At 39.8% G+C, this 144,179-nt stretch overlaps 1 protein-coding gene across 1 annotated transcript; it reads left to right on the top strand.

The window, feature by feature from the left end:
- Window positions 1-23,411: 23,411 nt before the first annotated feature.
- On the top strand, window positions 23,412-142,323 carry LOC124233815 (neurexophilin-2). The gene is made up of 2 exons (XM_046651039.1): window positions 23,412-23,825; window positions 139,998-142,323. Exons 1-2 carry the CDS (start codon window positions 23,775-23,777, stop codon window positions 140,739-140,741), a joined length of 795 nt encoding a protein of 264 aa, XP_046506995.1. The 5' UTR covers window positions 23,412-23,774; the 3' UTR covers window positions 140,742-142,323.
- Window positions 142,324-144,179: the final 1,856 nt, after the last annotated feature.

Below are 144,179 nucleotides of genomic sequence, written 5' to 3'. Positions count from 1 at the left end.
ACCAACAATCTCTGCCACTTTAAGTGAGATGCAAATTGTACAGTAACAAGTAAAATTAACATTCAATCTCAAGGCCATGAAAGAAGTACAGATAAAATGCTAAGAGAGTTAAGGAGATAATTCCTTCCAATGGGAAATCCTCATTGTAAAGGAAAAGAAGGTACCACTTGTGAACACCACTGTATATCAAGTACTGTGCTGAGCGAATTACACACATTACCTTATTCTTTCCCATAACAACCCTACCAGATAGGATAGGAAATGTTTGCAAAATTACAGAGTTGATAAGTGGTAGAAATCTGATTGTTAAAGAAAGGGATAAGAATCTTCTAGTCAAAGAGAGCATGATAGAATGAGTAAAGATAGGAATCTGCAGGACTTGTGTGCCAACAACAACTAATTCAGTTTTCCTGGAACAGGAGATCCTGAAGAGGGAATAAGGCTGCAGAGTTAGCCTGAGGCTGGATCATGCCTAGGATGGATACCAGCCTCTAGAATTAGAAGTTCAGTCTGTCACACAATAGGATTGTGGAAAACACCACAGATTTAGGCATGGGAAACTAAGAGGATTGGGAGTGAGGAGTAATCACTTATAAAAATAGAGTCGAGGGGAATGAGAGCAACTCAGGACTATGTTAGAAGACATCTGATTGAACACGGTCAGCAACAATACTTAGTCACATTCTAAAAGTGGTCACAGCAGGGAATTATACAACGTGACATATATATGCATTAAGCGTTTGTCTCAAAATATATACAAAAAATAGATGCATTATCTTTTGATATAAGGACAAAGAGTGGTTAGAATTTTTCATTCATTCGTAGTGCATCATCTGTAATGTCCAGGTTTTTCATAGATCTCAATAACACTGTGAAGCAAACTGAGGACAGAATCCTTGTAGATTTTTACAGTTCCCATAAAAACTTTCAGACATAACTTGACACCATGTTTTGACAACTTGGCTTTATTGATTCCAAAGCATCAAACTGATGTTTCATAGGAACAAGTCCCTTTCACACTTATATTTCATCAATTACTTAGTGTCTTATTAAGCTATATAATTACAATGACAAGTACAGCTGGCATAAACAGCTTTGGGAACCAACACAAGGGACTCCTGGTAAGTCTAGGACTCAATCGACAGGTGCATAACTTCCGGGCGCCTCATTAACCCTGAGATAAGCAGGTAGCGCACCTGCAAGCCTCAGTCAGTATAATATGTTTTGCAGAAAAAGATGGAGCTTGTCAGTTAGTCAAGTTAACTGGTTAAGCAGAAGTCAGTAAGAGTGAGTCTTCCTATGTTAGATATGAGGTGTCATTATTCATTTTTTTCCCTCACATTTTCCTCCCATCGTTTTCCTTAAATTGTTTTCAAACATTTTCCTCAGGTAGTTTCAAGTGCCTATGCAAAGTTATATTATTCCTATTCCCCAAAACTTAATCCGTGGGTTGTTTTGCACTAATTCCAAAATGATATTTCCATCCTCCCTCTGTCTTATAGCGTGAGACATTGTTTATATGCTCTTCTAGATTCATAGAACAGCTGAGCTAGAAGGATTTTAGAGATCACTAAATTAAACACTTACATCCTCTAAATTAATGTCCAGTGGAAATATGTGATTCGCATATGTAAATTTAAATTTTCTAATTGGCATATTGAAACATCAAAAAGCACATGAAATTAATTTTTAAAAATATATTATTTAGCCCAATAGATCCAAAATATTCATTTCAACATGTAAGTAATATAAAAACAATTATGCATAAAACACTGCATTTTTTGGTACTAATTTGAAACCCAATGTGTACTTTACACTTAACGACACATCTCAGTTCAGACTAACCACATACCAAGTGTGCAATGACCTTATGTGACTAGTGTCTCCCAGATAGAACAGGCAGCTCCCGGTGATTGGAGATGATGAATCTTTGGTTCAGGAATGTAAACAACTTGCCCCAGGTCATCGAAACACAGTTAGTCTCAGCTTAGCGGCCACTCCCCACCCCAACACCATGGGAAAGGAACAGTGCCAATGTAGACTACCAAACCTAGCAGAAGTTTCACAGATCTAATGATTTACCCAATATTGCATTTTTCTGATTATAAAACATAATCTTACCACAAAGAATCTGAAAAATATCTAGAAATACATGTCAGAGAAAATATAAAAATCACTGCTGAGAACGATCACAAATATCTAAAAAACTACGAACAATATAATACTCGGTAAAAATAACTAAATATTCTAAACATTGCTTTGAGGTTTATTCCCTTCCTTCTTTAGTCATGGACATTTGTTTCTGTGTTCTTAAAGCTTTCCTTTTTATTGTAAGTTATTCTCTTTCTCTCTGCATTTAAAATGTTGTGTAATTTTTTAATCCTACTATCAAAAGAGTAGCAGCTGTCCAAAATATCCGTTTATTAGCATAGGGGCAGAGAAGCACAGCCAGGATCTGGCATCATTTTTATTTAAATACTTCTAATGATCCAAAAGTAGGCCTGCCAGAATTTTCCAGCTGTTGAGAAAGGTAGATGCCAGGTTTATGAATTCATCTATCCCAGATCAACTTATTCTTAGAGTAAAATAATTTTTTTCAATAAAATAAAATACCCTTCTTCAGGACATACTGTAAAATGTGTCACTGGGGCTGTAGCAGCTTGTATTTTAGACATATTATATTCCTCATGTTTAGTTTTACAACACAACCCAACCAAGGTCTAGATATAATAGAAAATCAGAATGTTCTATATAAGAACCATGTTCTGCAACTCTCACATAAAGAGCCACTCTAGGCATTTGTGCACATGAATAAAGTTATGATTTAAAAATAAAGACAAAAAAGGATATAGAATGAAGAGAATTTAGAAGCACGTGGTACGTAGGAGAAAACTCAGGACATCAAATCACAGCAGAGAAATAAAAAGGAAATTTAAAAAGTGAATTAGAGGAGGTGAGGGGATAATTGAGTTATTTCCAGCTAATATCACAGAAATTGGATTGCACCTAATTGTGGCCAATCCAGACGATACCAAATGCTAATGTTAATCGGCCCATGTTGGTCTGGGAACAGCACAGTGTACATGGAAGAGTTATTGGTTATATTTGTAGGAGGGGTAGAGTTCTGCTTTTTAAATGCACCCAACAATCAACAAGCAAACCAGCCCTGAATGATGTGTGGTGGAGCACGCAGAGCCAAATTCTCTCCCGGCCAACTGCTTGCCACAGTTTATCATATTTGGCTTCACGTTTCTCAGTCTGTCCTGGAACACATTTGACCTGGCTTTGATTGTGCATTTAAAGGCGATCTGTTCTGACTAGGGCTCCCCAGCTGGGCAGGAAGATTTCCCGGCATCGAGCCATGCAAAACAGGCAGCGTATCTGCATCTCTGCTTACAGACCTTCAGCAACTGTTCTACAATGGAAATGAGGCCAGGGGAACCCTCAAAGGGAGATTTCGCCTATATGTGCATGGCTTCTAGAGTTTGACAGGGCTGTTGTTGAGTAGAGCAGTTTCAAAGGGTAATTAGCTAGAAAAATAAGCCTGGCATTCAAAGCTTTCTGAAATTTATCCAAAATATCCACCAATCTTACCTCTTCTGGTCAAATTGGTTTATTTACTATCAACTCAATAAACGATACTATTCTAACTTTTGCACCCTTGTTTATGCATGAAATGTCCTTCCGCCACCTGCTCTGGCTGTCTGAATTCCACCTGCTCTTCAAGTTGCCTCCTCCAAGAAGCCTTCTTGAGTTTCCTTAGCCTGTTTGCCCTGCCTGCATTCCAAAGGCACTGACAGGAGGTAATACATAACTGGTGCTTGATGAATTCTCACTTTGTATTATTCTCCAAATGTATTGACTTGAACATCTACCATGGGCCAGGCTCTGTGCCGGATGCTGGAGATGCAGTGGTGAGCAAACCAGAGCAGGACTCCACCTTCATGGGGTTTACAGACCAGCATGGGAGATACATATCAGCCCAATAAAACTGTAGCTTTCTCTTCCCTTTGAAGTCTTAGCTATTCCTCTTATTTTACACCTAGAATAGATTATATTTTTATTTTTGCACATATGTCTACTCTGCCTAACTAGATTTACTATCTTTGTTAAAAAAAAATACCCACTGACCATTGCTGCATTCCAAATACTGTGATATACCACTTATACATGTTATTTCTAACCCCACAATATCCTGAAATTCTGGCATTATTCACTTGCTTTGCACACGAGAGAGCCAAGGCCCAAGAGAACTAATGACTGGCCTGTGGTGCCAGCCCAGGAGCATGCACTCCTTAAGTATTTGTTGAATGAATGGTTGACTGCGAGTGGTTGAAAACCAGAGGTAGTAATATTCTGGCAATTCATAAGTATACCATCACACCAGGGGAAATTAAAAAATACATACTGCCTTAAAATCTTTAAAAGGAACTATAAGAACATACCACAAGCAATCAGAGCAAATTCAGGCCTACTTTTCCCCTCCAATGTTTTTAGAAGTTGAACTTCCTCATTTCACCAAGTACTCCATTCTTTAATATACAAATACACACTTTTATTCCTTCTCAGTGTATTCCGCCAGGACAATGTGAAGAAGTCCACTGATTGCACACAGTCACTCAGGAACATATAGGGCATTTTGAGAGAGCCCTTGGACCCATGGCAATGTGTTTAGTGGAGAGGGCTGTGACATGACCTTCAAAACACGCAGCATGTCATCTGATAGTGCATCGTTGTAAAGGGATCTTTTCCTTTATCTTTCGTTTAGAGTTTAAGGACTGCTTAGGAATTAGCAGAAATCCTATCTGAAAGCCTGGTATCCATCTTTCCCTTGATGCTGCAGTTTGAGCCACCCGCAGTGCTAAAAAGGAGAATCCTGAAGCCTTTGTTGGGCTTCGGGCATAACAAATTCAGAAGAAAAAAATCAACTCTCTTTACAATATAAAGTAGAGATATCTGTTTTTATTTGTTTAGGTGTTTTCTTGTTGTTTGTTTGTTTAGGGTTCGCAGGTCTGAAAAGTCATCAGTAACTAGCTGGTTTTAGCAATGAGTCCTATTCCAGAGCAGTGTGGTAAGATGGAACCTCACCAGATTTAGGTCAATGTAGGAAATGTGAATCATGCAGGAGGCAGGAAGCTAGAGGTTGAAGATGGAGAATATAGTATTCCACCTTGTCTCTTTTCCTCTAAGTGGAAAAACAACAACTGAAATCAGAGAGAAATGAGGGCAAAGGCAGGTCACCGTAGGACAGAGAACAGAAGAGGAGGGAAGGGATACGAAAGTGAAGCAAATGAGAGAAAAGCCCTCACCTTCCTCGCCTGTAAAATGGGGGTATTAATAGTGCCAATCTCAGGACCACCACACGGCAAAACTCCAGAGGACACCCTCATTCACCTCAGGACCAGGCACACACTGTGGCCCCAACCTACCTATGGGGTTCCTGAAAAGACTAAATAAGAAAATATGTTAAGTGCATAGAAAAGTGCCTGGTACATAGCTCATGCTCAAACAACCGCTGGTTATTTTATCTTCCCAACTGTGTTTTTTCTACTGCCTGGCTGCATAGTGACCAGTTTCCCCTTTCATCCACCAATTTTCTTAGCAATTCCATTTGTTACTGAAGCTATAATTCTCTGAAACCTCTTCCCTAAGGCCTAGAACACCGAAAACTTCCCATAGAAAAGTCTAATTCCTGGCTCAGATTATCTTCTCTACTGGAGCTCTGCCAACCGCCTGTCAGTGGATTTAGAGCAATCATCCACCTAGACTTGCACTGTCCAATATGGAAGCCACTAGTGACATTCAACTCTGGAGCACTTGACATGGGGTGAGTCCAAATTGAGAGACTCTGTCAGTGTAAAACACACACTGGATTTCAAAGACTTAGCATGAAAGGAGCATGTAAAATATCTCATTAATAATTTTTCATATTGCTTAACTTTTAAAGTGATAATATTTGTGATATATTATGAGTTAAATAAATACATTATTAAAATTAACTCTGCTTGTGTCTTGGTTTTTTTAATGTACCTACAGGAAAATTTAAAGTTGCATATGTGCCTCACATTGTGTTTCTATTGGACAGCATTGGCCTACACTCTTTTTTTAAGATATACCAAATCAATGCTTTGTTAGAGTCATTTACTAAAGGTATTTGTATCCTTTCTCTCCATTCCCACCATGAAGTGACCTCTCCACTTCTGTCCTGTTAATCTGGACATGCCTAGTTCAGCCTTCACCCAACTCTCAGAGGCCCCAGGAAGCCCTGACATAGCCCCTCCCGCCAGGCTCATGCTGCCCAGGGCCTCCCAACTCTGATGGCTCAGCAGAATCATTCATTCATGTGTGGAGTTTTTCAGAATACCTAGGGGTGAAACCCAGGCACCTGAAGTTTTTAAGCCTGCCACCGATGATTCTGAGGTCCAGCCAACTACAAATTACTGCTTCAAGGCCAAGTTCCCCCAAATGTTGATGTTTCAGCGAAATATAACCGTGACACAGTTGTTCAGCAGAAAAAAAAAAAAAAAAAGCAGTCAGCCATTTCTGTGTTACTCCTTCGCAAGCAATGGAAGAAACAGTGTATTTACCACTGGAGGAGCCCAGGCCGTGGTGGCAGAACAATGAAAGCAACAACACACACCAAGCCTGCTTTCTCATGTCCTCGGGCCAGAATGTGCTGAACTCCAAAGCATCTCGCTATTTTGGTTTTTTAGGGGAAGGCAATCATGTAAATATCAAGAGAGTGCATAGATTTAAGCATACAAACAGCTGATAACATTGCAAGCTTGTTGGTTTTCTTTCATACTAAATATTGAATTTTTTTATTGTTTGTTTTCCTTTCAACTTATGTCTTCTCCCCCATTACATATCTCAGTGAGCTGCTCATTGATTTCTCACTGGTGACTATAGAGGATGATTTAGAACAAGTCTTGTTACAGCTGGGAATCAGCCAAAAACTTGTTGATTTAAGATATCTGTTTGATTTCCTACGCCAGACCTCGCTGGTAATTTATAACAGCACCTGCTGGTAGAATGCCCATCACGAGCTGGCCAGACTGAGGAGACTGAAAAACGAATTGCCTCCCAGTGTCACAGCTAGAGGAACTAAAAGAACCCCGCTCTAGGCATTTGAGAATCTCTCTCTTGAGTGGGAAAGGTAGAGATGAACCAAATGCAAAATCCAAAATGAGAAAATCAAGAATTTCTCACCCTAAAATTCTCATTTGTTCACCAATGATTGCCCAACACCTCGCACAGAGTCTGGAACATAGTTGGTGCTTATGTAATAGCTGTTGGATGTTGAATTAATTCATAAATGAGTTAACTACTTCTGAGAAATGGTTGGCTAATACTATAATAAACTTGGAACTTGAATATCAATAAGACCAAAAGGAAAAAATTTAGATGAATTTTTATACTAATTTATATATAATTACCACTTATATGGCTCTTTTTTTTCGCAAAAGACAGCTTAGGTGGATAAAATAGTAAAGCAGAATAGATAATAGCATGGATATGAGTAAGAACACTGGATATGACACTAGTTAACTGGATTACTTTGGACAAATTACTTAACCTCATTGAACTTCATGTTTCACAATGAATATACATCAATTTCATAATTAGAAAAATATTAAATTTTAAAAGTTAAAACTGTGCTTTATGTAAAGGGTTGGATACCTACCCCTAAAATAGTATATAAATATGGTAAGATGCTAGAATTGCAAAAGGCATAATTATTTGAGAAATGAGATATTGACCAGAAATGAAAGGGCGGCATTAGAAAGGGTTTTCTCCTCAAAAAATGGAGAAGAAAAAAGTTTAAGGAAGAAAATGTGGCCCAGTGAGAAAGATTTGTAGAAGTGCAAACAGTAACCCTAGTAATTATAAAGACCTCATATATGAAAATTGCTTACCTTATAAGATTTTGGCTCGGTGGAAACAAGATTCTCTGGGGCTGAGCTCAGCACAGTGGGCAACTGTAAATCCACATTAAAGGCACATCATCACGAAATGCTCGAGACAAACAGAAAGATTTAAAGTTTCCAGGGAATGCTCACCATCATAAAAAGTCACAAATAAAATATTAGAACTCAAAATGGCTTGAGAATTCTCAACCACAACAGAGTGAGCTAGAAGACAGTAGACCAATGTCTTAAAAATGCTGAGAAGGGGCTGGCCCTGTAGCACAGTGGTTAAGTTCACACACTGCTTTAGCGGCCCACGGTTTGCAGGTTCGGATCCCCAGCACAGACCTAGCATCGCTTGACATGCCACACTGTGGCAGCATCCCACATAATATAGAAGAAGATTGGCACAGATGTTAGCTCAGCAACAATCTTCCTCAAGCACAAAGAAGAGGATTGGCAACGGATGTTAGCTCAGCAACAATTTTCCTCAAGCACAAAGAAGAGGATTGGCAACAGATGTTAGCTCAGGGCAATCTTCCTTACAAAAAAAAAAAAAAGATGCTGAAGAGAAATGACTTACAACTGAAACTTGAACATTCAGGTAAACTCTCAATGCATTGAGATGGTTAAAAAAAAAAAAAGTTCCAGGTATTCAATGTCACCAATATTTTACCCTCCACACACATTTTCTAGTAAGCTACTGGAAAACAGGTTCCATTAGTAAAAGAGAGTAAACCAAGAAAAAGAAAGGCATGGCATAAAGGGAACAGGAGGACCAACACAAGAAGGAGGTGAGGGGGTTCCCAGTCTGACAGGAAGGGGGATCCCAGGTTGCCCTGTGGGCCACAGGAGAAGAGGAAAACCACAGAGTAGATTGGAGCAGGGCAGAAAACTCCTGTGGTTGTGGTTGGACTGCCAACAAGTACATAGAAATTTAAACAAATAAAAATATGAGACAATTATTAATTCTAGGAAAAACAAAATGTGTAAGAAAGAAAAAGGAATCAGGGTCTTCCAAATAACTTACCTATGAAAATCATTTATAATAGTCATAATAGTGTAAAAATGGAATATGGAACCAAGGTTTTGATATAATTACACTAAAGAGGTAAGGAAATGAGAAATAACAAAAAACCAGCTATAGTTTCATCTTCCACAGCAGAAAGTCAATAGAAAATGTCTACCACAGAAAAAATTGAGGAATGACAACACAATCATTTTATTTAGGAAAAATGAGATGGGAAAAAAATAAAAACAGAGAAAAACAATAAAATGGAAAATAAAAATAAATAGAAATAAATACAAAATGAATCAGACAAAATAGATTGAAGTGGTTGATTGTGGGGATCTGAGGGCCTCAGGTAAGCATGAGACTACTGATTTTCATAATAAATCTTATATAACAATAAGCTTTTTAAATTATGTGAATCTTTGAGAAAAATAAAACCAATTTAAAAAGAAACAGAAAGAGAAAGAGAAGCAAAAGGAAGAGAGAACTACGTCATTAGGAGTCCCATTGCACTTTTCTGAAAATCTTTGGTGACAGTTGGTCACAGGAAGCAAAAATCATTTCCCTGCTGGCCAGAGAAGGAGTCAGACCCTAGAGATTGACCCTTCAGAGATGGCTGGTAGCTCAGCAGCCGCAAGGGTCTCTGGGAAGCACAGCCACAAGGGTCACTGAAGGGAACCAAAGCCAGCAGAGGAGGGCTGCAGGAGTCCAGGCAGTAGCTCTGAATGTGAACAGCCAAGTCCTTTCCTACGATCTCCAGTTCCTCCATAACCAGAAGAAGAGTAGCCTTCTTGTAATCGAGCTGGGCCACATGTAAAAAGTGTCAACGGAAATAACCCCAGACCCCAGCAACAGTGTTATAAAAGACTTCATAGTGCTTCTTGATTAATTGGTATAAAGACTCAGGGTAGAAAAAGTCCAACATAGTGTTATGAATAAATAAATATATTTTGACCAGCTATAACATATTTAATAAATTATAGATGGATGTTACAAGTAACTGTTTCTCGTGGCTTGGTCCGAAGGGCGGTTGAAAAATTTACCCAACTTCAAATGTATCTCCCACAAGTTTGCTCGATGTTGAATGTTCCTCATTCTTGGCCCGTTCTTGGCCCCACACATGAATTTTCTAAGGAGACACGGTGCATGTAACTATCAAGACATGGTATAGCAACTAAGAGCCCAGGTCTTAGAAGTAATCAGATTGAGGTTCAAATGCCAACTTCACTACTTCCTTATTTTATGATCTTACAAAATGTTCTTTAAACTAAATCTTTGCTTGCTCTTGTGAAAAATGGTATAGTAATACCAAAAAGTTAGATTGCTTTAAGGATTATGAGAAAATGTGTCTAAGTCACTTAGCACTGCGTCTCACAAACAGAAAATGTTAAGTAAATAATAGCTAATACTGTATTCTTGGGGAAAGATGATAGAAAAACAGGGGCAAAGAAACTAATGTGTGTGGTGCTCCTTCTGTTGTAGAAATGCTGTATGTGTTTTTATTTAAATTCCACAGTCTACCCAAGGTCACAAAGATGGTAACTGGTAGAGGTTAGATTTGAATATAGGCCTATTTGACTTCAACGGCTATGCACTTGTCCCTAAAATCCTAACCTGAATTCTGTTAGTGTCTCATCAAAGATTAATGCATCAGATCAAAATCTCTTCTCTCTTTCTGATCTCCAAACATCACTTAGGAAGGAAGAGACCTTTGTGGACACGGTACAGTTGAGAGAAAATGCTTGATCAGAAGAATTAAATAAGCAAAGCCTCTGAAAATTTAGCTTCACTTAGAGGATCTAATACAGGGAACCCCAGGTCCCAGGTGAGCTCACCCAGATGCCAAGGGAGTGGGGGAGATAAGAGGAATGAGGAGAAAATACAAGCGACAATTTAGAACCACGGAGACGAACTGTATAAGCAGCCTTATCCAAATCTCAACACTTGCCAGGCCATATATTTAAATGTGGAGTCACATTAGATAAGTCTTAATATTTTATTATTAGTGTATCAAACATTGAAAGTTAGTTCATTCTAATTAATTAATACTTAGGGATATCAGTTATATACACTGTATACTTTCATGTTTGTAGAGATGGAAAAGAACACAAATACAATCTCCATCTTCAGGGAGTTTACAAGGTGGTGCTTCTGATAAGACATTCTCAGATAAAAATGACACTAACAATACACCACAATGTTTGAGAAGCGTCTAATGAGTGGTGCTCACAATATCTATGGAAGGAACTTAGAAACAAGGTATGACTGTCAATCGGATAAACCAGGGAAAGTTTAGCTTCACTTGAGTTAAACCTTGAAAATGAATTTGAAATAAAGGGGGAGGCAGGATTTGGGAGGAGGCAAAGGAGTGAATTAACGGGCATGAGGACACCCCTGCATGTTGAAGGGCAGTGATTTGCTTTGGCGGAGATGAGAATCTAGGCTGGAAAGTTACTACACATAAGGCTGGGAAAAATAGGTTGTCGCTGAATCTAGAGAACTTTGAGTGTCAGGCTGTGATATTTGAGCTTTACTTTCTAACAGGAAGGAGACATGAAGATTTGAATTTCGTTTTTTTTGTTGTTTTAGTCAAGAAATGATGATCCAAACTCCATTCCTCATCTCTTCTCCCCAGTTCAACCTATAGATTCGAAATGCAGTCCCAATATAAATCCTAGAAGGTTTTTTTTCTTTTGTAGATATTGACACACTGATTCTAAATATACATGGAAAGGCAAAGGAACTAGAATAGCCAAGTCTGAAATGCTGAAAATGAAAAGAACATAGTCAGAGGCCTCACATTACTCGATTGCAAGATTTACTCTAAGCCAAAGTAATCAAGGCAACGTTGCGTTGTCAAAAGGATAGATACATAGATCAATCAAACAGAATAGAGCTCAGAACTAGATGATGCAAGTATAGTCAGCTGGTTTTTGACAAAGTTTCCAAGGTCATTCCATGGAGAAAGCCTTTTCAACAAACGGTGGTGGAATAATTGGACATTCAAGGAGAAAAAAATAAAAGAAGAAATACTTTGACCCATACCTCACACTATATTTTTTAAAAATAAAATAGTCATAGACCTAAAAGTAACATGTAAAAGTATAAAAGCTCTTTTTAGGAGAAATCTGCATCACACTAGGTTTGTCAAGGAGTTTTTAGATATGACAACAAAAGCACAACCCATAAAAGAAAATACTGATTAACTGGACTCAAAAAATTTTAAACTTTTGTTCTGTGAAATAACACATTGTGAAGAAGATGAGAAAGCCCACAGAATAGGAGAAAATAGTTGTAAATCACATACCTGATAAAAGGTTTGTATCAAGAATATATAAACACTTGCCAAACTCAATAATTAAAAAAAAAAATAGAAAATAGGCAAAACATTTGAACAGACACTTACCAAAAAAGATATATGGAAGGCAAATAAACACATGAAAGTCTCCTCAACATCATTAGTTTTTAGGAAAACGCAAATTAAAAAGACAACGAGAACCAGCCTTGACGACCTAGTGGTTAAGCTGGTGCTCACCGCTTCGGCGGCCCAGGTTCGCTTCCAGGTCACGGAACCACACCACCTGTCTGTCAGTTGCTGTGCTAAGGCAGTGGTTCACATAGAAGAACTACAAAGTCTTATAACTAGCATATACAACTACATACTGGGCCTTTGGGGAGGAAAAGAAAAACTGCAATGAGATGTCACTACACACCTATTAGAATGGTTTAAAATTTAAAAATCTGACAATATCAAATGGGGATGAGGATGTGGAGCAACTGTGATTCTCACACACTGCTTGTGGGAATTCAAAATGGTACAGACACTTTGGAAACCAGTTTGTTGGTTTTAAAAGAAAGAAAGGTAAACATACATTTAACATATGATCCAGTAATCCCACTACTAGGTATTGACCCAAGGGCATTGAAAAATGAATCTTCACACAGCTTCATTCACAATTGCAAAAAACTACAAAGAACTTAGATGTCCTTCAACAGGAGAATGGGTAAACAAACACCCAAATATCTGCACGATGCAATACAGAGACTGTCTATAGATTTGTGCAACAACATGGATGAAACATAAAGGCATTTTGCTAAGTGAAAGAAGCCAGATCCCAAAGGATACATATTTTTTGATGCCCAGGAAAAGGGAAACTATTGAGATGGAAAATAAATCAGTGGTTGTAGGTTTTGGGACTGTGGGCATGGGTTGACTACAAAGGGATAGCATAAGCAAACTGTGAGGGAAGTGAAACTGTATGCATTTGCCAAAATCCATGAAACTATGCACAACAAAGAGAGTGTTTTGCTGTATGCAACAAAACAAAACAAAACACCACAAACCACCCACCTCTATTCCACACTGATTTTAATTTTCTCAAAGCAGAAATATGCTAACTATAATTAAAGGATCAAATCAAATATCATAAAAGCCTATTTGTTTCTTACCAGGTCAAATACGTAAGTCTAACTCATAACCTCTGCTCTCACTTTTTCCTTCCCCACGTTCAGTGCAGAGACAAAAATCCAGACACATTGGACTTTGCCCGTGATCCCACCCAATCTCTCCTGTGTGCAGGAAGACATGGCTACTATGTGGTTCTCTGTGTCCCTCAAAGTATATTTTTGACAACAGTAGCCCCAAAAAAGGCACTTGAGAAGTTCTAAGAAAAAAATTAAGGACTTTATATAGTCCTTGAATAAATCAATCTGTTTAATTCTGTTTCATCTAGTGCTTCCCAAGCTTGCTTGAACCCAGAATTTCTCCTTCTTATAAATATATATTAAATTTCCTGGGAGGTGGTTCACGAAAATATACTTTGAGAAACACTTATAGATGTTAGAATATACTTTGGCACTGTGGATAATACTTAAAAGATTAATTTTGGATTCAGAAAAAGTGTTGTCGTCCTTAAAAATTTGAGAGATTTGAGTAAATTGTTTTTACTGCCTATTTAGAGACCATGTGATACTCATGAAGACTATTTATACATATATAACCCTCTCAAAGCCACAGTCCACACGATCCAGTCCCAGAGAAAGGTCACAACCTGAAGAATCTAATCCATGTGACTAAAACTAATTTCAAAATAACTCAAGTTCTTAACTTAACTTTTTGAATACCATGAAAAGACTATATAGTCCTTGAAATATTTTTTAGAATCCCCCTTTTTCCCTTTCCACTGCATTTCTATACTAAAATTACTTCAACCTCTCTCTTTTTAACCACTCTTAGAAAGCTCCTCCAACCCTTGCTGCCTCACGTTTCCTTTGGTGCTGCTTCCCTCCTTATTTACCCTTGAATCACCACCGCTGAGGTCCAAGAAGTCTGACAAGGTAGGACTTTCCTTAGGGAGGAAAAGAGAGGGAAATAATCAGCAGGCCCAGGAAGAATCCTCTTTAGGTAGAGGAAGGAAAAGCCAGGAAGTACTCAGTGGTGATATTTATTCCATTATATACTCGAAGGGGCACAGTCCTCCCTGAGGAAGGCATTTTTAGCAGCAAATGATCAGGCAATCAACATTAGGGAAACTGAGGGCCTTGGTGCTTATTGACCAGTTGTGACCACTGGGGACACTTTTCAGCTGGGTAAATAAAGAGACGATAAAACTTAGGGATGATGTCAGTCAACGTTCAGTCAGGATATTCTGAAAAGCCAAATGGGAGCATGAAGGGGAACCCATGCGGTGATCTAAGGAAGATGTCTGTGCGACCACCACTCCTGTGGATCCACACCAAGCATCTGGTGGTGGGCCTGGGCAGCTGTCGGCCAAAGGCACAGCATTTGTGAAGAAAAGCAAGATGCAGATGGAAGAGAGTGAGAACAGCCTGGAGCTGCTGGGCCTAATCTGCGTCTGTCAAAAAGTCAAAGACCTTGAGAGAGGAACGGCTGCCACGGAGCTTCAGCCTTCTACATCCCACGTGGATCTCCATCTCTTCGGTCAACTCTAACACAGAACTATACAGGGAAAAGGATGCTGGGAAATGTGGTTCCCAGCTCAACGGAGTCACACAGAGCAATCCCTCACAGGGGTTATTAGTGAAATGAAAAAAATAAAACATATCTCTTTTCTGGTTGAAAACAACATTCACATGATTCAGATATAACAAGCTTTGGGGGAGGATTCTCACTCAGTGTCAGGCACTGTGCCAGATATTTTCACACACACTCACACACCACACACACATACACACACACACACTATATGCTGCCATTTTTTCCCACTTCTGCTGGCCACAATGAGAGAAATAGGAAGAGTAGTTTGGGCAGAGCTGGTGTTTGACTGACAAGACGTAAACAGCAACACAGTGGGAGACAGTGTTGTGTAAATGGTTAGCAGAGAAAGCTCCGAGCTTTGGGTCCAAATCCTGGGTCCTGTCACATAAGAGGTCACTGAACTTGGGTGAAATACTTAATTCCTCTATCCCTCAGCTTTGCCATTGCAAATTTCAGATAATACTCACCTTACACGGTTGTCGTAATGATTATATGTGATAATATACATACAGCACCTGGGGTTAAAAAAAATAGAAAGCTCAATTTAGGAATGATTGAAAATAAGTATTAGTGAGATTTTTGCTTGTGCCTATAAATATAATTTTTTAAATATTCTATTGCTGAAACAGAATTTTTAACTTATGTTTTCTCTTTTTCATTACCAATCAAAATGTTTATATCAATCATTATTTAATAACATACAGGTAACTTAATACATTACATAGAATGTATATATATATATGTATATATCCCAGAATCCAGGATATTCAGTTTTTTAAATTATAATTTGAAGTAGAATACATGGGTATGAACTGACGTAAATAACTCCAAATTACTAAATAAATAATTTAAAATAATTGAGTTAAAGGCAGCATAAGTTGCATTTTAATAACTTAAAAATTAAGATGGGACATTCTATTTCCCTGTATATTGTTAAATCTATATGTCTGCATCAAGTTCCTGTTGACTACAGCTTCACAATCTGGATCTTGGCCTAAGTTGATGTCAACACATTAGGCCTTTCTCTTCATTATTTCCTGATAATCAACAGCGATCTCCTGTCCTTGGTTCTTCCTTTATAGCTATTTCTCCTAAATGAGACAATCATTTATTTTGCTACAATAAGTAAGATCCCGTGGCTCTGTGACTGCGTCTCCCAAATCACTTGGCTTGACTCTCAGTTACTGACTGTTTTGTGCTCCCTCCTCTTTTCTGCAATCTGATTGAAGCATAATGTACTTCTCTGGATAATTTACAAGATGTTTAAAAAGGAAAGATCCTGCGGAGAAAATACAGTTGTTTAGCATAAATTGGATGAACTTTAACTCATACCGAATATTGGTAACCTGTTACCTTTCAAGTATTCTGATCAATACTCTTGGTATTGGCATGTGCTTTTTACCTACTATTGAGTGCAAACTAACTAGCAAGGAATTTTTTTTTTAACTTCTCTCTTCTTCCTTTACGTCCGCATGAAGACACAGGATTATTGACTGATTCCGTATAGCTCATTTTAAATTAATGGCTTATCTTTTTCCATCCACATTATTCAGCAAAGTGCAAATCAGATTTAGGCTATTCATAGTCATCCACTTCAAGGAAGGCATCTGCCTACCCACTACATTTCACTTATATTACAACTTATATGACTCCTGATCCAGGGGTCTTCCAATCTAGAAGGCAACGAATGATCCCTAGCAGTGATAGTGTTCAAGAATGTAGGTCTTCAGTGAGTATGTGTCACTATGTGCTAAAATGTATGCCATACATTTTGCCCCTAGAAAAGTTATCCTTAAAAGGGTTACGACAATTTACCTGAAGTTCACACTTTGAGGCAATGCCACATTTGGCCAGTAGATAGCACTCAAGATATTCCAATAAATGAAGAGAAGGAATCTTAGTGTGATTATTACTCTGCCAGAGAAATACTAGACAAGTTCATTTTAGATCAGCAGAGGGGGAAAATAGATACCCCATATGCTTAGCAATTGGGGTTTTTGTATCAAACCCCAGCGACCTCTTAATGTAAAGCTGTACTTTCTCAGGGTAGAATTAGTTCACTTGTTTCCTAACACAATTTCCGCTTGAAGGCAAGGAAAGTAATACTCATTTGACACAGACTGAAGTAAAGCATGAAAGCAGCTCTCGAACGGTAATTTGATGTCCAGAGAGACCACAAGGGGAACATGCCAGTTGTGTTTCACACAAAAACCCAAAGTGCCACACCTTGTAGGACTCATCCATCCTGTGAAAGAGCACAGTTCATAAGCCACATGTATTCCAGAATGTGATGTTTAAATAACTAAGAACCTGGCTGTAAACAAAAAATGAATCATAATTGCTTGAAGGTGGTGGATGGTGCCTCGTTGTGGTTAAACCTACTAGTGTGTGTAGCTGCTGCTATATTTTGATAAGTGATGGCTTCCATGGTGCATAAGAAGCAGCTTATACTCCCTGAGAGGTGGGAGGTGGTAGAACGAGCTGCTCCCATGATTTTGAACCATCTTCTGCATGCCGCAACCTCAGTTCATCTGATGCAGCAAGCATGGGTCTGTATTAAACAATGTGATGGGTGTTAAGGTGCCATCCAAGCAGATACAGAAAGCTAGAGTGTGCGAAGCTGGGAGATGAGAGTCATTCACATATCTACCAAAGAAAAATTGGAGGTCCCTGAGCAAGGAAAGACCACGTCAAGGGAAAAAGACATCTGAAAAAGAATCAGTGAAAACACTAAAGAAACAATTTCAAATTCTTTCTGCAGAAAATTGGTGGTGGTTGGGAGGTGGTCAGGCTCTTATAGAAGTCAGTTCCTGGGAGGATAGGTTTTCACCCCCTGCTCTCCAGGGTCCAGCCTCAAGCTTTCTACAGCAGTTGCCCCCAGCCCACTCTAATGGACTTACACACTCAGGATGGCTGACCCAATATGCTGCTGAAAAATGTCTTAATTTAGCCTCAAATTGCCTGAAACTGCTCTCAGCTTTTGAACTTCCTCTCGTGTGAGCCATTAAATGCCTTTCTGTTGTAGTTGTTTGCTTGTCTGAGTTGCATCTGGGCACTTGCAAAAAAACTGCCCTGTTAACATGTGGAGGAGGTGGGGGCTTCACTCCAGTCTCTTTTCATCCCAGATTTCTGTCTTCCCTCTTCCAGGAACCCTCAATATTCTCAGATTGGAAAATTTCCGTTTGATTTGCTGAGACAATGTTCTGTAAATATGTTTTTCTTTTGCCGCCCCTTTGTTAATCATTGTGAATTGGGCAGTAGGCACTCCACAGCTCCATCCCACCCCAGAATAAGCCTAGCACAGTCAAAAGAGCCGTTGATCCTGGAGTCTAGCTTTCTTCTGCTACGATCTGACTGTGTGACCTTGGGAATGTCACTTTCCCTCTCTGGGCCTCAGTTTCTTCATCTATAAATTGAAAGGTTAAGCAAGATGTTCCAAGTCTAACCTTCTATGGGTTCTGTTCTTCTACCTTCTCTCCATATATGAAGCAACATCCAAAGCAGGTTAAATGAGTTTCTAGTAATGACACCCATCATATTTGATGTCCAAGCAGAAAAGGTGATTATTCAGTCAAATAATCATGAGTATACGGACAATGCATGGAAACACACATGAAAAGATGATGACAGGTTTGTAAAAATCAGTCTTATTTGGTAGAGATGTAATATGGCACTCAGAGAGAATCTCTCTTCTGCCCTGTCAGTCTTGAGTGCTATTTTCTTCACCCATTCTCCCTCTCATCACAGGACCCACTGGGAACCAGGCTGTGCCTCTTCCCCTCCCTCTGGCCCCTCCTCTTGGCTGCTGACAGTGGCATCAACCACCAGCACACCAACATCCAACTGGAAAGGTGGTGGAAAGATAGTGTTGTGGCCACCAAAGGTGGAGAACGAGCGATTTCACTCCAGAGGAATCCTTTGATTTGAGTTTCAACCTGGAGTAACTGAGAAGTTTATATGATAAAACTTTACAAATCCCCCAGTCATCCCCCACGCCCAAATATCTACAAAGAAAATGTGCAGTTCTTTCCTGAAAAGGCCTAGAGAACTAAGAGTGTAAACAGGTTCTAATGAGATTCCATTAAAACTTCAGTGCATTCCAAATGTGGGGGTTACAATTCTCTAGGGGAACGGAGGGAGAGAGGGAAAGAAGAAAAGAGAAAAAGAGAAATTTCTTGTAGAGCAGTAGTTCTCAACCATAGCTGTATGGTGAAGTCTCCTGGGCAGAAAATAACAACACTCAAGTCTACTTTTAGAGATGTTAGTCCCCAGTGATTCCACCTGCGGTGGGATGGAGCTGTGCATTGCCTACCGCTCAAGAGCGTTGAGAGTCAATGTAACACAGCATCATATTTTATTAAATGGTGATTCAAGAATCTTCAAGTCCTCAACAAGAGTGGCAACCCCAAAGGATTTTGGTTGTTAAGAATTGCTGCCAAAAAGCCCAGCAGCGTCTTATTACAGAGGTCTTAGAGGTCCAAAGGCTCCTTGAGAATTCCCTCCATCCTCAGGGTAAGCAGTCTCATGTTCTTGAGCCCTGAATGCCACTTCTCTGAGGCTGCACAGTAGCCCCATGCTATGTAATTCTCCTTATCGCTCACCCTTCTAAAATTACGACCGATCAATGCTTCGGGCTCAGTACAGTCAAACCTCTTTTCCTGATAATAAGATAGATTCTGGGGCTTTTTACCATCCATAGATCATCCCCACAACTCTTATTAGCTACAGGTCCACTCTTTCACTGCATCAAAATTTTTATAACTGCTGGCCAGTTGAAAAATACCTGAGGCAGAGTGATGAATGGGAAGGAGCACCACACCGAGAAACTGAAGGTCTTGAGTCGAGTTTCAGATGTGCCCACACCTCTCCAGGTGACACGAAGCCAGTCACATGACCTTAAAAGTGAGAAAATTGGTTAATATCCAAAATTGGTGTAACATCCACTCTGAAATGCTACTGTATATTATGTTTTTATCCACTTTCTGGTAATGATGCTAATGAACAGTAAAAGGGGGAGAAAGAAAGCATAGAGGAGAAGCACAAGAAGAAAGCTAATGGTCCAGAGGAGCCAAAGCTGACAAATCTGCTCTCTAAGCAATGACAATATCCCCATAAGTTACCTTCTTAAAAGACTACAATGGAATCACATGGCAGTAAAATTTGGTAGGTTCCACTTTCTGCTACTTGTCTATATGAAAAGACCATTTTCAATTCCCTCATACTGCAAAAACCACCCTTGCAAAATGAAAAGGCAATGATCTGATTCTCCAGTTGTTGAGTTGCCTCTAAGAGAGAAAGTGGTGATATGAAAAAAAAAAAAAAAATCCTTTAATAGGCCAGGAAAGTTTTAAAATATTCCAACACCAAGTTCAGTTCACCATTCCCTTATAATAGCTCTTGCATCCTTGTCTCTCTATTCTTTTCTTTCCAACCGCCATGACGATCTCCTCATGCAACCTCCTCAAGACCATCCTGCATGTTACTACTGCATTTATCTTTATGCTACTCCAAGTATGACTTTTCTACTCCAAAAAGTTTTAAGACTCCTTATTTCCTGAAGATCAAGGTAGACTACTTAGCTTGGCATTCCCAGATCTTTACAGTTTAGCCCATAATCTACCTTTCCTCTCATTTTTCCTCAACATCTTTCCTCCAGCCAGTCTGGTCTACTTACTGTCCATCTCTCAATTACGTCATATGAACTGCCTCCACTCTGCCTTTGCTCATGCTGTTCCTCCTGCATGCAATGGCTTTCCCCATTTTCTCCCATGTAGATTAATCTTGGCCATTCTTGGCCAATCTTGAGCCAGCTTACATTTCATCTCTTCTATGAAGCATTCATGTTGGTCTACAATGATCTTTCTTTCCTCCCATGGTACCTGGCAGCACTGAAATGTATATTTGTCTATATTGTCTACTGTGTTTTGTTTGTTCCGTGTTTCTGGTTAGACTGTATGTTCTAAAGGACAGAGTCAACATACTAAAAGCTTCCATCTATCTTTCTCTCTTCCTTCCTCTCTCACTTCTCCCTCCTTCCTTCCCTTTGCTTCTTCTCTCTCTCCCTCCCTCCCTCCCTTCCTTGACTTTCCCATAGTGTGTACACCAACATTTGGGGAATACAGTAAATTATCAATAGTCACCTTATAAATAAACACAGTAATACCAGACTTTAATCAATGGGGTCCTTGGTGCTTCTCTATTACACAGCCTGATCAATGGGACACACAAGTTCTCTTGCATCCCTCAGCTTTTAGCTTGGAATTCAACACCCTTCAGCGTGTTCCTTTGTGAGAATACTTAGTATTACTAGGACAGATGTCAAGTTTAGGTTCCACTTTCAAATTTTATGTATAAGTTTTCCAAAAGCGCAGAAAAAGTCTAAGAAATATGAACAAATTTAAAGAAAAGAGTGAAGTATTCCAGTAATTAAATCACTTAATTATTTATTTCAATAGTGTGTGAAGTCACGCAGTCCTCATTTAGAGAGTCACTGATAACAGAATTGGAAACAACTAAACCAAGAAGGGACTCACCTTCTGGTTTTACAGATGAGTCACCTGAGGCTCAGGCAGACACTGAGTCTAAACGAGGTACTGCATCTTGCAAAGCTGTTTGCCCCCCTTCCTCTCTGGCAGCACCTCTCCACAAAGCAGTTCCTCTGTATCTGCCAAACCCTTTCCTATTAAGTCCTTCTCATCTCTCAAAGATTGTAAATAAAATGCAGCCCTATCCGGGAACCAAAGTTGGACGAGAAGATCCACTCATAAAGATCTCTTGCATTTTTTGAAATTATCTTACTTATACTCCTAGGACAGAATAACTTTCTAGAAGTGGGCTCTAAGCCTTGATTAAGACAGAATTTTTGTGGAGGTGAGAGGTAGCTGTATGGGGTGAGTTATAGATTTAGATACTAAACAACGATTTTGTTTCTTTTTAAGAGTCTGTTGCCAGGAATAGGAAGTCTGAGGACAAGCAGGGGTGGGACAGAACTGGTGCATCCTTTGGCACAGGGCCCTAGAACCCCCAGGTCAGGCTTGGCAAAGGGTTAGGAAGGATATAGGGCCTTCGCTTCTCTCCTTCCACACATGGAATAGACTTGTATTAGGGAGACAACCTACCTGTAGCCTGAGGGACAACATCTCTCAAAGTCACTCTGGAATCACCTCCCTCCCATCTGCACAATCTTGGCACATCCACTGAAAGGAAGGGCGGGACCTTGCCCTACCCAAGTCAATCCTCTTGCTCTTGGGACCCAGGAGGAAGGCTGTGCTGCTGCAAACGTGGTCCTAGACCCTTCAACACTTACAAACTCCCTCCTCATTTCTGTTTTGGAGTGGGAGGTAGTAAGGGGAGGAGAAGAAAACATTTTTTTTCCCTAAAATCCCTACCCAAATTTCACTTTTTGTTGTGTTTTACATTTTAAAGGCTGGAAACCAATCGCAATTCTACTCACTTGCCTCAATACGTTTTTGTTCTGTAAGAGCTTTGCCTTTCTGCAGGTAGGAAGTAGCCTTGCCTGGCGTATGCTTTGGAAGCAGCTGCCTAGAGACTCCTCCCTGGAGAAGTGGCTTTAACTCTCTAGACCTTAGATTTTCCATCTGTTCAATAAAGGGGTTGATGGATGATGTCTAAATTCTCCTCCACCGTAGACATTGTGAGAGTCTGTAAGCCCCATTGTCCTTTGACTCTTCCACACGAGTGTCCAGCACAGAGATAGTTAAAAATTAAGGATCTCTCCCATGGAGAGTTGTTAACACGAGGGTGAGGCTCACAGGGGCTGCAGTTTTGCAGCCCTGCCCGCCCTGGAAGATTCCCCTCTCCAAGATTTCCCGAGTAGGAAGCTGCGGCAGGGTCTCCTCTCTTTATCCCTCTCCCCACGCGCCAGGGCGGGAGGTCCTCGCAGGGCAGCTCTGCCGGTCTCCTGGACATCCAGCTGTCTATACCATCCTCAAACTGGAATAAGCCGGGACCATTAAACCTAGCTCGGTTCCTCACAGCCCTGCCCATCCCTACTCCCCCTCGAGGTCTCTCTCGGTTCCCACTACTTTCCACTTCCAGAAATCCTTCCAGCGGCGCCAACCACACTTTGTACCCCTTGCTCGGGGCTCTCCAAGCGAAGCTCTGCCTCAGAGTAGGGCGCTCTGCCGGGCGTCCCGGGCTCCAGCACCCCGCCTCCCCTCGCCAGCCTTTCTTGTTCTCAGCCCCCCACACCCCGCCCCACGACCCTGCGATCGCCTTCCCCTGAAACTCCCTGGGTGCTCTCCGGGCATACTCCTTCCCTCATCCGCGCAGAGAGACCCCCGCCCCCCTGGCTCCCATCTCCGCAGCAAAACCACAGCGGGTCAGTGGGCAGGGCGCCTGGCCCAGCCGCGCACCCGGCCCGGCCCTCTGCTGGGCGTGGGCGGAGGAGGCGCCGGGCCTCGCCGGGCTCCCGGACGCGCTCAGCTCTGCCGGGCAGCCGCACGGCGAGGCTGGATCTCCAGAGCAGCTTCGCGCGGGAACCCGGCACTGAAGCGCCCGAGTCGCAGTCTCTGGCCCGCGGGCGACCCCAGGACGCAGGAGCCCCCGGCCGCCGCTGGAGCTCCGCGCATTGTGCCGGAGCTCGAGCGGCCCGCACGCTCCTTTGCCGGCCCCGTCGAAGGAGGGGCGCGCGGGGGCCCCCGAAGAACCTCCCGCGTGTCCCCGCGCCCTCCCCTTTTCCCGCCCACCCACCCGGCCGGCGCAGCGCTGCGCTCGGATTCCGGGAGGGAAGCGCCGCGCTGTGTCCCTGGCGTCCTCAGTCCTGCCCCCCGAAGTGGAGATGCGCGAGAGGCAGGCGAGGGCGCGCAGCTCGTGAGACGCCGCGCCACCCGGCACCATGCGCCTGCGGCCGCTGCCCCTCGTGGTGGTCCCCGGCTTGCTGCAGCTGGTGAGTGCCCGGCCCGCCGCGCGCCCCACGCGCTGGGGACAGGTTTCGGCGGGAAAACCCCGCCGGTGCCCAACTCGGAAGCGGAGCCTGGGGCTGTTGGGACATGGGACTGGGGGCGTGCGGAGTGCAGGGAGTTTGGGGTTGCCTTAGGGGCTGGAAGAGAAGAATCGGAGAATGGAATAGTGGGACCTTGAGGCGCGTGGGGGGTTAGCAAGGATTGGAACTTGAGGGCTGGGGTAAAAAGTAGGCAGGAAGTGGCCGGGAAGAAGGTGCGGGAGAAGGAAGAGGTTTGCGAAGCGGTCAAGGGATGAAGGTAGAGGGACATGATGAGGATGGGCTGAAAGACCTGCCTCCAGCCCAGGATTTGAGGGGCTTGGTGGGGTTTATTTTTCACGTGGTATTTTGCCCAGATGCCTACAGACACTTCTTACAAACCATGGCATCGTGCATCCTCGTTCGCAGGGCCAGTTAGTGACGCCTTGCTGGGGGAAAACTTAGGCAGAAGACTGAGTTTAGGGGCGATTGGATTTCTCTTCGTTTTCCGTCTGGCGCTGGGGACTGGCATGGGGTTTTTTGCCGGCGGGGACACAGGATGTAACTTTCACGCCCAACTCCACGCAGGACCTCTGCATGTTTCCGAAGACCCCTCCCGCCTGGTCTGGACGACTCAGGGGGCGCTGAGGACTAGGAAGGGTAGTAGAAGGTGGTTCAGGGTTCGCCAGCGAGGCTCTATAGAGACGACTGTCCCCGGTGTAACTCTCATCTGTCCTTGTTTTCCCGCGTGGCGCCACGCTCTCCTTCCGAAATATACCTATATACTGTATATATTGCTAGTTCATTATATTTAAGGGAGATCCCGAGTAAGACCTTCAAGAAGACAACTTTTAAAGTAAAATTATAAAAGGGGACTGCTTTGGCTCATTTCGCCTCTGTGACGGATTTCTTCTGCTCTCTTGGCACTTAATCTTGATACGCTGCTATTAAGAGAGCTTTCTCCAGATTCCACGCTTTCTTTCGTCCTCATACTTAAGACTTTATCCAGTTAGCTCTGGGCTGTTAAGACAAGGTTAAGAAAACCAGCCACGTAGAGAATGATGATTCCTTCCTTCCTTCCTTCCCCTCTCCTTCCCTTCCTTCCTTCCTTCCATTCTTCCTTCCTTCTTCCTCCCTCCCTTCTTTTTTTCTGCCTGCCTTTTTTCTTCTCTCTCTTATTACCCTTTAAAGGGAAAGATCAAGTAAGTTATGAAAGTTTCTCTATGATACGTATGATATTGTAGAGGCAGACATACTTAGCAAGTTTTGAGGATGGAAGGGACTTTCAAAGGTCTTAGAGAAGGGGAGAGGGTACTGAAGGGCCTGTCCATTCTTGTTAGAGCAGAGATTAGCTTCACCTGCACAGTGTTAACTGAGAAATTCTTCAGTGGCATCAAGAAGAAAATGCAGTGATGTTCCCAAATGTCCTTGAATGAGCCCGCACATACTGGCTATGTACAATACTGCGTGTTAAAATAAATTTACATCCAAGGCATTATGCATGCAACAGATATGCCATATTAGTCTTTAGTATCACTTGCTCTTTAAAATGTTTGTTCTGGGTTGCAATGAAAGGTGATCTAACAAAGCAGCATTTGTATGGTCTGGAAGTAAAACTCTAACAGCCTGGGGAAGTCGGGTGCTCAGGTAGGGTCTTCAGAATATCTGCATGAATTTCTTAGTTCATTAATTTAACTTTGCCTTCGATGATCATGAACTGTGTATCTCTTCACTGTGTTTGACTTAAAGATGAGGAGGTATATTTGGGCATGTGTTGGGAAAAAGTTCTCCTATCCGTTACTGTATTGGAAATGTTAGATTTCTTTTTTTCACACCACCGTAGTCAATAAGGAACAGGAAATACATCTTGAAGGGATTATATACCCTCCTTAAGAGCCAGATTCTAATATTACAGCATGGATTGATTGATTAGTTTTTAAGGAAGCTTATGTCCAATTCTAATCCGTGTTGGGATTGTGCTTGGGTTGTAATGTTTTTTTCCTGGAGCACTTTATCATGGTAAGTGAGGTGGGAGCTGCAGCTGTGTGATAAGCCACGTTCCTTACACTGCCATCCTTTTGGACAATAAAAGGCTGTTTACATTCTTGGAGCTGTTTTCAGCCTTATAACACGAGGGGGTTAGGATGTGAAAGGAAAACAGAGTGGCTGAACAGGGTAGACCCAAATTAAAATCTCCCCCAACCCTTCCACGCACCCCACCCCAGCTGGTATCCAAAAGGACAGATCATCACTTGGCCCTTTGGATGGCTCCTAGTTTTTTTCTACCTTTTTCAGCTGACATTGAACTTCTTTGGTAAATCCCAACAGCAAGTAGATGAAATGTTTTCTAGATTTGAAAACTAGTCTTTTAATTTTCTAGGACCCGCATGTACTTAGTAAATCTGCCCTTGATGGGGAGGGAGTCGAAGTTGGGTAATTGTTGGAACTGGATTTTACTTTTCCCTTTGCGCTGCTAGCCTGAAGAACATACTTTTTCAGATGCTAAAAATTTTTAATGAGTAGTGGATTCCTTTGGGAATACTGAAAATTTAATTTTAAGAAAATTCCTTGTTTCATCTGAAAGCAGTCACAGGGAGTTGGGCCCAAATAAGTCACGAGCCATATAATGCTTTTACAATAACTAAAATGTTTGTACATGTTTTTGTCATATTTAAAATTTTTAAGAAAACAATAAGCTGCCTTGATAAAACTGCAGGTAGCCTATGAAGTGTGTGTTTATGTGACCTGGCCTTGCCTGATTTTCCTGGCCTGTGCTCAGTGTGTTTAACAGACTTCTATACCTAATTAATAGGATTACTAGGCATTTGCAAAATTTAAATATCAGTCCTGAATGTATTATTTTCTCTGAAACTCTTATTCAGAAGCATATTCTTTATAAAAATATTAACAGCACGTTATTTCTTTTCTGCCATCTAATGAAGAGAAAATTAGCATTTGAAATTAATATTATAATAAAGTGAGTGTTGTTTCATGCCATGATACAAGGTAAAGACTTCCCCAGTTGACAACTTCCTAGAGATTTGCATGATAATTTATAACTCATAATAAGTGTGAATTTTGCCTTTAAGTAAAATGCAGATTGTGAAAGATTAAATTTGAATTTAAATGGATGATTAGCTTGAGTTTAAGATAAAATTTAGCGATGATTTTTAAAATAAGTTCGTTATACATTTCAACTTGCTTTTCTTTTATAATGATGAGTTACTCGAGTAAAATAGAAATTAAAAGTGATGCAAGTTAGCAAATTTTTAGAATCGTACAAAATCAGAATATTGTGATGCAAGATGTTACAATTTTAAGTTCATCCTCATTATATAGTATTGACCCACATAAACTTATTAAAGATACTTTTGTTTACCTTAACAAATTAATAATTTTAGTATTTGTTTAATGTGATATTCCTAACATATGCTTATCCCAGTTCTGTATTTATAAGAAGTGATAACTCATGATAGTCTTCCATTCATAAATCACAATTTCCCTCGTACGGTTTTGATCAATAAACATCAAAACACTATTTCCCAGTGTAGGATCGATGGTCATCTGTTGGCTGGATAACAATGCGGAGGAGAAAAAACACCACCCTATCGTGATTAGGGCAGAGTTGGCTGGGCTTTAAAATTACCTCCTCATTAAAAGGATCATTATCTTAGACATTTTTAAATATGAGGATTAGGATTAGACAATTAAATCCTCTGTCCCAGCCACACACCTCCCGTGTAAATTGTATTCCCTTGGCCTCTTCTGAGATTATGTTATCTGGTTCAGTTTTATGTGCTTTCCACATAGGAAACTGACTCTTCTTGGCAACTTATTTCATAGTTTAATAGATTTCCAAATGAAAAAGAAAAGCTTTCTTCATCTTTGTTCTGTAATTTTTTTTCTTAATTTTCTTTTTTATTGTTTCTGATTTATGGTCAAAATGCTAAATAAGGCGGAAGCCTTTTTGGAAAAACCTTTTCGAGGTTTTACATTGTCAGCTTAAAATGTGTAGCTCTTGCAAATCGAATGAATTAGGAAATGTTGATTTTCATAATATCTTGCCCACTTTTTATCTATTAAAGAGCTAATCAGTACATTTTGAATGATTTAGTCACGTAGCACTCACAATCAAAGATGAATAGAAATGTGTCACAGATTTGTGATTTTGTCAAAGCTCTAGGACTGTCCCTTACTGTTTACACATTCTGTGGACTCCTTTACCTGAAGCTTTGCTGGGTAAGATTTGAAAAAAGAATTAGAGCCGCACACTCAAGTGCCTACAGTTAGAGCTGTGTCAGCGTTTCTGTAAAGAATCTCATTTCTATCTTAGCCGGAAGCATTATTGCCAGCTAGAAGTTGGCATTTAATATCTTGATTTGGGAATCAGTTATTTTAAAGCTGCTTTAAAAAATTAAAAAATTGGTCCAAATGATTTTGAGCACTCATCCATGTGAGGTTACTCTCTAGGTGTTCTTAGAGTATGCAGGATGATGACTTAAATTAATTTCCATATTTTTCTTGCACACTGGTTATAATTTAAATTGTAATATGTTTAAGTTATTTTAATAATCTTTTCTCAGTTAACCTATTTATTGCACTGTTAAGATTTTGTAACACTATTTCATCATGAGTATGTTTAATTGTGCCAAATTCAGATGCCCTAGTCAGTGTTTTTATGAGTCTTTATTTGCTAATAGTCTATTTGAATTTTTTATTACTTGTGAAGTGACCAGTCGTATTGATGACAGCTCCATTCTTTATTTCAAAATCCCGCTCTATAAAAAAGGATCTAAAGCAAATTTGCAGTATAGATTTTCGTGGTATAGAAAGAATTCTAACGTATGATTGATTGAAAACTTCCATTTTATGTTATTTTTACTTATGAAAATCTAGATAAAAACTTTCAAATAACTGTTTGGTTCATTATCCTGTAAAATCAATATAGAATAAGGAATTCTGTTTCTTTATAGAACTACTGTTAACAATAAAATTTTCTTTATTTAAACCCAAAAGCTATAGGAACTATGTCTTTTTTCCTAGCCAGATCACTCAAGAAATTAAAAGTTGTCTTTAAAATTGCCATTCTTGTAAATTTTGCCTTTCTTAGATTTATAGACCTATGGTAATAGAAGTGGGAAGTTTTATCAACTTAAACTACGGTGATAATAATGCTGTCTCAGATTTGCATGTACTTACCTGTTTTCAAGTTTCCTTCACATCGTTTATCCCATTCTAATCTCGCAATAAAACTACAGGATAAAGGAGGACAATTTAAATGTTTCCATTTGTGTATTGGAAAGAACCATGCATTTGGTGTCAAGAGACTGGAGATCTATTTCTAAATAAATTGCACATTCAATGACTATTTACTGACTGTTTTGACCCGGACTTTACATTAAGACTATAGCTGACCTTGAGAACATAGCAGTACCATTAGAGCTGGTCCGAGAATGAGAGTGTTGGGGCGGGTGTGTGCACACACATGTGTGTATGTGTCTTGGGCAGGTCATTTAACAGCCTCACACCCCTCATCTGTAAAAGGAAGTCATTAATGATAAAGTAGATGAAAAATGATTTCTAACATCTCTTTCCTTTTTTATATATATAGTAACAGTATTTTTGGATTTTTTTAATGAATTACAGTTTTAGTTACTGTACAATTTCAAATATGTCTTACATACAAACATTATTTTTTTAAATATAAGTTTTACATGGAATTTATGCTGTTTACCACAGCACAAATGATACATATATTTAGAGTAGATTTAAAACACTGCAAGACTGATTAATGTTATCCCTGCTTAGGGAAAAGGAAAATTTAGTGAAACGAGGCAAAAGGAATTGATGAGCACTTATGCTACGCATATAATCAACAAAATCAATAAAACTTAAATTAAAATGGTGTATTCAGGACTTTTTCTATATATACCGTTTTAAAATTGTAGACTGCTTACATCTAGTCATTGCTTTAATTTAAATAGAAAGTAAATTGACTCTCAGTTAAATTCTAATTATTAAGATAAGCAACATTATGGTTTAACACTGTACTTTCAACCAGAAAACTAGCATGTAACTTTTGTACACCTCAATAGAATCCAGCCTATTTAAATCAGGAATACTTTTAACTAACTCCAAGGTTTCAGGAGTTCAGTTGTAAATGGTATGAAATTTTTAAAAGAAAAACCAAAAAAGAACTGGCATGTGAGACCTGTCGAAGATGGAGAAAATTGTTAATGGTCTTAACGTTAGGAGACAAGCCAGTCAAAACAGACTGACCAGTCCTGGGGTTCATTCCAAATATCCTTTAAACAATGTAAATGCCTTTAAAAATGAGCCTTGATTTTGTGATATTGTTGTTTGGGGCCAAATAAAGTAATTCTAAGGTCATGAAAACACTCGTGTGAATCTCTTCATGCAAGAATATGCAAGATTGTGCTTTTTTAAGCATTGTCATATATACTGAAAATTTTAAAATCTCACCTGTTTTACTTTGTTACGTAGCATGTGTATTTATTCACTCAAAATGGTAAGTAATTTAAGGAATAGTCTAGATTACTTGAAGGGAGAGACCATGTGTGTAATTTATATGGCTGTTAAAAGTCCCTGTGATTTCCGTTCCAGAGTTCTAGCCCTTGTTTATGTGTGTAGACTTACCAGTGAAAGTGGTTGATTGATTTTGACAATATGCACAATACTTTGAGTGGATAATGTATACAATAAGATAATAGGGACTCTAAAGAATCATTTAACAATTGGTAATAAAAATAATAATTTTTATTAATAAAGTTTTGCATTTGGATAATCCCAACAGAAGACATCTGGGACCAATATAAGGAATGTGGCTACAGAAATGAAAAGGGAGACGAAGTTTTCAAAGGTGTATTTTCCATTTTGTGGATGACCTGTTGCTCCCATCTTGAGGACTGCCAAATTCGAACCTGGGTTCCTACCCTATTGCTCAGGCTCCAAGGCCATATCTCCATGGCTTACTGTTCATTTTGACTTGGGTATTTTACTACCGACTCAGATTCAACATGTCCAAAGCTGCACACCTTTGTCCTGAGCCAAGTGCCTTCCAGCACTGATGGATTCAGATCCTGAAGTCTCCATCTCCCCCTCTTTAATGTCTAGTATCTTGTTCCTACAAGTGACTTGGTAAAACACTACATGGTTTACAAGATTCTTTCACGCTTGTGACCTCATGGTTCATCTTCCCATAAGCTTTGAAAGGTAACAGAGCGATAGTTATTGCATCCATTTTACGGATGAAGAAAAAAAGCATTGAAGATTTCCGAGACAGACTGTAGACCACACAAAAGGTGAAACTTGAATTGTCCACCTGGTCCAGCTGTTAGGTCATGGCAGCATGTGTTTGTAGCAGAAGGTTGTGAGATCCCTCATTGACACCAAGAGTGGTGGGCTTGAGGGACATTTCTAGGAAACATCACGTTCTGCTCAGCAACCACACTGAGATAGAAACCTCAACTCATTCATTTTAGGAGTGTTTTAAACAAGTTTGTCATAAAGTCAAACAAGTTAAACAGAATAAACAAATTCTTGAATCCTGTCCCTTAGTCAGGAGTTCTGTTTAAAATTTAGCCTCACGGAGTGTAGTTGCCAAGTGCTCCAGCTTTTATATAGCTTTAGTGTTAAGTTGATGGCCGAGTAACGTGGTTCCAGTCAGAATCGGCAGAGGACTTGAGAGTTCCTGCCGTTTCTCAGGATCTCAACGTGTACCACTTCAGACTGAAAAAATGAACAAGAAGAGAGAGAAAGGCCTTCATTTCTGTTAAGGGCCACTGAATGCTCGTTTTCTAAGGACAAATGGGAATCTCTTTTCAGCATTTCTATGCACCCCCCTCCCTTTTTGGTTTCCATTCTCATTCTTGGCATCTGTAGCCTTCTAACTCTCCCCCCCAGGATTCTCCAGGTGTTGGACGCACCTCGCCAGAAAGCACTAAGAGCCAGATGCCAGGGCGTGCAAAGCCCACGCCCTTGCTCTGAAGTGTAACAAATACCCTGGGGTGTCCTCGTGGGAGCAGGCTGAAGCTCCCCTCAAGGGGCCTTTGTCTGAGCTCGTGCACGTCCATGGCTTCCTCCCATTCTCTGACCTGCCGCCCCACTCCTCCCCATACTTCCCTGGAAGCGCTTCATTATAAATCACTTGCACTCAGAACTTGTCTCTGTGTCTGCTTATAAGATTTCTGTTTGCATTTTTTGTAATATTCTGAAATTTTTAAAGTAGTCATTCTCACCCCTGTGTGCTTTCACCATCTCACACTGAGATAATCCCTGTTAGTAGCTTAATCTTTTATGGATATGGTGATGTGTGCTTTTATCATAATTATATCAACACAATGTTTTCTGTAACATGTTTTTAATGCAATAATATATTGTGGCCACTTTTCTACAGGATAGGACAACTTACATTTTTGTGGATTCATGGTATTTCGTGGCATTGATAATTATCAGTCTCTTATTAGTTAATATTTTGATGGTTTTGAATTTTTTTAGTACATTTGTGAGTAGATCTATAAAGTTAATTCCTGGAATTGCAAATACTAGTTCAATGTCAGAATGTACAATGTGAATTTTGATAAATATAAATTTTATCGTAAATGACTATATGAAAATTCATTACCACTTAGTGTATGGGCGTGCATATATCCTTACCTGGAGAGTGGTTTGTTCTTTTTTTTTAATCTTTGCCAATCTACTCCAGGAAAACACCTCGTTGTTTTTAAAATGTGTTGTATATTACTTATTAGGAAGGTGAAGTATGTTTTCATATTTAAGAACCATTTGTATTTCTTATTTTATGAATTTCCTTTTAAATAATTCTCCATTTTTCGATTCTTTTTTTTCCTAAAGACTTCAAACTTTTATGGTTTCTTTTTTATATTGTTCTTGCACAATTGTTGTTTATTTTATTATTCCTGGATATTTTATATATTGTGGGGTTGTTGTGGATACCATTTCTCTGCCTGAATTTTAAAATTGTTTTTTGCTGGAATATAGGAAAGCTATTTATTTTAGTATATTTGTGTTTGAATTAGTTCTATTTCTGAACTGGATTATTAGTTTAATAATTTTTAATTTGATTGTCATGGATTTTGTGTATAGACAATCATATTACCTGTAAATAATCTTATATTTAGCTCTTTCTACTTAACATTTATGCCTTTTAAATTAAGATTTATTCTCCTAGTGTACTGGATAGAATAATGCTGGATAGAATTGTTGAGTAACATTGTGAAAATGGGTATTTTTTTCATGGTTCAAACTTTAATGTAAACTTTACTAAATATGATGTTTGTTTTTAGTTTCTGATAATGTATCTAATTAAGAATATACTTTTATATTCCAGATTAAAATAAACTTACGTCGAAAATAGAGGTTGATTTCAAATAACACGTTTAGCATTCCCCAAAATGATCGTATATTTAAAAAATGTTAACCTGCTTATGTTTCTTATTTATGAATAGGTTTCCTAATGTTAAGCTGTTTGAACAAAGTTGAATTATCTATATTTTAATACACTGATATGTGTGTTTTTATTTTGTTAGTATTTTATTTAGGAACACTGCTGACTTTATATTCATAAGTGAAATATAGCAAAAGTGAAACATGTCAGGTTTTGCATCAGGATTATTCTAGGATCATAATTAGAGAGCCTTCTATTTTTTTGCGCTCCGTTCTGGGAGAAGTTAAAATAGTTGAGAATTGTTTTTCCCTTGGGAGTTTCTTGGGAATCATTTTAATCCATTTGAGCTTTTTTGTTTTAGGAGAGATTTTTTAATAAGCTTTTCATTTCTTTTATGGCTCTTTATCCATTCAGATTTCTTTTTAACTCTTATTGGATCCCTTTTATTAATTTTGCATTTTGCAAAAGAAATGCATTTTTTTGTGTATCTTCACATTTATTTAGCATGTAATTATATATACTATTACCTTAATTTTTAGAAATTTACTCCATACCTGTGAATTTGCACCCTATTTTTTTCCTTAAGTTTGGCTTGTTTTGGAGGAGTAGTAGCTAGGGCCTGCCCTTTTTCTCTCTCTGGGTCTATCACTGCAAATAGAAACCTTCTGTGGCAGATTTCATAGTTAGTATACTAAGCGGTCCAGGCTGAATGAAGACTCAGGTTAAGCGGTGAGTGTGGAGAACTCCATCCCTCTTTCTGCTCAGTGTAGCCGCCCTAATACCTGCTTGTGTTCCCAGCTCTTCCTGCACCAAGCTTGGTGGTGGGAAGAGGGTACTCTGTGGGGGGCAAATGCCAGCTTACTGCTCAGACGCTGTTCTCATTTGCCTTTGTTTGGCTGCAGGCTGCTAAGCACATTTGCTTTTCCATTATTTTGATTCACTCTTCTTTATATCTTCTAGAGATTCTCAAATTTTGTGGACTCTTGACACCCTTTCTTCTTTCTAGCACCAATGTGCGTTCATTCTTGCTTTTGCATTCCTAGTTCATTTCTTTGGGAATTGGGAGTGAGGCAGAGTAAATACTCACTCAGCTTTCTTCATTGTGGCTGGAAATCTTGTCGTCACTTTGGCTCATCTTTCCTCATCCCTTATAATACCCATTCAGTCTCAAAGTCCTATGAAATTTCCTTCCAAATCCCTCTGTAAACTGTTTCTTTCTCTCCACCTGCTGCCATTTCATCACTATGGCAGCCTTGTAGCTCCTCTACTTTGTTCCAATGTGAGCTTTCTAAATTCATTCCACATGTCACAGAATCATCTTTCTTAAATTCTCCTTTGATTTACTGTGCCACTCTACTATTACGAATGAAGTTGTGATTCCCTTTTTCTTAACATGTTGAGTCTAAATTTCTCTTCTTGGTTTCCCAGCCTTAAATCTCTCATCCAATATTCATTGCATTTTCTTTTCTTTCTTTTTTCTTTTGGTGAGGAAAATTGGCCCTGAGTTAACATCTGTTGCCAATCTTCCTCTTTTTTTCTCTCCCCAAAGCCCCAGTACGTAGTTGTATATCCTAGTTGTAAGTCCTTCTAGTTCTTCTGTGTGGGACACTGCCTCAGCATGGCCTGATGAGTGGTATGTAGGTCTGTGCCCAGGATCCAAACCAGCGAACCCCAGGCCCCCAGAGTGGAGTGTGTGAACTAACCACTACGCCACTGGGCCGGCCTTCATTATATTTTCTTAACTGCAATCAGGTCTGTGTCCTTAATACTCCATGAACACTTCAGAGTAAAGGGAAAGCATAGTATTGATGTCAGACTGACTTGGATTCCAGTGCTTTCTCTGGTGTTTTGGACAAGCCAATAAGTCTACTTAATTTTAGTTCCTTTCCTCATAAAATAATGGTAATATAAGCTATCTCATAGAGTTATGATGATTACATACAAAAATATAAAGTGGCTAGTACCTAGGATTAGCTTAACAAAGGTCAGTTTTCCTTTCCACCTGCAACAGTTTAGGTTCTTTATGTGCACACAAGAGAAACTAACTCTGACAAGCATAAGCAGAGAAGGTGTTTTTGGAAACAGGGTAGCTCACAAAAAAGGAGAAGCAGGCAGGCGTGTCTAAAGCAGAATCAAAGGTCTAGATATCAAGAAAATATCAATTAACTAAGATGATGAATAGATGTCAATCTTTTTGTTCTCCAGTCTTTGTTTTACTTCCTTTAAGATGTCGTGTTCTGGTTGAGAGAGCCTAGTTGGCTTGGGTCATATGCCTTGGCTTGAGAAGGGTGGAACTCTTTTTTTTTACTGAGGAAGATTCTCCCTGAGCCAGCATCTGTTGCCAATCCTCCTCTTTTTGCTGAGGAAGATTAGCCCTGAGCTAACATCTGTTGCCAGTCTTCCTCTATTTTGTATGTGGGTCACTGCCACAGCATGGCTGCTAACTAGTGGTGTAGGTCCACACTTAGGAACCAAACCTGGGCTGCCAAAGTAGAGTGCACCGAACTTAACCACTGGGCCATGGGGCCAGCCCCAAGAAGGGTGGAACATGTTGATGAACAGTTCCACACATCCTAAGAAATCAACATGATATGTCCCCGTTAGAGAACCTGTGATCAGCACAGCCCCTTAAGGAAAAGCTCTGTTGGACAAAGAGACCCAAACACGGACAGAGAATACCCATTCTAGCTCTTTGTATTAATCAGTGTGGTCTTTCACTCATAAATAGGCATAGACAACTAGAGAGCATTTAAGAGAAATCATTGGCAAAACAAAACCAAACAGAAGAAGAAGAAAAAAAGAAGGATAAAGAGAAACAAATAGAATCTACCTTGGCAGAAACAAATAATACAGGGGACAGATTTCAATTTTAAAGATTCCTAATTAATATTCTCAGAATCAAGAAAGTGCTGCATCCTGAAAATAAGAGCAGGCTTCTATGAAGAAAGATCAACTGGGTAATGAGAAAGAATTCTTGGAAATGAAATATATAACTGACAAAATTAAAAAGTTGGGGAAAAGATTGAAAAGAACAGGGCTGAAGACCATGCTGGTGAGCTCTAAGGTGAAGTCAGGGAAATCCGCCATGACAGAGCCAAAAAACCAAAAATGAGAAATAGGAGAGAACAGTGAAGAGACACAGAGGATAAATCTAGAAAATCCAGTGAGGAACCCCAGAAACTGGTAACGAGGCTGTAAGGGGAGGGAAGACAGTCAAAGAAACAGTGTTGAAAGGGCTGATTTTTTTTTTTTTAAACCAATCCTGGTAAAATTTCTGAACTCCAAAATAAAAATAAAACATCCTAAGAGCTTTCAGGGAAACAAGATAGCTTACGGACAAAACAAGCATGTCTCATTAACCACACTGGGTGTGAGAAGCAGTGGAACAATGCCTTCAGAGTTCTGAGGGAGAAGGGATATTGAACTGACATTCAAATTTAAAATCAAATATGAAAGAAAAAGGAGGAAGAAGAGGAAGAGAAAATAAGAGAAAATCAACAATGACATTTGGGGCACCCGAAGATCTCAGGGGAGTTACCACTCACTCCATATGGAAAAATCCTCAAAGAGGTACTTCACAAACAAGGGGGAATATAGGACAAGGAGATGATGTGGGATACAGTGGTATCTGAAGAGGTGAAGGAAGCTAGAGAAGGACCCGTTAGCCTCTGACCCTGGGAAGGTGTGGGGTTCCATTTCCTTCTCTGTGGTCCCGTCACATTTTGGCTCTGCAGGGAATTCCATATAAATCATTTCAGTTTTACAAATGCTATTTATTAGTTTGCTGCATTTAAAATGTATTTATACACGAAACATGAGTGATTTAAATATAGTTCAAGAATGGAATGTAACTATAATAAGTATTAATGAACTAAAATATTTAATAAAAATTTGGAGGTAAAGGGAATACAAGAGGCAAAGACAGGTGAGCATGCCAGTTTCCTTATCTTTCACAGTAAGAAGTTAAGAGAAGCTGTTGAATGTTAATAAATTAAAAAATAGATGAAGAATTAAAAGTAATACAACCAACAAAAATTCAGTATGTAAATGTAATTATTTACAGTGTGCTTTTGTTACCGCCCATGTGGGCTCGTCTGCTTTCCACAAGACATGCCAATAGTCAGGAGGCAGGGTGGTAGGAGAGAAAGGACTTTATTACAGCTTGCTAGCAAGAGGAAAGATGGTCAACTCATGTCAGAAAGAACCATCTCCCAGAACAAAGACTACAGGCCAGTTATATGGGGCCAGTCACCAGGTTGGGGAAGTGGTTAGTCTCTGGGTGGGGCAGACATCTGGTCCTAGTTCCTAACAGTCCTTTGTTTTACCAGATATGCATCAGAGAATGGAGCAACACCCTATACCCTGGTCTTTCAGTTGCCATTGATGATGGCTATCAGCATAGCTCTCTGCCTGGAGGTCATCACATTCCTAAAGAATTCAAAAGAACAAAGTTATCATAAAGCAGCTGGGAGGGGCCTCAAAATCTACAGAGCATATCTGGGCTAGTTAGTCAGAGGTCATTTAAAGTTACAATATGGTTTCCTTTTTACAACATGGCTTCCCTTATGTCAACCTTGTGTTGAGCCAGTATCACTTTCATTTCTTCTATCATTTAAATAAATTAGGAAGATTAAATTTAATATTAACATCTGGAAAAGGCATTTAGACCTTAAAATGTAATTTTCTCTTTGTGCATTTCTTTTTCTGTAGCCCTTTTGACAGATGTTATTACTCTGTGGGTTTTAAAATAGAGGAGGTCTTTTTAGCAGAGGGAGCTGCCCAGCAGTTGTAGAGACATGCTCATGAGGCCATGAGTGCATCTTCACTAGGAGATAATGGATATGTCCATGGCATAGACTGTGGTGATGGTTTCATGAGTGTGTACTCATCTCCAAACTCATCATGTTGTATGCATTTAATATGTGTAGGGTTTTGTATGTCAGCCGTACCTCAATAAAGTTAAAGAAAATGGGTAAGCAGAGGCAATCTGTTGAGTCATGCTTGTAGGGTAGCGTTTCTCAACCTCAGCACTATTGACATTTTGGGCTGAATAATTACTTGTGTTGGGGATGGGGTAGGGGAAAAAAGGATGTCCTGTGCCTCTGTGTAGGATGTTTAGCAGCATCCCCGGCCAGTAGCACACTCTTCCAATTGTGACAACCGAAAATGTTTCCAGATATTGACACATGTCCCCTGGGGAGCAAACACGCTCTGGTTGAGAACCGCCGCTGTGGGGGCTTCCTGGCTGTGAGAAGCTGAGCCAAGTGACCTTTTGGCCTCTCCTAATTAATCTGATCCAGTGCTTTGTCTTTGAACCGTCGGGGGGGGGGGGGGGGGGAGGGGTCAGTATTTTGCATAGACTAAGTTTCTTTCTTAACAGTTTTTTCCATCTCAGGCAGCTTTCCTTCAGTTCAGTTCAATTCAACCAATACTTTTTGAATGCCAACTTTGTCAAGCACCGTGCCCAGTGCACACATCTCTATTTGACAGATTTTCCTTTTTAAGGGAAATGAATGATCAGTGTTTGCCCTGATATTCCCCTCCTGGATAAGATTTCCCTCTCTAGTAGAAATTCACACGTTTTATTTTGCCTCAGGTACAGATCTTACCAGTTGTTAGGGCTGGCTTGGAGAGTTTTAGTAAAGCCTTCGAATTTCCATATTTTAAAACACGGTAATGAGGAAAAAAATCACTTTGTAGAAGATAGCAAATAAAACTGAAAATGACGATCATAAATAATAGTTGTTTAACAAAAATGTGAACTAAATCACACTTGACATGCATATGTGTTACAATTAAAATACAGGGGGATTGCATTCTTCCAAGAGTTTATCACAAGCCCAGATTATTTTATGGATATCAAAACTGAAGGGCAGCACTATTGAGTGGAAAATTTGATCTGGTGTTTTTGAGATTTTAAAAAGTAGCTTAAAACTATTAAGTTCAATTCCTACGAGCTAGAATGAATTTCCTTTTTATTGAAAAATTGGGCATTTTCAAGTTCACTGAAATGTAAACTGTGAGTTATTCTATTTTCATAAATGATATGAATCACTTTTTATACATTGGAATGCATTTTTAATTAAGTTTCTCTTTTAAGGCAATTCTCATTTAAAAAAAAAATAACTACAAAGGTATACTATGAGGGTTGCATCTTGTCCCCCAGAGAAAAACAGGAATAAAAAAGTAAACGGAATCCCTCCTGGTGTTAAAACTTGAAATAGAATATTTTCATGAAATTATAGCTATGCATAAGTAATGACCTTACTTATTAGGATAAGTGAGAGCCACAGTGGACTGCAGCTGGGCTGTTGCACAGGCTTCTGTAGCTTTCAGAGTGGGTATGTTACAGACATACTGGGCTGGCCAGTGCCTTCCTGCTCCTGCCTTTATACATTCACACATACGTACACACAGATCACACTCTCCTACTGAACTTTCCCCACCACATCAAAGTAGTATCTTTTTTTTTTTGCTGAGGAAGATTTGCCCTGAGTTAGCATCTTTTGCCAATCTTCCTCTTTGCTTGAGGAAGATTGTCCCTGAGCTAACACCTGTGCCAATCTTCCTCTATTTTGTATGTAGGTTGCTGCCACAGCATGGCCACTGACAAGTGGTGTAGGTCCACACCCGGGAACTGAACCCAGGCTGCTGAAGCAGAGCATGCTGAACTTCACTACTAGGCCACGGGACCAGCCCAAAGTGGTTTCTTTTCATTGGCAGAAGGATGTCTTATCTCTACCTTTAAAGTTAGGGATCTATATCACGCTACTGTCACTGTCTACAAATGCCTAAATAACCCATCTATCAAAGTTTAATGTAGGAAATGGCCATAGAAAAACATTTTTTGGTAACGCTTATATTCATATTTTCATTCATTCCTTCATTCAACAGTTTAAGTGTCTGTGTAGGGCTGGCACTATGCTAAGCTTTTCCTTTGAATCTATTCCTAGGGACAAAAATCTCTTTTCCTGATAAATCAAGTATCCTTATTTAAAGAATGAGAGTTTCAACTCGGTGTTTCCTTTTTTACTTTTCTTACCAGGAAGAGCAGAGCTAGTTTATAGCTCAACTGCAACAAGTACCTGAACTAAACCCAATTTTCTTGAAGTTTTCTCTACCCTTAAATATAGTTCTTAATCTTGAATACAGCTACAAATTGTCTTATTATATATGACTTACGTCATGTGCCTTGGAAATACTTTTTGGAAGTACTTGGGCTAAAAATTTCTTTGCCAGATGTTTTACCAGGGCTGTCCTAATATGCCTGAAATTTGATGGAGTCATTTCAGTTCTGTAGGTATGAATTTCCTCTAAAATTTTCCTTCTGAAGATTGAGGTAGTTGGATTCATTGTTTTCCAAATGCAGGTCCCTGGGCTGGCTGCAACAGCGCAGTGAGAGAGCGATTTCATAGCCTTCAAGCGTGTGACATCAGTGTCTCTGGGCTGGGGCCAAGGCACCAGGTGATGCTGGGGCCCAGCCAGATTTGGGAACCCTTAGACCAGATGGTCTCTTAGATGTCCTTTGGCTTTGTGAATTTCTGATGCTGTTGGAGGCCTTGCCCCTGCTGGGTGGAATATAAGCCAGCCCCTCGGGAAAGAGCTGCAGCCACAGTGATTACACTGCCGGTGACACTGGAGGGAGAATGCCTCAGGTCACGAGGGGTTTTCTCAGCTTTTGCAGACTGCCCTCCAAAGGTGTGTTAAGTGCTTCTCCCTGGACTCCTGCACCCTCTGTGCACACCTCCGTTGTAGCATTTATCTCATGGCATTGTATTTGCAGGTTCACGTCTTTGTCTATTCCACTTAACTCAAGTGAAATCTATGAAGAATGTGGATGTCAATCTCTGTAATATCACAGCCAACCACAGAGTAGGCATCCAATGAATGAATGAATAAACTGTTGGGAGAGATCACTCAGTAACCCCCTGATAGGCTGTGCTTCAAAGCCAATGGAAAACTACCTATAACGGATTAAAGAGAAGAAATTTGGGTGGCTAATTAAATCTAAGCCCTTAGTCTGCTGGTTCAGTGTCCCTGACCTCCTTCAAAGTGTGGCTGAAGCCCCTTTGTTTTGGACCTCTGGATTTATATGGGAAAAGGCCCTTAGTTTTCCATGTTCTTAATGATCTCATCATAAGTATCCTTTGGGACAAAACTTCTACACCTAGATTAAAGTACCATACCAAAATAGACTGTCATTTGCTCTGTCTGGTTCTCTCACAATTGTTTTCTTCTTTTAGGACAAGGAAAGGGTATTCTCAGCAGCCACGGAACTGGTTGATTTCATTGTCTACCCTTTTAGAAATAAATACAGATAGCCACGAATAAAATTTGATGTTCATTTACAAACATCCACTTTATAATGCTTTATAATCTCTTCCCATCATTATTATTGACTCGTGTTTCTAGTACAATATGCCGTGATATTGTCCATTTTTAGTGTATTGATATTTATATAATTAGAAAAATAAATCACATAGGAAAAAATTTTATTTCTAAAGTTGAGTCAGTCATTTGATAGCAGAATACCATGAAAATAAGCATTTAGACATTCCACAATTTTAAATTTATGATCAAGATTTCTCATCTTGTTTTAATTCTGATATTTTAGTGCTTTTCTATGTTAATCTCATTTCATTTATTTATATTTTTGTGAGGTAATAGATTTAATTTGCTGATATTTATATCCTAAGGGCTCTTTCTTGGTATAGCTTAATTTAGTCTCCTTTCAAATTGTAATTACCATGTATCAGATTTTTATTTCGTGTTAATTAAGGTGATTATTTCATGATTGAGACTTTTAAAAATTTCCAACACCAGATATGCTTTTAACAATCATCACTTTACCTACCAGTAAGCACTGTAACTTTCATGTAACGAGATATCCCGAACTCTCCTATCTTATGTATAAATAGATGTAATGTAACTTAATGGTTCATGTAAGTAGGTGTGGCCTGACCTAAGGAGCCAAGCTCTCTGTAGGGATCGGTGCCTCTTCTCATTATACTAAGCAAGCATATTTCCAGCAGATAAGGGAGCTGGTCTACTTTCAGTTGAAGAGTATTATCTGCAGACAGTTATGGTTTAAGCGAGACACAGCCCGCAAGCTCCCCTGTGATAAAGGCATCCTTTCTTTATCCACAGCATCCCCATAGAGGCCTTCAGGGACGGTACTTGCATTTTCATCCAGGAACAGCTTTTCTTCTGGGTTCTGCACAACAAAAATATTACAGTATAATAAGTCCTTCTTATATATTGTACAGCATTTACGTTCGTAGAACAAAATTAACACGGTGAAAGCATGTGACCAAGGAATTGAGCAAATTCTCTCTGTAGTGTTTGGTTTTGATTTATTTATTTGTCTTTGGATTTATACTGGGGACATGCAGAACCAAAGCAACTGTCCAAGTTGTTATTAAATGAAATGGCTGCAATAGAAGGACCGTATTTTGTGAGTCCCTGCAGTGAGCAAGAGCTGTCATCTTTGAATGTTATTAATGAGAGATTTGAAGTTTTTGTTAAGAATTCTGAAATGCTAGAGGCTTCTGGGAAGAGTGTGAAATCATGGAGAGAGATGTACAGCATTGGCATGAAATCTGGTTCCTTTGGTGATGTAACAAATGCCATAGCTGTGGACTTCTCTTCTCGCGAGTTGACCTTGTTGATGATATCATGGAGTGGAGTTCAAGGCTCTCATCTCCAGATATGTCAGTGACAGGCTAGAGGGTGTGGCATAAAAGAAGCAAAAGTCATGATTTCTGTCCTCACGTCTGCCCTCTTCTCCCACCTCTCATACACTCTGCTTTGAATCTGCTTCGTATGCTTTCCGACAGACACTCCTGCTAAGCTCTCCTCTGGGGACCCATGTTGTCCTGACTATTTTCCAGTTCTGTATATACCGTAATTCTCTAATCTAGGAATGAAACTCTGCCTTCCAGTTGTGCCTGCCCCTTATGCTGCTCTGGATTTTAACAAACCTAATCTCGGATTTCCACCTTTGTCACCCTGTACTCTGAAATGTGATGACATTGGTGTGTTGAGCACTACTCCCGTGACCCCCTCTTTGAACACCTACAAGCGCTTTAAATGGTTAGCTTCAGACGCCTGGCTTTTAATTTTCTAAATCTCTGAGCTCCTAGGTTTCTCTTTAGCTGAATCTGCCAGCCTTCTTTTTTATCTTCAGATGATACATACATTTGAATGCACACGATGAAACGTATTTTACTTTAGATATGTACTTCAATCAGAATCTTTGAAAGTTAAATATTCTTATATCTGTAAGCGGCCGGAAAATCTCTTTTCCAACTTTATTTTAGTGAACTTTGGGGGTGGAGGAAGATGTACTTGGGTACTAAAGCCCAAGCCAGGTTCCTCCTTTCTCAGCTTCAAATGGCACAGGAAACCCCCTTCAGATTTCCAACATGCTCTCTCAGAATAGCACTCATTTCTCTGCCACAGAACATGCTTCAGCTTCTTGCTGAAAACCAACAGGAGGCACAGCAGATGTATTAGTAAATCACAGAAATTTCAAAACTATAAAGAAATATAGCCACCTAACATGGAAAAGCTCTGATGCATAAATGTGACTGGGAGTGTGCTGTGGCCCCTGACTACTGGGGTCCTGGCCAAGAAACTAGGTGTCGAGGTTGCCCCATTGCTGGAGCAATTGACGGCCACAGGTGGTTGGTGAGATCAGGTAATACAGAACAAAGAAATTGTTTGGCATAGGGGTTAGCCATGGGCAGCCAGAGAATGTTTTAGAGACTGCTTTGGTGAAATAAGTAATTGGGGTCTGGCAGAGCACAGACAGGGAAGACTAGAATGGCCTAGATGGGCTCTGCGAGGTGGGGCGGGGGGCGACGGGGGAGGGGGGTGTTTGGGGCAAATGGTGGCAGTAGGTCAGGAACGAGGACAAAAGCTTTGGACCTCTATGGATCTCTGAGCTTCTGGTAGAGCTAGCTCCAGCACCCTGAAAATTCCCTTAGGATAGACGTTTACCTGGAAGCAGTGTTAATCAGTTGGAAGCTTGTATGGGCAGAGCCTGATTTAGTCAAGTGGCTGCTTTTGCCCTGGGTATTTGCTTGGCAAAGGGAGCTTGGGTCTTTGTCCTGAGCTTGGTTCCTGTAAAGAATTGAAATCACTGTTCTCTCATCAGCATTTGGCTTCAGAAAAAAGGTCCATGTCTGGTGACTGAGAACTCTGCCAGCCTGTGCACTCAGTCCCTGAGTCTGGTATATTAATCTAAGAAACTGGTTCTCAACTTTTAGTATGTTTTAATATGTTTAGTATGTTTAGCAAACCTGGGAAGATTGCTAAAAATCAGATTCTTGGGCTGCTGTTCAGGAGATGGACACCAGGTGCCTAAATTTTAAGCAACACCAAAATGGCTTCTAATGCAGGTTTTCGAGACATTTGAGAAACACTAGACTAAAGGGAGCTGGTTCTACTTCATTTGAGAAAATATTCCTCTGTGGACATTATAGCTTCTAATGATAGATTATTGCCTGAGGATCCTGACGGCAGTTCTCCTCCAAAGTAGGGACCCTTTGTGCAGTGGATGAGATGTGGTTCCCCACACTCTCTCTATAAAATTCAGGATGTCACCGTTGGTAGGTACGTTTCTAACAGAGTTCTTTCCATTTCACAGGGTCAGGCTGAGTGCTCTTAAAACTTTAGCAGATATGGGATGGGGACAGACTAAGAGTATGCAACAGGGAAAAAAGGAGAATGGGTTGTAGATGAGTTTGTTATTGCCCTAGTTGGAGAGTAGTTGGGGAGTGGGTAACCCATTTATCTTACTGCGGTGTCAGTTATGCTTATGTGTTCTTGTCTAATGTAGGGTTGAGTTTGTTAATTTTCCCAATTGTCTTTGAGAATGAATAAATTGTAGGTGAGTTATAACTTTTTGATTTAGAAAAAAAAGTTTTAGACTAGGTTATGAATTTGAGGCCTTTTTCAGAATGATGGTTAATGTAACACCTTATAGAAGAGTAGTGGCATAGGAGTCTGAGGCAGACACTGTTGGCTGGCTGTCACAATGACCATCTACAACCTCTTTGTTCTTTGTAAAATTCTAGCACAAGGTGGCCTATAAGACATTGGTATGGCCAATGCTATATGAGTAGAAATTTGCTGAGTGCTATTTCCAGGAAACTTTTGCTTGTTTGAATAAAATAAGGATAAATTTGGCTGGAAGGGCTTTTGCCCTTTGGCATGTTGCCCCCTTTTCCACCTTCCCAGCTGGATTGTAGACTTGTAGCTAGGGACTACAGCAGCCATCCTGTGACCATGAGGCAGCAAGCATGGGCAGAGGGCTACATCTGGAGAATGGCAGAGAGGAATGATGACAAAGCCTGGGTCTCTATGGCTTTGTCCAGCATCTGTGTCAGCCCTATCCTGCCTATCTCAGGACCTCCTGTTTCATGAGTCCCTGCCTATTTAAGCCACTGTGGTATTCAAGCTTTTGTTGTTTGAAACCACATAGTACCCTAACTGATGCAGGATACTAAAATATTTTGTGAAATGTGCCACCTTAGTAAAAATAGCCATTATCAAAGACAGTTGTGAGCCATTATGAATTGGACATGTTGGTTAAAAAAAAAGGTGAACTTAAACAAATAGCCAGTTATTTTTCCAGCAAAAATAGATTTATTTGGGATCAGCAAAGAATTGCAGTTAGATTCTGCACTGATGGTGAGCCACATACAGGTCCCCAGAAAGGAGAGAGAAAGGGAAGGGAGACTCTTTTATAGAAGGGAAGGGGAGTTGGGAGGCCTATTGTAAAGAAACAGTCCACTGGAGGAATTGCAAGTTTGATGTGCAGTGGCTTTTCATTGGCTGAATTGTGCCAGTCTCTCATTGGTGTTACCCAAAGGAGTTTCCTGCAGATCATTGTGAGAAAGTCAGGATTAAGCAGTCGAGAGGGACTTCGTCAGTAACAGCGGGGAGAAGAGTAATACGGTTAAGGTTATTAACAGCGTAAAGAGTTATGTAAGGAACAGTTAAAAGGTTTCATAGGAAGTGAGACAGCTGACTGAAAATTGCTGAGTGAGATGAGAATTCAGGAGGCCTTTTACTGCATGAGGTACAGAAATGGTTAAAGAGGATCCCACAATCGTTTCTTCAGTGGCCTTAACCAAAAGGGGAGTGGCAGTAATGGCTCCAAGGCACGGGGTGGGGGCGGGGTGGGCATCCCCATGCCACAGTGGATATAGTCCAGTTGCTGGCTGTGATACCCTGTGAGTCAATGGTGGTCCCCATGTTTTGGGGTGAGTAGCTCAAGGACATTCCCTTCCTTTCCATACACAAAGGAAAAAGGGGATCTGATAATTGGGATGTCCAAGGGCAGGTGCGTTCATCATGCTCTCCTCTAAGGCCTTAAAGGCTAAGTTGTCTGGTTCTTCCCATAAAATTGGGTTAGAGTTGTTATTCTTTAGTAAAACATACAGAGGTTTGGCCATGGAGAGAAATTTGGAATCCCATTTCAACAATAACCAACTAACCTGAGAGAGTCTCACAGTAGACACTCAGTTTTTGCTTTGGGGAAACTTGGGACACCATGAAGCCTATGTGGACCTAGGAGTAGCCCTTGTTCTGATATAAGATGTCTTAAATGTCAAACCTGAGTTTGGGCAAACTGCAGTTTCTCCTTGGTGATCTTCTGTCCCTTTAAGGTTAAAAGCTTTAGCAAGTGGATGTTGTCTTCCTGTGAGGAGACTTGGGAGGGAGAGCCAAGAAGTAAATCCTTCATGTATTGCAACCAAATAGAACCTCTAAGGAACTTTCTATCTTCCAGATCAGCCTTCAGGATTTTTGAGAAATAGGAACTCTCATAAAACCCTGAGGCATTACTGTCCAGGTGAATTGTTTTCCTTCCCCAAGTGATGGCAAAAAGGTATTGGCTAGCTTCATGGACTGTAATGCTAAAGAATACATGGCATAAATCAATCACGGTCAAGAATTTGCTCCCAGTGGGAATGGATGTTTGTGGTGTATAAGGGTTAGGAACAATGGGGTGCCGAGGGATAACAATGTTGTTTATTGCTCAGAGGTCCTGGACGAAGCTCCACCCTTCACCCTTGGGTTTTCTCACAGGTAAAATAGAAGTATTACAGAGACTAGTAAAGGCATAATGAAGCCTTGAGCTTTGTAATCTTCTATTATGAGCTTTATACCTTGAAGGCCTTTTTTACTTGTAGGGCATTGACTAATTCTTGAGAGAGATTTTGAGGGATCTATTTCAATCTTGTTGGGAGGTGCACTGTGAATTTTACCAGTATCAGTTGAAGATTTTGCCCATATGACAGTGGTCACTGACTCGCTAGGGACAAATGATCAGTGTTTCTGGCATCAGCTTTGGTCCCTTTAGAGATGGAGCAGATAAAAAATGTCAAAGGTCATTTAATTCACCTAGTTGGCTGTTTTGATGGCTATTGTCAAATTCTACATGATTTCCCCCATTGAGCGAAAGAAGTTTCGCCATGGTACTTTTCTCTGAAGTCTTGGCCTAATGAATGAATAGGGACAGAGGAACTAAGGAGAAAAGGGTGCGTGTCTCTCAGAGGACCTAAATAAAAGGAGGTAGGTTCAGACACAGGAACCTTTTGAGATTTATTAGAGATGCCCTCTCTTTGAACTGTTTTGGTACTCCAGGGCAGGAGCTGCGTTATAGTAGTGGGGTTGAGCACCGACAGTGTGGCTCCAGTGTCAATTAAGACTGAAAGACATTCATCTCCAATCTGGAGAAATGTTTCTCGAAGCCAGTGAAGAGGGAAGACTGGGGAGAGCCCTATAGGTCGTTGGAGCCCAGTAATTGGGAATTTGGAGGACATTGGAAAGGCTGCTTAGAGGGCTGAAGGCCCCTGAAGCACTTGACTTTTCCAATGCCCTGGCTCTTTGCAGTAACAGCAGACACTGGGAGGGTTTTTGGTTTTGTTTAGGGGCCTGTATTTTCTGGAGTTGAAGATTAAGAATTTTAGCAATCTTTCTTTTAGGTGACTCATCTAGAGTGCAAGAGAGTTGGTTTGCCACGTTAACTAAATCTGAAGTGGACATAGTTTCCCATTCCATCCTGGTCCTTTTTACTAGAAGGGAAAGGTTTTGGTTCAGCTAATAGAATTAACATAGAGTTAAAAGCTACCCAGGCATAACCAAATCTGAAGGAAGACCAGAATGTTCTTTAAAAACAATCTGAAGTCCATTGAAATAGACATAAACAGGTTTATTATCATCAGGTTTTTGTGCACAAGCCTGAATTTTGTTCCAATCAACAAGCTTTGGGAAAGCCCTAGGAATTGACTGTTGAAGTCATCTAGCAATTGTGTGAGCCTCATCAGCGGGTTGGTCTCCTGGTTGTAATTCTAGAAACCTTTCAGGATTTTCCAAGTTAACAGTTTTCATCCAGTGTTGGGCCTGACCTTCGCTGACAAGCATATGAGTTAGCTGATATAAGTCAGAGAAACCAGGATGATAAGTTTGAATGACTGTATTACATGCCTCAGCAAATCTGTGAGGATCTTCAGTTTCTTTGGGAAAATTTGACTATGGCTCACACTTCAGCTTTAGTCCAGGGAATATAAGAAATTACGGGTTTAGCCTTTTGGTCCCCAGAAGGCTTAATTGTATTTTTTTATTTTTTTTTTTATTTTTTATTTTTAAAGATTTTATTTTTTCCTTTTTCTCCCCAAAGTATATTCTTCATTGTGGGTCCTTCTAGTTGTGGCATGTGGGACGCTGCCTCAGCGTGGTTTGATGAGCAGTGCCATGTTCGATCCCAGGATTCGAACCAACAAAACACTGGGCCGCCTGCGGTGGAGCATGTGAACTTAACCACTCGGCCACGGGGCCAGGCCCAGAAGGCTTGATTTTAAAAGGACAGGTTCTGATGGGTTCAGTGAAAAGGAAAGTTTTGCAAGACAGTTAGTATGGGGAAACTGAGTGTATAGAGGGGAAGGAAGAAAATGGTGTTGGAGGTGGAGCCTGAGCACAAGGATCTAGCAGAGAAGAACAGGATGGGCCAGAGGCAGAACCTGAGACAAAGAAGCCCGGGAAGAGGAACATGAGATTTCTGAAGACATTTTATCTTTCTTTAATTGTTTGTTTACCTCAGTTAATCTTAAAATTTTATTTTGCAAAGAGGGAATTTTAGACTTCTAATAACATTAGGAAAGGTCAAAATACTGATCAAAATAGACGTTCCATTCAATTTTGGAAGTTACAGAGCTATGGTTATCCAATGCAGTTTTAAGAAAAGTAAGTTTGGAGAGTTTGAAATTTCCCCATAATGGCCATTGGTATTCTAAATTACTTTTGGTTACATCAGTTCATTAAGTTAGAAATGTGCATGAAGAGGGACCACAGTTTTTAAACATAAAATCAGCTGGGGTCCCTCAGCTGGGGGTGGCCTCAAAATCTTTGGATAACTGGGATCTCATTTCTCAGAGGTTTTTCTCTAGAGTAAAAGAATAATTTTCAAACAGCCTAAACATCTCAGACAGCTTAAACAGCTTAAACAGCTTGAATGGCTCAAACAGCTTGAATGGCTCAAACAGCCTGCAGGCTTAACACCAGCACAGTTCTAAGGGAACAGCCTAATCCTGAAGGAGTCAGGCTGAAGGCTGAATAGCACGGTTCCACCAGGAAAGCCCAATCCCAAAGGAGTTAGGCCGAAGGCTGATGAGCACAGTTTCAGTGGAACAGCCTGAAGTGCCAACCAAGCAAAACAAGGCCTTAACCAGAAAAGGACCAAGCCTTAAAATAGATCCTGAATAGAGCCTGAAGAGCCTCAAAATGCGAGAGCAGAAACTTGAATCCAGGAGAAAGATTTGCACTCAAACTCCAGAGTTGACAAGAAAAGCAGTGAGCTCAATGGGCTCTTTTGTGGGTACCACATCTGAACTTTTACCAGCTCAGAGTCATCAGGGATCTTCTCTGGATCCTCATATGAGCCACCAAAATGTTGACCTTAAACAGACAACTAGTTATTTCTCTAGACAAAATGGGTTTCTTTGGGATTTTTGGTGAGGAAGATTCACCCTGAGCTAACATCTGTTGCCAATCTTCCTCTGTTTTTGCTTGAGGAAGACTGTGCCAGTCTTCCTCCACTTTAAATGTAGGATGCTGTGACAGCATGGCTGACGAGTGGTGTAGGTCTGCACCCAGGATCCGAACCCATGAACAGGCCACCGAAGTGGATGGCACCAAACCCAACCACTATGCCAAGAGGCCAGCCATGAGAACTCTTTCATAGAGGGGAAGAGCAAGTTGGGAGGGCTGTCATAAACAAAGAGTTTGAGGTGTAGTGGCTTTTCATTGGCTGAGCTTCTTGCTGGTCAAGAAGAGGAAGTCTTTTTTCTTCCTTTTGGGCTCTGCTGTCGACAGAGGGTATGAGAGCTTCCCCTTCTGGCCTCCTGACTACATTTTAATGAAGTTTCTGTTTGTTTATTTCCACAGTCCTTAAAAACCATGCACCAAAGTCTTATGGGGTTCAGGAGTTATAAGGAGTTTCAAATGACAGTCTATTCCTCTCCCAGCATATATGGCCATAAATTGCTTTATAACGAAGTGGTGGCCGCAAAATGTCTCAGGACTTGTGATGGTGAGTTCTGTGTCTTTTAAGGTAGCCAGAGGAAACACTTTCATGACTTAAATGTATTGTGATTACAAGAATTGGACCAGCTCTCATCCCCTCAGAATGGGAGACTGAGAATGGAATGTTCTGGAACAAGTTTTGAGTGAACTTTCTCTGGTGTTTTTTGGTGAAGTACAGCTGGTGTAAGCAAAGTCTGATGACTTCAGAATTCTCCAGACGTGGCAAACCAGTCAGAGAAATAGATCTTCAAGTCCACAGTCTCTAAGGATGAGTCTTTGAATTTTGAGAACTGGAATTTGCAAATGCAAGCCTATGACTTAAACAAGACATTTGTGAGTGAGGCAGGGCATGTTTTGGGCAGAAGGCTTATCTAAGAGTTCACAGGACTTGATCACATGGAGACATGAGTCAGGTTCAGAAACAGCGTTATGGAGGGAACTCTGGCCTGGGGCAGGAAATCGAACTTGAAAATTGAACTCTTCTTGTTGATTAGCTGTGTGACTCTGAGCAAGTCAGTATATCACTAAACTTCAATATACTTCCCTATAAATATTATACGAACTTTAAAGTTATGGTCAAACATAAAATTCTATGATTCCTTAGTAATTTCACAAAGATAGAGGAATATGGTGCTTTGGGTTAGAGCATATTTCAAGTAGAGGCTTCCTAGGTCCCTGGATAGCTCCTGGTAATAATACTTAATATTATTATAGATAGAACCCAGGTGATAGTATTTAAAGTCAGCGACCAGCTTTTTCAAAAGAAGTACAGTCTTATTGAATTATGATTTTTCATTTTTCTAGAGTTCTTTGTCTTAGAAGAGTTTTGACCTCTTTTATGAGACATTGTGGATTTAGGACTTAGAAATTTCCCTAAAAACTTGAGTCTATCTGAGAGTCCACCAGACTCATCCCTGATTCATCCTTGTGCCTCTCCCTCCTCTCATCATGGCTTGTTGAAAGCCACATCATATCAATAGTACTCCTTGGACCAACACTCCTGTCACTCAGAAACATGACTCTGGGAGAAAGTTCATTGGTGTGTGTGCTACTCAGTGTTCAGTTAGGCAAAACCAATGGGAAGTTAGATAGATAGCTAGACACACAGACACACATATATACACATTCATATACAAATATATATCCATCCATTCATATGTGTGTGTGTGTGTGTGTGTGTGTGTATGAATAGATTCATTATGGGCACTTGGCCATATGCAGCTTGGGGGCTGGTTAAGCAATCTCTGTAAGACTATTATCTCTGATGCTGGAACTTGAAGTCCACAGGACAGGCAGTCAGGAAGAGGAGATCACAAGCAGACTAGAACCAATAAGCGTGAGCTGCAGCCCCACAAGAGTGGACTGAAACCCATGTCAGCTCTCATTAACTATGATCTTTGTTTGAGGGTATCCCACAGAAGCCAGGGCTCTTCAGCACAGAGCTAAACACACACACCTGGCCCAGGAGTGAGAAAGAAGGGAGGAGAATCCAAGGGAAGGTGGAGCGATGGCAGACCCATCTGCTGCTTCATGTCAATGCAGCAGATCAGCACAACATGTGTGAGCTCCAAAATGGCTGTTTCCTTCCTTTCGCTTTCCAAATCTCACAAGAATCTCTTTTGTGGCCCGCCTAACTAATTTAAAAGAAGGAAAATTCTGAGAAGTGTAGTTCAGCCTAGCCAAATTGACCCATTGCAAAGCCAACACAATGGGGGCTATGAGGAAGTGTAAAGCATATTTCTTGCCCCATAGAACTTTAAGGCTTGCTTAAATTAGTGGAGATCTCGGTGTCAAGTGCTCAGCACAATTCCTGTAAACTGCTAGTCCCCTTTTCCAAGTAGCCTTATATTGTGGTGGGTTTAAACCCATGTTCAGTCTTTTCTGTTAGAATCGTACTGCTTATAGATGTCATACTTCCATAAAATAAAAAAGACTTTTTGAGAGTTTAGTTAATAATATGAGTGGATCACATACCTGCTGAGTGTTGTCTCATTTGTTCATTGATCCAAAATTAAGGCTATAATTTAATAATACAATAAATTACCTTTTAATGCATTTAACTGGCATGCCAGCCTAACTAGTGTCTTTGACTCTCTCTGACAAGTGTACTGAGTAATCCTAGGAAACACTGAGAGTTTGAGACCATTAGATTCCTTTCTGAGCACTTTCTGAGTACAGTAGAGTTACTGTTATCAAGTTAGTTTTCTTTTGTACCCAACTTATTCATACCACCTTTAATTGTTATTGTGATCCTGTAATTTAATTATTATAGTGAATGGATAAAAACTGATTCTGAGGGAAAAGGCATTTTCATTTATAAAAATTTAGTTAAATGCCTTTGGAAGATTAAATAAGGGCTAGTCATTATTATTTTTTAAATCACTGGAAAATTAGGCATGGGTGAGGCAACTGGAAAAAAGGGAAAAAAAATTTTCTAAAACTCCAGGCAGATTCTGCGCCTGGATTACTTTGCAGGTGTGTTCATTTTGGGGATCCTTAAAGGAACTGGCATTGGAAATCTTAGAGAAAGTGTGATTTTTGTAAGAAATATGACCCATAAGTCCCACCATTGTGCTGATTCTCAGAGAAAAGGTCTTGGCCTTACAGTGAAAGATTGGCATGTTAATATGTTTTGATCAAAATAAAAAATGTTTATATTAAGTCTAGCTAATGCATTAAGACAAGGAAAAGAAATAAATGGTGTTCATACTAGAAAAGAATGTGAAACTGTCTTTATTCACAGGCAATGTGATCGTATAACTAGAAAATCCCAAAGAATCAACAGCAACAACAGCAAAATTCCTGAAACTAATGAGTAGTATAGCAAGGTCTCAGCATACAAGGTTAATATACAAAAGTTAATTTCTTTCCTATATACCAGGAAAGAACAATTGGAATTTGAAATTTTTTAAAAAAATACTGTTTACACACCACCAAAAATAATGAAGTACTTGAGTATAAATCTAACAAAATATGTCAGGATCTATATGTGACAAACTACAAAACACTGATGAAGGAAGATCTAAATAGAGAGAGATACTGTGTTCATGGATTGGAACTCCTGATATTGTTAAGATGTCATTTCCTCCTAACTTAAGCTGTAGATTCAACACAATACCAATTAAAAATCCCAGCCAGCTATGTTGTAGATATTGACAAACTGGTCCTAAAGTTTACAAGGAAAAGCAAAGACCTAGAATAACCAACACAGAACTGAAGAAGAACCAAGCTGGAGGACTCACACTACCCGGTTTTAAGACTTACTGTTAGGCTGTAGCAATCAAGACAGTGTGGAATTGGAACAAGAATGGACATATAGGTCAATGGAACAGAATAGAGCCCAGAAAAAAACTTGCACAAATATAGTCAGCTGATCTTTGACAAAGAAGCAGAGGCAGTTCAATGGAGAAAGGATAGTCTTTCCAACAAATGGTGCTGGAACAATTGGACATTCATATGCAAAATATGTACCTGGATATAAACCCTACGGTTTCACAAAACTACCTCAAAATGGATCATAAACCTAAATGTAAAATGCAAAACTATAAAACTTATAGAAGGAAACATAGGAGAAAATCTAGGCGACCTTGGGTTTGTTGATAAGTTTTTAAATACAAAACCAAAAGCACATGAAAGAAAAATTTGAAAATTTGGTCTTTATTAAAATTAAAAACTTGGAACCAGCATGGTGGCACAATGGTTAAGTTTGCACACTCTGCTTAAACAGCCCAGGGTTCACCAGTTGGGATCCTGGATGCAGACCTACGCACTGCTTGTCAAGCCATGCTGTGGCAACATCCAACGTATAAAGTAGAGGAAACTGGGCACGGATATTAGCTTAGGGCCAGTCTTCCTCAGCAAAAAGGGAAGAATTGGCAGCAGATGTTAGCTCAAGGCTGATCTTCCTCAAAAAAAATAAAATAAAATAAAAACTTCTGGAGGAAAGCACTAATAGAGAATGAAACGACAAGTCACAAACCAAAAGAAAACATTTGTTGAATACATATCTGATAAGGAACTTGTATCCAAAATATATGAAGAATTCTTAAAACACAACAAATAAAAAACAATTTTAAGAAGGAGAAAAGATCTGAACCTCATCATAGAAGACATACAAATGGCAAGCATATGAAAAGATGTTCAACATCATTTGTCATTAGAGAATTGCAAATTAAAACACTTATGAGATGCTACTACACACCTGTTAGAATGCCTAAAACTCTGAATAACTTTCATTACCAATTGCTGGCAAGGATGTAGAGCAACAAGAACTCTCGTTCGTTGCCGATGGGGATGCAAAAAGTGACAGACACTTTGGAAAATAGTTTGGCAGTTTCTTACAAAATTAAACATAGTTTTATCATAGGATTCAGCAGCTGAGCTCCTATGTATTTACCTAACAAATTTTGAAAACTTATTTGCGCACAAAAACCTGCATGCAAATATTTATAGCATCTTTATTCATAATCACCAAAAACAGGAAGCACACAAGATGTCTTTCCATAGGTGAGCAGATAAACTATGGTATGTTTGTGTAACAGAATATTATTCAATGATAAAAAATTTGAGTGATCAAGCTATGGAAATATATGGATGAATCTTAAATGCATATTGCTGAGTGACAGAAGCAGGCTAAATGGCCACATACTTTATGGATCCAATTATATGACAGTCTGGAAAAGGAAAAACTGTAGAAGCAGTAAAAAGATTGCTGATTGTTGAAGGTTCAGGGGGCAGGGGAGGATTTGAATGGTAAAGCACAGATGTTTTAGAGCAGTGAAACTATTCTGTATGATACTGTCATGGTGGATACGTGACACTACACACTTATTAAAGCCCATACAATTTTGCAACACAGAGAAAATCTTCATGTATGTAAACGAAAAAACTATATTTGAGAGGTCAAGGGATTCTAGGATAGAATGCAGAATATGACAAAACAATCTAACTGTATTGCAAATGTCTGGAAAAACTTCACTGAAGAGGCTGTGGGGGGGAGGAGTTGTTGACCTGAATCTTTACAAATAAATAGGGTCTGTAAAAGTAAAGGCAGGAAACTATACATAAACGCTGGACTCTAGTTGATAAAATTGTTTCCCATGGGGGTGCAGGTTAAAAATTCTTATACCGCTATACGTGTCTACTGGAATAGATCAATTAAGTGAATGTATGGTGCGTTGTGGGAGCTAGATTTCTCTCTTTGGAATTCGAATTTACAGATAAACCAGAGGAGGAGGCTAGAATGATCCATGTGGTAATGTATAAGAGTTGAAGACATCAGTATGAACTCATGTTTAACTTAAGACAGGTATACATGGTTACATAGGACTATTTATAGATTTGTAGATATAGAAATATTTATAGATATAGGATAGGTAGTATACACACATATATTTCTTTGCCCTGATAGATGCAACAACACCCCAGTAGCAATGAGCACACATAGCAATCAGATCTTAGTTTCTAATGCCGTTTTTCAATAAAAGGAACCAGGGCTCCTTGGAGATATGATGGATTCTAGAACTGGGGCAGGAGATGTACAGCATGAGCCTGGAGCATCTAGTAGTGCCAGAGAGTAAGGAAGAGCTAAAAAAAAAATCCTCAATGATGGAGTTTGTCAAAAGGACACAAGAGCCAGGTGAAACGGCTTCTAGTGGTCAAAACGGGACAATGTGAGCAACAAAATAGATTAGTGTTGTATTATTACCCAAAGTTTAAAATAAATATCTGAGTCCTTACTGATATAAATTATTGAATGAACAAATGGGGAGAATAAACAAATCTCCCTTGCAGGAGAATTCTGACTGATTTATACAGACACTCCACCTTCAAGGAGGGGGAACGTACCTCTCCACTTCTTAAGCTCGGGCTGCACACAGTGGCCTCCTTCCAAACAGTACTGTGTGGAAAGGGGAAAACTTAATCTGCAGTGGAGAAACCTGACAAACGCTACCTCAGCCAGATGATCAAAGCGAAAATCAACATTGATGTCATGTTGATAGTCTATTCCCTTGATAAAATGGGTTTAAAATGGTGCTGTAGCTCCATAGTCTTCCCCCTGAAAATGCAGTCTAATGAGAAAAACATCAGACAAATCCCAAGGGAGGGACATTTCACAAGATACCTAATCAGTACTCCTGAAAAGAGCCTTACGGTCATCAAAAACAAAGGAAGTCTGAGAAACTGTCACCGCCAGGAGGAACCTGAGGAGAAATGACAACTAGAGGTACTGGCATCCTGGATGGGGTCCTGGAGCAGAAAGAGGACATTAAGGAAAAGCTAAGGAAATCTGAACAAACTCTGGGCTTTAGTTAATAATAATGTATCGATATGGGTTTATTAATTACAACTAATATACCACACTGATATAGGATATTAATAACAGAGTAAATCAGGTATTGGTAGATGGGCGCTCTGAACTATCTTCACAATTTTTCGTAAATTAAAAACTGTTCTAAAATAAAAAGTTTGTTTAAAACAGGCTTAAGGTGTGCATGATGTGTAATGTCCGTGCTCCGATAAAATGTCTCTTTTGAACTGGTCAAGTGCCTGGGCTAATCTCATCAGAGAAAAGGCCGCCCCTGAAACCTCTGCCTTTATTCAAGACCAGCAATTCCACTTAATGCTTTACTTTTCTTATCTCATCCACTCCCCACCACAACCCCACAGAGATAGTGCTTTTCTTCAAATTTATGAATAAGGAGACTGATGCTGAGAGAAAATGGAGGGCTTGTCTGTATTCTATATCACGTAAATAAGATTTGAGTGGAAAAGAAATCTTATGTGGACTTTTTCTCTTTACATTTCCTTTTCACATTGTTAGAGACAGAAGGCCTTTCAAACCATGTTGTTAGCTAAAATTAAATCATTCGTTATTACTCTAGTCTCAAAATTTATTTTTTAATCCCTTCAGGCCTGCATTTCATAGTGTAATGTATCTTTGAGACCAAATTCAAAGTAATTTAGGCATCTCAAATATCCCCAAAGGTATCCGCCCACAATCTCAATGACGTCCGTTACTTAATTTAGAATTGAGTATTTAGTGTTGAGTATTAAATTTAACATTTAGTATTACAATTTAAATCCAATATTCCTCACAGCCTTTTGAGTAAGAATTGAAGATACCCTGGAAAGAAAAAATATAGTGAAATTATATGAAAAAAATCTAAGCAGAATTATGAGGGGATAAATAAATACTTTAATCATAAAAGTTGATAGAGTTGTTATTATTCATCATGAAAGCTGCCATTATTTTATCTGAAAGCCAAGAAAAACAAGGAAATGTGATTAAATTATATATCTCCTTTGAAGAGGGAATAATACCTATTTCTCAGAGAGGCAAAACTTTCCCTTCTTCCAGATTCTGAAAGAATTTATTATTTAGGGTATCTCAAGGGGGTAAAATAAAAGAATTATTCACAATAGTTTCACAGCCAATATGGTAATAAAATTTATATGGTTGTTTCTCATAAAACCTGACTGAAAGATTGAAGCCATAATAATAAAAGGCAATTCAACACACATAGTTATTTGAGGTGATATTGTAATGTAGTCCATGTACATTGTAGTATATTTCAAATTCTAATTCACTTTGAGGATATGTTAGATAACCAAGGGTAGTATATAGATAGCTTCCTAAAATTGTTTTCTCTAAATATTATCTTTCTCATCTGAGTTTCTATGAGTAGCTGGGCTTCAGAGAGAGCATGGTATATTCTCGAATATGTGATCTATATTACTCATTGATTCTTTGCACCAGTATTTCTTTCCAAGTACCTTCTATGTCCCGTGCTATCCTAGCTCATTTGACAGATACCTGCTCTCATGAGCAGATGCTCTAGTGGGAGAGACAGAGAATAACAAGTAAATAAACCATCAGGAGACTGTCAGACAGCAAAAGGTGTGATGCAGGAAAAACCCCAGGGCAATAAGAAAGGGAGAGGTGGAAGGGGCGGAGGCTGAGGTGGGGGCAGTTTTATAGAGAAGGTAGGAAAAGGCTTACCTGACATGACATTGGAGCTGAGATCAGAGTGAAATGAAGAAGCGAGATGTGGAAATACCCAAGGAAAGTTCATCTCTTCCCAGGAAGAGGGAACAGAAAGTGAGTGATGCCCATTCATTTCCTCTTTTAGGTGTTAATAGGTTGAAAAACAATGACGTTGAAATGTAAGATAGAACTTTCAAAGAAGGATACTTAGGCTCATCCTGGTGCTATACCATTTGACGTTATATCTGGGTCAGCAAGAAGCCTCTTCGCCTGCCCTGATGATTGTGATGGTATTACAACGCAGCTTTGAAAGAGGAGTTTAATAAAACAGGGGACTGTGTCCTTGAAAGATGTAAATAGACTGACATTTTTCTTGGAATATTTTTCCGTAAGATGAGAAAGATTATAATGTGAACAGACTTGCTGCTTCTAAAAAAATTGGATTGAGAGACATAAATTTGCTGTTTACTGAAAATAAAATTTTTAAAAGCTAGGAATAATACTGAAATGCAGTATTGAAAGAACCTAGTGAAAATGAAACCACCATTGTAAAACCTAAAATGTGCAGCAATTTTAATTGTACTTTTAATTTATCTACAGGGAATCCTCTCTGAACTAAAGGGTAAAATGAGGAAAATCATCTGTGAATGGCCAATGGCAGGGTCTAGCTGTTTCAGAAAGAAGAATTTAAGGACCTCACTGCCTTATCTAGCGAGAGGCTTACACACTGGGTTTTGAAGCATATTTCCTAAAACTAGAAAGCTTCACTTTATTCCTCTAAGGTTAAGTCACACAGCGTTCACCAAGTAAATATATTTTCAAAGTTACCACAGTTGTTTTTTTTTTTTTTTTTTTTGAGGAAGATTAGCCCTGCACCAGCTACTGCCAATCCTCTTTTGCTGAGGAAGGCTGGCCCTGAGCTAACATCCATGCCCATCTGCCTCTACTTTATACGTGGGATGCCTACCACAGCATGGCTTTTGCCAAGCGGTGCCATGTCCACACCTGGGGTCTGAACCAGCGAACCCCCGGGCTGCTGAGAAGCGGAACATGCAAACTTACCTGCTGTGCCACTGGCCTGACCCCAAAGTTACCACAGTTTTAAAAGCTAGTCTAGTGCCTTCCAGGGGGTTTATTTTATACTTTTTAAAGTAACAAAACATTTGTTAGAAAATGCTTAATAAAATTAACTCTTCTTTTAACTCAGTGCAGTCAACTAACTCTTGGTTAGTTTCTTCTGTATGCTTCTTAAACAACCTAAAAATGTTTTTTCCTTTCCGCTTTATCTTTAATGTGTTCAGGGATGCATTTGTCTGGCCAGAAGATGTTGTCATTCAATCAGGCTTGCCAGGTGCCTCAGCTGAAAGTCTGTCCCATGCCGCAGGATGTGAGAAGCCACAAAATACTCAATGGCAATAGAAACCACCACTATTATTTATAATTTGCAATGAGGGCCTCAACACTTCTGCTCTACGGCAGCCTGTAATATTTAGATTTTTTGTTGTTGTTGTTGTCTTGAAGTTGCTGGGGCTGTGCATACATCTCCTTTTCCTTTATTTTCTTTTTAAGTTTTATTTATTTTTGTTTTTTTATTTATTTATTTATTTTGAGGAAGATCAGCCCTGAGTTAACATCTGCCACCAATCCTCCCCTTTTTGCTGAGGAAGACTGGCCCTGAGCTACATCTGTGCCCATCTTCCTCCACGTTATATGTGGGATGCCTACCACAGCATGGCTTGCAAAGCGATGCCATGCCTGCACCCGGGATCTGAACCGGTGAACCCTGGACCACTGAAGCGGAATGTGCGCACTTAACCGCTGCGCCACTGGGCCGGCCTCATCTCCTTTTCCTTTTAATTTAATTTTTAAAGTCGTATTATTGTCCAATAGATTTGTCATCATCCACTTGTCCATAAGGCCTTCATAGGTAAGGACTGTGTCTTATTCACTTTGTGTCTCTAATATCTAAGCATAGTTCATGGCCTTGCAGCTGGGCTCAGTAAATGTTTGATGAATGAATGAAGGAAGGAAGGACTAGACAGGTGAATGAGGCCCTACGCGGCTGGTATGCATTTATAGCTCTACTTGCTGGGCTCAATCTATGTTTATGATATCTGGAATATAGATTTTTGTCTAATTTCATGAGCTTCCTTTATTTTAATATCCAAAAATGATGAATTAATTCTGCATTTGCTTATGTGGTAAGCTATGTTTAGACTCTATATTAATGTTTAGAATTAAATTATTTGCATATATTTTAAGTTATTTCTTTTTTTACTCCATGCTAAAAGCAGAACACAAAATGTTTCTTTTGAACATAGGACATGGTGAACTATAAAAAGAAACATAATTTCGGGGCTGGCCCTGTGGCCGAGTGGTTGGGTTCGCACGCTCCACTGCAGGCGGCCCAGTGTTTCGTTGGTTCAAATCCTGGGCTCGAACATGGCACTGCTCATCAAACCATGCTGAGGCAGCGTCCCACATGCCACAACTAGAAGGACCCACAATGAAGAATATACAACTATGTACCAGGGGGCTTTGGGGAGAAAAAGGAAAAAAATAAAATCTTTAAAAAAAAAAAAAATCATTTCAATCTTCACCATGGAAAAGAATAAAATAAGAAAACCTATATTTCGGATGCAACAAAAGATTGCATTGTTCTTTCCCTCCTGTAGGAGCCTCATGTCACCCTGAATATCACTGTTTGTTTATCACTTGTGTGTTTTCTGTTTAAGACCAAGAGGGAAAAAATGTTTAAACCAAAATGCCTTCTCATCAGTGAGATGCCCACTATGCTATTCCCCTGTCTTTCCTGAGATTCACAGGTAATGGGCACCGGTGCCCTTGGTTCCTGGCTTCAACCTGACTTCTAAGCATCTTTTGAAATGAAAAAGCAAAACACGTCCTTTATATAAGCAACCTGCTCTGCTGTTGGTTTGATTTAGATACTAGGAAGCGCCCGCACGGGTCTTAAATTAAGTTGGTGAAGGAATGTTTGCTCATTTAAATTCATCCCGTATGAGGGACAAAACTTAGACTATGGTGTTTTCATAAGAGAAATGTTTCATGTCAGTAGAATTTATTATTTTATCTTGACATTATAAACTGTACTCTTAACTATTTGTGATTTAAAATTATTACTCTTTTTTCTTTTCTCTGTAGCTCAAGCAGCTGTCCTCAGAATCTTGAATGTTTTTACTGTTTTATTTTTTAAACTAAGAATTCTGCTTGGGATAAAGAGGCAGGTGAAAAATAAAATGTAGGGAAACCTCTAATTCTTGAACTTGTATTAAAATCTGTGTTTTTTTAAAATAAAGAATTTATTCTTTGAATATCATATGTTCAGGATCCTTTATTAAAAAATTCAAAAACAATGATAATATAAGACAGAGTATATGAAAGTAATTTGATAAACATAAAGAAATATATAAGGTGTTATCATTAATAACTTTACTAATCACACCCAAAAATTGAGGACTGCATGAACTGTCATAAGGAATTGTGGCCTTTGGTAAGAGAACCAAAGTAGAAGTGAGAATTCAAAACTGCTTTTCTTTTATTCTATTTTACTACGTAATCACAAAGTACTCCTTAAGCTTGCTGACCACAATGCGTAATTTTCTTTTTTAAAAAAGTGCCTGCCTTACTCTGACTTCAAGTGTGATGTTTTGTATCTTGACTCCTCTTATTGTTAGGTTTGCAGTAACATGCCATCTTTGATTTCTAAAAGCCAATCCAGTAGTCAGTAAGTAGTAGTTTCGTTTTCGCTATTTAGGTATGGCAATTTCTTCTTCCTCCTGTAATAAATACATCTTCCACAGTATATTATTACGTGTGCGTAAATCTCAAATGCAGGCATTTTCCGTTTCCAGCTCATTTCTGTCCATTTCAGCAATACATCTTTCTTGCTGGTACCATAATTTTTGTTGCACCTTTTTGTTGCTCTATTGTCATTCTTGTATAACGATTGGGCCAGGATGGGGAGGCAGTGCAGGAAGTGGCCTCGTTGGGCAACAAGATGCCTCATTGCAAATGTTGACCTATAGAGGATATTGATGATGATACCAAGCTAATACTTAGTGACCACTCACTCTCAAACACTGTGCTAAGAGCTTCACAGCAGTCCTCACAATAGTCCTCTGAGATTGGTGTAACCATTTCATTCTAGTGTTACAGATGAGGAAACAGACTAACAAGGTTAAGCAGACTTTAATGGTTTGTCACCCCTCTTCCTTGCTGACACACTGCAGTGTCACTAGTACCTAGCACAATGCCTGGAACATAACAGCATCCATAGAACTTTGGATGGATGGCTACATGAAGTAACTTGCCCCGGTAAATGACAAAACCATAAAGGAATGCATGGCATCTGATTCCAAACCCATTCATCTAACCTCAAAGATCATGTCAGAGTGAAGATGTTAAAATCATCCTAGAGAAACAAGTCCAGAAATGATGATCCAATGATCAGAGCAAGGGGTGCCTGAGGGCGAGAGGATTAAGAGCTATGGTTGGTGTGGAGGTGAAAACAAGTCTAAAGCAGATAGATGAAAGCAGTTAGTTGAAACTGGAGAAGAGAGAGGCAGTTGATATCCATAATGGGTGTTATGAGTGGTTGGCATACATTTTTTGTGGTCAGGCTGAGTAGACTTCAAGAAGGAAAGCTACTCTCTCAGCCCTCCTTCCTACGATACTGTCCCAGGAAGGATGGGTCCAGCCACAATTTGCCTGATTTCAGATAAAAGGTCCTAAAGTGCACTGACATGTGTATGTGGTGAGATTTACGGCCACCTTTCTGATCCACACTCTTCCTAGAGCTATCCAGGGTACAGCAGAGCTTCCAGCCTCACAGTGGTGCCATCTTCCAGAAAGGATTGGTCAGTACCACGATGGTCTCACAGCTGTGGGAGGGGAAAGGTCATAATCTGGGGCCAAGTGTACCATGTGGGGTCCCCCAGCAGCCTTAGGGGTTGCATTCAGAGTTTCAGCTGGACCTTCAGTGGTCGTCTACAGTGGTCCATCCAGATGGTAGCAAAGCACAGTCCCAGAACTAGCGCATGTGCCTCTGTGACTGCCTGTCCTCATAAATCTGGCCCTCCTCAAACTCTGTGCCCAGCAACAACCAGCCCCAGGATAGTCACCATCTCAGCAAGTTTCATTAAGCAAGGCCACCAGTTTTGTCTCCCTGCCAGATCTCCATTAGACTTAATAGGAACCGAATTGTCATAACCTTGTCAAGCCTGAGGTTGTAGGACAAATGTGCACGAACGTTCATCACAGCACTGTTTATGATAGCAAATAATTAAGGACAACTAAATGTCTATCAAGAGGAGAATGCTTGAATAACTTGAGATTTATCTTTGTAGTGGGATGTTTAACCCTGGGTGAGCGGGAATATAATGTACTTGATGAACCCCTGATTTGGGTTGGCGTCTATATATTTAAAGGAAAGTTGCTTTCAAGGTTTAAAACAAAAGGACACCTGCAGGGCCAGGCACTGTATCTGTCATGTAGTCACTTGTGCTTAGTGTCTCCTGGTCTAAAAACACCTTTCCTTGTAGGGAATCTGCTTTGGGAAAAAAAATTCAAGGAAGTAAGTGGTGGCACGGGGACCTTCTATGAGGTAAAGATAATGCTAACGACAGAATTCCAATGTGAAATTTATGGTGGGAATTATTCACTGATAATGGGGTCATGAGACTTTAAGTGAAAGAAGCCAAGGATGAGTAGGGTGTGAACAACAGACAACAGTAGTCTTTTGTTGCCTTCCTGTATGCTTAGTTCATTATTTTTGTCTACAAGGGATTTTAGCTTCCTGAGGATCAGCAGTATCTTTACCCATTGGGGCGGTCTTGGTCAGGTGGGCAGCTGGGCATACTGGACAGGGCTTGGCCACCAAAGCTTCCTGTTGTCCTGAGAGTTGTCGCAGACTGACCCTAAACCCAGATACAGGTCACCTTTGGTTCTCTGTGTGACTGGATCCAGGTACGATGAGGGAGCATGGAAAGACTTGGCCAATTTCTCCCCAAGTGAGGTTCTTAGTTGCCGAAGTTGTATTCCCAGTTAACCTGCAAACAAAGTGAACTGCCCCTTCCCAGGACACAAGAGGTTCTTCTATCTAACAGCTTGTCCTTTCTTGAGGTCCCACTAGGGAATAAGCACAGCAGATAGTAGAAGGATTGGTGAGGGCCATGAAGAAGTCTGCATAGGTTCCCAGGCCTTCTCTATTATTACGTCAAAATTGACGAGACTGGAGAGTTTGGTGGGCTTGGCTGCTATTGCGTGGTCAATGTGCAGCATCCCCTTACTGCTTCCTAGAATGGGCCCAAGGTGCCAGCTAAGTGCAATCAAACAAGCACTCAAGGAGGGAGAAGTCAGTTGTGTGCTGCCACCTTCCTCACCTCCTACCCCATGACCCTCAACACTACCACCAGAATTTCAGAGTCTGTGGATGGTGATTTTGACTGTCTCTTGGTGTCCAGCCATGATGTGAGTAGAATGCCTGTATGGTCACCAAGTGAAGTTATGACCCTTTCATCATTTTGTAATTATGAAGTATACAAAATTTAATAAATAAAATGTTATAGACACAATAAAAGCACTTTCCTGCTGTCCCCCTCCCCCATAATTCAGTTCCCCTCTTTCCCACCCCACAGGTAATAACTGTCCTGATATTGTAGAGTGTCCTTACATGGCATGTTACATACTTTAATACCTATAAATAAATTTATTGTAATATTTAGGACAGTTCTCTTTTAAAAGTGTATGTGAATCATATCATACAATGAACATCCATTTGCAGCTGTTTGTTTAACTCAACATTATGTTTCCAAGATTTTTCTATTTTGAAACATGTAATCTATTTCCTTTTTACTGCTGTAGCGTGTACCACTCTATAAATATACCACAGTTTATTTATCCATTCTCTTCTTGACGCAGTTTCAGATTTCTCTCATTTTTTTTCTGCTTTTAGAAAGTATTATATAATTAACTTCCTTGTATAAGACTTCAAAACCGTACAGAAAAGGTGCAAAGAATCCAGTTCAAAAAAAAAAGAAAAAAAGACAAAGGCTACACATAGGCAATACACAGAAGTGGACCCTTCAGTGGCCAATACATTTGAAAGCATGTTCAACCTCGCTAACTATCACTAGCAAAAAGATTCTATTTCATATCCATCTATGTGCTTGGAGAATTTAAGTAGGTTGTCACTCTTATACACTATGGGTGAGAGTGTGAATTGGTCCAACCACAAGGCGGTTAGTATTCTGTGCAGGTTGTATCACCTCCTTGGTCTTGTTTTAGAGAATGACTCTTCACTCTACTTCAGCTTTCTAGTATAAGACAAGAATCGTTATTCATTCCATTTTCCCAGCAAACTAGGTACCTGGCATGCCCAGCCGCAGTAGCAACCAAAGCAGAACGGGCAGTCTGAGAAGGTTCTCTGACAGTCTTTGGAGCAGCAAGAGCAGAGGGGTAGGTGGGAATCAGGCTCACTTGTCATCATTGCAGCAGCTGCAGCTGGTTCCATAGCTTCGCCAACCACACATGGAAAGGTGACAGCTGGGCACACATTTCTGCACTTCCGCCCTAAAGGGCTGCGTGGCCAAGAGTCCTGGACTCTCCAAGAACATGTGACCATTTAATTGTCCACAGCATATGGGCATGGAGATAGGAAGAAGACTCTGGAAGCAGCAGTCTGCACTCAGAGATCCCCCACCCAACTAGGGAAGAAGTGAGCCTGACTCGTCGGTCCTCACATGGTGAGCCTGGAGCCAGGAAGAGCTCTTCTCCTCACTCAGTGGAAGAAGCCATAGCTTGAGGACCAGAGTTGTGTCCAAGAGTGATTGAGAAGCATGTTCAAGTTGGTCTGTAAAGCAAGGGAGGCTCAAGTAAAGGAAGGAGGTGGGGACACCTGAGGGAGGGAGACCTAGGGAAGATGACAGCAAGGAGTAGCAGATTAAGGGCATCAGTAACTGTAGGAAGGATCAGATGGACACCTACTCAATGCCAACACTTTGAGCTACTCAAAGAAAAGACTAGTCTAAGAAGTGGTTTTGCACTCTGGTAGAACAGCCAGTTTAGACAAGCCTCTAAGGACTAATGTGAAATGGTAGGACCAATAACAAAGATAACAATAAATGACTGTCCTCCCTCTTACCCTCCCCCTGAGAAAGTGCATTTTTGTTTGTTTGTTTGTTTTTGGTGAAGAAGATTAGCCCCGAGCTACCATCTGTTGCCAATCTTCCTCTTTTTGCTTGAGGAAGATTGTTGCTGAACTAACATCTGTGGCAGTCTTCCTCCATTTGGAATGTGGGATGTCATCACAGCATGGCTTGATGAGCAGTGCATAGGTGTGCACCCAGGATCCAAACCCATGGACTCCAGGTCGCTGAAGCGGAACTTGTGAACCTAGCCACTATACCACCAGGCCAGCCCCGAGAAAGCCATTTTTTGTCCTTTTCTTTTAAGAAAAAAGAGATCCATTATTAAGTCAACTGTCAATTCACAGATTATTTATCTGTACTATATAGAGTAAAAGACTTGTTGCCTATTTTATTTGTGGAGAGAAAATCCTTAAAAAAAAAAAAAGTACATTCTATATAGTCACAACAGATCCATAACATTATACCTCCTGAAAACATATAATTTTTATTATGACCAAGTCAGTCCTCTTCTAATAATGTTCATAAAGAGAGTCGGATATTTAAAGACATGGTAAAAAAATAAAATAACAGGAGAGCTTCACTGATTTTTATAGCAGTTTCGTTGAGATACAATTCATAGACCGTAAAATTCACCCTTTCAAAATGTACAATTCAGCAGGTTTATATATTCAGAGTTGTTCAACCATCGCCACTATCTAATTTTAGAACATTTTTATCACCCCAAAAAGAAATCCCATACCCACTAGTAGTCACTCTCTATCTCCTCCCCCACCCTCCAGCTTTAGACAACTCTTAATTTACTTCTGTATGGATTTGCCTATTCTGGACATTTCATACAGATGGAATCATGTGATGGGTGGTTGTCTGTGGCTGGCTTCTTTCACTTAGCATAATGTTTTCAAGGTTCATCCATGTTATAGCAGATATCAGTACTTTGTCCCTTTTTATGACTGAATAATATTTCATTTATGGTTGGAACAGATTTTGTTTATCCATTCATCAGTTGATGGACATTAATTTCAGTCTTTTTGAACTAGAAGTGGATCTTGTCCAGATGACTCTGATTTTAAACCCCATGGCATATATAAATCCATTTCTCCTTGCTTTGGGAGACCTTATTTAATCGATGCAGACTAACTGCCTTTCTCACAAGCAGTCAAAAGAACTGCTTTGAGGGGTCAGCCCTGTGGCGTAGTGGTTAAGTTTGATGTGTTCCACTTTGGCAGCCCAGGTTCCTGGGTTCAGATCCCAGGCACAGACCTACAGCACTCATCAGCTGTGCTGTGGCAGTGACCCACATACAAAATAGAGGAAGATTGGCACAGATGTTAGCTCAGGGCTAATCTTCCTCAAGCAAAAAAGAGAAAGATTGGCAACAGATGTTGGCTCAGGGCAAATTTTCAGCCAAACAAAAAAAAGGAACTACTTTGACCTTGTTATAACTCTCTTGAAATATATCTCCAGATATTTTCTTTTGGCAAGTTTTTTGAAATTCAAGTTACAAATATTTACCAGAGAGAACAGTCCTGTAAATAAGAATTGATCTCATTAAATATACCAGTATGCACAGATTTAGAGTGAAAATGCGTGATAAAAATATTGTTGCTGTTTGTGTTTGCCTTATCTGAGACGAAGCAATATTTGTTACTTTGAATCACTACCATCTCTATTGTGATGTAATCCATTCTGTTCAATGGAGTCTCTATGCTTCCTGGATACCTTTGGAAGCTGAGCTTCCAAAACATTTTGTTGGGGTCAGTCCCATGGCATAGTGGTTGAGATTGGCGTGCTCTGATTTGGCACCTGGGTTTACAAGTTTAGATCCCAGGCACAGACCTACACCACTCACCAGCCATGCTGTGGCGGTGACCCATACATAGAGTAGAAGAAGATTGGCTGAGATGTTAGCTCAGGGCTAGTCTTCCTCAGCAAAAAAAACATAACACTTTGTTGATGTTGCAAAACCTGAGTCAGGGTTTAAATTAAGTCACTATTTCTTTGGATTCATCAATGGCTTCATCGAATAGAGTTGACTTGCTCTGGGCCCAACAGAAAGGGGGGATGCCTGCTTACTAGGAGCAGGTACAGTTCTAGCCAAGGGGGAGATTTGCTTTGCTCATCCATGTGTCCTCCTGGTGTCTTACACACACTCCCATCACATTCATGCATCACGGGATCCACCATTGTCAGTGGACACTCATGGTGTGTTGGGAACCTTGGGAAGAAACCTTTAATCTCCTTTTATCTGACTCTACAGTCATACCACAGTTTTTTGGAATAAATATTCAGGAAAAATATTAGTGAGAAAATTCCTACCAAAACTACATTGATACTTTCCCATGAGACCCAAATTCTTCTCTTCATTATCAAAAGCAACCGCTGTTTTTTTCAATATGCTTTATTAAAGAGCTTCTGCTTCATCTCAGGATTCCTCAATACTTTAACTTACTTAGATTTCAGGAGAAATCCACATCTCCTTCAGGGCTCTAGCCCCTCATCACAGAGGAGATGCTGAAGATAGAGTCAAGTGTTAGCTCAGTGGCATCCTACATCTGTGAGGCTGGCTGTCAGCACCCGGCACTGAAGTTGTTGAGGATAAATAAAACAATCTGAATTCTGAGCCCAACACCCATTTTTCCCAGAATTAATACCTAAGTAATGATCTGGTTGAATTCAAGCCAAATTTTGTGTTGATCTCTTTCGTTTGGAATGCTGGCAGTTGGCTAGGATTATGGGCTAATGATGGCTTGGGGTTGATTTTGCAGGCCCACTAAATAGAGAGCAATCTGCTGTCTTGTGTGGAAGGTGTAACCATGAATTAGCAATAATACATTTTACCGTGGCAACGTTGTCCCCATTAATGACCAAATCAAGCGCAATACAGGGCTTTCTCTGCTTTGGGCATCCTATACTCCTGTCTCTTCTGCATCTAGTTAATTATATAAGGGCAGGGAGGAAATAGAAGTAAATGTAGTTGACATCCAGTCATTTCCAGCAGCAATCCAGAATAGAATTGGATGGAACCACCAGCGAAAGTACATAATACACTAAGTGCCTTACTCTCACATCAACTTTTGCTACTTTTGTTGCTTTAATCTAGATTATTTTATGTTAAATTTGTGTCTAGGTTATTTCATTTTAGGACTCCAAGTAACTGATGAGCAATACTACTTCTCCAGATATGGAAATTAGTTAAATGACAAGACGTGCCATCTCCAGTTGAGAAATAAGGTTATGTGTTTATCTGTTCCAGAAATCACTGGGATTTGGATCATACAATTGCAGAACGTCATTAGTGAGAAATATAAAAAAAAGTAGAGGATAATTTCCTATTTTTCTAGCATTCTCAAAAATTACTTCAAAGAGAATGTAAGCAAAGGCAGCTCTCAGGGACTCTGGCCTGACATTCTTCACCTCCGTGCTGAACTCCCCAGTGCTCCTCCCTGTCTGATTGGCTGAGTGAGTGAGTGTGTGCAAGGCTGTGCAGGCCATCCATCTCTTGGGCCAGTGGTGTCCACAGTTCTGCCAGCACTGTCTTGGCCAGAGACGATGACTGCCTCTGAGCATCGTGCTCCCGTGGACTAATTACCCTGTGAGCTTCACTCTTTCCATCCACAACAAAGCTGAACCATCAATAGCATTCATGGAGGATCAGGCCAAGTTGTCAAGCAAAGGGGTTTTCATTCCCTTTCTCAGATTTGTTCAGTGAATTTCTGCTCTGTTATATTTTAAAATAAGTCATTTTCACCAGGAGTTGATACAACGCCTATTACTTGCCAGGAAAATGTGGAGAGGGAGGTGGGAGGCAAGGGGATTGTCCCAACATGGCTATTCACTCTAAGGATCTGCTTCACGGCATGTATTTTTCCCACCCAACCCCCACTCACATCTCTACTGATATTGGCCGTTCAAAAGTACGAATAGAATCAGGGCTTGTTTCCAACTCTGCTGTAGCAGAATCTGTGGTGTGGCTTCATGCACATTGTTTCAAATCTATTACAGAGCCTCCCTGTCCCCCTTAAGCCCCATTGTGAACTGATTCATAGTGTGATCTATAAGCAAGCAAGAGACTTTAAAGTTTTACAATGCAGTAAGAATTAAAACTTCGGATGATAAAAGTTATGACACATGAGTGAGTTTTTCTCTTCAAATCAAGGAAGTAAATTAGGTTCCCTGCTTTGTAGCATATGGTAGCCTCAAAATTGCCTTCATATAATTATAACTCTGTTTATTAAAAAGAATTATGTAACAATATGGTTGATTTATTCTGATGTGATTGACTTAGTAACTTAATTGGACTGAGTAATATACCCGAGATAAAATTAATTTAATTAGCTGATTCGTTTCAGCATGGCTAGAACGCCTCATCACACTTTGATCTGATCTCCGAAAAAAGTGTGCAAGCAAACAAGCGGAGTTCAAGAACACTTGGACCCCTGGGTGGCATGTTGATTAAGAGAGTAACAGAAAAACAGAGCACCTCCAGCCACAAAGTTGAAAAATAATACTTTACCTCCTGCTCTTACCTCCTTTTTTCAAAGAGCAGACTTTTATGTTAAAGACTTCTGTGGTCCTGGGACCCTTTCCTCCTCAGTTACTAAAAGCTGTTCCTGAGCTGCCTCTCCCTTTTCTGCTGCAGTGTGGCAGGCATGGTCTCCAGTGGGTCAGGCCGCGCGTGCTGTCAGGGCCCTAAAGCAAGACCTGAGCGTGGGCTTGGGCCCTGCATGGGCCAGTTGCATGATTCTTTTCTGTGCATATAGAAAGCCATTATGCAAATTTGTGCCATTTCCCACAAGAGGATTTTAGTGAACAAATATAGATGGATTAAGGCAAGATTACCACAACAATTACAAAAACAACTCAGAGTCTATATATCCAAATAATTTTAAGGTCAAGAATTACATCTTCCTGGGGCCGGCCCCGTGATGCGCAGTTAAGTTCGCACATTCTGGGGTTCGCCAGTTTGGATCTCAGCTGTGGACCTATGCACTACTTGTCAAGCCATACTTTGGCAGGCATCCCACATATAAAGTAGAGGAAGATGGGCATGGATGTTAGCTCAGGGCCAGTCTTCCTCAGCAAAAAGAGGAGGATTGGCAGCAGATGTTAGCTCAGGGCTAATCTTCCTCAAAAAAAAAGAATTACATCTCCCATCTGCTTATGGATTTTTTTTTCCTTCTCATTCTGATCCATTCTGTACAGTGCCACTGTATTATATACATATATATATGGCTTATGTGTATTTTTTTTGTTTCCTTATATATACATACAGATCTTACTTCATTCCTAAAAAGGACCTGGGGCGGCTTCACTCCTGCTAGGTTAATCTTGCATCATACTTTTGATCAAATGTCATTTCCCTACTTGAGAGCAGATGGCTTTTCATCAACTCAACTGCAGAGGAAAGTCACAGTTCCTGAACCTGGCATGCAAGGGCCTCAGTAACCTGCTCCCGCCATGTTCCTCTGGCCTTGCCTAATGTGATGCCACTCTAGGGACCCAGTGTGGCAGGCACTTGGGACTTCTTGTCCTTTCCTCCCTCGGCCATTCCCTTCTTCGTCCTTTGTGCCCTCCATACCTTAGCTCATCTCATATTCTGTTTCCAAAATAATTCCTCACCATTACTTCATTGCTGTTTCCCATGAGAAGTCTCTCCTGATCATTGCAGCCAGTAATTATTTTGTGTGTGTATAAAATTTTGGTATCAGATATGTCTGCTAGTGTCACTTACAAAGGGGCTTTGGCCCTCCTTCTCCCCTTAGTGCCTTTTAGTGTAGCAATCTAATATGGAATCTGAGATGAATTTGATAATTGTTTGTTGCATGAATGAAAGTACATCATTCTTATTGTGGTGGTGGTTATGGTTATTGTTATTTTATTTTTATTATTGATTTATTGTTGATTTTATTATTTTTATGATTGACACAGTACTTTGTTTGTGCCCTTCAGGCAATAAAACATCATCCATGGAAGTGATAATTGCAATTTTATTCACCATCCTATATCCAATGTGGACTTTAACCCATTGTTTTAAGCAGTTTCTCCTCTTAAAAAAAAATAGGCCCTGAGGGACTTGCCCTGTGGCATAGTGGTTACGTTTGCACACCCTGCTTCCATGGCCCAGGGTTCACAGGTTCAGATCCTGGACGTGGACGTAGTGCCACTCAACGTCACCCTGTGGTGGCATCCCACATAAAACAGAGGAAGATTGGCACAGATGTTAGCTCAGCCACAATCTTCCTCAGGCAAAAAAAAAAAAAAAAAAAAAGAGGAAGATTGGCAGCAGATATTAGCTCAGGGGAATCTTCCTCACACAAAAAAATAAATAAATAAAAAGACCCTGCTTCCCAGGAGTTCATTAGTTGTTAGAGTCTAGATGTCTTTCAGGGTTTGCTGACTTCCCCTGTACTGCCTAGTAAGTCTATGAATTGCAATCAGACAAGATCTCTGAGGATGGTGTTACAGGTCTGTCCATCCCCAAGACACCAATGATAGAAAAATTCCCGGGTCACCCGATTCTGCCCCCTTTGATGCTGCACCACATGTGGCATGAGCAATAACATATTTCCTGCAGGCAGCACTAACCAGGCAGAGCAAGGGGAGTGAATTCAGACAGTCCCCCCGGTTGTGACTCTTTGTTTCAGTGTAGTCGGATTGGAGTTGCATTGCACTGCAGTGAACTTAGGTGCTCTGATTTCCTTTGTTGTAGGAACAAAACTAAAAGAGAAAGAGAACAGAGGTGCTTCTATAATGAGCACTGAAGTGATCAAGGAAATCTATATTGGACAGAAGACCCATTTATCAGTGCCATGAAAATCCTTTGAATAACCGCAATGTTTTTTTCCTAGTCTTTTATCCTTGTGGACTGAGGTAATAGGTATATCTCTAAAGGCTAAATAAAAATTTTTTGCACACAATGAAGGAAGATGAAAATATATTTTCCAAAATAAAATTAGAAGTAGCAATTACTCTTTGGGGTGAGTCCACTAAGTGTCATACATTATTCCAAGTGCTTTCTTTGACCATTTTTTTTAATTATAAGAACAACCCCATGAGCTACATATCATTCCTGCTTTACAGATGAAGAAAATAAGTTCTAGAAAGTAATGAAGTCAAATTTGGAACCCCAAACCTAATCCAAACTCTGCTTTCTTTCTACTGCACTGAACCATGGCTCCAGGTGAGAATGAAGATGTTCTGTTTAATAAGACAATAGAAAAGCTCCTTTGTGTTGATCACTAAGTTATTAATCACAAATCAGACTGGCAGTGTCTTTCAAAAGATGACACACTACATAATGATTTAAAGCAGTGCTCTACTTATTAGTTGCCTGAAAATCACGTAAGCATTTTATAGATACTGATTAGGATCCCAGCAATTTCAAGGGCTGGAGGAAGCATCCAGTTCTGGCTAATCCAAAGCCACTGCTCTTGACTTGAGAGAGAAGGACTCAGAGAGGCAGAGATGTTCCAGAGTCAGGCGGACTCTGAAATGTGTATTAAAATGTGTGGGGATGAGAGACATGGGAAAGTGAGAAAGAAAGACACCATAATAGGATTCTTAGGTCCATACTAGGATCTAAAACTTCCTGCAGAAATCAGTCTCAACCTTCAGGTCTTTTCTTATTCACAGAATCATAGGGGACTAATGACCTTTTAAGTTGTAAAAACCAACGTCTCCAAGTTCAGACGTTCATGATCATGGGTTTTCCAGAGTAGCACATATTGATGTTTAAACATAGCTTCTTACCGGACACAACCCCCTTTCCTGCCTGACCTCAAGCTATTGACTTCCCCAAGATTTTATTCTTGGCCTTCTTCTCATTTAGTAAAATCCTCTCTACCACACCCAGATCACCCACCCTCTATGAAGACTTTAATTACCACTTACAAACTGATGACCCCTAAATCTGCATCACTGACCTTGACCATTTTTCTGATTTCTATCTCTTTATTCTACATCTTTATCAAGATGCCTCTGAGCTACCACAGGCTCACTTTACCCAACACTGAATTTTCTGTCTCCTCTTATCCCTGAACACACCCTGTTTACCATATTGCCTCTCTTTGTCAGTGGTACCATCAGCCATGCGAGCACCCAAATATAAATCCCAGGAATCATCCTGGGTGCATTTCTCCTTCATCCTACGTCCCCACCCCCATCAGCCACCAAGTCCTATGCCTTCTACCTCTTCCAAATCTCCCACCACTGCTATCATCTCCCTCTAGATTATTGCTGCCACCTTTCTATCTGGCGTTCTCTCCCTCTATCCACTAGAAGTACATACTTTTTTTTTTTTTTTTTAAAGATTTTATTTTTTCCTTTTTCTCCCCAAAGCCCCCCGGTACATAGTTGTGTATTCTTCGTTGTGGGTTCCTCTAGTTGTGGCATGTGGGACGCTGCCTCAGCGTGGTCTGACGAGCAGTGCCATGTCCGCGCCCAGGATTCGAACCGACGAAACACTGGGCCGCCTGCAGCGGAGCGCGCGAACTTAACCACTCGGCCACGGGGCCAGCCCCTAGAAGTACATACTTTTTAAGATTCAGCTCAAGCACTCTCTCCTCCATAAAGCTTTTCTGACTTGGCCATTTCTTCCTCTCTACCACCTAGCACATTGAATATTTACTTTGTTGATCTCATTGCCTCTCCTTCTAAAATATAAGCAGGAGAGCCAAGATTGATCCCTGTTTATCTTTGTATTCACAATGCTCAGAACATGATAGACAGTTCAGCTTTCATTGCATTGAATATCCCCAAGCTGAGTTCTGCTTCTCAGTAACTTGCATGAATTCTAGACCTACCCTTTATAATGACCCAAAACGTCTCATTCTTCTTTTACCTGACATTTGTTCTAATATATAAACAGAATTCCTATTTTCCCTGAAATCTCTTTTCCTGATGTATAACTGCAAATTCTTCCACTCTTCCTGACTATTCAGGACACTTCCAGATCCCGGTCAACATCTTCTGGAGACAGCTCATTTAGTATCAAGTATGAATGTCAGGATGTGGTCTGAGCTGCGTAGGTACAGTAACCTCCTTTGATGACCCAGTATGATCTGCTCTTATAGTGCAGCCAGAAGTCGTGAGAGCTTTCTTAGATATCATATCCCTGTGTTGACTTCATTGTAGCTAGAAGACAATTAAACATACAGATATTTTTTCACGTGAAATGACAGTTTCTGAAGAAATTTTTTTCAAGTTTAAGTGTGAGACTTCACATTTCTCTCCATTAATTTCAACTCTTTCTATCTTTCCTGTCAAGATCTTTTTGATTCTTGCTTCTGTAATCCGACATGTTAATAATCTCTCCCAATTTTGAGTTATCTGCAGATTCGATAAATGGTTTCCCTCTTGATTTATACAAAAAAGAAATGTCTGGATGTTCATTCAACCCCTGTTTAAATCATGTTCTCTCTAAATCTCTGTAATTTTTCCATTCATTCTTTCTTAAATCACTGCCAGTTAACAAAATGGCCTTCTGTTTATCTTGATTTCTTTAAATACGCTTATCACTGGATCAGTCATACTAAAGAAACTAGTAGAAATTTTTCAGTCAATAGAAAAATCATTTTTAAGGGAACCTCTCCTTCAAATCATTTCATTATAGGCCATGTTGATAGAATGGGAAAATTCTCAGGACATACAACACAGGGTACTTCAGTAAATTCACTTTTCTAAAGTTCCCCCCCCCAAAAAAGAAAAGAAAATGTCCTGTAAGGTATTTGAAGGATTTGTGCCTGTCACACAGGACGAGAGATGATTTAAGAGCAGGAAGTCACAGAAGCTGCATGAAAAGAGGGAATTGTAGTCAATTGCTTAGAAGTTTATTTTGCACAATACCAAATATTTGTGATTTGCCTCACAATTAATCTGGAGGTTTTGGCATTAAGTCAAATGTGCCGTGACGTATATAATCAACAGGAGTGAGCAAACCTCTAAAAGTGGAGTAGGAAGAAGGAGCATGGAACTAGAAAGAGCCATATTATTCAGAATTACGAAGGGCCAGTTATTAGGACTTCAGAATAAAAGTTCAAGGCCACAAACTACAATCAGAAGAATTGCAGAAGGAGCATTTGAAAGACCTTGGGCTCAGAAAGAGAGATCAAAGAGATCACAGCACATGTTCATAAAGCCAAGGTGACAAGGCAAGAGAAGGGTGGGACCTGCGTGGTGAAGCTTTGAGGCACAAGGATCAGAAGGCAGGGCCAACATACCTGAGAGAGCCTGAGGTTTCCCTTCATTTAGAAAGAAGTCTACAGCCTCAAGTCTGACTTTGACAGAATTTTAGAGGAGACCTTCTCCTGAGAAGGAGACCTTTTATGATTTAACATGGTGTTCCAGTTTTTTCTCCTTACCTAACCATGCAGGTACCTTTTAAAAGCTCCACTTGCACATCACACACTTCCAGTGCTGGACATATTGACAGCTCACCTGAGCAGCTTCCTGACCTCCTTCTCTCCTCTGTTTTCCATGGGCCCACTTTCTCTACAGGACTCTAAAAACATTTTTGATTGCTCGAGATGATTATATCCCTGATCCCAGAGCCCTCCTTCTGGCACAATGTGTGTGAGACCAGCAAAATTGGAAAGCAACGTAGTTCCTAGTTTCTTATTTCCAATTTGACATACTCTGGATTTAAACCAAGATGTCTGGAAGCGATCAGCTAGTTCTTTAACCTACTTTGCCGCATTAGTCACATTTTTCTTATTTTTGTTTCCTCTTAATTCATATACCCATCCACACCTGCCCACTCATAGCGGCCTACACAGACATCGTTCTCAGATTTTGGCAGAGGTGCATACATGCAGATCATAGGTTGAGACAATGTATAACTCATGAGAACAGAGAGAAATAGCTAGAAACAACTGTAAAACAGTGTTTTGAAAAGGAAATAGTGTTTCAAAAGGAAATGACTCTTAGGAATTGTGAAGCTGGACTTGTTAAGGCCATGCTACCGCCTCCTTGTGATGGTTTGATGACCCTGCTCACTCTATTCCAGAATGCTCATCTTGAGACCTGGCTCTCCAGCCCTTTCCTTGGGCCCTGAGCCTCCAGTGCTCTCCATGGTTGACCTCCCTAGTTTCTAACAGATCTATCTACAAGTTTACTTAAATCTGTAATTTTTAGTGTCCATAGACTTCTAAAGGCTCAGCCTGGTATTTATGGGAGAACTTGGAAGCCACCTCACCAAGCCAGTGCAGACAGTGATGAGCATTTTTAGCCTGTAGTTTGATCGCTCTTGACTTGTGCCTTAAGTCACCAAAATCCTAAGGAGACTATGCCAAAAAGCAGACTGTTTGCCACAGTGCTCTCCTCTAGAGGGTTTACTTAACATTGGGATTTCCTTGGTTGTCCTTTCACCATCAGCTCCTGGATTAGAGCAGCCAGGGAAGGTACTCAATAAAAGTGCACTGCTTAAATTTAACCAAGCCTCTTCCTAAATCCGGTTAGTTTACTTTCAATGATTTTTTTCAACAAGGACAGAGCAATACTGAACCCATAGTCATTTATCTATTCCATAAATGTTTGACAGCCTCCTAATATGAGCACATAGACCATATCCTCTGCAGGGTGAACAAATGAAAAGTGGTTCCTGCTCTTACAAAGTGAATAGTATCATGGAGGAGGCAGAAACTGAATAACAGAAATAAATAATTAAATACTGTTAAATGTTTATGGATGCTCTGAAGGAGAAAAACAGGAACTCTAAGACAAATGAAAGGGGACACTTTACATTGGTAGTCAGAGGAGACCTCTCTAAGGAGGTGGTGTTTAAGGCAAGACTCAAAGGGTGTTGATGAGGAGCAGAGGGAATAGCATTCCAGAGAGCGGAAAGAACATATGTGAAGCCCCAGAGATGGTGTTACAGGCGTCAATTGCTGCCTGACAAACCCCCCTGAAACTTGGTAGCATAAATCAGCAACCAGTTTATTGTGCTCATGGGTCCTGTGGGTCAGGAATTTGGATAGGGTGCAGCCAGGATGGCTCATCTTTGCTCCACGAAGTATGTGCATCAGCCAGGAAGACTCAAAATACCTGGGTAACTTGAAGGGCCAGGGGCTGAAATCAGCTGGAGTTATTAGGACTTCACTCCCATGTCTGGCTCTTGGGCCAGCATGACTCGAAGGCTTGGCTCAGCTGGGGCCAAGAACCTGAGCATCTACACACGGCCTGTCCAACGGCTTGATCTTCCTCATAGCGTGGTGCCTCAGGGTAGTCATATTTCTTATGTCATGGTTCAGGGCCCCAAGAGTGAACAACAGGTGATGCCTAGCCTTTTATAACCTGTCCTCGGAAGTGTTATGGCCTGAATTAGTTCCCCCAAAATTCATATGCTGAAGTCCTATCTTCCAATACCTCCGATTGTGACTGCATTTGGAGATACGGCTTTTAAAGAGGTAATTAAGGTAAAATGAGATTATATGCCTGGGCCCTTCTACTATGACTAGTGTCGTTATAAGAAGAAATGAGGGCACAGACAACAGAGACCAAGGGGTGACTATATGAGGACACAGTGAGAAGGCGGCTGTCTATAAACCAAGGAGAGAGGCCTCACAAGAAACCAGCCCTGCCAGTCAGCACCTTGATCTTGAATGTCCAGGCTCCAGGTGATGAAAAAATAAATTTCTGTTAGTTAAGCCACCCAGTCTGTGGTATTTGTTACAGCAACCCTAGCAAACTAATACATCACATAACCTCACGTCTCCATGTTCTCTATTGGTCAGAGTAGTCACAAACCTCCCAGACTCAAACAGGAGACATGGACGCCACTTCCTCATGAAGGAGTTTCAAAAGAGATGGGGCCGTGTTTTAAAACTGCAACATGTTGGAAGGAGCTTGGCAGTTTAAGGAACTAAAAGGCCATTGTGGCTGGGACGTGGTGGCAAGGTATCACGTAGGAAGAGAGAATGGCAGAAGGCAGGCAGGGATCAACTGCTGAGGATATTTCAGCCATGGCAGAGAATTCAGATTGTGCTCTAAGCACAGCAGGAAAGTTTTAGGAGGTTAATCAGGAGAGTGATGTTTTGATTTATGTTTTTAAAAGGCACTAAAGCAGCTGTGAGGAAGGGGAGGACAAGAAGCAGAGGGACTGGTGATGATGCTAACTGAGCTGTTCAGGTGAACAAAACTGTTGGCTTGGACGAACGTAGTGGTGAATATAGAGAGTGATAGATGGGTGCAAAAGAGTTTGACCATAAAATTGACAAGACTTGATGAAGAACTGAACATGAGTATGGATGGAACTGAAGGTATGAAGTGTCACTGCCAGGTTTCTGGCCCAAGAACCTAATGGTGTTATTTACTGGGGTGGGAAAAACAAGGATATACAGATTGAAATAGGAAGAGGAATGCAAATCAAAAGCTTTATTTTGGATACATAAAACATCTTTGGAACTTTCCTTAAATGGGGTTTAGCAAATATCCCCTAAAACAATAATCCAGAAATGAAAAATACCCCCTAATTATTATTTATATTTTTCTCATTTAACACTAGCAGAGTAGAAAGCAATTACCTGGAACTATCAAAAACAAATGTCTAGAAGGTCACCTCCAACTTCCAAGGCCTCCACTTCCCACTGCTCCTCTCTAGTTGAAGGTGAACACCAAGAAGGCAAATGTGTACTAAAAACTGTGCTTTCAATTAAAAAATAATATAAGATTAGATCTATTGAGTATCAGTCTCACTTTATAAAAGAGGAAATATCATTTCTTTTAAAGCACAAATAAATCCAATTTGTCCAGGAAAATAATTGGAATAGTATTAGAACTCTGTATGCATCTAGAAAAGAATAGAACTCTAAGCAGAATTCAATATCAACTTCACTTTTTGTGTATGTGTGAGGAAGATTGTCACTGAGCTAACATCTGTGCCAATCTTCCTCTATTTTGTGTGGGATGCCACCACAGTGTGGCCGGATGAGTGGTGCTAGGTCCATGCCCAGGATCCGAACCTGCAAACCCTGGGCCACTGAATCAGAGAGCAGAAACTTAACCACTATGCCACCAGGCTGGCCCCACAACCTCATTTTTTAAAAGAGGAATAACATTTTATTTTATTTTTTAAAGATTGGCCCTGAGCTAACATCTGTTGCCCATCTTTTTTTTTCTTCTTCTTTTCCTCCCCAGAGCCCCCAGGACATAGTCGTATATTCTAGTTGTAGGTCCTTCTAGTTCTGCTATGTGGGAGTGCCTCAGCATGGCATGATGAGCAGTGCTAGGTCTGTGCCCAGGATCGAAACCAGCGAAACCCTTGGGCCACCAAAGCAGAGTGCTCAAACTTAACCACTCGGCTATGGGCCTGGCCCTATAACATTTATTTTTAAGAACAACAGGTATAACCTGTTCTCTAGTGAAATATTTAGCAAAACGTAAGGAGAGTTCTGAAAATCTGGAGAATGGTCCCATATACAGTAATCTATGGCTTTCTCTGAAAAGCAGATAATCTTGTATAATAATTGGGCCAATATGTATAAAAAGGAATTTAAGGAAAGTTCTGATCTATTTAACCCTAGAAAATTAATTAGATTCATAAGATACCTTAATAGCTACCAGGAAATGGCTTAAACCAGTTAGCGAAACTTTATGTCTACATGATTCCCAACATTTAGACTGAAAAATGAAAACAGAAGTCATTAAAGTGTCTTGTAAAGTCACATGTGAGTTTTTTCACTGATTTTTCCCATTTTAATCTATAATTTTGGCTTTATTTTGCACAGTTTGATGTCTAGATAATGGCAAATATTTTTACCAGAGAATAAATGTGTGTACATGGTTGTTGTGGCAGTGTTTTGTATAGGAATGTTTTATTTACACTCTATGTTTATAAGCATTATGTGTGCCTTAAGGAAGAGTGTGTTTCAGGTAAGTCTTCTCTTTGACTTCCAGTGGATTAAGCACCCTCTTGTTAAAAATATTAATAGTTAATATTTATTGAGATCTTTCTATATGTTAAGTATTATGCTAAGTGACTGAAATGACTTTCTTTTTAATCTAAATACTACTTCTCAGATATCTGTTATTTTTGTACCCAGAAGATTGAAAACTCAGTTTTAGAGATTGTATTAGCCGGCTGGGGCTGCTATGAGAAAATACCACAGACTGGCTGGCTTAAACAACAGAAATTTATTTTCTCCCAGTTCTGGAGGCCAGAAGTGCAAGATCAAGGTGCCAGCAGGGTTGGTTTCTGCTGAGACTTTTCTTCCTGGCTTTCAAATGGCCACCTTCTCACTATGCCCTCACCTGGCTTTTCCTCGGCGCTCACTGAGAGAGCTCTAGTGTCTTTTTCTTTTCATGAGGACACTAGTCCTATGAGATTAGGGCCTACCCTTATGACCTCATTTAATCTTAATTACCTCTTAAAAGGCCCTGACTCCTAGTACAGTCACCTTAGGGGTTAGGGCTTCAGCATATGAATTTTGGAGAAACACTGCCACCTGTAACCGAGATATTAAGAAACTTACCCAAGGTCACTTACCCAGGAAATACGGGGGCCAGATTTGAAACCCAGCCAGCCTGACTCTAGAGCTCTGAGCCTGCAACTACTATTTTATATTTTTACTCACTTAGCCTTACATTGTAACTTCAGTCTCTGTCTTCCAGAAACTTCGTCAGGATACACAAAAGTTAGGAGTAAATACACTCAGCAGAAATTTGTTTAGGTCAAATAACATGAAAACATGTCTCATATACTCAACCAATAAAATTTGGTCTTCATACTGTGTGGGAGATATTTTGTGTATTTTCCTTTTTTTATTTTTTACAATTGATACAAATCAAGCAACTCACTTCAGTGTGGATTGAATAGTTTTAATCTCTAGAAAGCCTAAGGAAAGCATAGCAGTAATAATAGTTCATTTTAGTAACACAATTTCTACGTCTTGGTTAACAATCTAGGGGGAAATATATCAACATTATGTTAATTAAACTCTAAGTTGGTTGTACCTTGGGAGATGTTATGAATGGTACTGAGAAGAAAAAGTCAATATGCAAGTAGTTACAATATCAGTCTACAGTCAGGAAATTGTAGCAAAGATGAGACAAACTCATACATCTGCGAAAGAAGAATATATATGTAGATAATGTGAATGACAGTAAATACTAGAAGCAGGCATACTGGAATAATGGTAATACTTCTTACCTGTGCACTGGAAAATTCTTTACACACAGTAAATGAGTTCTTTAATGCAGGAACATAAAAAAAAGCACAGAGGGGCCGGCCAGTGGTGCAGCGGTTAAGTTCACACGTTCCTCTTCTTGGTGGCCCGGGGTTCACTGGTTCACATCCCAGGTGGGCACATGGCACCACTTGGCAAAAGCCATGCTGTGGTAGGAGTCCCACGTATAAAGTAGGGGAAGATGGGCATGGATGTTAGCTCAGTGCCAGTCTTCCTCAGCAAAAGAGGAGGATTGGCAGTGGTTAGCTCAGGGCTAATCTTCCTCAAAAAAAAAAAAAAACAGAAAGAGACTGTCAGAGTAAGCTACTTATCATTGAAGCCAAAAATTACACTTCATTATCAGATGACTATTTTTTGAAATACAAAGAACAACTATATACATAGTTTGGTGGAACAAATGTGGCATAAACTCAAGAATAGAAAGCAGTGTATCTACAATGCCGAATATTTGCCAAATAGTACATAACATAAGCCTATAACATCCTTTTGCCCCAATCTTGAATTAAAACTATCTGTGAAAGAAAGATTTGTGTTCATGAACTTTACCTAAAGCAAAGAGACACAGTTTAGCATCTATTGATGATTTATTTGCCTTCATGTCAACAAGCATTAACTGAATCAGACACTCATATCGTATAAGAAATCATAGCTTTGTGAATTTATCTCCTTTCTCCATCCTCCCCCAATGACCTCGTATCTCTCCCAGATTGGGACACTAGTAAAATATGATAAAATCTGAGTTTGGAGGATGGGTAAAAATTTGTCTTATCTATTTGGGGATGCAGAGTCCATTTAACACAAAGCAGCGGATGAAAAATTTAAAAATCTGCCACTTAGTAAACATTAAAAAACTTGCAGAGGTTTAAAATAGTAGGAGAAAATATTCCAATAATTAACTGGCCTCTCAACTCTTTTGTTATGGAATAGACATAGTCCATGTTTACATTTCAGACTACATTTTCAAAGCAAATACAAATTGTATTTTAATCATGCCATGTCTTAGCTCATTTTTTTCAGTGCTCACATTTGTTAACAGAAAAAACAGTGAGTCGTCCATAATGTGGAATGCCAGAAGAAGGGAGGGCACGGTAATGGTAGAGGCAATCACAGCAATGCCATTGCTGGTGTAGCCTCTTCCGTTTGTAAATTGATTTTCAACTATGTGTAATCCTATTGTGTTATGAGTGCCTAGTCCCAAAGAGAGCATGTAACCTAATGCTTGCTGCATAATAAGCACTCTGTTGCTCTTTGTTTAATTAACCAATTATAATATTCCTCTTCTTAAGCCACTAACAGACTAATTTGGACAAGAAACACACACACACAATTATCGGTATTGGAGATTTGCCATTTCACCAAATCACTTTAGCACTGAAGCAGTCGTATATTATGAGCTCAATGTTTCCCCTGGTGAGGCTATGCTTTTCTTAAAGGTGGAAATAACAATAAATAGTTGGAGGGGAAACGTGGTTAAGGTGAAAGGAATGGATATCCAACAGTGAGCAGTGTCTGCTGAGTGCTGCCCCACAGAGCTGTACACAGCGTTTGTAAGTACACACACACACACGTAATGAGCCCGTTGGACAGCAGTAATTTGGAGAAGTTAGGTCTGATGTGAGTTCATTACTTGGTGCAGGCTGGTCATGTTTGGCAAATTCTGAAGACATGGAGGAAAACAGTCCTGCTGAGTGTGATGCAATACTCCTAAAGTTGATACCATGTTCCATCTACCTAAAGTTGTTCCTGATAAAAGTATTCATAAACCGTGAAAAGAATGGTTTAGGAGAAATGGTGACAAAACTCAGGGTCTCAGGAAATGTAAATACCAGCCAGTGATAGAGAAGGACATCTGAGGCCAAAGAGGAGAGGCCTTGGCATCTGTCTGTGCTCAATCATACCACAGCTTCATGACATAACAGCTGCGAGGCTTGGGGCCAGTGATCAGGTTTCTCTTCCTCTCAGGTACCACCTCTGAAAAATGCAAGTAATAACAGTCAACCTAGAGCAGTACTGTGAGGATTAAACTGAGCGCCAAGGACCTGACAGGAGGCAGAGGCCCAGTAAATGTTAGTTTCCTTTTATGATGTATAACAGAAGGGCCTCTTAGATGTCTACCCCTAGGAAAGGACCAGGTTCAATGTCTTCCATGGAGATACAGCTAGGAAAAAGCAGGATACTAAGAAAAACAAAGGCTACATCCCTAACAGTTGGCTTAACAAGAAAACCTCTCTTGAAGAAGAGAGGCCTTAGGGCTTGAAAACTAGATTTTAGGGACAAGTTTGAGCCAAAAGCTCAAAAAGTTTCTCCTCAAATGCTAGGTATTCTGCTAAGTACACTTAACCATGGTTTTTCCATCCATTTTTCAATATTTATAATGTTCAATGAATTTCCTTTTTTCATTGCTCCCTTCAGAACTAGATCTTCTGCTACTGTCGGTTGTTGCTTTTCAAGGCTTCATTAAAGCTACTTGGATTAAGTCTTTGAGCCTTGACAAACACAGTTCGTTCGTTTGTTTGTTTAGGTTGCTTGGCTATGCTTTAATGTGAAAGCCTGCAATGAATCTCCTCAGTGCTGTTCTGAGAAAGAAAAGACCCTGTCTTGAGCAATTCTTGTCTCTGCTTGCCCTCATGATAGATAGAAAATAATGCGGTGCTTAACCTTTCCATCTCTGTTCACCCGGGAAACAAGTGGTCAAGGACACAGGAGACAGGAGGTAATAGCTGAAAAAGCACCCTATGCCACTCTTTTTTTTCCCTTTATTTTATTTTATTCCCTCCTCCCATGTCATTTTTGATTTGGGCATCTACTGATGAGGAGACAACTTCTGGTGAAAAATCTCAACTCACATCTGGTTGATATGGGTCTTCATACTGTTCTTTCATTTTTTTTCCCTCCCCGCCACTGTGGCATCTTGACTGTGTTCTGCACATGCCATGCAGGGGGAAAAACTCAAAGGAAGGTAGAAGGGAACTCATTTTTTAAGCAACTATCAAATTCTAGATGTTTTATTTACTTTGTTTTATTTTTACAAGACTAGCCAAAATTTCTCAAGCCAAAGGTCACACCTTGGCTATACCTCAGCAAATTCTGTCAACACCACCTTCTAAAAAGATCCAGACTGTCACCACACTGCAACACCTCCACCTACTAGTCTAGTCTGGACCTTCTTCTTTGCTCTACTGGCCCATTGCGGAATCTCCTCACTGTTGGAATGATCTCTCCTCCCGATGCCCCCTACCGTCTGTACTCAACACAGCAGCTCTAGTGATGCTCCAGCAAGTCAGATGGTGCTTCTGCTCTGCTCCGGACGGCTTTCCATCTCTCTGGTCACTCAGAGGAGATGCTGGCCTGGACACCCACCTGTGCTTACTGGATGAGTCTCCACACTGCCTACAATTCCCAACATGATCTGACCCGCGCCACCTCCCTGCTCTCATCACTACCACTTTTCTACTCCAACCATGCACGCCTCCTTGATGTTCCTGCCCCTGTGCCCAGCTTACTTCCACATCAGGCCAGCCTTTGTACTTGCTGTTTTCTAGGCCTAGAGTTATCTTTTCCCCAAATATCTTCAAAACTTACCTCTTCACTTCCTGCAAGGGTGTGCTCAAATAGGACCTTATCAAAGACACCTTCATTGACCACTTTATATAAAAAGCAGTTCTCAATTACTCTGCATCCCCTCGCCCTTCTGTGTTCTTCTATACTACACGTATCATCTTTGGAATATATTTGATTGTTGATGTCCTGTCTGCTTCCACAAGTACGTAAATTTTATGAGAGAGGCACTGACAGATGAGACTGAATCTCTGAGAGAAAGTAACTTACTTACCCCCAGTGTAAGTGGAACAGATAAACCATAACCTCCAGTCTGGCTATCTCTGCAGCCTGTACTCTCTCTGCTAAACCAAGCAGCTGACATTGAAGCAAAAACTGCCGTGTTCTATCCATTGCTGTTGTGGGTCTGCACACTCAATAAAGACATGCTCAAAGCACACTGCACTTTCATATCTACCTGCTGCATCGAAATCTTGCACACTGACCGACATTATCCACTTGCTGACAAGGTTACACAGCCAGGGGAAGTTTAAGCCTCTGTCAATCTTAGGTTTTCAGCAGAGAAGAAAAGAGAACAAGACTGAGCCTAATAAGGGATTCCTTAACTCCCATAGTTTGTGTCACCTCACTAGCTATTCAGCATACTCTTTTTTATTAGATTTCTTCTGCATCTCCCACTGCAACTTAAAAAAAAATCGTCTAATGCTTCTTTTGAGGTACAGTGATCCCTCTGCATGCGGTGTTACTGTAAAGCCCTACCTCCAAATTCCTCCAGCACATTCTCTGTACAATTGCCAGGAGGGTCTTTATAAAAACATGAATCTTATTATTTTACTCCATTTTTGAAAAGAACACCTGCTGTAACATAAAATCAGGATTCCTTGACCTAGCATCCTAGCAGATGAGGCCCTTTCTAACTGAATTCCTGTGCTCTTCTCAGCCCTCTGCCCAACCTTCCCCTTCTGGCAACTTTTAATTTTGCAATACAGAAGTATTTAATAATGCCCTGTGTTCATCCTTCAGTTTCACATTTAAACACTTTTTTCTACTCCAGATACTCTAAAATACGACCCTCTCTGCCCAATTTCTGTCTGTTGTACATTTCTGATTATTGTTAATATCTAGCATTATTGAGAACCTACTGTGTGTCAGTCTTCATCCAAGATGCTTTATATAATGCTCACAACAGCCCCACTCACAAACATTTGTAGGCATATTTTACAGATAGAGGAATTGAAGCTGAGAGCCCAAGCTCCCCTGACTGGAAATGGGAGAGCAGAGGTCTGAGCCACACTTGCTCACCACAGCACCAGTGTATATCTTCCCACTGTGCTGGATGTCACACATCTCCCCCTATAATTATATCTCTTCCCCAGAGGTGCAAGCCCCTCACCAGCAGAGCATTTTCTTTCTCTTTGTAATTACAGTGCCTCAGTGACCTGGGTCATCAATTCTGCAGTTACATAAATGTGGTTCATTGTGAAAAAGACCAGACTGGGAATTGTGTCTCCACACCAGCCGTCTTGGACAGTCAGCCCTCAGTCTTGACCATGCAGCCTTGTGCTTCATCACCCATTCAGAGCTAAGAGATGCCACGCTTCGTGGAAGTTTGTTCATTCAGTTTATGATGACCAGGGGTCTGTGAACACAGCCCTCCATGAACATTCAGGTTTTGTTATGATCTGCCTAAGAGGAAGTTTACTGGCCCATTATTTTCCATTAGTGAGGATTTTGTTTTATGAATGAAGATCAGGTTCTCGAACACTCATTGCTTGTGTTCTTCATACAATCAGTGGGAGACCTTTGCATTGTCCTTCCTATAGTGGAAATGACCTCTCTTTATTTTTTAGAAAAAACTTGTATTACAGTAATAATGTATCTTTCATGTAATCTCAAAGAAATTCAAAAGATATGTTTTTTATACTAGACTGGATGATTTGAAAGTTCGTATGGAAAAATAAATGCAAGAATTCTCAAAAATATAAGAGGGAGAAAGAATAACGAGGTGAGACAGGTAGTACCGCATATTGGAATTTACTTTAAAGCTAAAGTAATAAAAAAAAATGCTATTTGCAAAAGAAAAAGCAAATAGAGCAGTGGAATTGAATCAACTCAAGAAACTTATATAAGTAAAGGTGGGAAGTTACTATATGATAATGAGAACATTTCCATTCCATGGGAAATAGAGGGTTTATTTAATAAATAGTATTGGCATTATTTGGCTATCAAAACAAGAACAATAATTTGAATTTTAATGATGTATTTAAACATTCAGAGTTTTAAATGAAGCAAGTAAGGAAGTAATAACACTATACATTTATAAATTTATGTTTGTTGACTCACAATACATATTAACTTTGTAATTTAAAAGTATAGAATTTATTTTAAAAGTAATATATACATGTTATATAGTACATATTCCTAAGATTAAAATAATTCAGAATGTTTAAAAGTAAATGCTGCGAGACCCCTTCCTTCCCCCATTACCCTCAGTTTATAGTTTCTCCTTCCTGGTATTTTTATGTGCATTTCCACATACACATGCACATATATATTTTTTTTGCCTTAATGGAGATGACACAATATTATTTTGCAAATTCTGCAATGGCTTATTTTTTTACATTAAACATGTAATTGTGGATAACCTTCACAAGTCTTTTTTACCAAAGGATGCACAGTATTCCATTATATGATTCTACTTCAATTTATTTAAGTAACTTTTTATTGATAAGGGAGGTCTTTAAAATATTTTTGGAAGTTAAATCATATATAAGGGTCATAAATGAAAAGTCAGGGTATCTCCTACCATATTTCCAATATTCTTTCCTAGGAATAAACACATAGACGTTTCTGTGTTGTAGTTCTTTTGGGGTTACCGTTACAACTTAAATTAAATTTTCCTCTTTTTCGTGGTTTGTTTCAACTTTAGAGAGTAGCTGTTGACTTCCTAATATGGAAACTTTGCAATCTAATGAGTTTATACCGTCTAGCATCTCCTCTGCTTCCCTACATCTACTGCTCTGTGACTAGGATTATTTATTACATGTTTAGTCTATAGGTTCGTGCAAAGCTTTTAACCCAAATTTAAGAGGCGTTAATGAGATTATGCTCTTATAAATATTTACCACAGAACCAAGTTATGCTATTGGATTTAGAGAGAAAGAAATATAATGTTAAGACACTCATCTTCAGCCACTGAAAAGACGATGCCCCAAGCATGAAGGTCCAGTGATTTCTCTTTTCGTTTCTTTTGAGTTTTCGTCTCTTCTCTTAAGTCGTTTCAGCTGCTACTCTTGTGGCTCATGGTGTACTCTTTTTTAATTATGTCTTTTTTGTTTGATCTGCTGGAGAGCCTTATTGAGTAATGCTTTTGGAGTTCTTGTGAGAGTGATAAACTTTCTGAGAATTTGTGTGGCTTAAAATGTTACATCAAATAATAGTTTAAATATGGAATTCTAAATTCATAGTCATTATTCCAGCAAGTTTTTTGGACTGTCTTGTTCCTTTGAGTTTTAGTGTCCAGTGTTGCTGATGGAAAATCTGCTGTTAATCTGATTCTCCTTCCGTTATAGATGACCCTTTTTTTCTTCCTCTCTCTGGAAATTTTTTAAATTGTCTTTCCAGAAAATTCAACAGAGCATATTTAAGTATGGGTCTTTTTTCCATTTATCTTGCCTAGCCTCAATGAGACTTTCAGTATGAAGGATCTTACATTCCTTCAGTCTGGAATATTTTTATTCCATTATTCCCTTCTTTCCTATCTGTTCTCTTCTCTTGGCACTTCTTTTAGTAAAACTATTGAGCGTCTTGGGCCCGTTATCCATATTTTTAAACTTTTTCTTTTATTTCTTGTGTCTTTTTTGTTTGTTTGAGGTTGTTGAAAATTTCTTTGGTCGAGCTTCCAAATCAATAACTTGGTTTTAACTCTATTATAATATGTGGTGGTCCACTGAATTTTTTATTTCAGCAATTATATTTTAATTTCCAAAAATTCATTCTCATTTGGTAGATGCAATAGCCTCTCTAATTTTTCTAAGGATAGTATTTGGAGTTTTTAGGGTCGTTTGGATCCATTTGGTTTCCTCATGTTTCTGTTGATCTTCTGCTGTCTGTTCATGTTTGTGAATTGTATCAGTTGACCTGAGAGGCCATGCCATCAGTATTGTTAAAAGTTCTTCAGTTGATTCTCATGTGGGATGAAGACCTAGAAGTTTCTCTGCTGGGTAATAGGGTAGGTGCATGCTTATGCATGCTCTTTCACATTGTCTTCTTTCATTGTAGTAAAATGGCCTATAGACTTTTCCTTATCAGTGTATAAAAAGCTCCTTCCTTTTTTAGAGCTTCATAGTATTCCATTGTGTGGATATACTATAGTTATTCAATTATTTCCCTATTGATTTGAAACACATGAGTTGTTTCAAATACTACAGCAAGGAATCCTTCTCTCTAATGCTGCAATGAATAATCTTATCTGTCTGTCATTTTCTACATGTGCAGTTATACTTGCAAGGTAAATTCTCTAAAGATAGAATGCTGGCTAGAAAGTTAAATATATTTTTAATTTTAATAAATATTGACATATTTCCCTTCAATTTTAGACATGAGGAAACAGTCCCAGAAAGGTGAGGGAGGTGACTTGATCTTAGTTACCTAACAAGTTTATGCCAGTATGGGGAGCAGAACTATCACCTTGTGACATTCAGCCCAGTATTTCTTCCATTATGTAACACCTCTTTCACTGTGTTCTCTGAGCAGGGTCTATAGCTTTGTTAGGTAATTTGGTGGAACTGATCATCAGAGGCTATTCAAGATATCGTGAGACGGTGTCTGGCAAAGGCCTGATTCCCCATGGCCTCATTGAAATAATAAAAAAGATATATATTGTAAAGACAGTGCCACAGTGATAGAAAGATAAATCATGCAAAATAAAAATGGAACTAGCAGTGGGCCAAAAAGTTTAAGGAAATTTTAGAGAGAGAAAGCAGGGTAGAAAAAACTACAGCCAGAAACACCAGAAATAAAAGCAGTTCTTCTCAAGAAAGCTTCCAGAGAAACTCCAAGTACAAAGTCAGGGCAAAGGCAGGAGGAGGTCATCAAGCAAACACCAAGATTTTTAAGTTAAGAACTAAATTTAGAACAGCCAGTCCTGCTGCTTCCCTACCTGTCTCCCCACCCCAATATTCAGAGGCTACTACAGAGCTGGCATGGGAGGGTTTTGCCCTTAGTGTTGAAGACCTATTCTCTAATGAATAAGTGACTGATGAGATTGGGGAAGGGTCCTAGTTAATGTACTAAGAGAGAAAAGAAAGGGAGATTTAGGTAACCCTAGACCTCTCCTTCAGAGCGTGAAGGAAAATAAAGAGGAAGCACTTCTGTCCAGGAGTAAAAACAGGAAAGCCTTCTACCACCCAAAGAAGGCCCTTCTTCCTTGACCGTTGTGGGATTCCCAGCCTCCTGTCTGCTCGCATGCGCTACCAGGAAGCCTGCCTGTTGACACACCTAAGCACCACCACAGATGAATTCTGCCCTCCAATTCAGGAGAGAAAGCATTTGGTGAGCCAGTCTGCACCAGGGGTGTGTCACTATGTTATAATTCACCCAGCTCTGCACATAGAATTTGTGCAATGTTATATGCATCATAAAAACTTCCCCAGTGATTCTAAGTTGCAGCCAGGATTGAGAAACCCTGCTCTAAACAACTGAACTGGATAGTTGTATGTGTCTAGTATAAAATAATCTCTGTTCTTTTAAAAATGAGTTTAGAGTGAAAAATCAAATTCTAAGTCTACTCAGTAGATCCCTTTTGTGCCAAGAGGGCATTAGCTTATAGTCAATTATAATAAATATACAGAGATTCAAGTAAAAAACGAAACGACTGTAGTGGATCTATAATGAAATAGCATTCTTTTCAGCATGTCTGGATGAGTGTACCTAGAATTGGCAGAACATCAGTGTTTCAATCACTGCTGAATAACTCATATTTTGGTTCAAATTTCACTTCCAGATTTTACATCTCCTCTTTGTCATTGGTGTTCGGTAATTTCACTATGATGTGTCTACTCATGGAATTGCTTTATTTGTCCTCTTTAGATTATTTCTGTAGATTAATGTCATTCCATCAGTTCTGAAAAGTTCTCAGGCATTATCTCTTCAAATATTTTTTCTCCTTCATTCTCTCTTTTCTCTCCTTCTGAGAGTCTAATTAGACATATGCTAGAACTTTCCCGTTGCTTCATAGTTTTAAATTTTTCCTTCATATTTCCATCTTGTCTATGCTGATGATATGTTTCTCAAATCTCTCTGTCCATTAATTCTCTCTTTAGCTCTATGTAATGGCACTTTTGCCTTTCTCTTTACAAAAATATTTTCCATTTTTAGAGTTTTTATTTGATTCTTTTGCAAGTCTACATGATCATTCCTGATAATTCCTTGTTTCCAGCTTGTTTTTTTGATTCCTATATTATTTCATTAAATTGTTCACACATAGCTCTTCTACATTCTATATCTGACAATTCCAGTCCCTGAAGTCCTTGAGGGTCCAGATCTGTTCCTTGTCATTTCCTCTGACTCACTCCTGGAGTTTGCCTTCTCTTGTGCTTGGTGGTCTTCAGTTGCAAGCTTTTTATTCTTCATCTGTGGGGATCCTGAGAGGCTGCGTTCCTGGGGGAGAGTGTTTGCATCTGCGTCTGCGGGGAGCTAAAAGTCTGCAACAACGTGGGACCATTTGGTCCCTCTGAGAGTCACAATTCAACACAGGATTCTCAGGCTCAGCCTGCCTGTGTTGTTGTTGGCCCACAGCTCAATATCTGACTCACTGTACCGCTGCAGGCTTAAGACCTCAAGGGAACCGGGCCGCTCCTCTCTACTCCCAGTTCTGAGCAGCTCGTGGTTTGGGTTTTTATGATCACAGGAAGCATGGCCTAACTAGGGTCTTTTCTACAGCAGGAGCATTGCTCACAATACTGGTCCACCATGTTGCTGGAAGCTCTTATCTCTGTGAAATATTTTTAACAATGTTCTGGGGAGCCATGCGTGATTGTATCAACAGTAAATGAGCATAGGAAGAAAGAAGTTGTTTGGTGAAATAGGATAAACTGTAATTAGCTGGTTATCATATTGATATAGTGAAAATAGCTTCCTTTCTGATAGCTTTTGTATTAGTCCAGTGTCTCTTTTCTAACATCTCTAATTAATTCCTAAGTTAATTTGCTTGGCCACAGTGTTTTACAGATGTTCATTAAAAAGTGTGAGAAAAATGTGCTAATAAGCCTTTTAACTAACTTTGCAAGTAACTTTACTGGCTATATTGCACATATGGAATACTTTCTCTGATTTTCTGTGTGTTTCTCTGGATAAAGGAATCACAGAACTAATGCTATGGACATCAACAATTTGAAAAAAAAGTAGCATCTATTTATCTATCTGTCTTTCTATATTGTATGTGTATACGCCTTTATGTTTTATAACATTTGAAATGAAGTCAGACTATTTAGTCCATGGTCTGATTTCTTTCAGGTGCTAGATTTTGGTCCTGTGCATAATCTATTGCATAAATCTATTGAAACACATTAGATGATTTGGTGGGAGGACATAGTGGAAGGAAGTAATCCAAATGACTGAACACTTATCCCAGAGATGGACCTAGTTCTTCAGCACCTCACCTCTCATTGTTCATCATACCATTAGCAGCAAAGTGTGTGATTTCCAGTTTCTGGGGAAGTGAACACAGCCTGCTTCCTGCCTCTGTGTTTGGGAGAGTCCAGCACTCTCCTTGAACATCATCTTCAAAAATACTCCAAAGTTCTTCCTAAGATGCAGGGAATAGGGAAGTCTTAGGTTTATGTGAGAAGGGTTACTCCATTTCTAGAAATTCAAAAAAATTTAGGATACGAAGATCAGCTAAATGAGGGTATATCCATTATCAAGTGGGGTACATGATAGGCACTTAATAAATATTTGTTGAATGAATGAAAAAAATGAATGAATGAATCTTTTGAATAAGGAGCCAATAATGCAAAACTATCATACTTGCAGTGATCTGAAGGTGAGATTCTATCTGTTCTTTTATTTAGCAAATCCCCACCCCCATCACATACACACACACACAGAGCAAGCGACAGAAGCAGGGATGGAAGATGAATTTCATTTATTCCAGTGTGAATTTGGAGGCCAGAAATAAGCAATAGTTATTGTCCAAATGAGTGGTCTATGCATTAAGACATATATTTAAACTTCTACACTTTTATAACAACAAGAACAAAGAAGGACACTCTTCTCACTGATTTTTCTGGCCTATTTTGTCCAACTAACTGTGGTTTTGTGTTTTTGTGTTCTTTTTACATAATTTGAGAATGGTGCACTGGAAAGGAATGTGCCAATAGAAACTAAAATTTATCTTGTGAGGAGATAAATATCAGTATCTGGAGGATTGTTTGGTTATTCACACTGAAAACAGAAAGGTTAGATAAGAAACACATTGGATTCCCTTGACAGGGACATTGTGAGTCTGTGTGAAACAAAAGGCTGGGCAGGGCCCCCTGTGCCCGCTGTTCTGTCCCAGTCCTATTGTCTGGGCCCGCGGCCTCATCACAGAACATGCATCGTGGCAGCGTTTCTCTTGGGATCCTGGGCAAACAGAGATTTTGCTTGCACCAATTTTGCAATTGTTTTTTTTAAAAAAAGGTTTCTACAATTGTCTTTAAGTTCAGTTAAAGCCAGTTTTTGGAAAGGGCTTTATATTTCTCACGTTCTTTCCTTTTCATTCCGTTTCCCTTGTTGAAATCAGGAGACAACTACTGAGCACATGAGATAACCAGCGCCGTGCAGCAAGGCAGCAAGCGAAGTTCACTCAGTTTTTGTTTTGTCTCCCCTCCTTTGGAGGCTTCTGAAGATGGCAGGGGAGAAAGTAATCGGTTACTCTCAGTACATAAGGGTTCCTCATCAGACTGGTTGGGTCGGCAAGACAGCTGAGAAAGTTTGGCATGTCCTCCTGGAACTATGAGGCTGGCTGCTTGAATAGAGAGAGATCAGACGCCAATGGGAAGGGCAGCAGTCAAGGGCCCAGATGCAGCTCCAAGTCAAAGAGCCACCTGGCAGTGTGGAAGCAGATCTCGAGTAGCTTGCAATCCAGTTTTCTCCTAGCAGGAAGCTGCTTTGGACTTAGCAGCCTCTGTTTCTCTGCAGTCAACTATTTAAGGCCTGGAAGCATTAATAATTTATTTAACTTCTTTTCTCATTCAGAGCATATCAGAGCATTTTTATGAACAGCCAGTGTTTAAAATTGTCTCAAGACAATCACTAATGGTAGACATAGCTGAGGGAAGGAAGAACCGGAGGGAATTTATCACAGAATATTTAGTAGGATGGTCTCTGGTTGTTCCTTTTCTCGATAATATTAGGTGACTACCTGCTGTGTAGGGTGTAGACAGACATACAAGACATTGGCCCAGTCCTCAAGGAGTTTTCCATTCACCCATGGAAATAACGACTGAGCCCAAGTACTTTTAGTGCAGCGGAGTTTGTGCTCAGTGGCACAGGGTAATCAGTGCATGGGGGAACAGTAAAGTAACTCCTGAGAACGTAGAGAAAGAAGAAAAAAGCTTTGCCTTCTGGGCATTACACTAGGAAGGTCCACTTAGACACATTCGCGGTGGTTGAGTCTGGTCTGAGGTTAGAACAAAGATAGGGTGGTGCTGCAGATTTGGCGAAAAGTAAAACTACGCTCAAAGGTGCCTGAATGTCTCAGGCAGTGTTTGCGCAGGGTGGGGGTAGGGGGTGATATTGTGGTGAATTGTACTCAGGCTGTTTGGAGTAAAATTGAATCAACCGAAGGTAGTCAGCCCAGAAAGGAGGGAACACCGGAGTCCAGTGCTCATTGGCCTAAGGAGATGAGCAGTTCAGACCCTGTGACATAGGAATCCCCATTTTGGCTCATGGAGCCAGCAACTTGTTTTGATTCTATACTCACTTAATGTTCTAGTTATAAATTGGCTTCTAGTTTAAGTCTATCCTTCAGGGAGAGACTCTTCTACCATGTGGCATACATGCTTCTATCCAAGTAGGCTGTGACTGTCATTGTAAATTCATAATGTAATGGCATTCTGCAATGCACACACACAACACACACACACAGACACACACACATCAGTTCCATGAGCTCAGGTAACGTGCATCCATTCCAAAGAAACAATTCAGCCCAGCATATGCTGTTCAAAGTCAAGTTCCCCAGCTACCAGACTGAGGATTAGAGTCTGACCTTAGTGAATGCCCCAGGGTGACCTGATTGAGATCATTGGGCAGCCAGGCACCTGCCCTCTTCTCGTGATACCGCAAGCTCACTGAGTGCTTTTCACATGAAGCTAAAACATAAACTAAATGCTCCAAACTGTGCAAGACTAGCAAAGGATACACATTTTACTTCTAGCTGGAGTCATCACGGAAAACCCCATCCTTGAGCAAGATGTAAAGGTTCGTTAGGCAAAGGCCCTTGGTGAACAGGAACCCAAAGGCCAAGTCATGAGGCAGTTGCAGAGGCACGTGCACAGCCTAGGCAGACAGCAGCTGCTAGGAAATAGTGGGAGATAGTGTAGGAAAGGTGGGTTGGACCATTGCAGGAGACCTGAATCACTAGAATCAGGTGTTGGAATCATATTAAGTAAGAACTGAGGAACATTTGAAGGGTTTGAGTAAAAGAATTTGTGCTGTAAGAGATATACTATGAGCGCAGTTGACAAGATAGATTCGACCGAGGTGCAATTTAGAGGCAAAAAGACAAGTTTGGACAAGTTTAGAAGCTGTCATGAGAAAACTATGGTGTCAAGTAGGATGGAGGCAGATGGAAGACTGAAAGGAAAGTGTGAATGCTAGAAAAAGAGTGAAGGAAATTTCTATTGAAGTGTCCATTAATTACTCAGCTTCCTTTCTCTGGAGGCTAAGATTTTTAAATAGAATTATGCCCGTCATAAGACAGCATTGTGCAATATCAGAGTTAAAAGGAGCATCTCACCTCATTTTAATGAGTGGGGATCTGGCCCTAGGAAGATGGCAGCAAGATGAACATTAACTCAGGAGTAGGGAGGAAATCAGCATAATTGCTGGGTGGCCCTGATGAGGTCAGGGAAGGACTGAAGAAGGGGCTGGTGGGGACGCCATCTTGGATAGGTGTTGAGCCTGGGTGGTTTGGATAAGTTAGAGTCTGAGGTGGATTAGACGGCTTCAGCAGAGAGGGAGACAGAGAGTGAGTGAGTGAAGGCCATGTTAGTGGGAGAGTCATTGGCCTGAGGCATAAAAAAAGAGGTCTGAGTGAGGGAAACTCCAGTGGGGGACTGTAGGTCTAGGGCTGGCAAACTATAGTGGTTATAGTAAAATTTAACCCATGGACTCTTAGGTGAGGTAAGGATGCTAAGGATGCTTGAAGGAAACTTCAAGGTTATCTCAGTTGAACTAACCACTCTGCTTGGGTCTCAAGATAAGCAGCAAACTGGAACTCTGGTACATTGCTGGTGGGAATGTAAAATGGTGCATTCCTGTGGAAAACAGTTTGGCAGTTCCTCAGAAAGCTAAACATAGAATTACCATATGATCAAGTAATTCCATTTCTAGCTATTGAAAAACAAGACAATTGAAAAGAATTGAAAACAAGGACTCAAACAGGTACTTGTACGCCAGTGTTCATTGAAGAATTTATTCACAATAGCCAAAGGTGGAAACAACCCAAGTGTCCATCAACAGATGAATAGATAAACTAAACATAGTACATATATACAATTGAATGTTGTTCAGCCACAAAAAGGAATGAAGTTCTGATACATGCTACAATATGGATGAATCTTGAAAGCGTGATACTAGGTTAAATAAGCCAGGCACAAAAGGACAAATAGTGTATGAATCCACTTATGTAAAAATAGCTAGAAGATGCAAATAAATTTATAGAGCCAGGAGGGTTACCAGGGCCTTGAGGTCAATGGGGAGTCATTGCTTGATGGTTACAGAGCTTCTGTTTTGAAGAAAAAGTTTTGGAAATAGATAGTGGTGATGGTTGCCCAACAATGTGAATGTGCTTAATACTGCTGAATTGTACTCTTGAAAATCATTAAAATGGTAAATTCTAGGTTATACATATTTTACCACAATATAAAAATATTTTGAAAAAAAAGAAGCTGCAAAGTGTGCTTGAAGGATTAAGAGTGAGAGACAAAACGCACTTTGAGCCTACCAGTTCCTAAGGGTCCCTCCCTCTCCTCCTTCTCTGGTGTTCTGGGCCCCACAGCCTCCCCTGTTGCCCTAAGAGGAAGGAAGGAGGTGCTGTATGACCGCACTGGAAGTGTCAGCCCACATGCAGCTTCCCCACAGTGACGCCCAGAGTCAGTCCTGTGAGGTCTGAATAGCTTCCTCATTGTTGGCACCGCTCCACTGCCAGTCCCTGCTGCTAGAATACACATGGGGACCAGGGGAAGATTGGAAGTGTTGGTTTCTGCCGCTTTTTGTTTGGGAGAATGCCAGAGAATACAGCTTTTGCTGCCATAATTGGTCTAAATTTAAACGCTCACTTGTTTTTGTTTCAAATTGGTTTGTGTATGCGTGGACACAGCCTAGGTTTGTGGGCATAGAGTATGTTTTGTCAACATGGAGAGAGTGAATCAGAGTTTTTTGTTATCTCAACCAGCCCTTGTTTTCAGTCTCAGTTTCCCTGCGTGTTGATAAATGTCCTCCAACCTTTGTGTTGAGAGGAGGTTGGAATCCAGCTACTTAATTGGAGGCTTTCCAGTTCACAGTAGTTAACTTTTCTGCAACTTGTCTCCTTAATTTAGAACAACATTCAAAGAATAATAAGCACTATGGCTCATATTAGTTTGGACCTATTTCTGGACTGCTGTGGAGAATATTCAGAACAAAAAGACATGTATTGTCTTTCAAGAGTTTTCAGTAAGATTGTGAAGGAAAAAAAAGTCGTCTCGAATTTTCTTAGTGGTTTTCAGTCAAATTGCTAAATGAGGTGATTTAATATTTTTTGGTGAATGCAGCATTAATTTGCATATTAAATCGCATTGCATCTGCCTCCATTCATGAAATTATTTTTAGATTTAGGCAATCAATACAGTCTGTTGCAATATTCAAATCCTGATAAAGAAATAGTGCTGGCTCCATTGTACGTTCAGATACTTTCTAAAACATCTTAATTTGTCCCTGCTCATTCTTCTCCCAAGTTGAGGGTCACAGCTTTGGTGACAGTTGCAAAGTGGTTTGTGTTCCCTCCCTACGGCTAAGGGAAGTAGCAGCTGTTTTTGTTTTTTCAAGATAGGCCTTCCTTGCCATCCTGTGCCAGAAAAGGAATGAAAATCTCTGATTTAAACACATTTATTAAATACCTTCTGTATTAGACTAAATGCAATTGTGAATGAGACAGGCCCAGCACCACGCACGAGGCTCTGCTGGAAGACAGCCCTGGCACCTTGGGGACAGCCAGAGTTGTGATTGCCATCACAAATTATCCCAGTGAGGAGAAAATGGAGGAAGCATCTATAGTAATCAGCTTGACTGCCCAGGGAGCCATCTGACAAGGTCAGATTTTCAAAGGGCAGACCACGTCTTACTTATTAAATTAGCTGATGACATGAGGCTCAGAGAGTGAGGAGGGATGTGTTGGCCGACAGGATTCAAAAGGCTCTCAGCAGGCTCGAATGATAGGCCAAATCCACAAAGAAGAAAGTTAAAAGGGATAATTTTAAGGCCTGGCACTTGGATACAAAAAGAACCCCACCACCAGAGGATAAAGGATATATGGTTAGCAAGTATGGAAAACTTTTAGTTAAAATAAAGTTGTGAGTCATCAATATGGCGAAAGCTTTCCAAATGTGCATAAGCGTTCCAGAATGCTTATGCAACCCTAGACTGTATTAATAGACCATGGTATTTAGTAAGAGAAAGTGGTAGCGTAAAGCATTTGCAGGCGATATGCATAGATGTCAAGCAAATGCTCTTTAGGGTCAGACAACTGTTTTTCAGATCCCATCTCCAGCTCATCATGTAGTAGAAGTTCTTTAGGAGTGATTCATAAAAATATAAAATGCACATTAAACTTTTTAACTTAAACCATGAATGTTCATTATTTGACAAATCTTTTGATGTAGGATCAAGCCTTTTCCTTTGAAGATGGAGCTGGTCTTCAGCCAGTACATGGTGATATGGCCATATCTGTGGTTTGTGACTACTTTCCATTCTCATTTGCTAGGTATGTGTTCTGACTGGGTATAACAATATTTGGAATATCATCCATCTGAATATGGGTCCCTTGACTGGATTTTTTCATTTTCTCACCCAAATAAATGCCATACTTGATGAATTATATGAGATTTCGAGCTCCTTTTTTTTAATAGAGCAAGTAGCAAGTAGAGCAATGTCTTCCAGTCAATCCAAATCTTTCTAGAATTTTTACATTTTTTCTCCTCTTAGAGTTTCCTTTCTCTCACTAAGGTTAACAGCAATATTTTGAGAGACTCATCTGCCACAAGTTTCTCCAATCATTCAACTGAATTTTCATGTAAATAACTGTCTTTTCTCACTCATATTTACCAGCTTATGTAATATTTTATTAAATTACATAATTAAAGTGACCAATATAACTGGCATAAACAGGATGGGCCCAAACAGCATCTCATAAACAACTCAAGAGAAGTGGGCGGGTGCTAGAGAAGAGCCTACTAGAAGTGAGCAGTCAGTGTACCATGAAACAGGATCATAATCAGAGTGAAGTCACGAGAGTTGAAGGGTGGCTTATGATTGAGGCAAGTAGAGGCAGTTAGTCTACAGAGAGGCTAATTCAGTGATGTGAATGTCCTGAGCTGTTGGAAGGTTTATTATGTGGAAGATCCACTGAGCTTCTTCTCTTAAGACCCCAGAGAGAGAGAGAGAGCAAGAGAGAACACAGACCACTGAGTAACATTATAGGCAGACCAACTTCAGCTCACACCAGTATGAATTTCAATAGAGAATTTAAAGATGACATAGGCTCTCTTGGGAGATACTTGTCACTGGACATGTTCAAACACAGGCAGGGTGACCAACTTGTCAGTGATGGTGTAGAACAAAGTTAGCATATGGTGAGGAATTCAATTAGATAATGGTGACTTCTTGAATTGTAATGGCCATGCAGGGAAATCGATAACTAAGGAAATTCTACTGAGAAGTATTAGGTGGAAGACATTCCTTGAGCTTTTAGATTGCCAAAATAAGGGCAGTCCTAAATGTCGATGCTTCGTCTTAACTTTAAAAAACACATTTTCTGGAGACAGTGTCAAGATAGTGGCATAGGCAGACTCTGAACTCACCTCCTCCCATGGACATAACAAATTTACAACTACTCTTGAAAGAATTACCCCTGAGAGAGAACTGAAAACTGGGTAAAAAGAACCCTACTACAAGGGACAGTGCTGACTGAGGTGGAAGAGGCAGAAGTTCCTTTCTGGAGAGAAAAAAATGCCACCTTCATGAGTTGTGGTGCTTCATGGCTGACTAGGAGCAATCCTAAGGAACAAAGCCTTCCTTGGAGGAATGGGGGATTTGAGCAGAGGAGCATTACCACTATACGCAGCTTTTGTACTCAGCACGACCAACACGAGTGTCATAATATCTGATTTTGGTGGCAACCGACAACAGCAGGGAATACCCCCAGAAAAGCTATCCGACTTAAGGGTGAAAAAGCCTACTCTTAATTCACACACTAATTCACCCATTTTGGAAAGCAACCTAAAAACACCAGAAAGAAAGGTACACAGTCCTTTGGTGAAAAGACACTCACCTGATAGGCTCTGAGTGCATCTTGGTGAGAGGTAAGATCTCTCCATGGTCTGAGACATTGGCAGCAGCCATTATTGTGACCTAGTACAGGCATGCTGACACAGACACTGGCAGATGCCATTGGAGTTCTTCCCCTGGCCTCTTAGCCCAAGGTCGGCTCAAACCACTAGAGCATCAGTTTATCCAGTTCAGCCAGGTCAGGCAGCCCACCCTAGGGACTGGCCCCACCCAACAGCAAGCCCTCAGGCAACTTGTGGACCCACATAGGTGGGGTGCCTAGAACCTCAGCAGCTGGGTGAGTGTCTGCCTCTTTGGGCTAGGGAGTGTTTGAGAGGTGGGACTGTGTTGATGGAGCATGTGGGGCCTCTACAGTGGGGCGACTAGGTCCACCTCAGTGGATCAGGGCATGTGCATGGGGCAAGGCTAAATTGACAGGATGTGTAGCCCTATGGGTGGTGAAGCTTGTCAGGTGCAGCAGACTTGTGTTTCCCAAACAACCACATAAGGGATCAGACCCACTTTCTAAAGCCTGAAACAATTGGGTGCTTCCATGCCTGGGGCCAGCCCCATTCAACTGCAATCCTGAGAGAGCTGACAATAGCCTTGCGAGCCAGAGGCCTACAGCAATTTTAAGTCCCTGAGCCTAGCAACCAGCCATGCTGGGGGCCTAATCACTTAACAGAAAAACTGTAACAAGAATGTGCTGTTAGACCTTGCAGCAAACTGTGCTGGGGCCCATGCCCAAAAAAGTGACTGGAGGGTCCATAGCAGCCACACACAGCTGAGCATTACAACCAACTGGCCAGGGGGACAGCCTGCCCTTCCTGGGCACCAGCAGCAAAAGCAGTCCTGCCACAACAGAAGGACACACATAGTCCACAGAGCAGATACTCCTGGAACATTTGGAACTGGCAACAAGAGGGAAGCACACTCCTGGGCCTCATAAGGCATATTTTACATAAGGCCACCTCGCCAAAATTGAGAGACATAATTGACCTACCTAATACAAATATATAAGCACAGAGAAAGAGACAAAATGAGGAGATGAAGGAATACATCCCAAGTAAGGGAACAGTACAAAACCCCAGAAAAAGAACTAAATGAAACAGAAATAATCTACCTGACAAACATTTCCAATAGAAAGTCATAAGGATGCTCACTGATCTTGAGAGAAGAATGGGTGAACTCAGTGAGAACGTCAACAAAGAAATGGAAAATGTCAAAAAGAACCAATCAGAAATGAAGAATACAATACTGGAAATGAAAAATTCACTAGAGGGACTCAATAGGAAAGTAGATGATATAGAAGAACGGATCAGTGAGCTGGATGAAAGACTAGGGGAAATAACCCAAGCTACACAGATAAAAGAAAAAAGAATTTAAAAGAATGAGAACAGTCTAAGGGACCTCTGGGACAGCATCAAGTGCACTAACATCCATATTATAGATGCCCCAGAAGGAGAAGAGAGAGACAAAGGGTCAGAGAATCTATTTGAAGAAATAATAGCTGAAAACTTTCCTAACCTAAGGAAAGAAACAGACATCCAGGTACAGAAAGTGCAGAGAGCACCAAACAAGATAAACCCAAAGAGGTCCACACCAAGACAGATTATAATTAAAATGCAAAGAATTAAAGATAATGAGAGAATCCTAAAAGCCACAAGAGAAAGGCAATGGGTTACACACAAAAGAAACCCCATAAAGCTACCAGCTGACTTCTCAGCAGAAACTTTATAGGCTAGAAGAGAGTGACACAATATATTTAAAGTGCTGAAAGGAAAAAACTACAGCCAAGAATACTATACCCAGCAAGGTTATCATTCAGAATGGAAGGAGAGACAAAGAGCTTCCCAGAAAAGCAAAAACTAAAAGAGTTTATCACCAAGAAACCAGCCTTACAAGAAATGCTAAAGGGACTTATTTAAGTGGGAAAGAGAAGACCACAAATAGGAATAAGAAAATTATATATTAAAAAAAAGCAATAAAATCACTGGTAAAGGCAAATACAGTAAAGGTAGCAGATCAACCACCTATGAAGATAATATGAAGGTCAAAAGACAAAAGTACTGGGGCCAGCCCAGTGGCACAGTGGTTAAGTTCATATGTTCCGCTTCTCGGCATCCTGGGGTTCACCGGTTTTCATCCCAGGTGCAGACATGGCACCACTTGGCAAAAAGCCATGCAGTGGTGGGTATCCCACATTTAGGGTAGAGGAAGATGGGTATGGATGTTAGCTCAGAGCCAGTCTTCCTCAGCAAAAAGAGGAAGATTGGCAGTAGTTAGCTCAGGGCTAATCTTCCTCAAAAAAAAAGACAAAAGTACTAAAATTAACTATTTCAATGATAAGAGGGTAATAGATACACACACACACACAAAGAGGTTGGATATGATATTAAAAACATAAAATGTGGGAGAATGGGAGCAAAACAGTAGAGCTTTTAGCAAGAGGTCAAACTAAGGAAACCATCAACTTAATATAGATTTCTCTATATGTAGGTTGTTATATATGAACCTTATGGTAAACAGAAATCATAAACCTATAACAAATACACAAGAAATTAAGAGAAAGGAACCCAAACATAATACTAAAGGAAGCCATGAAACCACAAGGGAAGAGAACAAGAGAAGAAGAAAGGAACAGAGAAGAACTACCAAAACACCCAGAAAAATACTAACAAGATGGCAATAAATACATATTTCTCAATAGCTACTTTAAATATCAATGGACTAAATGCTCCAATCAAAAGGCATAGGGTGACTGATTGGATAAAAAAACAAGACTCATTTATATGCTGCTTACAAGAGACACACTTTAGACCTAAAGAGAGTCATAAACTGAAAGTGAAGGGATGGAAAAAGATACTCCATGCAAATGTCAATGAAAAGAAAGCTGGAGTAGGAATACTTGTATCAGACAAAATAGACTTTAAAACAAAAACTATAGCAAGAGACAAAGAAGGGCACTACCATGATAAAGGGAACAATCCAACAAGAAGATATAACAATTCTAAATGTCTTTGCATCCAATGTAGGAGCACTTAAATATATAAAGCAATTATTAACAGACATAAGAGGAGAAATAGACAGTAACAAAATAATAGTAGGGGACTTTAACACTCCACTTACACCAATGGATAGATCATCCAAACACAAGACCAATAAAGAAACATTGGCCTTAAATGACACATTAGACCAGATGAACTTGGTAGTTATATATAGAACATTCCATCCAAAAACTGCAGAATACACATTCTTTTCAAAAGCCCATGGAACATTCTCCAGGATAGATCACATATTAGGACACAAAACAAGTGTCAATAAGTTTAAGAAGATTGAAATAATACCAAGCATCTTTTCTGACCACAAAGGTATGAAACTAGAAAGCAACTACAGGAAGAAAATCAGAAAAGCCACAAATATCTGGAGATTAAACTAAATGTGACTGAACAATGATTGGGTCAATGAAGAAATCAAAGGAGAAATCAAAAAATTCCTGGAGACAAATGGAAATATGACATGCCAAAATTTAAGGGCACAACAAAAGCAGTTCTAAGAGGGAAGTTTATAGAAAAACAGGCCTACCTCAACAAATAAGAAAAATCACAAATAATATAACAATACACCTAAAGGAACTGGAAAAAGGAAACCAAACAAAGCCCAAAATCAGTAGAAGGAAGGAAATAATAAAAGTTAGAGCAGATGGGGCCTGCCCCGTGGCCAAGTGGTAAAGTTTGTGCGCTCCACTTTGACAGCCCAGGGTTTCACTGGTTCGAATCCTGGGCACAGACATGGCACCACTCGTCAGACCACATTTAGGGTGGCGTCCCACATGCCACAACTAGGAGGACCCACAAGTAAAAGAAATACACAACTATGTGCTGGGGGGATTTGGGGAGAAAAAAGAAGAAAAAAATCAGAGCAGAAATTAATGAAATAGAGACTAAAAAACAACAGAAAAAAAATAATTAATGAAACCACGAAGTGGTTCTTTGGAAAGATAAACAAAATTGAAAAACCTTTACCTAGATTCACCAAGAAAAAAAGAAGGCTCAAATAAATAAAATTAGAAATGAAAGAGGAGAAATTACAACAAACACCTTAGAAATACAAAAGATTGTAAGAGAATACTATGAAAAGCCATACACCAAAAAATTGGCTAATCTAGAAGAAATAGGTAAATTCTTAGAATCATACAACCTTCCAAAACTGAATCAAGAAGAAATAGAGAATTTGAATAGACTGGTCACCAGTAAGGTGATTGACGCAGTAATCAAAAACCTCCCCAAAAATAAAAGTCCAGGACCAGACGGCTTCCCTGGTGAATTCTATCAAACATTCAAAGACTTAATACCTGTGCTTCTCAAACTCTTCGAAAAAAATTGAAGAGGAGGGGATGCTTCCCAGCTCATTTTACAAAGCCAGCATTACCCTGATACCAAAACCAGAAAAGGAAAAGACGAAAAAAGAAAATTACAGGCCAGTATCACCGATGAAGTTCGATGCAAAAATCCTCAACAAAATACTAGCAAATGAATACAACAGTACATTGAAAAGATCATACACCATGATCAACTGGGATTTATTCCAAGGACGCAGGGATCGTTCAATATCCACAAATAAATCAATGTGATACACCACAGTAACAAAATGAAGAATAAAAATCGTGTAATTGGGGCCAGCCCCATGGCCCAGTGGTTACATTTGTGTGCTCTGCTTCTGTGGCACAGGGTTTCACCGGTTCAGATCCTGGGCATGGATATAGCACCACTCATCAAGCCATGCTGATGTGGCATCCCACATACCACAACCAGAAGGACCTACAACTAGAATATACAACTATGCACTGGGGGGCTTTGGGGAGAAGAAGAAAAAGAAAGGAAAAAAAGATTGGCAACAGATGTTAGCTCAGGTGCCAATATTAAAAAAAAAGAAAAAGGAACCAGAACACACTCTAAGCACTATGGAGCTTAACTGCTACACATTAGAAATTTATCAAATGAATTGAATTAAATCATTTTAAAAAATCACATGACCATCTCAACAGATACAGAGAAAGCATTTGACAAGATATGGCATACACTTATGATAAAAACTCTGAATAAAATGGGTATAGAAAGAGTGTACCTCAATATAATAGAGGCCATATATGACAAACCCACAGCTAATATCATTCTCAATGGGGAAAAACTGAAAGCTATCCCTCGAAGAACAGGAACCAGACAAGGATGCCCACTGTCACCACTCTTTATTTAACATCATGTTCAAAGTCCTAGCCAGAGCAATCAGGCAAGAAAAAGAAATAAAAGGCTTCCAAATTGGAAAGGAAGAACTGAAACTGTCACTATTTGCAGATGACATTAGTTTATGTATAGAAAACCCTAAAGAATCCACAAGGAAACTTTTAGAAATAATAAATGAATACGGTAAAGTTTCAAGATACAAAATCAACATACAAAAATCAGTTGTTTCTATATACTAGCAATGAACTTGCAGAAATAGAAATTAAGAATACAATCCCATTTACAATTGCAACAAAAAGAATAAAATACCTAGGAATAAACTTAACCAAAGAGGTGAAAGATCTGTACACTGGAAACTATAAAACATTGTTGAAAGAACTTGAAGACGACACAATGAAATGGAAAGGTATTCCAAGCTCTTAGATTATAAGAATTAACATAGTTAAAATGTCAATACCTCCTAAAGCAATCTACAGAGTCACTGCAATCCCTATCAAAGTTCCAATGACATTTTTCATAGAAATAAAGCAAGAAATGCTATAATTTATATGGAACAACAAAAGACCCCAAATACCCAAAGGAATCCTGAGAAAAAAGAGCAAAGCTGGAGGTATCACACTCCCTGATTTCAAAATATACTACAAAGATAGAGTAATGAAAACAGCATGGTACTGGCACAAAAACAGACACATAGATCAATGGAACAGAATCAAGAGCCCATAAATAAACCCACACATCTATGGACAGCTAATTTTCAACAAGGGAGCCAAGAACACACAATGGAGAAAGGAAACTGTCTTCAATAAACGTTGTTGGGAAAACTAGACGGCCACATTCAAAAGAGTGAAAGTAGACCATTATCTTAACACCATACACAAAATTTAACTCAAAATGGATTAAAGACTTGAATGCAATACCTGATACGATGAAACTTCTAGAAGAAAATGTAGGCAGTACGCTCTTCAACATTGGTCTTAGCAGCATATTTTCATGTCTGACCAGTCAAAGGGAACAATAGAAAAAAATAAACATGCGACTACATCAAACTAAAAAGCTTCTGCACAGCAAAGGAAACCATCAATAAAATGAAAAGACAACCCAACAAATAGGTGACGATATTTGCAAACCATATATCTGATAAAGGATTAATATCCAAAATATATAAAGAATCCATACATCTCAACAACAAAAAAGCTAACAATCCAACTAAAAACCGGCAAAAGATGTGAACAGATATTTTTCCAAAGAAGATATACAGATGGCCAAAAACAGGCATATGAAGAGACATTCAGTATCACTAACTATCAGGGAAATACAAATTAAAACTACACTAAGATATCACCTCACTCCCGTCAGAATGACTATAATTAACAAGGCGGGAAATAAGTGTTGGAGAGGATGTGGAGAGAAGGGAACTCTTATACACAACTAGTGGGAGTGCAAACTGGTGCAGCCACTATGGAAAACAGTATGGAGATTCCTCAAAAAATTAAGAATAGAACTACCAAATCCAGCTATTCCACTGCTGGGTATTTATCCAAAGAAAATGAGAATATGAATGTGTAAAGATACATGCACCCCTATGTTCACTGCAGCATTATTCACAATAGCCAAGACTTAGAGGCAGCCCAGGTGCCCATCAAGGGACAAATGGATAAAGAAGATGTGGTATATGTACACCATGGAATACTGCTCAGCCATAAGAAATGATGAAATCCAGCCATTTGTGACAATATGGATGGAACTCCAGGGTATTATGCTAAGAGAAATAAGTCAAAGGGAGAAAGTCAAATACCATATGATCTGAATCATAAGTAAAAGATAACAATAACAACAAATAATCACATAGAGACAGAGGTTGGATTGGTGGTTACCAGAGGGAAAGCGGGAAGGGAGGAGGGCGAAAGGAGTGATTAGGCTCACACCATCTGTGTAAATGACCAATTGTTGCTGTTGTTGTTGCTTGTTTTAAGTTCCAATCTGATACTTTTGTAGAATGAAAAATCACATGCAATGTCACATCAATGTCATTTTACAATGGCAAATTGCCATGAAAGTTTCTAAACGCTGTTGCGATGTCAAATTGCTATAAAAGTTTCTAAACACAGAAGTCTTTATCTTGGACTGGTGACAGTGTGTGGATCATACTTTAAGGAGCACTGATTCTAACACAAACCCAGAGTAATGAGCTTAATGGCTTAGAGAGCCTCAGTGGTCTGTCAGTTACTGCCTTCCATGAAACTTCTTACATATCTACTTATATTTCACACTTTAATAGCCTGAAGACATTTTTTGGTCAGGACATTTATTATAAGGAATTGGCTGACATGATTATGGATGCTGGCAAGTCCCAAGATCTGCAGGGTGAGTCGGCAAACTGGAGACCCAGGAGGGCCCATGGTATAGTTTCAATCCAAAGGCCAGGAGTCTTGAGACCTAGGGAGAGCCAATATTTCGGTTCAAGTTCGAAGGCAGGAAAAAGCTGATGTTCCAGTTTAAAGGCTGTCAGGCAGGAAGAGTTCTCTCTTACTCAGGGGAGAGTCAGCCTTTTTGTTCTGTTTAGGACTTCAACTGCTTGGGTGAGGCCCACTCAAACTAAAGAGAGCAATCTGCTTTACTCAGTCTACTGATTTAAATGCTAATCTCCTTCAAAAACACTCACAGAAACACCCAGAATAATGTTTGACCAAATATCTAAGCATGCCATGGCCCAGCCAAGTTGACCATAAAATTAACCATCATATCATGACACATAGGCAAATGCTAGACCTTTATCAAATGTGCTCTATCACAGGCATTGTCTAAGGCTCCGAGGGACACAAGGTGACTCAGATCCAGGTTTTGCCCTCACTCAGAAGGATCACATTGGGTATGGGCAAAGGGAATATCGTTGGCACGCATTAAGATTATTATAGTGCAGTTTAGTAAGTGATGTAAGATAGTCATATCCAGGGTGTTGCTGTAGGAAAGCCTGTAGCTCCCAAGGGTTCCATAAGTTTGGAAGGAAGCCTAACCATTTATATTTTTAAAAAAGCCCCCCCAACCCACCTTGTTAAATGATAAGTAGGAATAGACACATAATAGATTCCCAATAAATACATGTTTCTCAATTAGGAGGTTGTTTGCCATTTTTTTCACGATAGCTGTATCACCATGCTAAGCATCCATTACAAGATATGTAAAAATCGCTCATTTGTGTTTCATTAAATTGGCCTGATTCTCATTTAGACACATCAAGTCCCAAACATTGTAACCGAGATTGAATTCTTGAGGCTCCCTTAAAACAGAGAGGTAACAGTAAAAGCAGTTCTTAAAACTTGGTGTGGTTAGAACCTGTGCTAGGTTTTAGTAATGTACCGCTCAGACTCCTACTAGGCTGCTAGATAATGACCCCCAGGGTCCGTCCCTCAGTTGTACTCAAGTGGCTGGAAATAGTTTGCTGTGGCACCTCTGCCTTTAAAAGGCACCCGGGACTTATTATTTTAATCCTTGTACAACCTGATTTATCCCTTCAAACATCTGTCAGCTGTGCTTTGTCTTCAAATTGCTACTGATGCTGCTGCTGATTTTTCAACAGCAGCTGGGAGACGTTCATTAGTTACACTCTCAGAGGGTGTGTATGGCTGTAATATTTTCTTTTACTAATGATCTCTGAAGCATTAAATATCATGCATCCCATATCTACAAGAAATCTTGAATTTTTATTTCCCTGCTTCTAGATTTGAAGTATTAGGTTTTACTCAATTAGTTAAATTATTAACAACCCAGTCCCTGGGTCCTGGAGATATAAAAGAAAAATGGACTTTAAGTTCCTGGGTTAAATAGTTGTTATTTAACACAGGAGACAGAACATGGCCCTTTCTCTCCAGCAGATATAAATAAGAGCTGAAGCTCAATTTTTCTTAAATGATTTCCAAATTAATTTGTCAATAGAGCACCCCTTGATTTAGCTCTCATTAAGCTTTCTTTGGCTCTCATTTGCTCCGAGTAGAGGAGAAGTGCATTGGCCCTGCTGAATTTCTCCATCTTCCCTTTGGTTGGCCATTGTTAAACCTCTTATTTGTCTCCTCAAAGATTTAAAGGTCTTTCACTTTTTTTGTTCTTAGCACCTGGTGACTGACTTCTCCTGTGTAGACAAAGGCAGCAGCATTTTACACCATATTTGAGGCACTGCATATTCTCTGTCAAAGAAGCAGTCTGCCCTTCTGGCCTCCTTGTTAGCTTCCATCATTGATTTTTTTTCCCTCAGGTTAGTTTATTCAGGTTTTTGGGGGATGGAGCGGGTGGAGTAAGAAAGTAACTCACGAAAAATTTTGCATCTTCTGTAATTCTCCTGGTAGTGGAAGCTGTGGGTGGGAGCCACGAGGCAATAGGACACTAAAGGCCAACTTCATAGTTTTACTCAAGTCAGGACCGGAGTCTGGAATATATTAAAAGATAAAGAAAGAGCTTCTAGAAAATGAAAGTACCTCTACGTTTCAGAGAATTCTCCTGACGTTCCTCCACACTTGTCTTGCCCTATACCAGAGTAACAGACCATTCTCTGCTTCCTCTCCTCTCCTCCAATGGGCGGCGGGCAGGACCTGCGCCCTATGGAAGCCAGCTGTGTGAGAAAGCCAGCTCTGTGTGTGCCTGTGTGCAGCATCCACGTAGAAGTGAAATGTTATCTAGTGAATTCCCCCAAATGCCACAAGACAGATTCTGTGAGCAGGCCGGAGCCCTCAGGTGAGTGAGGCGAGTTTCTGCAGCATAAGGAATTTTACAATTCCTTTACAATTTACAATTTGCACTCTAGGCCATGAGCTCTGAAGAAAGGATTCGTGTCTTAATCATCTCTGCATCTCTCTGAAATACTGAAAAGCAGCATCACACAATGGAAAAGACATAGAGTATGGAGTCAGACAACAGGGTCAAACCCAGATTCTGATCTCTCCAACCGTCAGTTTCTTCATCTGTACAATGCAGGTATTACCCATCTGATCCAAGGACCCTAACCACCAGGCGGGTAATAAACATTCAGTGCACGCTCCTTCTTCTTATCTCCTTTCTACAGTCACTTGTGTGTAGTCGAGCTCAAAGAATACCGCTGCTCCTCCCTGGGACATGTTTCTTCTTCCCCTTGCTCTCTTCCTCTATCCTATCCATCTTTTTATTCCTATTCTTTTTTTTCATATCCTTTCTGTTCACCTTTTTTTTTCCCTTTCTTTCATACTTATACCTTAAGTCTGAGAATCAAACTCAGTTCTGCCAACCAACAGGCACTCCTAGGCTGGTGGATGCCATTCCAGGCTAAAGATGTCATTGACCTTTATCCTAAAACAAGGAATCACCCACCCTACCCGACTTCCCACCCACTTGGGCCAGCAGATTGCAAATCCTCCAGGAATCAGATCAGTTTTGCCGGTGAAAATCCTCCCAACCTGACAACAGGACTGTTATGTGCTATGCTTCCTACTTGATTGCTTTTGTTTTTTTCCCCACAAGGTATTATCATGAATAGTTTTACAATTGAGTCTATTTACCATGTTTACAATTCTTCCTGCCTGCCTTTGTTGCTGTCTTAAAACACTGCTCTCTGCATCTCTTTCAAACTGCCTCCTTGCCAATGCCAAGGTAACTCTTGCTTGAGGCTCCAGGGGATGAGAACAGATGTGAAATTCTCCTGCAGTTAGAAGATATCAGCGCCACTGTGGTTCAACCACCAATGAGAACCAACAGATAATTACAGTTTAAAATTAGTATTTTAATGAACCAATCTTAGCAAATGTAAAGTGAAATCTCCCAGGCATTCAAGAAAGGAAGAGGGAGGGTATTAACCAGGTCCAACAGATGGATGGTCAGCAGGTGCTGATCTGATAGAGAGTTGAACGTTCCAGTTTTTATGTGCTGCACCCGACAGGGCAAAGCCCATATTTAAAGGTGAATAGAAATGCCTAAAGAGCAATGTCAAATCCTAATCAATCATGGATCTAAGGCTTCAATCCAAAAACCTCAAATTAAATATCAGTGCAAGATATAGGCAAATAAATTCCTTATCCCTTTAAACCTAATGTCAAGGTTCTCTTTTTCCCTTTCAGAAATTAATGGCATCATTAAATATTTATGTGGCCTGATACCCAGCAGTAATTGTTAGCAATATCATAAACTGTTTCAGCAAAATAGAAAGGTTGGAAACCAGGTGTTAGTAGATGAAAAGATCGTTGAATTGTTGAGGTTGATCTTTTAAATGTTTATAGTGCTAAATATGTATTTTACTAAAGGCTTGGTTGTTATACAACCTATTCAATTAAAAGAAAAGCCATAGATAGTGTTAACAATGGTTTGAACGCTAGATTTAAATGGACTATTACACACATCCCTGTAGGGGTAATAAAAGGAGCCGGGCTCTCTTTATTTTCCAGGGCTCACTTGCTTGGGGAACTTGGATAGTTGCTTAAACTCTCTGTGCCCTGATCTCTCATCTGCAAAATGAAGTTATTACATTTGCCTTACGTGACTTGCTGGGAAATAGGGAAAACAGAAGTCGGTAAGGTCCTCCAGCTGCGCAGGCCAGCACAAGGATCCAGCCAGCACATGCATGGAACAAGGTTGCATGATTACACAGAGTGTGCATTGAGGCGACCTACCATGTATTAGCACACAAGCCTCAATTTATATCTTAGGATATTTTGGCCTCCTGCAGGATTTTGAATTAAAGGTTGCCTTTAACTAGAAAATAAACGTGAACATATTTCCACAGCTGGTGTTTTGCACCCCAGCAGGCAACTGGCTGGGATCAGGTAGGATCCTTGCTCCCTCAAAGCTCTGACTTTCTAAACCCTGCAGAAAATAGCCCCTTGTGCTAGCATCTTTCACTCTCAGAAACTGGACACAGTGAGATCTGCCCCGCTGCCGCCCCCACCTTAGGCTAAGCTCCCTTCACCTACTTACCTCTTGAACCTATTCACCTGTTCTCACTGTTGGCCCTGGACCAGCTGCCAGCCCAGCCACTGGATGATGCTCTAACAGGAAGTAGCTTCTAGATAAAGCCCGAAGCAGAGAGGGGAATGTCCTGCCCTCTCTTCCCCTGCTCTATTAAGGATAATTCTTCTTAACGAACTGTTCACAAAGTATCAACTGGGAACCCGGGTCGTATTGTTTCTTTACTTTCTCTGTTTTCACAGCTCCACCCTTGGGCCAGTCTTGATTGGATGAGGGAAAGCACCTTCTGTTGCTCTTTCCTCCTGGGGCTAGAGGGCAGTACTTGCATCTCAGTAGACACTTATTCCTTCTGCCCACAAAAGATTAAATTTGTACTTATTGGCAATTATAAAATGGATTTGCATTCATTTCAATTTTCTCTACTTTTAAAGTTGAAACTTCATTACATACTGTTGATGAATTTGGGAGATTGCTTTATATCGGGTGTGTATATATGTGTGTATATGTTTATGTCCATACGCGTTCATACACATTTTCAATATTGTTTTCATTTCTATTCATTGTAATGAACATTTATTAACCATCATGTCCCAGGTATTATGTTAGGCATCGAATATACAAATCTAAGTTTTTAAAATGCCTTTTGTTTGCTGTCCAGGCATTGAAGTAGTCTGATTTGCAAAATTCATTACCCTTTTCGATTTCACGAGAAACTAGAAGAATAAATGATTCTGCCTTAGATAGCAAGTTGCCTGAATTCATTAACCTTGTTCTGGGCATATTTTAGTTCCAGAATTTTATTTGGGAGCTATTTTAACCTAACATTACAGAAGTAAGCATCCCTCTACATTATTGACACTCATATCATTTTTAAATACCACTTAATAAGCTATTAAATAAATATATCAAAATCATTTAATTTTTTTTTAATTTTTAGAGATTTCAATTGCTTGCAGTGTATTATAGTATAAATAACACTGTGGTGAACATCATTGTGCATACATCACTGTTGGCATTTTGGAAAATTTCCTAAGGCAAATGCTTCAGAAGTGTAATTATTACGTCAAACGGAATGAGGAATTTTCAGACTTTTTGTGTGTATTATGAATTGCTTCCCAGAAATACTGTACTAATTTATATTGTCTTAACAAAGTGGGGGAAATATCCTTTCCAGTGGTAGATATTCTTATTCTGAAAAAGTATTTGTTTTTTTCATACATTTTATGTTCGCTAATTTGTTAGTCAGAAAAGCATCTGTTGTTTAATTTGTATTTGCTTGGTTAGTAATGAGGTTGAACTTTTTGTCGAATGTTAATATTATTCATTTATATTTTCTTTACAGAAAATTACTTTTATTGTCTATTAGTTTATATTTTTCTTCAATAGCATGCATTATTTATTTTTTCAAATTAGTAATGTAGGTTTAATGTAGAAAATAAAACATAGAGATAAGTACAAAGAAGAAAATAAGAAATGCCAAGAATCCGTTATCCCAAGACAACCAGTCAGTGTTTTGGTATGTTCTGCCAATAATTTTTAATGTTTGTATAAATTGTTCTTTTTGCAAAAGTGTATGACTGTTACCCACTTAGCAGTATTTAATCTTTCATGCTATTAAATGTTCTTTATTTACATTATTTTAATGAATCCTCATATAAATTATATTTTCATACTTCCATTAAATGTAAATACTGTATATTTTTGCCATTATGAATAATGCTATAATTAACATGCTTGTACATAAATTGTGTGCATTTCTTTTAAATTTTTAATGAATTTTAGGAGGTATAATTTACATAAAATAGAATTAAACTATTTAAAAAATACAGTTCCAAGAGTTTTGACAAATGTGTACATGTGTATCATCACCACCACAATCAAGGTACAGAACTTTTCCGGCACCTTGAAAACTTCTCTGAGCTCCCTCCATGGCCAGCACCACAACCAACCCCTTGGTCAAAAGCAACCATTGATCTGCCTATAGATTAGGTTTGCCTGTTCTAGAATTTCGTATCAATGGAATCATACTATATATATGTATATGTATGTATGTATGTATGTATGTATATATTCTTTTATTTTCTGAATCAGTAGTTTGCTCCTTTCTATGCTGAGTAGTATTCCATTGTATGAAATTATCCATTTATATTTCTCTATAGAGAATTATTTTTTTATCTAATAGTTATATTGTTTTTATTTTCAATTTGATTATCCATTATTTTCCATTTGATTATCCCTTATTTAATTGTCCATATTTGATTGTCCATTATTTGGACATTTGGATTGCTTTCAGTTTGGGGCTGTTATGAATAAAGCTGCTTTAAACATTTGTGTTACAGTCTTTGGACATATATACTAATTTCTCTTGGGTAAATACCTAGGAATAAAAGTGCTGGGGCTCAGTATAGGTTTATCTTTAACTGTATATGAAACCGCCAGATGGTTTTCCAAAGTTGCCTTTTACATTTACTTTCCCACCAGTAATGTCCAAGAGTTTTAGTTGATCCACAGCTTCACCACATTTGATACTGTCTGTCTTTTTAATTTTAGCCATTCTAGTGGGTATGGAGTGCTATCTCATGTGGTTTTAATTTTAAGATTGAGTTGAATGAGTTCTTTACTATAGTCTGGATACAAACCCTTTGTAAGATAAATGTGTTGTGAATATGTTTTCCCAGTCTGTGGCTTTTCTTTCATTTTCTTGACGGCATCTTTCAAAGAGCAGACATTGTTAATTTTGAAGATGTACAATTTTACCAATTTTTTTTTCTTTTATGGTTCCTGTTTTTTATATCCCAGCTAAGAAACTTTTGCTTTGGTCAAGGTCTTGAAGATTATTTCCTATTTTTTTTCTAGAATTCTTATAGTTTTTAACTTTTACATTTAGGTCTAAGAGCCACTAGATCCAATAACTAGATAATATAATTTATAATTATGATGATAATGTAATTATTAGATTCAATAATTATTGTGTATGGTGTAACAAGTTTATTTTTTTGTGTGTGGCTGTCCAGAGGTTCCAGCACCATTTGTTGAGAAGACTACTCTTTCCCCATTTAATTACTTTGGCACTTTTATCAAAAATCCATTGACTATGTATAGAGATTTATTTCTGGGCTCTATTCTGTTTCATTGATCTATATGCCTTTCCATGTGCCAGTACTTTAGAGTATCACTTTGCCTTAGGGCAAATTCCTAAACATGGAATATTGGGTTCGAAGGTATCACAGTTTTTAAAACTATTGATTCGTATGCCTAAATTTCTCTCTAGAACGATAGCATCTGTTTATTTTTGAAGGCATTTACCCAACCTTCAACATTGGTTGTTTCGCTTTAAAAAAAAATCTATGCCAACTTAGTTATTGGAAAATATTATATCATTATTTTTAAATGGATATCTATCTGTTTATCACCATATTCATTGGCTATTTGTATGTCTTTTCTTGTGAATTATGTATTTTTATCATTTGTGTATGTTTCCATTGTGATTTTTACCACTTTTCTTAATGATACATAAAATCTCCTTATATGACAAGGCTATGAGGCTTTTTTCAATCATGTTTACTCAAAATAGTTTATCCTTTGTGTATGCATTTTAACTTCATTAGTCAGGTTTCTGATATCAAGAGGTGTTTAATATTTATTATATTTCTGAATGGACTTTAAAATCATTTATCACATTGTCCAAAAAATCCTGTTGTGATTTTTAGAGCAAATTACATGAAATATGTACATTTATTTGGGCAGAAGTGATACCTTCACACTAGCCATTCTTCCCAGTGGAACACCTGATGTGTCACCATTTAAAGTACACTGCCTCTGTTTCTCTTGGTAGAGTTCTGTAAATTTCCTCACCGAGGTCCTCGACAATTTGTGTTATGGTCATTTCTACCTATGTTAAACTTTATGTCTCTGCCATGAACAGTATCTTTTTCAAGTTACATTTTAACACTTAAAATATAGGAAACTATTTTTGCTTATCGATCTTTTATCTAGCCACTTTGCTGGACGAGTCTCAAATTGGAATCCTTTTTATTTGATTTCCTTGGATCTCCTATGTATGCAACTTATTTTTCTCAGTGGGTAATGATAATTTACTCATTTTGTTGCCAGGAGTTTTCCCAATTATCTTTCTTTATGCTTTATTGAATTGGCCAGAACTTCAGCAACAATTTTAAATAATAATGGTGGTAATGGGTATGTGATCTTAAAACCTCAAATATCATTTGCAGACCATACAAAAGTATGTTAAAAATGATGGGGCCTGCCTGGTGGCATGGCGATTAAGTTCACACACTCTACTTCGGCAGCCCCAGGGTTCACAGGTTCAGATCCCGGGTGCAGTCCTATTCACCACTCATCAAGCCATCCTGTGGTGGCATTGCACATACAAAATAGAGGAAGATTGGGACAGATGTTAGCTCAAGGCCACTCTTCCTTAAGCAAAAAGAGAAAGGTTGGCACAGATGTTAGCTCAGGGCCAATCTTCCTCAACAACGACAGAAAAAAGTGTGTTAAAAATGAAAGTAACTTGAGACTGGGAGAAATAGAGAAGTTGTCTGAGTTAACGCTTAGTTGGTTTATGAATTTCCCTAATAACCTCAGATACTCTGCTTCAACGTGTTGAGTGATGAGGACAGAAAAATTCACGATCTGTGTTAGTTTTCTAGGGCTGCCATAACAAAGTACGACAAACTGGGTGGTTTAAAACAACAGAAATTTATTCTCTCACAGTCTGCAGGCTACGAGTCCAAAATCAAGGTGTTGTCAAGAGCACGCTCCCTCGGAAGCCTCTAAAGGAGGATGTTTCCTTGACTCCTGCAGCTTCCGGTAGCCCCAGGCACTCCTTGGCTGGCGGCAGCATAACTTCAATTCTGCCTCTGTCTTTGGAGATTGTGCCTGTGTATCTCTATCTTCACATGATATTTTACTGTGAGTTTTTTCTTCTCTTCTTAGAAAGATCCCAGTCGTACTGGATGAGGGCCCACCCTAATGATGTCATCTTAACTTGATTACATCTGCAATGATGTATTTTCAAATAAAGTTGCATTTGCAGGTACTAGGGGTTAGGACTTCAACATATCTTTTTAGGAGAACACATTTCAACCCATAACACGATCATAGGTGCAGGCTGTTCTGTCGATGGGGAGTCCTCATGGTTAGAAATCCCTTCCTGTTACCAAGCCACAGTCTGCCTACCTCTTATCTCCATACTGAGACCTAGAGCAAACCCGCTAAGAAACTCACCTGGCTTCTGCTGGACAGCCCTTCAGATATCCCAGAACAGCTCTCATAGCTCACTGTTTAAAGGTAGTACACCTTTGATGAAAAAAAATGCAGTCAAGAATCTCAAAGTTATATGACAACCACATACCGCCAGTACCACCACTGATGGAGGATACTTCAGTGGTGCACACAGTAAGGCTGCGCTGTGGAACTTGTGAGTTCTGAACATCCTGGTCCTCATTCTCATCGATTGTCTCAGAAGATAATCCCTAATACTGAAGACTCACAGGGCATCAGAGCATCTGAATTGATCTTTATGATAGCCAATCCAACCTACTTGCAGGTGTGGACCTCACCTTACGTTTTTAGCCTGACCAAAGGCTAGTAACAGAAAGAGCCCCAAACTTTTGTGACAGTGAGTTGGTGAGGAAATGGGTGATCCGCATTTATATTTTTTAACCTTCTTTTAATTGACCACGGGGGCCAGAACAGATGGCAGCTCCCAAGTGTTTCAGCTGTGTTAAGAGACAAAGCATGAGAAACAAGTACCTTCACAGGGCAAACCATGAAAGCAAATCAAGCAAAGACATTAAAAAGGAGATAATATGGAAAAGAGGCAAGTGGGGTATTAAATGTTTTCATCGTTCATTCCTTCTTTGCAACTTCTTTTAAAAAAGAGAATATGCATGAAATGGAAATATAACTTACATCCACAGTATAAGAAGGAACAGAAAGTTTAATTTATTTGAAAGAAGGCTTTCTTGAGCTTCTGACAACAGACTAAAGAAACCAGCTCTCTTCTAATTGTTTCATCCGCTGCTTCCTCTGCTCTTGACGTGATTCCTTTATAAATATTACAAATCTCCAAGTATTCTGAGGCACACACTTTTTAGAATTAGGTCATATCAAGATGAGAAGTGAGATATATTTAAAGATCAAATAAGCTATGTATAAAATGACGTCTGTTGTGTGCATATTAAGTAAGTAAAACCCAGAAATCATGAATTTCACCTGCTTCCTGTTGGTCTGGCTTAACCGTGTGTGCTCAGTCATTTTCTACTTTTTAGGCCTCTGTTCAGGATTAACCTTTAAGAATTCTCTTCAGGGGCCAGCCCAGTGGTGCAGCGGTTAAGTTCGTACGTTCCGCTGCTCTGCGGCCCAGGGTTGGCCAGTTCTGATCCCGGGTGCGGACATGGCACTGCTTGGCCAGCCATGCTGTGGTAGGCGTCCCAGGTATAAAGTAGAGGAAGATGGGCACGGATGTTAGCTCATGGCCAGTCTTCCTCAGCAAAAAGAGGAGGATAGGTGGCAGTAGCTCAGGGCTAATCTTCCTAAAAAAAAAAAAAAAAGGAATTCTCTTCAGGCCACAAAGGTGCCCGATTAAGACCCAAGACAGATAGGAATTCTTAGACACAGCCAATAGAGAGATGGTTACATAGCATTGGAGTATAGTTATTAAAGCTTCTCTTACACATATTTTGAACGTCACTGAAATATATAAATGGACCAAACTGTATGGTGGCTGATGAGGAACTAGCGTTGGTTCCTCGGTGGTGTAAACACAACCTTGGAATCTTGTGGAAGTCACACCAGCGGCCTGGACTCAGGTGATCGGCTATAGGGGAGCCCAGGGATTGGGTCTGGACTTTTCAAGAACCTGCCTCGACAAGGGCTATGAAATCCTACAGGCAGGGTTTAGGCAGACCCCAGGGCTTTGTGTGGGGTCCATAAATCAGAATGACTCAGGGCTGAACCATCCAGGCTAATTCTGCAGATCTCTCCACACAGAGACAACTTTGTTCAACAAAGTTCTCACGATCTCTTCAGCACCTGCGCACTGTGGCTACATCTCTCTCCTCACAGAGTTACACATGTCCTCCAGGCTCCAGCTGTTGACTGCATAAAAAACTACCCTCAAAATTTGATCTCTGCAAGTGACAGCTGATTTAGTGTATGTTGCGGATCTGAAATTTGGACGGGCTTAGTCGGGTGATTCTCCTGCTCCAAGAGGCATTCGCTGGGATCACTTGGAGCTACTCAGCTGCCAGTTGAATTGGTCTGAAGATGGCTTCACTCACCCACTTGGAAAGGGGTGGCTGGTAACTTGGACTCAGCCGGGCTCCTTTCCTTCTCCATGTAATTTCAGAGCCTCTACATATGGTCTCTCTAGAAGAGTAATTCAGCTTCCTACCTGGCTGCTCAGGTTCCACGAGTGCCTATATTAGAGAGTTATAATTTGGTCACAATAGTGATGATTATCTTCCCTGATAATGGGTGTATTTAGACAAAAGGAGTTTGGGGAAGAGGGAGCATTCAGGCAGAGAGCATATTTGCTTTTAGAATGAAGATAGATTCAGGAAACCTATGACTAGCCATCATGCATTCTGATAAGAGACTTCAACATTGGCCCGGTGGTGTGGTTTGGTGGTGGTGAAGTTCACATGCTCCACTTCGGCAGTCCAGGGTTCGCAGGTTCAAATCCCAGGTGCAGATCTACACACCATTCATCAAGCCATGCTGTGGTGGCATCCCACATACAAAATAGAGGGAGATTGGCACAGACGTTAGCTCAGGGCCAATCTTCCTCACACACACACAAAAAAAAGACAATTAATGTCAACGAACACATCAATCACATTCAATCTGTGCATGCTAGAAGCTGGCATGATCATCTTAAGATGCTGAGTAATCACGTCACAAGTCTGCCTCCAGGTCTTTATTTGCATTTAACTGTCTGTGGCAATATTGGAAAGAGCACTCAACTGGGAATGTGGAGACCTCAGTTCTAGATCTGTTTCTTAATTTGAAGGGCCTCAATTTCTTAACCTGTATAATTCTGCAGTTGGAGTATATTTGCCTCATGAAAACTAAATGAATATTCATTAAACACTTCCTACAAGTGACACACTCAACTTGATGTCCAAATCATCTGACCCTGCCTCCTTCTGCAGTATCACATTGTGCCCTTCCCTCTGCGCCTCCACCCCAAACTGACTGCCTCATCCAGCTCTCGGGATTCACCGAGCCTTATCTGGCCATGAGGCTTCTCACACGCTGCCCGTCTGCCCACAACACTCCTTCTGTACTGTCCCTGCAGCGAGCTCCAACTCATTCTCCCCATGTGAGCTTAGACCTCCTCAGGACCATCTTCCCAGGCTACCTGCTCTAAAGTGACCCACCCTAATCGCTGGTGCACCTCCTATTAGTTCTCCTCCCTGCATCCCCCACAGTTTGTATTTATTTTGTAAATGCATTTGTTTACAAATTTTCTGTCGATCTCCTCCACTAGACACTATGGTCCATAAAGCAGGAGCCGTGACTGTCTAATTCACTATTGCATCCCATTGTCCACCCCAGTGCCTGGAACGTACAGGTGCCCCCGAAGATAGGTGTGGAATAGATGTTATAGGAGATTCAAAACAATTTGCAATCTAGTGAGAGGAGTTAAAACAGGCAGAATATTAATATGCCTTAAGAGAACCATGAGCAAAGTTCTCTGATGGTTTTCAAGAGGAATTGAAAGAAGGTCATAGAAGCTACTGCATAGGAGTAAGTGGAGCACACATTGGAAAGGCAGAGGAGGCAGAGCTGGAAGGACCTTCTTCACCATTTGAGAAGTCTGAACTTTATTCTCAGTGCAGTGGAATACCCTGACAAGTTTGTGCAGTGGAGGGACAGGGCCTGGTTGTGTAAAGGTCACTCTGGATGCTGTGTGGAGAGTGGATTGAAAGGACAAGGTTAGACACGAGGTTCTGAAACTGTCCAAGAGAGAGCTCCCATTGTTGATGGAGGAGATAGTGGAGGTGAAGAGAGGTAGACAGATTTAAAATAGCTTTGGGAATAGAATATAGGAATTAGTGATCAATTAAATGTGGGAGGATGAAAACAAGGGAGGGCTCAAGAATAACTCAAGGTTCTGGGTTGAGTTACTAGTGGATGGAGACACACTAGATGGAAAAGATTAGGTGACAGAGGGAGGAGACTGTGTTTGCAAGAGGGAAATCAGAAGGGAAATAAGCACAAATGACCCTATCATCACATGAGGGGTGGACACTGTTGAGGATAAGTTCATATTTCAAGTTTCTGAGTCTCTGGGTAACGCTGTTTTCTGACCACTTCCTCCCTCTGCCATCACTTCAAGCAGCCCCATCCATTCCACTGAAAGTTCTTACATTAGGGAATGATACCTGCATGGTCTGTACATCATAGTTGCTCAGTAAGCACCAAGGTGAGCCAAGATTAATTGACAGGCTGATTAGATCTTGTCTTAATGCTCCCCTATACATAAAGAGCTAGTGAAGCACTGATTGCTCCTCCTTCCCCAATAACACATTCAGAAGATTTCCACTGGTTATTAAGTATTCTGGCTTATTTAATAGGTTTTTAAATATGTCTACAAAAGCCAAATGCAGTACAGTGGAACATTCACTTGTGTGATTTAGGTCCAGAACACGTTTAGTCTGAAATAATCAGATCTCCGTATCTTACCTGAATAACTTCTTCCTTAGTCCTTTACTTTGACATGGACACTCCTGGAAAAGCTTATTCTCTCCTTGGCAATTCAGTGGATGCTGTGCTGATTCTCCCCTGGATGCTGGAGGACACTCTTCATAGTAATCTTTCTCTCCCTGTCTCTGTTTAAATAGAATAAGCCCCAGCCCCACTTTTTCCAAGTCCCTTCCTGACTCTGACCATGCCCCTCAGCCAAGCCCAACCACCCTTCCCTCCTGGATCCCAGAGGCTGAGGTTGTTCCTGAGTCTCCAAGGGCCAGAGCTGCCAGGACCTCCTCAGGAGCTGTTTTTGGCATCCCACTTTGTTCCTTGCTCAAGCACAGCTCTTCTCTCCAGGTTCCCTATGAAAATCAGTTAAACTTCATGAATTTGTTCCCCCATTATTTTAAAATATGTCATCCTTTGGGTACAGGCCAGGAATGATTCTGCAATACATAAAACCTCAGGGGAGGATTTAACCAAGTCACTAAGTAAATATTGAAATGAGATTGGTGCTTTATGGGGAGGGTTACACTTTTTCAGCAACATATTTTACTAAGTGTGTACTTCATTTAGACACTGTGCGGGGCCTTTGGAATACAACAAAGAATAAGAAAATGTCACTATCCTTGAGGAGTTTAGCCTAATGAAAGGAGACCAGCTGGTTCAGGAGCATAGTGGTAGGGGCCCAAAAGGTAGGGAGTGACCAAGTGCATCAGACTGTCATAGACACTTCATGAGGAAATGCTGCTGTGAACTATTTTGAGGTTGATGTGACTCCAACGATCATCTGTCACCTCTGATTTCAAATTTCATGTTTATTTTAATGTCCTTATTGCTCTCATTCATGAAGCCTATAATCATAATTGTTACATGTTTGAACTCATATAAAACTGTGCATTAATAATCGGCATTGGCATCTCTTATATATCCTGAGATCCTACAAAAGCTTACTTTAGGGTAAAAAGGTTGTACTGCTCTGAAAATGTGGAAACACTGCTCTCAGTAATAGGGAGCTGTTTAAAGGCTCACAACTGGATCACAATCAGATCTTAGAATATTCACTGGGCCACATGCCTAATGGGTGCGTCTTGACACGAAATGTTTGCAAGGCAGAGCCTGGGCCACCTCCTGTGGTCCTGAACCTTCTCCTCATCCCAGAACAGTCCTGTCTGACCTTTCTAGGCCTTCTGAACCAGGTGTGTGGAGAGGTGTTGGGGGCAGAGAATGGAGGGGAGGCTACCAGGAGATTGCCAGAGCGACAGAAGATACTTCGATTTTGACATTGTTTGCAAATTATTGCAGACACCAAGAAATAATCCACAACCGATCTTAGCTAAGTATCCAATGGCTGAAATAAAGCTCCCAATATCTATACCGAGCTGTGCCGGTTGTCAGCAAAGTACAAAAGTTCATGGAGTTGTGCAAGCGGAACATCAGCTCTGTAGATTATATCAGGAAGAGTTATAGTCAGTTGAGTTATGGCAAAGAAGTCATGATGTCCTCCAAACCCTTCTCCCATTTTTTAGAATTCTTAGCCTTATTTTTAACTGCCTCTTACACTATCATGGAGGAATCATACTCTGTTTTACAAAGTGTGAAACTGGTGTTGTATACTTTTCATGATTCAATTGAAGTGCACCTGTCTGTTAGAAAGCTGGATATATAGATCTTGAACTCCAGATAAAGCCTGGACTAAGGGTGGAGATCTGTGAGCTAATAGCAGCTTCAAGGTGGTGGACGAAGTCATGGTAATGATTACTACTTGACGGTAATAGAATTCTGTCTTTTTTATAACACTCTGTAAATTAATTCTTTTAATAGTTACTACGAACTCTTTCAAATAGGATTTTAAAATGTTTTGATTTGGCCTTCATTATTCTTCTCAAATTATCATTACCTATTATTCAGTTCCATTCTCCCAAAACTCCTCATCCCCAATCTCCACTATTGTTCCTACTTGACTACTTTATCGACTAAATTTTATTTAAGATTCAAAACATTTCCCAAAGTGGCCTAAGAGTAAAGCCTAAGGAAATAAAAAGGTGTGAAAGGTCCAGGATGTTACAGACTGCCAGTCAGATTTATGTGTTCAGTTTTTATTGGGCACTTATTGTGAATCAAGCTCTGTGATAATGCTGGAGACATAAAGGAGAGCAAGATAGAGTAGCTGCCATCAAGTAGTTTACAAGAGGGAGAGTCAAGTAAAAAATAAATAATACTAGTAAACAACATGACAAGTGCAGTGATCTGAACTTTCACAGTTTACTCTGGGGACATCATGGAGACACTGAACTTGTGATGAAGTCAGCATCAAGTATCCCTATATTAGGTTCTATGGAGAATATAAGAAAGCAAGAGGCATGATTGAGTCATGAAAATAAGATTTTCACATGTGAACACAATTATTAAAATCAAAAAGCAATGTATCCGAGTTCTCCAGAGATACAGAACCAGTAGCATTGAGAATGATAAACAGATATCTAAGGAGCTGTATTTCAAGGAATTAGCTCTTGCGGTTGTGGGGGCTGGCAAGTCCGACATCCATAGGGCAGGCCCTGGAAACTCTCGGGCAGGAGTTGATGCTGCAGTCTTGAGGCAGAATTTTATTTTCCTCACGGAAACCTCAGTTTTGCTTTCAACACATTTCAACTGGTTGGATGAGACCCACTCACATTATCCAGAACAATCTCCTTTACTTAGAGTTAATTGATTGCTCTGGAGAAAACACCAAAGGGGTGGCTGGACAACTTTGCTAAAGACATTGAGTGTGTGACACATGGATCCAATCAACCATCTGAGCAGAAATCAGAAAGAGAGATGAGGTTATCCAGAAAAGATGTGTGGAGGGGGCTCCTGTACGTGGCTTGGGTCCCCATGAATTACACAGGAAACTGACAAGATTCTGAGAATTTCATACCACCAGAAATGTTGCCAGCCTAGACTGAAAGGCATAGAGAAGGGTAAAAATGAAGAAACAAAGACTCTGAGGGCAGAGCCATGGATGCAAAGACCTGGGCTCATAAGACCTCCTTGAACTACCATGGCGGAGCTGCCACCCCAGCAGGCCTAGGGAACAGTGAGCTTACTCCTGCCCAGAATGATCCAAGAGCCTTCTGATTTGGACTTTGATGACAAACGCTGGAAGAGTGAAGTGTCCTTCAAGATCTAGGGAGGAAGTCTAGAGGAAATTGGCACTTCTTTGAATTTAGATTTTACTCTTAGTAATAGCAAGATTTTATCTTCCAGAAACTTGAACTATTATGTTGTAACTAAGTATAACATATTTGTCTTAAAAATAAAGATAATATATAAAATATGTATTATTTATATTACACAGAGAAAAATATGAGTTAATATTAAAATATTAACAGTTGTTGCGAGACTTTAATTTTCCCAGTTTCATTTTCTAGAATAAACTTCTTTTAATTTTGTAATGAGAAGAAATTTATAAGACAAATATATTATATTATGTTACATATATATATTAATCAAGGGTTTTTGGTGCCAGGTCCATTAGGGTATTAGCATGGAAAGAGCAATGACCTGACACGAAAGACCTGATTTCTAGATTTATTGCTGCCTCTTGATACTTGGACCTTGAACAAGCCACGTAAGCTCTCTAAGGCTATTTACTGCCCTACATACCTCACAAAGTGGGTGTAAGAATCAGATGAGATGATTTACGAAGACTCTGTAATTCTCAGTATAACCATCAGGAAAGATTATTTAAAAAATAATTTTAACACAATTATCAGTTTCATATACACAAGTAATATGCATTTGTGTTTTTTATTGAATAGATATTTTATAGCATGTAAACTGTCCTTGATTTTACAAAACATATTTATGTTGGATCATAATAAAGCAGCATATTTATGTAAGATCCTGTAAAAGTCCCCAATAGACTGTGAATGTTTACATTTAAATGAAATATCATACTATGTGCCTAAGAAAGCTTGAAAAATCATTTTAAATTAACAGATGTCATGTTTGGTGAAAGAATGTAACCAATAAATGCTGACATTGAACTGGGAGAAAAAAAGAAAGTCAACTGATGGTAGATGTTGACTACATTTACAAAACACATTCACAGCAACATCTAAATTAGTGTTTGAGTAACTGAGTACTGTAGCCTAACCAAGTTGACACATAAAACTAACCATCACAGGCAGTATGTGCTAACTGCTGTGTTAATGGCACCTGATGATTGAAGCATCAAATGGATTTGCTGGTAAAATACAAAGCCATACACACGTGCACCTCTCCTAACCCCTGTCTCCTGCCTCCTCCCAACCCCCATGTTTCTTCATCCCACTTTGAAACTCTGCCTAAACTAACAGAAAAACAATAGCTGGCATTTCCATGGCTCACATGACTGCTCTTCCTCTGTTGCAACTTTCCTTTTTAGGTGCCAACATTTAGAGGTCAAGACACAGATCCATGTTGTCTCTCCCAGGCCATTATATTTCACAAGTATTTATCTGTTCCTGTCATGTGAAGCTCTTCTCTCTCATCGAAAGCTTGGACGGGGTTGTAAGGACGCCTGGGTGACAGGGGACAGTGCCACTTACCATGCTGAGTCATTTATTCCTTAACAGCCAAAGGACTGTTTCTATCTATTAGATTATCAAAAGAATACCTTGTTTGACTTTGCAAAACTTGCATTAAATGAGACTGCAATCTGCCCATTTTACTCAGGAGTGCTGGGCGATGTCATAACATTTAGCAGCCCCCTACCATGAGGCATCTTTACCGTCTGCTTCTAGACTATTCATAATTTCTTAAGGAGCCCCTTTTATTCAGCTTGCTGATACAAAATGAAATCTACGTTTTCTTTCACACCATTTTCCTTAAATGTTTACAGAAATTATGGCATGTGCATGCACACATGTGTTTCTACATATGACATTTCTGTGTGTCAGAGTATGTGTGTCTGTATGATTTTTTTCAGAGGTTGTGTCACTGATTTTCCAGTTACTGTGATCTGGATAAAATAAGAATTGCCAAATTTAACCTTAGCGATAACACTACTGCCAAGCATTGCAATCTAGCTTTTTGGCTCTTACTGCTAAGATTTCTGTCTTCACATTTATGTTTCCTGTTAGTTCCTGTATCAATTTAGAAAAATGTAAAGGGTAGCTATTCAAAGATAACTGGAAGGTAAAATGAATTTGCTGTTCTCAGCAGAAAGGGTATCCACTGTTTAGCTTTCTTCTCCTAAGCAATCATTTGTTTGTCGACTTGCAAAATGAGTTTTGAAACAATGCCACATTATGCCACAAATTATTAATAGGTGCAATTAATACATTGATATATGTTTGATTCTGTCATTCTTCATTTCCTCTATGTCGTTCTTCTTTTAATCTGCTGTGACAGTTCTGTAATGGAGCACAAGAAATAGGACTTTAGGGCAAGCCATACTGCTAATCATCAGTATAGCATTGTGTGTTGTCCAGCAGATGTGTGTTGCTGTTTTGACAACAGGGATGATGTTCTGTAAAATTTCTACCCAGAGAAAATGCTTTCCAAGATTCATTTACAAGCAAAAAATGTAATGGGATGCTGAGTTAATCATGACAAGGTTGGGTTTTTGTTTTGTTTTTGTTTTCTGCTGAGCAGGTTGTCATTTTAGTTTTAACCACAGGATACAGGAGAGAATTGTTAAAGCAATCCAATTATGTAAGCTATATATAAGCAACAAAAATGAGGCTTTAGACCACCTTTCATTATTGGTTCTATAGTTCTTCAGCTGTAATGGGATCTGCAAGCCACCTCTAGATTGTATAACTGGTCACTTCGGGGTTCTTGGCTTAAACTAATACCCCCAGTGAAATAATTAATGGCTAGCTATATGGATTCCATCATGAATAACATCATAAACAGATCTATTAAACAAACAGTTATTCTTTCAAACTGGCGCTTAACAATTGTCACTCTGAAAGAACATTAATAAATGCTTCCAGGGTATCCAAGGAGGGCAAGCCAGGTGCCTTTAAAAAATATTTGTACAGATCTGTAGCAATTTATCTCCTGTGGCATATTCCAGTCCTGTTATTAAAGAAAAGCCAATTCTCCCAGCTTGTTACAAATCCACAAGTTTGGAGCATTCAGCTCATTCTTCCTGATGCTGGAAGTCATAATTTTTTTCTTTCAGGATAGAGGTCTATATATTTTTGGTGTAATATAAAATAGATAAGAGTATGGCCTTCCTTGTTAATAGTAGGTGATCTATTCAATCTATGCATTGTGTATTATATCTATTACGGCAAGTGTTTCATGGTAAACCAGTATAGGCTGTAAACATTCTACATTCGGTGTAAACACAGAAAACTGAAAACATCCTCTTGAAGCATAGATGCCTCTTCAATATCATGATCACAGAAAAAATTTTAGGTTGTTTTGTTTTATCTTTCATTTAGAACATTCATAAGTTCTTGTGAAAATCATAGACATTGGTCAGATTTTTTATCTATTCGCATATTATTTTTAAAATTCTTTACTTTTTTATTTTTTTTTTTTTTTGAGGAAGATTAGCCCTGAGCTAACATCCACCGCCAATCTTCCTCTTTTTGCTGAGGCAGACTGGCCCTGAGCTAGCATCCGAGCCCATCTTCCTCTACTTTATATGTGGGACGCCTGCCACAGCATGGCTTGGCTTGTGGTGCCATGACCATACCCGGGATCCAAACCAGCAAACCCCGGGCCACCGAAGCAGAACGTGTATTCACATATTTTAACACACCTATAAACATAAAGGCAAACCTACATTATTTCAGAATATTCTTATTTACCCAGAGCATACTTAGTTCATTATCAAGTAGCATTGATATATATTGTATTAGTTATATAGAATTATAGAAAAGAGTTCTACCATAATTATGGCAAAGGTCTAACTGTCCCAGAACCCAAGAAATATATATTATAAATCTTCAACAGGTCTTAGGAGGTTTGAGGATGAAAGATGAGTCCTGCCAAGGTTGTCTCCTCCAGGCGCTGGACCTCCAAGTCAGGACTTCAACGTGACCCAACACTGGAGCCTCTTTATGGACGTGTACTTTCAGATTAAGATGAATAAGTTCTGAGGATCTGCTGTACAGCATGGTGGCTATAATTGATAATATTGTATCGAATAATTGAAATTTGCTAAGAGAATAGATCATAAGGGCCCTCACGAAAAAAAGGGTAACTATGTGAGGTGATGGACCTGTTAATTACCTTGATGGTGGAAATCCTTTCACTATGTAAACATATATCAAATCATTACAATGCACACTTAAAAATATTACAATTTTGTTTGTCTGTTATACCTCAAGAAAGCTGGGAAAAAATAAAAAGAGAAAAGAAAAGAAAAAAATTAGGCTCTATTTCTAAAAAAATATAACTATTGTGTTATAATGTTATCACACTCTCTGTAATTATAAACAAATCGATATACAATTTGGAATAAGAAAAAAGGAATATAAATACCAAGGTCGGTATTTAGTTTTCTTGTCACTAATTCATTCATTATCAACTATCAGCTAGTGAATCTTGGATTTCATTTTGCTCATCAGAATAAAGGTATTAATTACTTAATCCTGTTCACTCCCTGCACGGTTGCTTCCCCTGTTTAGAACTAGTGCTCCTTGCTTGCTATTGTACTGATATGTATATATCAGTATGAATATATCTCCAGGCCCTTATGACAACTGTAATTAAGTGAGATATTATTAAAGTGTGATTATTTAATCTTTCTTTTCCTTGCTCTTCTGCAAATCTCATGAAGATAGGGACTGTATCTGCCCTGTTCAGCAGTGTGCTCCCAGGGCCTAGGGCACACATGCTGCCCCTGGAAGGCATTTGATAAATATGTGTTTCATCACTGATTAAAAACGAATGCATGTTGGGGCTGGCCCAGTGGCATAGTGGTTAAGTTCGCACACTCTGCTTTGGTGGCCCAGGGTTTGCAGGTTCGGATCCTGAGTGTGGACCTACATACTGATCAACAAGCCATGCTGTGGCAGCATCCCACATACAAAATAGAGGAAGATTGGCACAGATGTTAGCTCAGGGCCGATCTTCCTCACCAAAAAAAAAAAAGAGAAAGAAAGAACACATTTATTTGTGACCACAGTTCTGGGTCTCCTCGCTTCTCCTCTGGACTGCAGCACTCACCTCCTTACACGTGTTCCTGCCCATTGACGCCCCCCCACACACACACTCTATTTCACTTTCCACCTTGCAGTCTCCTTTGTCTCTTTGAAGTGCAACTCCAATCTTCTCTTTTCACCATTTTACTGTTGAGAAGACCAGGCTGAGAGAAGGGACATGGCTTGCACAGGGAGATAGGACTGTAAGTGACAGTGCCACATTTCCATTCCACTGTTCCTGACCCCAACTCCTTCCAGTAAATCAAAGCACTGCTGTTTCCACCTCTCACTCCTTCCCACTTTGGTTTTACCTGTTCTGACTGAGTTCATTGCTGCTGCTTCTTTCATTCATTCCTTCCCTCTTGGCACAATTCTTCTGATTGGATAAATTCAGCCACCGGAAGGATGTGCCAACAGATTGTTTTCTACCGTACACAGACTTGATTGGGACACTCCGCTTCTCCTCCGAGTCCATAATTTGCAAGTATAGTGGAAGAGTACAGTAGCTTTCATGTAATTTCAGGTATGGGCAAATGTTAGTGAAGCAAAAAACTTATTCCTGCAAAAATAAAATAATTTTTCTGTGGAAGTGTTTCTAAACTGTCTTAGACTTTCCACTTTCTTAAAAAAGGTGTGTTAATGTCATCTAATCTCTTCTCACTAAATCGGGAGAGCTAAGTGCTAAGCTTCAGTTACTTAGGAAATTCAAGCCTCTCCTGCTCCCCTGGTGCCATGTAAGTGAAGAGTCAATATGTGCTAAATACCCGTGTCAATGAGAATTGTGAAACATCGGCCCGAGGCAGCAAGGCTGGGAGTGACATCTCTTCTGCTGGTATCTCTTCCAGTAAGAAAAAGACCACCTGGTGGGATTGCTAGAGGATAGAGCTACCTGGACTGGCAATGGTGTGATATATATTGAACGGAATTTGAACCCCAGAAGCTCAAAGCTTTAAATGCCCTTCACTTCCTTTCTAGTATTCGCTGAGTGTAGAGAAATCTCCCCACCCCACTCTGCAGTTTACAACACAGCCCCACATGAAGCTACAGGGAAGAAGCGAAGCTATCACAGTAATGGATGTATAGAAAAGGGTTATCCCGTAGTTACGGCCAAGATCTGACTGTCTTGGATCCCAAGGAACACCAAGTAACATTCATGGTGCTGCAGCATCCAGAGGACTACGAATATAGAACCCTCATTTATGAGGGTTTCTCTCATTGGCTCCCTTCCCTTTGGTAATCAGGTTGACCTTCAAAGAAAGCTCCATCTAAAGGTTGATCCTGACTCACTGAATGTGTAGAATCAAGGCCAATGGACTGCCTCCAAAACTGAGAAAAGGGACATTTGAATCTAATACAGTCAGCAAGTCATTCCAACCCTATGTAAGATATTTATAGAATAAGCTCTTCTTTATTGAGCTACCAATTATCAAAATGGGGCCAATTTTTAAGAAATGAATATTAAATAAAAATAAAATGGCAATAATGGTAATAATGACAGACACCTTTATAGCGTGTAATATTGCCAGAATAATTTATAAATAATGTATGGTTTCTTAAACAACTCAGGTTATTTTAGATGACTCAGTGATGCGGTAAAGAATTATAAATTGAAATGCTTGAGAGTTCCTGACTTTTTCAAAAAAATCAATCCTAAACCAAGTGCCACAAAATTAAATGTAAATTAAACTAAGCTTGTGATAACAAAAGTGTATAAGCCTTGTGAGAATTCTGAAAGCAAAACTTTAAAAAAAGGATCTTTTCTACCTAAGTCAGAAATTTAAATTAACATCAACAGTCATGTCATGTTGCTAGCATGCACCCTTGAGATGAAGTGTTGAAAATGGCACCTTACCCTGTGTTCTTCTTCCCCAAAAACCCATCGCGCCAGTCTAAGCGTGAGAAAAATATCAGACAAACTCAAATTGAAGGGCATTCTACAAAATGCCTAACAAGTACTCCTCAAAACGTTCAAGGTCATCAGAAACAAGGAAAGACTGAGAAACTGTTGCAGCCAAGACAAGCCTAGGGATTCATCAAGACCAAATGTAATGTGGGATCCTAGGTGGGATCCTGGAGCAGATAAGGAACAGTAAGGAAAAACTGAGGAAATCTGAGTAAAGTATGGACTGTAATTAATAATAATGTATCAATATTGGTTCATTAGTTGCGACAAGTGTACTATGATGCAAGAGGTTGGCATTATAGGAAACTAGGGACAGGGTATATGGGCACTCTTTGTACTACACAACTTCTCTGTAAACTAAAATTATATACAGATACAGCTGAAAAAATGATCTCCTGATATAGTATTTGCAGAGAAGATGCTTTTTAGTTTATAAATTATTTCCATAATTCGTGACTATTCTCACATCTGCTACTATAAAATTCATCACAGCTTCTCTGCCTCTTGGGAAAAAAAGGCATTTAATTATCAGTGAGATTCGACTCCAGCTTGTTACGATGAATGATTTGAACCTGTCAGCTTTTTCTCCCTAAAAACAAAAGAACTGGAATGAAATAGTCTTCTTCCTCGACTCCCTTCCTTCCACCTGCTTCATTTAATTGATGAAGGTTTGAGCTTTTATTAATCTTTTTCAGCTTCTCTGTAAGATGCAAAAAAAGCTAATATGATATCATTGTATCTAGCTAATGTGTGTGCTTTGTGAAATGGATACACCCTGCCAAGACATAAATTACTTAAGCTTTGATAAATGTGTTGAAATCAAGGAATGTTCAAACAGATAAAGCACAGCAATTCCTCTTTTTCACCCTTTTTTAAACTCCATTTTGTGCTAGCGGTTAAATGTTTTTGCATTATTATTGTAATATGATGGGACAAAAGACAGCAGTGATATCGACATTAGCACCGGGAGCCCCAGCAAGTACAAAAGCAACCGGAAGGATGCAGCCCTGTGTTTTGTAGATAACATCTAACAACCCTGCCCTGGACAGAGTGGTTTGCCAGCAGGTTCCCAGCCACCTACAGTCCTCTCCCTGCATGTGTATCAGGGAATCGTTCAGGAGTGAGGGCACCTGCCAGACACTATGTACTTACAGCTCCCTTTGCTGACTCATTTGCTTGGTTGAAATCAAGGATCAGCAAACATATTTTGTTGGCAAAGAGAGCTCACCTGTGCCTTTGATCTGACTATGACTCAGATGCCAGATGACTGAAAACACGAGGCAGCATTTGATTGATGCTCTGGGGTTGAGAAGGTTGATTTCTACTCAGTTGTTAATTTATCGTATGGCGCTGAACAAGTTGCTTGATTAAGCATTAATTGGTTTCCTGGAGGCCTGACAGTTCATATAACCCTTTGAAGACCATTCTTGAATAGGAAACATGGGACTATCCATTGGACCATGCAAGAACCATCAGTCATTGAATGCCTTTTGCCACAGGTTGGGCTCAGTAATTTCCATCCAGTCTTTTATTTAGTCCTTATAATCAACCAGCAAAGGAGATAGAAGTGAGAAAACAGGGGCTCAGGTCAGACACTTAAGTGAGGGTGATGAGATCATCAGGCACCAAATCCTGTGCTTTGTTCGCCATGCTGCTTCCATATTGGGAGTATATGGATGAGTAGGGGGCAGGGTTGTGGCTCATCCCAAACCTAGTCATCTCCGATTAGGACTCCTGAGGTTAAGCCTGAGCCTGGAGGAGTTAGCTCATACCACCATCCACATGGACCCAGTGTAGGAGAGAGTGTCCTCTCAGCAGTGACGCATTTTTAAATAGTGAGCCAGGGGGAGGGCTGGACAAGTTACACCAAAGAGAGAGGAGGTACAATTGTCAGTTCTTTAAGACAACTAGAAAGACATTTACCCTTTTAATTATACTCTTCTACCAATACATCATTACCTGATAGCTTGTTGAGATTTGGGTTTAGAGTGGGAAGTCAGCCCTTGTGAGAACTGTCCATGTATTTTAAAGTAATAAACAAACAGATGAAGTTATACACAGCTTTTCTCAGCTTGGCTAATGTTGTTGCCAAAGCAAGTTAAAAATGTGATGGTCTAGGGCAAAGAAAAAAAAATTTAAATATATGTATACACATCTATCTTTTGATCTAAAGAACTGCCAGTGTTTTCATTGGCAGAGAGAACAATTATAGATCTGTGCTCTTAGTTAAATTTTATTATTTTTTCTGTAGACCAACCTTAAAATCAAGGGTTCCTTGCGCAGATTTGACCCCAAAGAGTATTGTGTTAGAATCTATGTTTTAGAAATCAAATTCTGTTTTGAATTCTCGTATAGGGAATCTTTTCTGAAGCATTACAGAGCCTTTCTAAAAGCAAATAATCACTAAGATTTTTTCTCCTCTCATATTTCTTAGGGTGAGTCACATATGTTTGGGTAATATTCTGTTAAAACATATATTATTAGAAAGAAAATCTTCAGATTTTTTAAAAAGTCTCAGTAAATAGCCATTTGTAATTATAATTATTGGGGCCAGCCCGGTGGCACAGTGGTTAAGTTCACACTTTCCACTTTGGTGGCCTGGAGTTCACTGGTTCAGATCCCGGGTGCGGACATGGCACCACTTGTCAAGCCATGCTGTGGTAGGTGTCCCACATGTAAAGTAGAGGAAGATGGGCACAGATGTTAGCTCAGGGCCAGTCTCTCTCAGCAAAAAGAGGAGGATTGGCAGCAGATGTTATCTCAGGACTAAGCTTCCTCAAAAAAAAATAATAATTATAATTATTATTAACATTATCATTGAGTAACCTCAGAACCATCATGACAGTAGCCCTTGAGATAAGAGAGGGATGTCATAATGTCCATCTCATAGAGAGGCCTATCATGTATTCTAAAATGCACCAATACCAGTTACCTTCAGACTGCATGATTGCAAAACTTACTTGTTGTTGAATGATGGGTTCAATGTTTATAGGTTTTCAATAGCGAAAAAGTAAGGAGAAAATTGGGCAAAGCAATAAATCAAGAGAAATGATCCAGGCAGGAAAAAATTCAGAAAAATGTGTAATGTAAAACAAACATTTTAAGAAAAAGAAAAGCATGTTGCTGCCGGTAGCAAAGAGTGTTTTTATACTTGTGGGTGAAAAATATTTTTTATTGGAAAATGGATCTTAGTTCTGCTAATGCAGTATTAATAGGCAGCGTGATGTGTATACGTTAAGAATTGAGATGTAAAAAAAAGCAGCAGCAGCAGCTAAAAGGAGAAAATGTCAGAAGGAATTTACCCTGTGAAAGAGAGGAAGGAAGGCAAGAGTGAGGGAAGAAGTGAGGAAGTTGTATGAAATAGGGGGCGAGAGAGCAGCAAGTAAATGAGCTCTTACATACCAGAGACTCTCAGCAAGTGGGAGGTCTGTCTGTCAGCAGGGACCAAGCAAGGAGCATCTCATGAAATACGGGAAACAGGTGAAAAATAGATAATAGACTCTGGGCAAAAAGAGTCATAATTACAGGGAAGAGAAATTGGACTTCGGTCAGCAAGGGGCTTCTTATCTGTCCATGTGTCCTTGGCCCGAGAGAGAGAGAGAGACAGAGAGACAGAGACAGAGAGAGAGAGAAAGAGAGAGAGAGAGAGAAAGAGAGACAGGGCCAGGACACATCCCTTGGACCAGGCTGCATCTCATGTCATTACTGAAGTTGGTACTGAACTCTGTGGGCTATTACCATTGATCTGAATGAGGTTCTTGCACATCATAATTAAGAGTGATCAAAATAGAAAGCACTAGTTACAGTATCAGAAACACCCAGAATATTTTGAGCTAGAAATCCTGAGTAATGATCTCTCTTTTCCTGGTGGCTATGCCAGCCTTTCAACACCAGGAGTGAAAAAGAAGTATCAACTCGGAATGCGTAAGCTGCTGAGAGAAGGATAGTACAGATTTACTTTCTCAAAATAGTAAGCATGTGCCTCATATCAATTTGCCCTTCTGCCAAACCTCAGTAATTTCAGTGAAGAGAAAAGAATTTTTAAAAAATACTGGAAACGAGGAAGAGAAATCTTCAGGAAATTAATCAGAGGCCAATATATATATATATGTACCCCCTTCCCAAGCAGTAAAAGAAGAAAAACCCACGCATACGTTGAAGTCCCTGGATTCCTACTCTCAGGTGATCTTGAGGATGAGGTCCAGGTGAAAACACTTTTCAGAGAGCTCTACTGAAGCTTTAACTTCTAAACTTTTATGAATATATACAAGATAACCTCATGTTATTAACCTCTACCATATAGTCGAGTGCAATATTTATAATCCAGGCTATGTCTTTTTTCCTTTCAAAATTGGATTGAAAGCAATAATTTTTGTAGTAATCTGAGACTAGTTTTAGCAGGTGCTCTGCTAAGTTTGAAAGGATTGGAGAAACAATCCATAAACAACAGCCTCACTTCTTTGCCATCCTTTTCATCACGCTGACAGTTTTCTAGAGAATCATTACAGGAATGGTTTGTGCCGTTAGAGATAAGAGGCTATGTGTGTTTCCACTAGAAACCTCTGTTTTCCAGACTTTATAACTTATCCATAAATATTCACTCGAGGCAACAGTTTCATATATAATGATGCTGCCCCTCAAAATCCATATTCACTTAACTGAATGATTTTTAGAAATCATGGGGACTCTTACACCACAAAAAGAAGAAAAAGAAAAATCGAATACAAATAAAATGCTATGTTTCAGTGGGTATGATTTGAACCAAAATACTGTGAAATTCAGAAAACACATTCACATAACTCTTTCTTAGAAATTCTATCTTTCAGGATATAATTCACTTATAATAAAATTTATTAAATCCTGTACAGCCTGTTAATTAATTCAAAATGTTTCCAATTTATTTCTGTTTCTATAAAGGCAACTAAATTTGAAATTTTATTTTTTCAACTAAAACTTTTTTAGAACTTCCTAATTCTATCCACGCTTCTTTTTGGTTACAAGTTTCAGATGGAATTATATCAAAAGCTATGAAATTATATGATATAAGCCTTTAGATATAATAATATCCTTAAGATTTTACTTAAGCAACATCAATATCTTATATTCAGATGGTTTCTAGCTCCTCAGTAGAAACCTTCAGCATTCTAGAGCTGAATTCTATCTGAAAGAAAAGACCTCACAAATTTAATGGTTTTGTCAAGTGAGAGACGAAAATATACTACTTTTCCCAATCTGGAAAGATAGAATTGTAAAGATTAGGGAACAGAAACTAAAACCACATCAACCCATTAAAACGAAATACTCTCCTCTTAATCTCACCATTTTAATTTTTGTACTCACAGTTTTACTTTGCTTGAATTCACTTCTTGTCTTTTTACACTGTTGAGCCCAGCTGTGTGTGTGAAATGCTATTAGCAAGAATCCAAATAATATTGCAAGAATTTCCCTTGTGCTTTGGCTTTAGTACGTCTATGCTGAAAGCCTTATGTAAAGTTTATTTCTCTTTCTTCTTTTCAAACAGCTATTTTGTGACAGTAAAAGAGTGGTGCATGCCACAGAGGGGCTGGATTGGGAAGACAAAGATGCTCCAGGGACCTTGGTCGGAAACGTGGTGCACTCAAGGATCATCAATCCTCTGCGCCTGTTTGTTAAGCAGTCTCCAGTCCCAAAGCCCGGACACTTGGCATATGCGGACAGCATGGAAAACTTTTGGGATTGGCTGGCCAACATCACGGAGGTTCAGGAGCCATTGGCAAGAACTAAACGGAGGCCAATAGTAAAAACTGGAAAATTTAAGAAAATGTTTGGATGGGGTGACTTCCATTCTAACATCAAAACTGTAAAACTCAACCTCCTCATCACGGGGAAAATTGTTGACCATGGAAATGGAACCTTCAGTGTTTATTTCCGACACAATTCAACAGGCCTGGGCAATGTTTCAGTGAGTTTGGTACCCCCCTCCAAAGTGGTGGAATTTGAAGTGTCCCCGCAGTCTACCTTGGAGACCAAGGAATCCAAATCTTTCAACTGTCGCATTGAGTATGAAAAAACAGATCGGGCGAAGAAGACCGCCCTGTGCAACTTTGACCCATCGAAGATCTGCTACCAGGAGCAGACTCAGAGCCACGTGTCTTGGTTGTGCTCCAAACCCTTCAAGGTCATTTGCATTTACATTGCCTTTTACAGTGTTGATTATAAACTTGTGCAAAAGGTCTGTCCTGACTACAATTACCATAGTGAGACTCCATACTTATCTTCTGGCTGAGTCCTTCCACAGTGGTAGAAGTGAAGGATGGATATATATTTAATTAGAATGACCGAGAACCAAGCCCATCTCTTCATGGTAAAGGATCCCTTTTGTTTCTGCCAGTGACCCTTAGTTCCCTATAAGATTTTCAAATTAAAAAAAAAGAAAAGAAACATCTTTAAATGTGACACGTGTTTGTTTCATTCCTAAGTACCTTAATCTAAAGAGTCAAACTGTTCATGAAGCCATCACTTTCATATAGGATGGCTAAGTCCTCGAAACGCTGTTCCTCTAAAAGAAGCATCAGTGGTAGCAACATGTAACAGGAAAGAACCGAATTATGCATGTGATAAACATTGCTCTTGAGATGAGCCTGCCTTTGAAATATGTTTTGGAAGGTTACCTTAGAAATAGCGGATTCAGTAAAGAAACTGAAAAGATTGCATTTGATAGATGAATTGGATTTCTGACATCGAATTCTTTTTTCATTGCTGCCTCTTCCCCCACGTCTGTGCTGTTATCGATAGGAGAGATGAAGGGGTAAAATTTGTTTCAAAACTTGTGCGAAGTTACAGTGCCACTGTGGAACTAAATACATTATTATCTGAGCTCAAGTTGAGTGGAATGTGATTTAAACAATTAGCCCCGTCTTGGTCACCATCCTTAACAGTGTCATCTGAGTAGCAATATTAGTGTATAGGGAAAGCAAATCTGGATATATTATGTCAGTTCAACAGTAATGAAGATCCTGATGCTTTTAGATTTCTTTGCCAAATTCAGTGCTGTCAGATTGTCAAAAATATCATAAAATCTATATAACCTATAACTCATTCTATAATTTGATAGTGTGATTTTATATACATGTATAAAACTACTCTGAAATTGAGAGAAAGAGATTGTTTCCTAAGCTAGAATGGAAAAAAAAAATTGGAAGTGGAGGGAGGAAATTCCAAGATTATGGATTCATTATTCTAGCCTCCTGGATTAAGTTCTTGCATTTAGTTAATTATTTGAATGAGGGATGAACTTCTGTGGAAATAAAGAGTTATATTTAAAGATGACTAATTATTATTAAGTGCTAATAACCAAGATACGTGACTTACCAGGCTTTTGAGATTACTTCCAAGTTATTGTTGCTGCACAGTCGGGGCCCTTGTCCCTTTGTCTGAGCCGGTGGATGGTCAGCCTGTATCATAGAACTGCACGATCCCTTTGCATGAGCACAGGAGGAGGATCTGGCTGACCAGTAAAAGTTTTCTAGAACTTGTAAGATTCATGGAATGGCTACTCTGTTTACAATAGAGGTTAACATTTTTCCCCTTCTTCTCTGTAAAATATCGGTTCAAGCAACACATTAAATTGAGGACTGAAGGAAGACCAGTCCTAATCAACAAAAATGTTCTGACCACCTTGTTCAAAAAGCCAACAGCTCCGTTCTCTGTTTGCGTCTCCATTCCCTTCCTCTGACTGCTGATAGCTGCACAGTGTTTGATTTTGTCTTTTGTAAAAATTGTACTAGGCTTAGTGTGTGGTAGTACAGGCTTGAAATTTTTGCTCTGAGTTCATCGGGTGCTTTTGTAACTTTGTGGTTGGTGTGAAATATTTTGAGACATCTTTTTATTTTCATCTAGAAACAAGATTAAAATACTATTTATTGTAAAATATGTGGGAACCATATATGTATATATACTTAGAATTTTCTGTGTACAGAGAACGTATGCGTACACATTTCTATGTAAATAAAAAGAATTTGGTAAATCTGTCACATGACTTCAGGGTTTGTTTGGTTTTTTTTTTTAAACTGTTCTCATTTCTTTTCCTCACAAGCGTTTTGTGTGTGTGTGTGTATGTGTGTGTGTAATATCGACTGAACATTAAGATTTTCTGTATGTACATTTTTATTTATTTATTTATTTATTAAGATTTTATTTTTCCATTTTCTCCCCAAAGCCCCCTGGTACATAGTTGTATATTTTAGGTGTGGGTCCTTCTGGTTGTGGTATGTGGGATGTCGCCTCAGCATGGCTTGATGAGCGGTGCCATGTCTGCACCCAGGATTCGAACCAGTGAAACCTTGGGCCACTGAAGCGGAGCACACGAACTTAACCACTGAGCCACAGGGCCAGCCCCTGTATGTACATTTTAAATAGAGCAGCTTAGAGATGATAAAGTAGAGTAAAAGGATTATTCACATAAAGCCCTCTGAATGTAACCTCTCATCAAGTAAGAACTCTGTGTGAGCTACCGTTATGATTGCTGTTGTTATTGTGACAACATGAAATGCCATCTAAAAGTATCTGATGTTCAAAAGTTGAGTGATGTAAACATTACGTCCATACAAAGAAAAAAGACCCTGTAAATCAGTCTACACAATTCTTAGGTTTTAGCAGGGTTTGTGGAATTTAAAAAAATAAAAGAAAGTTTCCCTAGGCACATTTTTTTAATTGGAATAGAACATATGCCATGTATATTTTTAAGTCATAATTTCATTTCAAAGCCTACATGACTGTCAGTAATGGTATTTGGCACAGTGTAAATCAGGTCCCACTTCAACATGCAAATGCACACATTTCTGCAAAACCATTTTTGCCTTGGAGTGCTGCAGTTGAGGAAAAGGACATTCATGTTAGCTAATTTTACAGTCAGGAATTGTTCAAAAGTTAAAGGAACAGACCCTTTTAAAAATGAAAATTAGACTGATAGATTGAGCACCCACAACTAATATAATGTTATATGTCAATTATATCTCAATAAAAAAAACTTTTTTAATTAAAAAAAAAAAACTAGCAAAATTTAATCTCCAGGAAGATGTCCAGCATCTTCTCAGGGTCTCTGTAGGCCTGCTGTTTACTAGAAATCAAACTCATTTGAGATATTTTCACTCCTCAGCAGAAACAATCTTTTTATTCATTAACACATAGAATCAGAAAAGAGACCACATTTCCATGACTAAGAACAATGTCATCACAGCAGCTACGTACTGTAAAATCTGGAAGGGAAAGAAGAGAACCTGTGGACAGCATGTAGCAAAGCAGCAATCAGTAAAAAAGAAACAATTTTCTTCTTACTGCTGTGTACTTGAAATTTCAACACATCCTCATGATCTAAACTAACATAGCAACAGAGGCCGGCCTGGTGGCACAGTGGTTAAGTTCACACGTTCTGCTTTGGCGGCCCGGGGTTCATTGGTTCAGATCCTGGGTGTGGACCTACACACTGCTTGACAAGCCATGCTGTGGCAGGTGTCCCACATATAAAGTAGAGGAAGATGGGCAAGGATGTTAGCTCAGGGCCAGTCTTCCTCAGCAAAAAGAGGAGGATTGGTGGCAGATTTTAGCTCGGGGCTAATCTTCCTCAAAAAAATAGAATAACATAGCAATAAGGAGTGTGCTTCTCTGACATGACCACTCATAAGAGCACCTGATATATGTTACTTTATTTTCTTTAATCTTTATT

Source organism: Equus quagga, unplaced genomic scaffold, assembly GCF_021613505.1.
Source record: "Equus quagga isolate Etosha38 unplaced genomic scaffold, UCLA_HA_Equagga_1.0 251_RagTag, whole genome shotgun sequence".
Classification (NCBI taxonomy): domain Eukaryota; kingdom Metazoa; phylum Chordata; class Mammalia; order Perissodactyla; family Equidae; genus Equus; species Equus quagga.
This window is presented reverse-complemented; position numbering and strand designations above follow the sequence as displayed.

Bases quoted from the DNA above. Each gene is read 5' to 3' on its own strand.
- LOC124233815 (XM_046651039.1), top strand. From the start codon at position 23,775: ATGCGCCTGCGGCCGCTGCCCCTCGTGGTGGTCCCCGGCTTGCTGCAG. The intron at 23,826-139,997 runs GTGAGTGCCCGG...CTTTTCAAACAG, and splicing joins TCCCCGGCTTGCTGCAGCTG to CTATTTTGTGACAGTAAAAG.